Source organism: Equus przewalskii, chromosome 18 (genome assembly GCF_037783145.1).
Source record: "Equus przewalskii isolate Varuska chromosome 18, EquPr2, whole genome shotgun sequence".
Classification (NCBI taxonomy): Eukaryota; Metazoa; Chordata; class Mammalia; order Perissodactyla; family Equidae; genus Equus; species Equus przewalskii.
Genome location: NC_091848.1, coordinates 19,373,583 through 19,517,761, shown reverse-complemented (window position 1 = coordinate 19,517,761; position 144,179 = coordinate 19,373,583). Strand labels below are relative to the sequence as shown.

At 37.3% G+C, this 144,179-nt stretch overlaps 3 long non-coding RNA genes across 4 annotated transcripts; 1 reads left to right on the top strand and 2 right to left on the bottom strand.

Annotated features, from left to right (window-relative positions):
• Positions 1-40,151: 40,151 nt before the first annotated feature.
• Positions 40,152-117,892, top strand: LOC139076995 (uncharacterized). 2 transcript variants are annotated; one of them, XR_011529099.1, is made up of 3 exons: positions 56,537-56,802; positions 109,003-109,110; positions 111,711-117,892. It is a non-coding gene; the product is annotated as an uncharacterized lncRNA (long non-coding RNA). The 2 variants fall into 2 exon arrangements; XR_011529098.1 differs by lacking the exons at positions 56,537-56,802; positions 111,711-117,892 and adding an exon at positions 40,152-40,442 and having other exon boundaries at positions 109,003-109,227.
• On the bottom strand, positions 55,209-56,520 carry LOC139076996 (uncharacterized). The gene is made up of 2 exons (XR_011529100.1): positions 56,055-56,520; positions 55,209-55,383 (listed from the first exon to the last, which is right to left on the bottom strand). It is a non-coding gene; the product is annotated as an uncharacterized lncRNA (long non-coding RNA).
• On the bottom strand, positions 110,097-142,998 carry LOC103552728 (uncharacterized). Its single transcript, XR_545317.2, has 4 exons — positions 142,455-142,998; positions 122,611-122,791; positions 121,592-121,659; positions 110,097-112,722 (listed from the first exon to the last, which is right to left on the bottom strand). It is a non-coding gene; the product is annotated as an uncharacterized lncRNA (long non-coding RNA).
• Between the last annotated feature and the right edge of the window lie 1,181 nt (positions 142,999-144,179).

Below are 144,179 nucleotides of genomic sequence, written 5' to 3'. Positions count from 1 at the left end.
TGGGCTAATATGCTTTTCCATCAATTTGGAATTTTAGAACTGTTCTTGTAATGTTTCTTTCTGGTGAGTTGTAAGAATAATATTAACCAAAGGGAAAATGAAATGATTTTGACAGAGGCTAAAATGAACTTATGTAATATTAATTTTTCTAGAATCTAATGAACTGTCAAATGAAAGAGTTTTATTAAAGGTCTACAAAGATACTTTCCAACCAGAAACTGTGACTCTAAGTTCCCCAAATGATCTGATTTTATGTAGAATGGTTTTATGTTGTGGTCCTTATTTAATATTCTATACATTTATTTAAATAAACCAAGGTTTAGAGCATATCCTTTGCACACTAGGAATCATAGCTATTGCCAGAAAAGATGCAGTGAACTGCATAATGGCAAAGAGGGCATCTCTATAGTGTCCACCAACATGCCCATCCGCAGCTCTTCTATAATCAAAACAATATAGCCAGGAGCAGGAGACAATGCATTTGTAACACAGTCCGCTCTGAGCCATCCCTAAAATACTGGAAATCAAGGCACACATCCTTGCCTTATGGAGGTCCCTGTGGTGCTTACAGTCCAAGATGACCGCAATGACTTGGTAAGATGAGGAAGAAGAGGTAACCTAAGGTTTAAACAGTGCTCTTGTATGTATAACCTCTTGTATGTTTATAACTTGTGTTTCATATACACAAAAGACTACCTTAAATTATTTTTTGAAGTAAGGTGACACATTCAAAAGAGTTTAACTGCAGCGTTCCTGAAAACTGTTTGCAGAGATGTGGGCAGGCTCGAAGGATCCAATAAGCGATGGTGACATACTCAAGGTCCAGCAAGACTAATATGTGACATGCTCTTTTCCTCCTTTCCTCCAGAGGAACATGCTCCTTTTCCTCCAGAGAAGGAGCAAGAAGAATAAAGGCCCTGACCTCTCTGTCTTCAACCTCCCCCAGCACCTCCCACTGGCCAATCCTAACCAGGAAGTCAGAGGCGAGGAAGAACGGGGGTGCGGTTATTAGAAGTCAGGCTCAGCACAGGACGGAGAAGTCTGGAGGTGGGTGGGGTGCAGGAGCAGGTGGTGCTGTCAAGCAGCCCCTCAGCAACAGCAGAGAGCTGTTAGGTCAGCTCTCGACAATTGCCTAGATTCAGTTGGTGAGGAGACAATGAGCCCAGATGGATTTAGACAGTTGATTACTCATGACACAACAGACGGCATGACCTTTGTGTCTGCATCAGTTCCCCTTGCCCCCAAGTTCCACGGGGAACACGTGGAGGCGAGTCCAGCTGGGTACTGGGCACACAGTGAGTGGTGCCACTGCTGAAGAACACTGAGCTTAAGGAACCCCCTCCAAGGGATGCCAGCAAACACACCCAACCTTTGTCCCCTGGGGAAGACATTATCTACATTATCCTGGTCTACAAATAAATCTTTCTGCCCTGGAGCAAGTACTATCTCTGCTTTTCAAGGCTATTTGCTATGAACAGATCCTTGAAAAGATCATCCTGAACAAAAGCTCATGGAAATGCCTGGAGAATTGCCTCCCATCAGGTGCAAATGGAGATTAACCAGCACCAGTACAAATACGTTTAATATTTACACAATCCGTCGTTGGACCTGGCTGGCTGACCGCTCAGAGCTCCACCCTGCTCCTCACTCAGGCCTAAACTTGCCCCTATGCCACAGGCCTCTCCTTTTCCTTCTACGTGTGCTTTGCTGTTTACTTTTTACCACAGTTTACATGGAGTCGGGAAGTAATGCATCTTAGCGAACAAAGAACTGGCTTTGATTTAGGTAAATCTGGGTTAGATGCCCCTCTCTAGTTATTAGCTGATTGACCTCGGGTTTTGTTTTGCTCCGTCAAATAGAGATCATCACACATATTTTTCTGTATGTTTGTAAGGATAAAACAACAAAATGTTAAATATCTAGTCCAGGGCTCAACCCAGAGTCCGGTACTATTATGGTTAATAACCTAGTGGAGGAAGGAGAGACAGACTGTATGATTTGCCCCTAGGCCCCTTGCCGGCTATGTTTCTTAGGACAGTCTTGAGATCTTACAGACACTAAGACATAGAAGACTCCACTGATGTTGAAAAGTCCAGACAGCACAGCACAAAATGACTACAAAATTCCTCTCATGAGTTAGCACCAGCTACTGCCTATTCCTTCTAGCCAGGCACACAGGCTGACTCAGGCCCCAGTTGTAGGTGTTGCCCACTGCACAGAGGAAAGAGAGGCCCCTGAGCAATTCTTATTCAGGTGCTTGAGCTCTGATTAGTATTTGGGGAATAAATACACATTTTAATAACCCTATGGACTCGATGAAATCATGCAACATATCTAAATGTTCAGTATCTAGAATGTAGGTTGTTTATAGGAATTTATGACAAATAGCATCTGGAGATCTGAGACCAAATTAATCACTAAAACTCTTTTCATAGTGTGAACCTCTGTGGGCCAAATATGAAGAAAGCCTGGTATATATTTGTTTAGTATTATTAATGACTTGGAAATCCCAAACTTCTCAAGTGCCACAGTTAATATTTAATGAATTACTTTTTTTTAGCCAGGTGTAAATTAATGTCAGAGAGTGAAATAATATTGCAGATAAATATTTATTAAAGCAGGAAGACTTTTGAGTTACATAAAACCAGACAGATGGAAGTGTATTACTTTTGTTTAATTGTGGCTAGACACAGGTCAATGAAAGTAAGTTCAAGTTTGGAGACTGCAGAGATTTTCTGATAAGCTCCCCCAGCCTGCCTTGCTGGCCTTAGATCCAACTACTTTTCACGCTCCCGTGTGCACACACACAAATTCTGTCTCTCTCCGTTTCAAGGACTGGCCTGGACAGTGCCATCACTCGTATTCCTCTGAATCATTGCACAAGCCTGGATTTCTCTGTCCTCTTTTTGTTACATATAGTATAAGCCCATCCCTCAAAGCCTGGCACATAGTAGGAAATTAACATGTTTGCTGAATGAGTTCATTCATACATTTATTTGAGTTGCAATAATTTTTATAGGCATAGTAAGAGGAGCTGTTGGATGGCATTCTTGTCTTAGCAAGCTTGAGGCTGGTTCCCCAGAAAGATTATTTAAAGTTTTGCATAAAGGAATGCTATGACATATCCCACAAATTGTGTCTGTCTCCCATAATCAGAGAAAGACTTTCACTTCCCCCAGGTGTTTAATAAACACTGAATGAGTGAGTAAATGTATCATCTGGGAAATTATTTTCCTCCCTCTGTGCCTTGTATTGATGTTATGGCTGAAAAATGTATTCTTACTTGTAAATGAGCAGCTTTGCTTCTGCTGCGAATATTCTGTTGGTGACTTGAATAAGAGATTTGAAATCCAATATTGACGGCACTTTTTTGTGTGTGACACTGTACTAATTATAAAATTCTGTTCAATGTTACTCCTACTCCTACCATCAAAAACCTAATCAGTAATTTTAATTCTGTAAGTGAAATATTTATTGATTTTTCAATATTTCTCATTGTCTCACACAGATTTATATCAGTATTTCAAGTAAAAGAAAAAACAGTAAGGTGATGACCTATCTCCCATTATCTTTCCTCATAGAATCCTAGAATCTCAGGTCTGGAGGGGGCTCGGAATGTGGTCCTAGCTCTAGATTGAGGTGCTGCTCTTGAACGGCAATGTGCTTATCACCTGGGGATGGCGTTTCACTCCAGCTTCTGGAGGGAGACTCAAGTTCAGGTTTATTCTTAAAGACTCTCAAGGAATACACTTTTCCAGTTTTTTCTTCAACTTACTGGAATGCAAACTGAAGGAGGCAATGGGATGGGGTTGCCAATTAGAAATAGGACACCCAAGCACTTTGAATTTCAGATAAACCACAAATAATTTATTGGTATAAGTATGTCTCAAATACTGCATGGGACTTATACTAAAAAAAATTGTGTAGCTGAAACGTGTCTTGCACTGAGCATCCTGTGTTTTGATTTGCTAAATCCGACAACCCTAAATGGGCATAAGAAAAAGAAGCATGAGCTTTGGCATCAATATTGAGCTGACTTTGAGTTCCTGGCTTTTCATTTACTGGCTGTGTAAACAAGGCAATCTTATGACGTCAGAGCCCCTGTTTTCTCACCTATAGAAGGAGAAAGAAGAGGACTTGCCCCTAGGGGTTGTTGTGAAGATTAGATAAGTTGATGTCTGTAAAGTGCTGTGCCCTTAGTAGGCCAACAATGGCAATAAGGCCAATAGCAATGATACTGATGAGGTTTGCTCACGCTGTCAAGTCTGAAAAGAGAGCACTGCATTTATTAGGAAATAACATTTATAATGTTGTACATTTTCATGTTGCCTCAACATAGAAAACTATTGCCTGATTTTCACGAAAGACCTGGTTTTCTATACATCAGTAGTTTTCAAATTTTAGAATGCAACAGAATCACCTGGATGACATGTTAAAACACAGATTCCTGGGCCTCACCCCTACAGATTATGATTCAGTTGGTCACGGGTGGGGCCCAAGAAGCTGCATTTCTGACAAGTTCCCAGGCGATGCTCATGCTGCAGGTCTGGAGGCCAAGGTTTGAGAAAAACTGATCTGCATCGCAAGCATTCTAACTTTTTCTCAGTTCTCTTGCCTTGTATGATTAAAATGGTGCCACCTACTGGACATAATAGAAAAAAATTTGCAGTAGAAGTTTAAAGCGTTTTTAAAAATGATCCTGTGGGTCCTGTGAAGATCTTATAAATCCTTGTGCTTTTTATCAACCGGGAATAGATAAAGAATTTTTATTGTGACACAAGAATAACACTTTGGTTTTAGCATTTCTTTTTTAAGTAAAGAAAACATTAAGACATTCTATTTACAGCTAAATGTTTAAGAGCTGTGTTACTACTAATTAGCTGTACTGTTGCCAATTACTTGTTGATTTACAGCCCCTTCAATTTTATGGCAGGAGGGCATATATCCTGGTACAATAGGCACGAAAAGGCTTTCTCTTTGGGCCTCTATTTACTCATCTATAACATGAGAGGATAATCTCAAAAAAACATTCTCTAATATTCTGTGATTCTACCCACGTGATCCTTAGCCTCAGACAGGAGAAAGAATCACATTTAGAATGAAAGCTTGTTCTCTCACATCATATAACCCTCCTGTTTTATAAAAACACGCAACGTTTTTGGGACTCCCAAGTACTTTTGCTCTCTCTTTCCAGGCCAAGATTTCTGTATCAGGAAAATAATAATAATGACACAAATTCTCTTACAGAATTATTTTAAGGCCGTGATAGAAGTGGCAATAGTTGTAGTAGCTTGCTAGGCCTGCCATGACAAATGAAGTACCACAGACTGGATGGTTTAAACAGCAGAAATTTATTTCCTCACAGTCCTGGAGGCTGGATCAAGGAGTTGGCAGGATTGGTTGCTTCTGAGGCCCCTCTCCTTGACTTGTAGATGGCTGCTTCTCTCTGTGGCTTCACATGGTCTTCCCTCTGGGTCTGTCTGTGTCCAAATTTCCTCTTATAAGGACACCTGTCATATTGGGTTAGGGCCCACCCTAATGACCTCATTTTAACTCAATTACCTTTTTTTTTTTTTTTTAAAGATTTTATTTTTTCCTTTTTCTCCCCAAAGCCCCCCGGTACATAGTTGTGTATTCTTCGTTGTGGGTTCCTCTAGTTGTGGCATGTGGGACGCTGCCTCAGCGTGGTCTGACGAGCAGTGCCATGTCCGCGCCCAGGATTCGAACCGACGAAACACTGGGCTGCCTGCAGCGGAGCGCGCGAACTTAACCACTCGGCCACGGGGCCAGCCCCTCAATTACCTTTTTGAAGACCCTCTTTCCAAATGCAGTCACATTCTGAGGTACTGGGGGTTAGGGCTTCAGCATAGAATTTTGAGCAGACACAATTCAGCCCGCAGCAGCTGTATTTAAAGCATTATACAAATAGTGTTTTAAAACAGAATCTTATCTCCTTGAGTTTCGTTTTCCACATTTGTAAAACGAAGTTTTCCTGAGGGAGTTCCAAGTGACTCCATCCATGCTATTCTGTGTGCTCTTGTTTCTCTAACCCCTCACAGTCTACAGTTAAGAAGTTCCTCCAGCAGCCACAGCGTGCCAGGGCCCAGGAGACGAAACCACCTACGTTCAAGTCATGTAGTGGGAACAGCGCAGAGTCAGATGACTCAGTTTGACTCCAACTCAGCAATTTTTCTCTTGAGAAACCTTGGATACAATATCCACTCTTTCTGGGTCTCAGTTTTCTCCTGTGTAAAATGGGGCTGCAGCATCTGCCTAGAGTTGAAGATAAGGGAGATAACAGGCATAAAGCACCAAGAGCAAAGATCACTTAACAGTGGGGGCTCAGTAAATGGTAGTTATGCGTTGCTTATTCAGCCTTGCCTTGCCTTGCCTTTTCTAAGGGGGAATGAATCTTGCAGAAGTGCCTTGGTGGCATCTTGGAGACTGTGTCACATCTTTTTTTGAGGGAAAAGCTGCAGTGGGTTCTTTTTTCTGAGTCACACTGCAGACAGGAGAGCAAAGAGCAACCCATCTCTCTCCCTATTGCAGAGCCACGGCTCCCTCTGCAGGGGCCAGGGAGAATACTGCGATGGTTATTTCGACAGCTATCCCTCGTTACAACCTCACATGCTTTTGACGCAAGCCCTGGGATTCCAACACCAGCACCTCACTTCAGAGTAGGCAGTTCTTAGAGCTTCCCCCAGGAAGGTAAGAAATGCTGTGCCAGCTCCAGCAGCGCTCTAGAAGATGACTTTAGAGAAGACCAGGCTCTAACCAACACAGTAGGTAAATTTTCCCAATGCCAGACCACTAGGCAGAGCTCTGGGGAATCTTAAGTTACTTTAACCCTTTTTCACTGTTTCAAAATTACCCAAAGCACATGCTCCCCTGTGCTTTCTGGATAAGGCTGTCTTAGGAGGGGAAGCTCTCATATCATACTTAGGTAATTACAATATTATTTAAAATACAAAAAATGAGTAAAGGTGTTAATAATTTTAGCACCCTAAAACAACTATCTTCATTTTTCACACAAAAATTTCCAGTTCAATGTTCACACATATATATGCACACACATTTATGTGTATTTTACAGAGCAAAGATTGTACTATGGCAATACCTTCTATTATACTATTTTCACTGAATCTTAGCTAAGAAGCATTTTCCATATCTATCCTTTTGATAGTTCAATTATATTCTGTAGATTGAACGGATAAAAATTTCCCCATTTCCCTATCTGTGAGCATTTAAGTTGCTTATAATTTTATAAATGGTGTGCAATGTGCATCTTTGTGCATCTATTTCCCACTCCTTCCTTCTCTCGAGTTGTTTACTTAGGATAAATTGCTAGAATTGGGCATGGACATTTCTATGTAGATTAGACTTCAGAATTAAGTACCCTAACTTTCCTGTAAACTGCTGTCGTCTCTTAAATCTTTGATTCTCAGTAAAGGATGGCCTCTCCCATCATCAAAACCTTTAGTACTGAGGCATAGGAGAGAGTGCCATCTGCTGCCTTGGAAACATTGCTTTCTGCAATTTCCTGCCTATTCCGGGAGAGTATGACCGGATGCCGGACAAGATAGGGTTTGCTCCCAGATAGTGTCTTAAATGACTGAAGAGTGCTCATTAAGTGAGGTCACATTGCCAAGTTACCAGGTCCAGTGTAGCCTGTATTTACACTGCAGAACGCAGCCAGGCGCTATTTCCTGCCTCCTTTGGGAAACATCAAGTCCTAGCAACTGGTTGACAGGAACTTGTGATGCAAGCCATTGTAAAACAATGTGTGCTGTGCTCTGGGCTGTCGGTTGCTCTGTCTAACCTATCTTCCTCTTCTCAAGAATGCAGACATAACCACCCATGTCATTAGATTGCTCTTCCATCTGGCTCTGTGCTTTGGCCACATTGCCCTACTTGCGAAATGACTTTTTCTCAGTGGCTTTAGGTTCTGGTTAGTTTTGGGGTCTCATCTCAATGCTCCCTGTCTCCTCCCCAGGAGCTCTCCCAGATTTTCCTATCCCTGCAATGTCCCATATAGTTGCTACCACACCACCTCCCATGACTGCTCTTTGATTATTGTATGGGGATTTTTCTAAAGAGCAAGTTGAGACTGTTTCCCATGTCACAAAAGATTGTTCATGATTTGGCCCCTGACAATTTTCCAGCTTTATCTCTCATAATTAATTTTTGTTTTGTACACTTTGGGACAGTGTTGTCCAAAAGAAATATAATACAAGCCACATAAGTAATTTTAAGTTCTCTGGTAGCCACAATAAAATAGGAAAAACCAATAAACCAACCAACCAAACAAAATACCCCCAAACAACAAGAGATAACCCAGAATATTATCATTTTAACATTGATGCTACACACATTTCACGTGCCTGGTAGACATACATATTCCTAGCTCTAGGAGTCCCAAGCTACATATGAGTTCCCCAAATATAGGAGTTACATTTCAACCTCCATGCTTTTGCACATGCTCATCTTTTTTCCTGCTTGGAACGAACTTTCTGCCACCTGGCAAACTCCTACGCATCTTTAAAAACCCAGCACAAATATCACCTTTTCCAGTGTTTCTTTCTTGACTCTCTGCAAATGTTGTTAATCTCTTTCTTCCCGGCTCTGCCACTCTACTTTGTACATGCTCCTACTTGATATTTCTCATTCTCTATTGTAATATGTTTGTTTACATTTATAAATTATTTATAGCTTTATACTTGATTTTCAGCTTCTTTAGGGTTACATTTATAAATTATTTATAGCTTTATACTTGATTTTCAGCTTCTTTAGGGCAGAGATGCCCACTTATCATCTGTGCATCCTGAGAGTCAAGAACAGAGCACGTTCTTACCATCCAGGTGCAGTAAATGGATGAATATCTGTCGACTGAGGTACCGTCACCTGTCTGTGTTGAATGCTTGTTCTTTAGCCCCAGCTCTCCTTACAGGGCTTCCATACAAGCCTGTTGGGAAGATTTACCCAGACAAGCCACGGTTTCTTTTATCGCTCCATTTCACAGTCAAACAGAGTTAGAAGCAACATGAAATAACCAACAGGAAGAGGAAAAATGTTGGTGGCTTGATTTTGATGGATGCCGCTGCACTGATTTCCTGCATGTTTTATGAGAATTGGCTTTTACGGTTAAACTGAGAAAACTGTTTTAAAGTATTTAAACTCAAATGTCTACATATTTTGAATAAGGTGTTTCCTTGAGAAAAGCTCCTCCTTCACAAAATCTGCTCAGATGGCTAATGAGGTGTGGGGCTTAACCTCAGTCATAGATCCAATTCCTTCTTCTCATCGAAGTCTCCTACCTTAGACTTCTGGAAGAAAGCTATTGGGGAAGGCTGGAGGCATGTTAGTGACTCAATAGTGTCTGGAAAACATAAAATGGCTGCCTTTCTTATTCCATTTCATTTCATCTCATTTAGCAGTTTTTTTAAAATGAGCACTTTTAAAACTATTTAATTCCTGACAGTTTGTATAGGAAAGCAGCAATACAACAGGTCTCATTGTATGTATCATACTATCCCTATGTAGAGTTATGTCAATGACAAAAGATCAGCTCTGCCCTTGAAGATGTTGCAAACCACAGGGCAAGAAGCTGAAATAACACACCTGGATGCTGTTTTCCCTAAGATTAGAAATTTGTTACTGAGATGAGGTAAAATAGGAAAATGAAATATAATAAATATAAATATAAAATGTAATAAATATAAAAATAAATGTTAGTGTGGGGCTGGCCCCGTGGCCGAGTGGTTAAGTTCGCACGCTCCGCTGCAGGCGGCCCAGTGTTTCGTTGGTTCGAATGCTGGGCGCGGACATGGCACTGCTCATCAGACCACGCTGAGGCAGCGTCCCACATGCCACAACTAGAAGAACCCACAAGGAAGAATACACAACTGTGTACCGGGGGCCTTTGGGGAGAAAAAGGAAAAAATAAAATCTTAAAAAAAAAAAAAAATAAATAAATAAATGTTAGTGCATCAGCTCTTGTAACTTAGTCTTTTTACTTTATTTATTTTTTTGTGAAGAAGATTGGCCCTGAGCTAAAATCTGTTGCCAATTTTCTTTTTTTTTCTCCCCATGCCCCAGTACATGGTTGTGTATCCTAGTTGTTAAGTCTTGTTACTTTAAATCTGTATGATACATATACATATACATATATCTCTTTTAAGTAGGTCCATTTTATACACTGGGAAGTATGGATATATAGATATACTGCCAGGGATTAAGGGCTTTTTAAGATCTATTAAAATATTTGGAACTTGAGAGAGAAAATTTGCTGGCCCAAATATAAAAAGTCAAACTAAAGTTAAACTAAAAAAGATTTAGTTGTCTCAAAATGTAATATTATATAAATTTGAGCCATAGTTAAGTAGTACTCATAAACATTTTATTATATTTGAACAATTTAGATTAAGTTTCTTCATTCACAGGAATTCTTGAGTATGTGGCATGTTTGCTGGGTAATTGATGATCATAAATTAAACGGGTTAGTCGTATTTGAGTAATTTAAAAGCAAAATTATAAAAATATTATAAAAATAGAAATATTTACATAATAAATATTTTTATTAAATATATAAAATAAATAATTAAATATAGTAAGTAAATTAAGTATATTAAATAAATAAAAATTATACAAATATTTTATGAAAATATTTTTATAGCAAAAATAATATTTACTGTGGCATGTGGGAACATCTTAACAGATTTGATATAATGTGAGATATAGCCTTAAGACCTACAACAACATTAAAAAGGTCTTAAATTCTTTTTAATTAAAAGACTTTAGTTTTTAGAGTAGTTTTGGGTTTACAGAGAAATGAGAGGAAAGTATGGAGGACTCCCTTATACCCCCGACTCCCACAGTCTCTCCTATTATTAACTTCTTGCATTAGTGTGGCACATTTGTTACAATTGATGAGCTAATATTATTAATTAAAGTCTGTTGTTTCCACTAGGGTTCACTCTTGGGTTGTACATTTCATGAGTTTTGACAAATGTTTAATGACATGTATCCACCGTTATGGTATCGTACAGAGTAGTTTCACTGCCAAATGGTTCTAATTTTAAGATCCAGCTAGACATGTATAACAAGAGCTTTCATTACAACTTGCACATATGGATTCCATTTCTCACAACCAATTAGGACTTCCCCCTGCACCTGTGGTCTCTACACAGCTATAGTCAACAACTAGTATGAATCTGACAAAAATTATGAGTCATTATTTTGGGAGAGGTGATTCTAAGGTACTATTTTCATCATTAATCTTATTCCTCTTCCTCTTCTTGTTCTATTTTTTCAATAGTTATTTATCTGGTGTGGCTCTTTTCTTTAACCATATCTTTTATTTGGTGGAATCATAACCAGTCTGTTTTCATAATGACTAATTTAGTCTTCTCCTGGGGTGTGTTCCAATGTTGCAGACTTAAGGTGCTTTTACCACTGTGGCGATCGTTATTGTCATTATGTTTATTCGGGCATCTCTCAGGTGCTTGCTTTCCTTTCTGTTTTGGTTGGCTGCCTCTGATGCTGGATTCTTATTTCCTGTTGTGTTCCAGATTCATTTTCACAGATTATTACATATTGGATTGCCTTCTTTACAGATATCACTCTAAAGACCCAAAGAGTTATATTTTAGGAAGCTTGTGGCTGTTTTACAGTTTCTGTCTTTGAGGCTATTCTGACTGATTGTTTATCACTCTATTATTGAGAGAGACAACAGATCGTAGTGGAAATAGCATAGGACTTAAAAATCAGAAGTAGTTTCAAGCTCTATCTATCATTCACTCAATGGGCATCAAGCCCTTAGTGAATAGGGATAATGATGCCTGATCTACCTTTGAACGGATTAACTAGTCCTTCTGCCTGTAATGTTTATCTTCCTACCCAAAAAGAGTCCTATTATGCCCTCAAAACCCAGTTCATAGGTTAACTCCTACAGGAAGCATTCCAAGACCCTTTGGGGAAAGTCAATCCTTCCTTACTCTGCTCCTCATACTCACTGCCACTCCCTATGATGTAATTCACTTATTTTTATGTCAGTAATAGGGCTATTATAAGAATAAAATGAGATGTTGTTCATAAGAAGAATACGTTTCAAACTGCACATTTCAGAAAGAATTTTTTTGGTAGGCATTGCACCACTTTACCAAGCTGTGGTTCTTGTCCTCAGAGAGCTCAGCATCTAATAAGGATTTGGCAGCACAACTAACTATGGCTGTTAGTTTATTCTTTCACTCAAAAAATCTTTATCAAGTCACCAACTATCACCCAAGCACTGTGTATGAAATGCAGAGCAAAGGGAATGAAATGTTTCAAAAATGTGATAAGACGGAGTACTTAACCACTGAAAGCCAGCGAGTAAGACTAAGAATCCCTAACAAGGGCTCTGAGGGCCAGCGTGTGCAGCTCAGTTGCTCACAATTGAAACAAACAACAGCTTGGGGGCTATGAGAGGACCGTGGCTACTCCCCTGCTCTGCTAGTTAGGGGTCATCACATCCACGTGGAAGAGAACTTGGATTCTGATGATATAACTCATGGAATATCTTTCAGAGTTTATCATATAAATGTATATCTGGTATGCTCTGGATCCTCCTCATTAAAAGATGTGGCTTCAGTCATTCTTAATAAGTCCTTTAGTCATAGAGCCCCTGGTCAAAAATTCCTTTAAGTTATATATGGTTAAATTATACAAAACTGAGTTGAGTGGCTCTTACCTGACTATTAGGGTCAGGATTCTGGTGCCCACACAGGAGACACCTATGAAAGCTATGTCCTCTGCAGAAATCTGTTGTCATAAGGCTTATTTCCATCTGGATGTATATTCCCTGATAAAATTTCTCCCAGGTCTTGGTTTCCTCATTTACCTGTCAGCTAGTGTGTCTAGATCACATCCTGACCACTTAGCTCTCTTCTTTGGGCTTTTTGACCAACGCTGATATTATGCTTCTCTCTTTATTCTCTGCCTAAAGGTGATTTCCCAGTTGTTTGACCTGAGTTGTTAGCCCTTCAGTGATTCATGGTACCCAATAACAAGTCCTCCAGTCTACTCTTTTGGCTGTTACAAACCATCTCACCCTCACATACACTGACACAAAGCTGATCCAGCCTGATGGTATGATCCGTGGTTAATTAACTTAGCTAGATGTCTTAATTCATTACGGAGAATCACTGATTTGCCATTTTTCCACTTGGTCATTCATCCATCCAATGTTTATTGAGTGTCAGCCCTGATGCTATACTCTGGAATACAGAGCTGAGTGAGTCCCAGCACTGCCCTCGTGGAGTTCAGTCTTATGTGGATCAGGTAACCACTTGTGATTCTATCTGGAGTTTGAAAACTCAGGACAAACAACTGTGATGAATGTGTTTGTTTCCGTTTCCCTTTGGTTGTTGGTTTCTCCAATGGCCTTCTGGGGTTCCTTGCCAGGACATCCAAGGGACCTGAAGTGGACTGGGCTTGCTGGTGGCTTCTTGGGTGACACTTGCCTCTTCTAATCATATGCTGACACATGGCCTTCGAGAGATATTTAGCACTGGAAGTTGAGAGCAGCATTAGAGAGACTGAGGATAATTGATGCATTTTTAAAGAATGTTTTGTCGGCTAATTAAACTGTAATTTCTGCTTTGAAGAATATGTTTCATAAGTGGTTCCAGTATTATATTTATTGATTAATTTGTGGAAATAATCTCAAAATAAAGATACATGGATGAAACAAAAGAAATAATTTATGTTACACATTATGGAGCCAAACAAAATGTGCCTTGTACTGTTTGGGTACTTAACCCTTTATTTTGAGGGATCTTGCTGGAATCAAAATGTTCATTAGCAAGGCAATGAAATGCATCTTGAATTCTTGTTGATCATTAGATTTTATACGAGGCCAGCTAGACAGTCTGTTTTACAATTGATTTGGGTTTTATGGTCTCTCTTCCTTGTGAAGAAGAATTTCCAGTCTCTTGTAAACCTCCTTCTGGACTTTAATTCTTTTTTTATCACAGAAGAGCTGTCCTGGCTAGAGTCTCAAAGACTGAGCAATGTCAACACTGGTTTTATGTTCAGGGCAACTTGAAGGCCCTGAGATCCTGCCACGATTCTTCTTAATGGGAAAGACCATGGAAAGGAATGGAGAATAGCTGGTGGAGAAATATTTGTCTCCTTTCTTGTTGGCCTTTTAACTCACACGACCAGACTGCATATCTAGCTGAGTGTGCTACCAGCACAGAGAAATGCATTCAGAGAAGCATCAGACCATCAGAGAAATCGTGATGCCCTTACAACAGGGATTTATAAATCATATTTCTTATGGGAGGTGGTACTGTGCAGTGGTTAGAAACAAAAAAGCATTTACTAGCTAGCACCTTCAATATTTCATCAATTATAAGGTGTACTCTTTCCTTTACTCTTTAACATCTCTGAAATTGGGGCACAAATTGCAATTGATGACATGGTGTACTTTAATTGGCTGCATTTTTGTCCTCTATGAGTGGTAGATAAAACAATAACGGTACTGTCATCTTAGATTAGATGATAATATGGCACTGGCTATGTGAACCGTAGACAAGTTACTTAAATGCTCTGTGCTGTACATTGCACATTGATTCTCACTCTACAATGCTTGGCACATAATAAATTGCAGAAATAAAATCATACGCTTTTTATTACGTTGTTTTATATTTCTCCTTACACTATCTGTGTGATACAGGATTGAATATAAATTGGATTAATTCTTCATATTAATAATCATATGTGGGAGTTTTTTGTGATTACTTAGTTAAAATTACTACTCTAATTATCATGTGTTGATTTATTTTTGTTATGAAAAATAATCATGCAAAGGATAAAGGAATTACTATGGCAAAGAATAACAATATATATTTGCATAATGCCTCATGTTTTTCAAAATGACTCTGTGATCTCATTTTCACTGGATCTTTACATCTTCCCCGGGAGGTAAAAAGCAGAGGTATTTTGCCCTTTGATAGCAGGGAAGTGATTGAGTGACTTAGTCAAACACACTTAAAGACTCTTCTAATTCCTGATCCAGAGCTCTCTTCTGCTTTTGAGACCTTACTCACACCCACAGCATCAACTCCTATTACTTTTAGATTGCCATTTATATTTCCAGAAGTTCTATCTCGTATTTCTAAGATATTCCCACTACGTATCTCGCCATCTCCTCTGCAACATGTTTTACATGAACTGACTGTCTTTTCTCTATAACAAACCCACTAGAGTTTACTCCCTAGGTTTACTTCTTTCAACACTGCCACTATCCTCTCACAGAAACGTAAGGTCATGTTAACCTTTCCTCTTTCCTTGACATCCTCCCTCACAGTTTATCAATGCCAATTTCTTTCCATCATTCCTACCTTCTCCTTTTAACCTCTACTGCTGTCTTTTTCTAGACAGGACTCTTGAAATCCTCTCTTAGTCCTCCAGTTCATCCTATACTCAGCTGCATTAACCTTTATAAAATTCATTTTGTATATTACAGAACTCTCCAATGGCTCAATATTGGGCAGAATGAAGTCTAAGGACTAATACTGTAGGATCTCAAGTTTGATTAGTGTTATCTTTGATCACCAAAGCTGGTCACTAAATGGGCCTAGCTTATCAAGGGAAACTAGGTATGCGTCCAGCCGAGAGAAGATAATGCCAGTCTAGACAAGCAATGCCCTCCTGGTCTTCTCCCTAATCATTTAAACTGATGTGTTATTATCCTTAATGTAAACTTCATCTACACAACCAGTTCTTTCAATAAAACGTGGACATGCTGTGCTTATTTCTGCCCTGTGCCTTTGCTTGTTGTGCTTCCCAATCATTCAAAAATACATTCGATGAACATTGATTGAGCATTTTCAAGGCAAAGGGAATATAAAAATGAAGAAGATCCTGCTTTGCCCTTAGTAGCTCAGAGGGAAATAAGGAGGGGAGACAAATAAGCAGTTAGTTACAATACACTGCAACAAGTGCCACTGCTTGTAAAGCATTTGATGGGAACATAACGAGGCATGACTGTGTCCAAGGCTGTGAGGAAAAGCTAGAAAGCGGAGGGGACATTTGAACTGATCCTTTTCTTCCTCTAAATCTTTCCAGATCCTGTGCAGGCATCCATCCGATGGTGCAATGCCTCTCCAATGCCTGAGGCCTTTATTAAGGTGTCAACCTACGTTTATCACTTTCCAAAACCTCCTTTGAAAATGACTGTGATCTCTCATTTTGGTATTGCCCATTGCCTGTTACTTCACTGTTTCTTGTGTTTTTCTTTAGTTCCTCCAACTAGATCACAAACTTCTACATACCAGTCATAGTGTTTTAAACTTTTTAGTATCCATTTCCAGACACAGAAACTGAATCCATGTTTATTAGAAGATTTATTTTGATGCTTTGTGTACATATTAATTTCCATGGTTAAGAAGGCATGTATGTGCAGTCACACATTAGTGACTACAAGCTCTGATGATAAAGACGAATTTTCCAGAGAAAAGAATGTGCTTGACTAAAGTACAGTTATAATTTCTGGTGGAACATGTCGCTAAATAATTCAGCTTCTATATAGCAAATCCAAAGCTGATTATTATGTTGGTAATAATGCTGATATTTAGTGGCTCGTGGAGACATGCACACATATTTGAAACAAGCACTGCAGAGAAGAGAAAGTGATGGCATATGGTCAACAACATACGCAGGGTTATTACAACAAACACGCTGGATAGAATAGATGTTGATTTTTTTTAATCCTTAAGTGGAACTTTGAGTCTATGAAATATTTGATATAGCTTATCAGGATCCGGTTTCCTTGAAAAAGTACAGGTGACTGCTCTTTCCTGGTGCTTTTTCGTTAATGATTACCAGATTGGCATAATGATGTTCCCTCTTTCCCTCTTTCCTGAGTACATAAGGATAGCTTGAGCAGCAGCTATTTTTATTTCATTTATTTAAAACAAACAAAAAATACACATGCAACTGGATAAAATTGGGGGACTTTATGGCAGAGGAAGTGTGCATGCCTGAAAGTAAGTTAACTATTCACAGTTGACTCAGTTTGCAAGTTAGGGAAAATTCAATGTGTCTAGATTTGGATTTTCTGGATTAAATGCCCAGCTTAATAACCATCCTGTTATTTTAAAAAATGTGAATCTAGTAATATTTTTAAGCGTCAGCATTGGGCAATTCCTTTGCTTTTTCGGAAAGAATTCCTAAGATAAAACTTAAGCAGTATACTGTTGTTACATTTTGCACAATATTTTGAAGGCATTTGACAATGTGTAAATTTTATCTCTACAAACAGATATATCTCAAGCTCCATTATGGGTGAACACTAGTATAACTTAAACTAATAAAACTCCAATGAATTTATATTTTACTGGTTGCCAATTTTTGGATTTAAATTTATAAAGGATTTCTTTAACAGATTTATTATTAGAGTTAAGAAATAGATTGAAAAAGCTCATTTAGCATTTTTAAATTATTACGGAAAATAACATTGTTTTATACAAAACACTTCTAAGATATAAAAACCAGCATCTAGAGGCAGGAAAGGAACATATTCATAAAAATTCAATAGGTGATTTCCTAGTTTTACTGTGCATCATATTATTTTAAGATTGCTCAGAGAACCCATATGTCAGGAAATTGCCTTATATATGGGTTATAAAGGAGGCGTGGCTTCTAACATTTTCTCCGTTTTTATGCACTAAACAATGGAGGACCCAAATTATAACATTACAAATATTGAAGTCTAGTATTATGACCCGTTGGCATAACCTCATTTCGTAAGAAAAATCATACAAATATTGTCAGCAGTGTATTAGATATGACTTATTAAGAGATTAGAGATAACTCCGAAATACACATTTCATTTTCAATATTCATAAACATTTCATAAACGTATATTTTCATTTAACGTTTGCTCCTTCACAGCAACCTTTCTATTTGTTCACCTGCTGCCTTTTGTGGTGACTTAGTGACAGAAATGCTCTTCTCTGTAGCCCTGGAGTGCTTGAATAAAGCCTTTTCATATGGTCAAGGCCAGGCTCTCACTTTAAGTTCATGTCATTATGAGACTTGAAAGAAAGACATTATTTTGATTTGGGGCTTATTTATCTAAATTTTCATGGTGAGTTATAACCAAATACATTTTTTTCCTTAACTTCTCAATACTATTTCAAATATTATCCAAGATAAACTGGAGGACAATAATTTTAAAGCAAGGTTCTTTAAGTAAACCTATTCTGAAATGTCTCTCTCATGCTTTGACATTTCTGCTAGACTATGTAGCCACTTCTTTAATACCATGGGTTCAGTTTTGCTTCTAGCACGTGATGTTAAACAATGGGATACACAAGCAAGACCTTGGAATAAAAATTCAGCTTTTCTTATCAAATGCAATTTTACCTAGTGTAATAGTAGGTAAAAGGTTAAAAGACTAACTTGTAAGTTTGGTGTGTAAATAATTAACAAATTTGATTGCCTTTAAGTTTTCTTATACTGTTTACTTTTTTTCATAAATAAAGAGAAAACAAAGCACTCGTAATCTTTACCACATGTTCACATACCATCTCTTGTTTTGATACCACAGTTAAGTCGTAATTCCCTGTTGGGAAGTGGGAAAAGTTAGGCCAGTATCCCGATAGGAATATCCTATGATACAGTAACACTATTTCATTTAAAAATCATTCTATTGATCATTTTTTAAAAATTACTTACCTCACTGGATCTGTGTGATGTTCAAAGTTAAAGCTCATTTTTTCAGGTAGTAGAGAAGCTTATGTGCTGAACATTTTCTTGCTTGTTCATGAAAATGTCCTAAGCAGAGGCACAGGAAGGCAGTGAGTAAAACAAACACAGAAACCCAGGAGAAAAGATGCGCCCTGAAGATCTATGCTAACGGCAATGGCAATGGAGATTGCAGAGGGAGGGCTCCTCCTCTGGAACTTTTTCCTCATTTCTAACCTGTGTTAGCATAAAGCGCTCACAGACAGACATGCTTTTTAAATATTGAAATGCCTACTTAAGCCCAGAGACGTACTGAAACCAGTTTTTTTCCCCTGCATAAATAAGGCACATCATACACTTGTACACCAACATAGCATACAGCGTGCAAAGATAATAGCATGTTGACATCTCTGAATTATACAGAATAGTAAAAGGGCGCATAAAAACGTAACCTGCTTTTTGTTTTAGTGACTGTTGGAAATGGTTTAGTTTGGTTTTCAACTCAAGTTATAAAACATAACTTGCTGTTTTAAAAGCCCACTTTTATAGCAATTTCTGGCTGAAAGGCCTGGAAAAAGATCATATAGGTAAAGTAGTTGGTTCTGAGAAAAGATTACCCAGTAAGAAAAATAGAAATCAGTTTCACTGCTTTGATTTGATTGGCATGTTTGATGTCTACATCATGTATGAGAAGATGAGAAAGCAATGTTTTAACTTCTAAAGAGGAAAAGGTATTTTTGTTGTGGATTTATTTCCCTATATGTCATTTTAAGTAAAAGACTCTCAAAAATGTTTGCTGAATGTAACATATTATGCCTGGAAATAAATGGGAAAAACAATCCCCTGAAAATAATGTATTCATTAAAAATTTTTTTCTAAATTCTAAATTACTTCCTGTCTTCCTTCTCCCCAAAAGACCACTAAGTGATATAGTTTTATTCATCAGTAAAGACATTTGTCCATTTGCATCCTTTGATATGCATGGGAACATTTGGTTTTCCGATTAGTGGCAGATGAAGGAGTGTTTGGATGTGAAAGTGGTACCCCAGCTTGTGGGGGTGGGAAGTGGACAAAAAGGAGTGGATCAGTTAATCTGGTTACTGGGTGCTACTCTGTGCCTCATCCCGAAAGATGGTGAGTCTTGGAGATTTAAAAGTTACAGAAATGGGTGTATGTTCATAACATATAAGTCACTTCCCCCAGTCATTTCCATGTGCAGATGCTTTGACTATTTGAGGGGAAAGAGAAGCAAAGTTTTGCATTAACACCTGGAAATTAGGAGAGACCCAAGACAGCCCTGAGAGTTTGGACTCCACTGGAAGTAGCACAAATGAATGTGTTGGCCACCTAGAGGTTTGGGGAGCTCACTTCTAGACTATTGCTCTGCTGCTTGCTAGCTATTGGGAACTGGGCAGAATACTGCCCTTAGACTCTGGCATGAAATGAGAATGTCGCTCCTAGATGATTTCACAAGGCCAAAGGTAAGTGCTCTGGCCTGTATCTCTACTTTGAGATCACGCTCTTGTTTCCTAGGATCCCTAAGTCCCTTCCTGAATGTCCCGAGCTTGTTTCCAGGACTCCTGTGGGCCTTTTCCCAGGACCTCTGAGTGTGCCTGAAGAGGTGGCCATGAGTGTCTGTTTGGAGAGATGAGGAGGCAACTTGGACGTGGATAGAATGTCAGTGCGTATTCGTGGGAGGCCCCTCCTGGTGGAATCCTGGGTTGGGAAGAGAAGGGAATGAGCTAGGGAGCAGGAGGCCAGGGACAGGAGGCTGCTCTACTTGTAACTTACAGCTACATGACTCTTAGGAGCCAAAGAATTTTAGATACAAACCCAGCCTTGAAAATATACAAAGATCCAATTGTTAAGGTAGGATGATAGGGTATATTTTATTCAACATTTTGCTAGCTTGATTTATAACTTAAAAATTCTTAGATATATGATTAGAAGTCTTCATTTTTCTCTTTTTTTAAGCTTCAGCGCACGGTAATGTATCCTGGTTGTTAATTTAATTCTCTATGTGAGCCACTGCCACAGTATGAGAACCGACAGAGAGGTGGTATGGTGCCACAACCTGGGAATGACCCCAGGCCGTGGTGGTGAGAGCAGTGAATCTTAACCACTCGACCACTAAGACTGGCTTGGAAGTCTTCATTTCCGTTCCTGCCTGGTCCCCGTATATATTAGGGTCAGGTTTAGTGTATTTTCCCCCAACTTTTTATGTTGAAACTTTTCAAATATGTAGAGAAATTGAAAAAAATAGTACAAAAAGTGTCCACATATCCAATAGCTATATTTAGAATAGTCAATATTTTGCAAATTTGCATTAATTCTTTCTTTCTCTGCATCTCTTTTGCTTAATCATTTTATATTAAATTGCAAGTATCAATAGACTTTACCCCTAAATATTTCAATCTGAATCTCCCTAAAATAGCGACAGTCTTCTCAACCATAACACTATTATCTAACCTCAGAAAAATAATACTAACTTGGTAATATTTAATGTATAGTCTCCCTATACATTTACCCAAATTTTACCAAAAATGTCTTAAGCTATTTTTGTCAAACTAGGATTCCAATAAAGCTCACATTGCATTTATTGGATCTGCCTCTTTAGAATCATTTAACCTAAAACAGTCACCTCACTTTTTTCCTCCATTACATTGAGTTTTTGAGTCTAGCCAGTTGTTTTTTAGAATGTCCCAAATTATGAATTTCTCTGATTGTTTATTCCTTGTGTTGTTAACTAGTTCTTCTATCTCCTGTATCTTTAATAAACTGGAAGTTAAATTTAGAGTCCTGGTTAGATTCAGATTAAACACTGGCAAAATATTTCATAGATATGGTGTTCTTCTTATTGCATAACATAAGCAGGCATATGATGTAAGATGGCTCCGCTAGTAAGGATGCTAAATTTGATCATTTATATGACTCTCCATAGGTAACTAATGACATCTCAGGGTCATTTAAATTTGAGTTTCTCTCATTATGAATGATGTTAATTCTGTTTCCTTTAGAGACCGTTTGCCTTTTTCTTTTATTTTCTGTGAACATTTTATTAATGTCTTTTGACTCTTGGTACTTAAAATTATTTTTTAATTTTGAACAATTTTAGATTTATCTAAGAGTTGTGAAGATAGAACAGAAAGTTCCCAACTACTTTTCACTCAGCTTCTCATAGGTTAGCATTTTACATTACCATGGTTCGTTTACTGAAACTAAGAACTTCACACTTGTATGATACTGTTAACTGAACTATAGGCTTTATTCAAATTTTGCCGGTTTTCCCACAAATATTAGTTTTTCTGGCCAAAAATCCAATCCAGAATACTACATTGCATTTAGTTGTCATATCTTCTTAGTTTCCTCCCATCAATCTGTAATTGTTTCTTAAGCTTTGCTTATTTTCCATAGCCTAGACACTTTTGAAGAGTATTAGTCAGGTATTTTGTAGAATGCCTCTTGATTTGAGTTTGTCTGATGTTTTCTCATGATTAGAGTGGCTTATAAATTTTGGGGAAAAATACTGCAGAGCTGAAGTGCTTTTTCATCTCATATCAGAGGGATGTGATATTAACATGACTCGTAAATGGTGATGTTAACCTTTGGTTAAGGTGGTTTCTGCCAGGTTTCTCCACTATAAAATTACTTTCCCCCCTTCCACATTCTATATGTTAAAATTAAGTAACTAAGTTCAGTGCACACCCAAGGGAAAGAGAATGACTCTCCACTTCTTGGGAAAGTATAAAAGAGCTGGTGGATACATGTTAAAATCACCATGGTAATTAAAAATATATTTTTGTGTAGGTACTTTGCAGATATGAAAATATAATGTTTCTCATTAAAGTTCCACCCACTAATTTTAGCATTTGCCAGTGGATCTTGCTCGCAACAATTATCATGTGGTGTTTTAATGGTGATTTTCCATTTCCCCCATTTCTTCTACATTTATTATCTGGAATTCTTCTGTAAGGAAGACTTGTCCCTTAAACCCCATTTAGTTATTAATTCAATCATTTCTTTGTATTAGTGTGTACACATAGACATTTATTTTACTCTTTGGCTTGTAATTGAACATTTATGTTATTGTGTTGTTCAAACAGTGGCCACTGGGAGTTCTTTCAGATTGACTCGTGTACTGTTTTTTTAATTGCCTCACTTTCTAGCACTACAAAATACTTCAGGCTCATCTTGTGTTTTGCCTGCCATATTCTATGGGCACATAGAGGTTTAAAACTTTTTATTTTGAAATATTTTTATGCTTACAAGAGATTTGCAAAGATACCTGCAAGTTCCCATATATACTTCACTCAGTTTTTCCTAATGTTAACATCTTATATAACCATAGTACAATTATTAAAGCAAATAGTTCTTCCATTTTTTCTTATCTTTCATGAACTTGACAGTTTTGAAGATTACTGGTTAAGCATTTTGTAGAATTATCCTCAATTTGGGCTTATCTGATGTTTTCTCTTCTTGGCCTGAAGTTATGGGGAAGTATCGGGGAAGAACAGCACAGGGGTGATGAGACACATTTTTTCTAATCTCTTCAAGTCTCAACTTCCTTGTCTGTAAAATGAAATGATATAAGCACCTTCCTCATAGGTCTGCTGTGATAAATAAATGAGGCAGTAAAGTCAAGCGCTCAGCATGGGACTTGAGGTATAGTAACCCTGTGATAGATTGTAGATATATCATCATCATCATCACAGTTATGCCTGTAATTATTAACATCACTCTTGTCCTCATTTTCCCCATCACTATTTCAACAAATATATATTGAACATCCATCCAGTTTGGTCTCCTGGACTCAAGTTTCATCCCCTCTCCTTTTCAAGTCCATCCTGTATGTATCTACCACAGTGACCTACAAAAAAACACAAATATGTATTTGATTTATTTGATCAAGTTATTTCATTTCTTTAAAATTTTCTCTTATACTAAGTAACAAGGTCACATACAAGTCAGGTTGAAACTTCTTAATGTGACATCAAAATCATTTATGACCTAGATCCTGCATACTTCTTCAGGCTTTTCTCTAACTATTGCTTTGAAAAACAGCTTGCAGGTCCTGACCGTAAAGATGCTCTTTCTCCTCTTTGTTTCTTAACTCATATAGTTATCTCTGCCTCCCTATTTTCTACACGTTCCACATTCACCCCCCAAAAAACTTCCATTCATCACTCAAGACTCAACTCCAATTTAATCTCTCCCCAAAGCTTTTCTTTCCCTTTTACAACTTGTTTTAAATACCTGTTCATTAGGTTCCCATAACAGCCATTCACTCATTCATAGATTCAATAGATATTTATTGAACCTTTACTGTGTTCCAGGTTGGGTGTTAGTTAGAAGCCCTGATAAGAGCAATCCTGTAAAACATGAGATTGCAGGTGTCCTGTAAGAAAGCTATGGCAAGAATGACGACCAAGCACACACATTCTGGTTTGTCTTACATTCAGACTGCTGGCAGGGGTGGACAAAAAAATATCTGTTTTGAGTCAGCCGAAGTTTTTTAAAGCAAGCCTATATAGAAGTTTCTGGACTCTAACATTCTCAATATTTGTTTTAGGGGAGTCAGAAACTTAAGGGGTAAGCTTCCTTTAGAAAAATGTGTCCCCCTAGGATTAAAGGAAGGGAAGTCCAAAATTTATGGCATAGTATTAACGGCACCCTTCTCTATAAAAACGGGTACCTTCAGAACTCAAAGACCATACTCAGAAAGAATAAGATTAAAATTAAATTGTGAGATTATCTATTCTTTTAATCCTTGAATTTCCTTTCTTATTCTTCTTACAAAGTACAAATATTCTCATATTTCTCAACAACATTTGACCATTTTCACGAGGCCAAGTTCATTTGGAAGGTAGCCAATGTCACTGAGAATAAGATGAAGAGTTTGAGATTTTCTATGGATACCTGTGGTGCCCTCAAGTTCAGTTATAATTTAACAAATTATTGGAAAAATAGTGTTCAACATGTGTAGAGTTGAGTAGTGATGAGAAATTGACACTAATTGCTCCTTTTTATTGAACTCCGATGTGCCAATGACTTTACTAGGTGCTTTACATACATCATCTAATTTAACTCTTAAAACAATATCTCAGATTAACTATTAATACATCCCTCCTGAGAAAAGACTCAAAGATACTGTCACTTCCCTAAAGACAGCTAGTTCATAGTGGGTCTGAGATTTAAATCTATGTATTCAGGATTTGAAATTCTGTGCTTTTTCCCTATAGGAATACATTGTCATGAAAGTGCTAGGATGAGGATAAAAATGTGAGTTGGAATAAGATGACAGAGCAGAGATTTCCTCTCTTGGCGAAGCATCATAATGATTGGAAGCCGCTTTTTGAAAATAGAGATTCCCAGGATCTACTGAGATCTGGCGAATCCTCAATGGGTTTTAAAGGCTCTCAAGTGATTTAGATGCATCCTCTCCATGGAAAAGGGTTAAACAGTTCCTAAAATGGAATATTAACAAAACGTTTGGATTATATTGTGTATAAAGACAAGGTCATTTGTCCTTGGAAAGGGCAAAAATATAGCCGTAGGATGAGAATTACTTGGAACTCTTTATGGAAAGAAGAAATGCAGCTTAAGACTAGGAACAGAGGTTATGATTTATTAATCTGATATCCTAATCTTATTTCTCAGAAGTTACTTTGGATGACTTTTGGCTATTGCACAACATGCAACTCAGAGGGTTGTAATTTACCACCACTGAAGCGACTCAAAAGAATCTGCTACAGGCTCTTGAAGGCAATTCCTAAATACAAGTTTCAGAAACTATTTGTGTGGTGACGACTTTGTGTAGTTTCTCAAAGGAAAAGGCCGGAGCTGACTTGTGGAGGTCCGACACAGGTTTCAAAAGAGCTTTTTCTATTTTTTAAACAAACATGTTTAAACTTGGTCTTTTTTCCACAATGAATGTCATAAAAAAATCCAACTCCGTGACACAGTAGTGGAAAAGGTTATTTGGGGAGATGATTTAAGCTGGAAACACATTTTGTTTATAGCACTCACTTTATCTAGGGCATTCTGGAGAGAATGAGGGCTGCCTCAGGCCACTGGCTTCTCAGGTATTCATTAAGCCTGAAGAAAGCTTCAGGTTGAGGTCATTACCGCTTAATTACAGCTTGTGATTACTGGCACATTCTTCAGTGACCTTATTCTGTGTGCTGGCCTGTTTGATCACCAGAGAATCTGTGCAGCTGGAAATTTTGGCTGACTAGAAAGTATAAATGAGGATTTTTTTGGCTTGAATGGAAGACCGTTCTTGCTGAAATGTCAACACATTTTTCTCCCATCTGGATATGGTTAATCACAGTGCTTGCTGTTATATACTTTCTCCATAAGTTTTGCTTTTGAGGTGTACCTGAACTTATCAAAATGTTGTTTTAAAGCAGAGCTTCGAGCAGAAGTGCTCCTCCATCACTATTTACTCTTTGTGGGTATAAAAGCAGAGGTTTTCTTGTGAACACTTCGGCATATTAGAACCTGGAGTCTAGGGACCATCCAAGACTATGTAGAAACTGGAAGGAATTTTAATTCCATGATTACTCTAAGAATAATATTCTTCTAAAATCATAGGGAAGGAGGCCTGATCTAGCAGAAAAAATATTTGGCTAGCAACTGGAAAATCTGGCTGGATTCTGTGCTTAATTGCAACCGATTCCTGGGCAAAATAGTTTCAGTTACTTATTCACATATTATTCATGCCATAAATATTGTTGAATGTTTCTGTGGGCCACACACTGGGGAAAGTCTTGTGGACACTGAAGTCTGTGAGGCCTGGGATGGTATTTTCTCTTTCATCATTGTATCTACCACGTCTTCCCCAGTGTGTGGCAATATGTAAACAAATGTGTGTGGCTGGGCTCCAATAAAATTGTATTTCTGGGCAATGAAATGTAAATTTCACACAATTTTTTTGCATGTCACGAAATATCACTTTTCCTTTGAGTCTTTTAAAACTATTTAAAAATGTAAAACTATTCTTAGTTCATAGACTAAAATGATAGAAGTCTGGGTTTAGCTTATGGGATGAGTTTTACTAACCCCTAATATATACCACAAACAAAATAAACAATGGCATGATCACTTTTGGCAATAGATTTTCTGTTTTTTGGGGGAGGACATGAAACTCTTAGGTGACTGAGTGTTTCCTAAGGAAATTATGATTTCTATGCAGGGGCCAGAAAGATGAGAAAGTATGAGTCAGTTGAGGCCAAAGAGAAGAGTATGTGCAAAGGCCCAGAGACAAGAGAGTAAATATTGTAAATGCATGACTGAAATACAGAATATCAGATGGGAAAGAGTGATAAACGTGGAGTCTGCTTAGGGAAGCAGGGGCCATATTATGAGTAGCCTTAGACACAATATAAAGGGTTTTGGAGCAATAGGAAGCCTTTGAAAGGTTTTTAGTAAGCAAACACAAGATTAAATTTGCAGTTTAAAATATCTCTATGGATGCAAATAGAGGATGAAATAGACATGTCCTTGCCCCAGTGTGACTTTATTTACAAAAACAAGTGGCAAGTCAGATTTAGCCTGTGGGCTGTATTTTACTCAACTCTGCTACAGAGTCACACAACCCTGATTGAAATCTTCATCCATAACTAACCATTTTTTGGGCAAATTACTAAAAGTCTTTACTATCATGTTCTGTTGAACTCTTTTTTCCTTCAAGGAGAAGTCCATCAGAAGTGCATAAATATAAACGAAGAGTGTCAAAACTTTCGTTTACTATGTTGAAAGAAAGCAGTAAGTCTAGGAAGATGTTCAGGCAACAGCTACTTTATTTCACTGCATTGAATGCTCTTACGACCTTCCCCCAGGGATTTGTGCCTCTGTAGGGTAATTTGCCCCATCACTAGTTCTAATGTCCCTTTCCTTCACATCTGGGTCCTGATTTCCAGCTCATGCTATTGAGGTTCCTCCATGACACTGGCTACGTTGACATGAGTTGCAAGACGACCAGCTAACTAACTTAAAATCCTGACTTAGTCTTCTCATTTCTGTGACTTCAAATTAAAGTAGAGAATAGCAAAGCCTGCGTTCCAGATTATTTAATTGTAAAGGCTTTTTGCTAATTTTGATACAATAAAGTACAATTTCTCAAGCGGTGAGATCCCAAAGACTACCTAGAATACAAACATTTATAAGAAACAAAGTGACAAAAATGATAGGCCCAGGTGAGAGCACTAATAAAGATGAATATGAACAAACTTAGTAGAAGTAAAGACCTCCTTTCCACTGACGGATTCAGTATAAATATCCAAGGCTGAGAGCTTTGACTATGGAAATAGGGATCAGAAATTTGAAAAGTCATGAACTTATTGACATGTTTGACATTCTGAAAAATTTGTGTGATTACATTTCTTCTATAAAAAGAGAAAAATCCAAAGGATTTCTTTTCTTTTCTTTGCTTTTTTCTTTTTGCTGAGGAAGACTTGCCCTGAGCTAAAATCTGTTGTCAACCTTCTTTTGTTTTACATGTGGGCCAACCCCACAGCATGGACACTAACAAGTGGTGTAGGTCCATGCCCAGGAACTGAACCTGGGCCGCCAAAGTGGAGCATGCTGAACTTCACCACTAGGCAAATAGGGCTGGCCCCTAAGGAATTTCTTCAAGGTGCATTAGCATATGTAACGTGTAGTGGAAAGACCCCTTAACTGGGGGTCAATAAAACCAGCATTATAGTCTAATATCCACAATTAACTAGTAGCTGTTTGATTTTGAACAGGTGAAATGAGAAAAAAGAGGGCATCTCTACCCTCCCTCCACATTTGCTCCCTGCCTCTGCCACCTCATGACCCCAGGGGAGGTCCAGACCTCAGTAAAGGTAATTTTCCTCAACATGAGTCAATGTGCATACTTACAACATTATATTAGAACAATTATAATAACAATGATCATTTATAAATTAATCACTCAAAAATTTTTATAAGAAATCATATGTGGATTGAAAGATTCATCTTGTATGGATGAAAATTCTTCCAAAATTGACCTGTTGATTTTAATCCCAATCAAAATCCCAGCAGGTAAGTTCTGCTTCCACTTAGAATGTTGAAAGCTGCAAACAAATGTTGCTTCCACCCTAATGGTGAGGAAAAGCCAGATGATCTACAAATTATAACTTATCTCTAAGCTGTCAGAGTGCTGAGGTCACAAGGCAATTACAAAAAACGAGTTGGGAAAAGTGAACAGATCCCTTGGCAGGAGGAGAGCAGACACAGACCTTTTCAATCTTAGCAAAGCATAGGAAGAATACATGGCTGCCCTAGAAGTGGGTTGAAAAAAAAATTGTTAATATTGTTAATACTTCTTAAAGGCCAAGAGTGGGTGAAGATTTCAGTTTAGAAAAACTGAGAGCCCTAGAGAGAAGGGGACTTTGCCCTCACTCACAAACTCTTCCCCATGGGCCTCATCAGGTGCCCACAGAGAGACAGGGCACAGGGAAAGAGACTAGAGAGCCCCTCCGTACCCCCAACCCATGGTTGGATGGATGTTCAGAAAGTGAGTGGATGCCACTGGGTGACAGGCAAAAAGCACTTCTCACTTCACCAGATCATTTCTCTTACATGAAACAAAAGCCTTAAGCCATTGGGAGAGGACAGAGAACATTTGCCCCCAGGGATGCTGGTGGAAAAGCAGGAAAAACTCTTGGTCCAAGAATCCTGCACTAATACGTAGTGGAGATCTGCTACCACTTGCAAAGGGTCAGAAAATCTATCTCTTGTCCAAGACCTGACACAGATTTAAAAAAAGAATTTGGCTGCCATGGGAGGGGGAAGAGGAAGGAATGCTGAAAATGTCTCACCCACACGACCCAAGTGAACCACCTTTCCTAAGCCTGAGGTTGGACCAGGAGAACCAAGAACACTCCCTACCCCCACCATCGACCTAACACCAAGTAACAAGCAGAAGCAGCCCACGGGTGGACAGGAGTGAAGACAGACCCCATCTGTGATTCAGGTCTACAGGAATTGCCGAAAGGGGAGGTGAAACAAGAACACTGGAAGCCTTCTGCTTACTGGGGGTCAGCAGCCCTGGTCCTACACTAAGCAGAAGGTAACGGCAGCCCACACTGAACATACCTGAATCCTATGACACGCTGAGGATAGTGACAATAGCAAAGAAGCCCAACCTACTCGGTTACTGACTAGATTGATCAAACCCTTCCTCCACTAGTAGCGAGAGAGAAAAGTCATGCCCATCTTCAGGAGTTAAAGCTATTTGCCTCAGACTGTACTGTCCTTTGATATGTGATATTCAGCATTCAACCAAAAAGTTCATAACACATGAAAAACAGGAAAAAATAACTCATTATAAGAAGATAAAGTAATCTACAGAACCAGACACAGAGATGATACAGATATTAGATCAATTAGACAGGAGTTTAAAATTACTATGATTAATATGTTAAAATATCTGGTGAAGAAGGTAGACAACATATATGAACAGATGGAGATTTTCGTCAGAGATATAAACATTATTTTAAAAGACAAATGAAAATATTAAAAATTAAGAAAAATGGGATATGAGAGATGAAGATTTCCTTCAATGGGCTGACTAGCAGGTTGGATGATAGACGTAGGCAGAATAATTATTTGAATAGATAATTGCTGAGAATTTTTCAAAATCAATGAACAACAGATATGTGAGACTCAGAGAACCCCACACAGAATATAACATAAACGTATTTGTATGTATCACAGGAAACTGCTGAAAGCCAGACCTAAGGAGAGATTCTTGGGGGCAGCTGAAGAAAAGTGACACAATACAAAGAGAGGAACAAAGATCAGAATTACAGCAGACTTCTTCTCAGAAGCTGTTCAAGACAAAAGATAATGGGGTGACATATTTCAAGTGTTTAAAGTAAAAATCTGTCAACCTAGAATCCTGGATCCAGTGAAAATATTTATCAAAATTGAAGGCACAATATTTTTTCTCAGACAAACAAGTAAAGAGAGAATTTAATACCAGCTGAAGAACTTCACTACAAGAAATATTAAAATCTTTCAGATAACAGGAAAATAATACCAAACGGAAAGTTAAATCTAAACAAAAGGGAAAAAATGCATAGGAAATGGTAAAAATGAGAGTAGATATAAGACTTTTCAATCACTTTAAAAGATAATTGACTTTTTAAAAAAAATAGTAACAATGGATTGTGGGGTTTACAGCACATGTGGAAATAAAGTCTATGACAACAATAACACAAAGGATGGGAGGCAGGAAGTGGAAATAAGCTATTGTAAGATTTTTACACCATATATGAAGTGGCATAATATCATTTGAAAGTAGATTATGATAAATTAAAGATGATTATTATCAACACTAGGGCAGCCACTACAAAAATGAAATTGAGGTATAACTAATAAGCCATAGTAGAGCCATAATGGAATCATAAAAACTACCCAATTCAAAACTGGCAAGGAAGGAAAAAAACCCAAATAATATATGGGACTACTTAAAAGACAATTAGCAAGATAGCAGATTTAAGTCAAACCCGATCAATATTTACCTTAAATATTTGTGTTTACTGAATACACAAATACACAAATAAAAGGCAAAGATTTTCAAATTGGTTAAAAAATTAAGGTCCACCTATATGCTGTCTACAAGTGACCCATTTTACATATAAAGGCGTAGGTAAGTCAAAAGTAGTCACAATCTACCAAAACTAATTCAAGAATTAGATAATTTAGAGTCTTCTATTAAAGATAACTTATGCATAAAGAAAATTCCAAGTGAGATGGCTTCACTGATTAATTCTACCAAATGTTTATATGCTACAAAAAGTCCTCCCGATAATACAAGAAAGGGGAATACTTCCAAATTTATGAGGTGAATGTTACCCAAAACATTACAAGAAAAGAAAACTACAACTTAATATTCTTCATGAGCATAGACGCAAAAAATCTTAAAGATAAACATCATGGTCTGTGAGCAGAAAATATGACCTCAAAGAATATCTTGGTGGCTGGAGCAATTTTCCAAATTCAGGCAGTTCAAAACTCCCAAGATTCAAGACAGAAGTGTAGACTTTAACTTCAAATTCCCTTTGCTGATTTTGTCTCTAATCTTATCTCCCCAAACAGATTGTAAATACTTGGTAAATACCACGAAATTGGGAATCATATCTTCTACTTAAGTTTTTCCCAGTAGCATAGCAATTAGGCATTTAGTTAATATTCAATAAGTAGGTTGATGGACACAAACGTAGAAATCAATTGTGTCTGCCTAACAGAAGAATTGAACGCACGCTGAGATTTTGGTACTGATCTCAGTCTAAGACAGTTACCTTGGGCTAGCCAATGGCAGCTCTTCTCTCTCCATGTATACATATTTTGATGCAAACTTTTGATTTAAATATATCTTCAAAAGTGTAGAAATAAAAAGCATGTGGCAGAATACTCACAAAGGGAACAAACTCATGTGACCAGCACCCAAATTAAAAACAGAACATTGCCCAGATCCCAGAAGCCCTCTTTTGTCCTCTTACAGCTGCTAGGCCTCCAAGAGCAATCACTCTCCTGACTTCTGACACCATAGGCTAATTTTGTCTGTTTTGGGAACTTTTATGAATAAAATCATAAAATATACATTCTTTTGGGTCTAGCTTCTTTTGCTCTTCATTAGATGAATCCGTGTTGTCTATATAGTTATAATTTGCTCATTCTCACTGCTTAATAGTATTTATTGTATAAATATACTACTATTTGTTTATCCAGTCTGCTTTTGTTAGATAGTTGGGTAGCTTTGAATTTGGGGATATTATGAACATTGCATTCTTGTACATGTATTAGGGGCATACACTTACTCATTTCTATAGAGTTTATACCTAGGAGTGGAATAGCTGGATCAAAGATGTGCATGTGCCTAGCTCTAGGAGATACGCCAAACATTTCCCAATTTATGGTTCCACCAGAAATGTGTGAGAGTTCCAGTTGCTCTTCATCTTCATCAACACTTGGAATTGTAATTTTTTTAAATTGTAGCTTGTTTGATACATGTGTAGCAGTAATTACTTTTTGATTTAAATTCTCACTTTCCTGATGATTAATGAAGTTGAGCACCTTTCCTTATGATTATCGGCCAAATGAATGTGTTTTTCTGTGAAGCACTTGTTCATATCTCTTGCCCATTTGTTTTCAGTTGGATTGTAGTGTGTGTTCTTATTGATTTGTAGTAGTTCTTCGCATATTCTAGATAAATCTTTGTTGGATATTTTGTTGCAAATATTTTCTCTCACTGTGTGGGCTGCCGTTTCTCTTACTTCAGGGCATCTTTCTATGAGACTGCCAAAGCTTATTTAGTCTTTTTGAGAGGTTCTGTTTAAGTTTTAGTTTTCTCCCTGCTCCAGAAATTGGTAAGTGTTGTGAGAGAAAAATAAGCAATATGCCTGAGCCTCCCCATATTGCCACTAAAAGCTTAGTTGTTTTCTTTCTCTCTGTGTTAGTAGCATCCCTTTCTGGGTACAAAATTTGGATTCTCACCCTTATGCCCATTCACAAAATTGACAAAGTCCCCTGGGGTAAAAATCCACTTACTCCTGCTAACTTCTTCCCTCTCTGGAGTATGGCCCTTCCAATTCTTTGTTGTTGCTGCAGTCTGCGGACTTCAAACAGATGATGACCTTATTTTGTCTCGGTTTTTCTTCTTGTTCCCAGCGACCACACTGGTCTGCCAAAATCCACTTCCCATTTTTAAACAGGAATCTGCCACAATATATTTTAGATTGATAGACACTGATATCTATCAACTATCAATGAATCAAAAAATGCCAGCTAAGAAATATTTTATGTAAACTGGACTTGCAAGTATTCCTCTCCTCGGTGCTGACACATCTTTGGGTAACTGGGCCTCGGCAGACCTGAAGAGGAAGATCTTTTGGTAATAAAAGGCGACCTCAGTTTCATTTCCTTTTGGGAATTGAACTCTGATTAGAAGCCCTGGGAAACTGGAGTGGAGCTGATTGTCCTACTACCGTGGGAGAAGTGAAATAGAAACAGATTTAAGGATGTTTAAACACATTAGGAATGATTTTCTCATGCATGACTAGCTTTGTTGCCAATTCAAGTAACATAACTAAATCATGGCTTTGGACTTTCTCAGAAAACCATGAAAAGAAGCTGAAAAATTACTTGGCAAATCACACACAAAAATTATGACTTATTCTGAAATAAATTCCTGACCCGATTCCCGTTTTCATGCCAAGAGCAGAACTTGAATATACCATGTCATAGCTATTGCTGTCTGAGGCAGACTTATATTGGCAAGATGAGGCCCACAGATAAGGACATGAACAATCCTAGTCCTATTATCTACGTCATGACTCCTACTGGTATTTTAACTTCATAATTAGGCTTCAGCAGTGTTTGTGTACACAATTCCTTTTTTATCTAAACAACTGTCTCAACACAAAGCGGAAACATTAATAATATTTTAATAATATTTAGACCCTACCAGGGGGATGTTTTTGGACTTTCATTTTAGAGCTGAGAGATTTCCCTGAAGATGATCTGAAATAAAAATGTTTGTTTTTTAAGAAAATTCGTATCCAAGCAATACTCAGTAAGGTCTGGTACAAATAATGTGACACTTAAATAATAATAAATATCTAAGTCAGAGATGTTTGCCCTGATTCTAGCTTAGAAAACAGTATTTATTGACTTTTTCTGATTATAAAGATAATACTTTTCTGTACAAAACATTTTTAGAAAACCATTCTTTATCATTTCACCCAGCAAAGTATAACAATTTGTGTATGTGTTTACATACACATATACATATGTTTAAGCTGGATTTATACTGTATATGGTCTTTTATAATCTAGCTTTCTTATATAACTATGCATTTTGAGAAATTTCCCTTGTCTTTACATTGTCCATAAAATGTGATTTTAACAAGTGCATGGTGTAGCAAAATATGTATACACTAACACACTCCCGAGGAACATGTAAGTTGTTTGAAACTTTTCAGCAAATTCTATGGGCATTCTGGGATGCAAATCTTTTTGTACATCTCTGATCCTTTTATTAGAATAACTTCTTGAAGAAAGAAATACAAGACAGAACTTCACAACTTTAAGGTTCTTGGATCATAATATCAAATTACTCTTCAGGGTGGTAGTAAGTATATGAGAGCACCTATTTCATTGAACATTTGCCTGTACTGAGAATTGTGCATTTAATTATTTTTCCCTACTGCACAAATGAAAAAAAATAATTTCATTGTTCTTTTAGTATTACTTACCATTTTGCGTTACTGGAAAGTTAGACATCTGCTAAAAATGCTTACTGGCCATTTCTATCAGCTTTTCTTTAGTGAATTGTCACCTTATGTACTTTGCAGTTATATTGATTTTTATTTTTCTTACTATTAGTGAGACCTCTTTCAATATAAAAGTTGTTAGGAATTTATCTACCATGTATGTTCCAATACATTTCTCTTAGTAATTTGCCTCTTAAGTTTTTCTGATGTAATGAAATTTTTACTATTCACATAGTCAAACCTATCATAGAAATAAAAATAGAAATCATAGAAATCTATCATTTCGTCTTTTGATTCTTTTGATAAGAGTTTCTTTCCTATACTTGCTTTTGCTATAGTTTCTTCTTTTGCTTAAAATGGCCTTATTAACTCCAAGATCAAATAGATGTTTACCTACATTTTCTTTTATGGTTTCATTTTTAAAATATTTAACTGTTCAATCCATTTGGATTATGTATGGGATGTGACAATTACTGAATTTAACTTTTTCCAAATATCCAATTTACTATGTAGCTTTTATCATATACTAAATTGTTATGCATATTAGGTCTTTTTAATATTCTTTCTGTTTGTGGTCTGTTTTGCACAAGTACTGCATTGTTGTGCCTATTGCTTTAGAATAAATTTGACATTTAGACAGCTGGGTAGGCCAAGTCTCCCTTTATTATTACTCTCTTTTCTCAATATGTCTTGAATGTTTTCCTCCTGTTTGTTATCCACATTAAATTAAAGATAATTTTTTACGGTACAGAAATAATCTCATACAGCTCTTCAAAAGTATGAGTAAGGTTTTGAAAAGGTCTTCAAGAAATATTGCTAGGTAAAAAAAAAAAGACAAAATACCGTGTATAGTAAACTACCTTTGATGTTAAAAATGAACAGAAATTGCATTTACTTGAAAATGCGAAGGATTTCTCTGGAAGGACACATCAGAAACAGTTCTTAGTTTCAGGGTTGGAGGACAGGGGTGGGTGGGAGATTGACTTTTCACTAAACATCCTTTTGCAGTTTTGAATTTTATAACATGCACTTGTATTATTACCTATCGAACAAATTAAAAATTTTCAGTGATCAAACGGCAGCCCTGTAGGTAGGTTTTAAATTATCGTGAGGTTTACACACTGAGAGAATTGAAGCTGCGAGGATAAAGTACTTGTCCGAAATCACATGGTGAGGAAATGGTGCAGCTAGGACTCCGCCACCAGCACCGAGCGCTCCTCCTTGCTCAAGGAGGGGAGAAAACAGAGAACCCACAAGCAAGCTTAGTCCAGGGAGTACTTTTTTTTTTTTTTTTTACCACTTCCTAGTTTTTGTTTAAGTCTTCTTGAACATAAGATTTTTAGTTTGATTATCATTCAGTTTCCAAATGTAGCTGTATCTTTAAAAAGTAGTTGAGGATAGGAAGCTACTTTGGGGAGGAGTAAAAGTTGTAAAGACCCCGGGTAAAGAAGGTAAAGGGCTGAGAGAATGGAGGAACCCAATATAACCTATATGAAAAATTGTGTAATGCCCTGACTGTTACTGTGAGGTGGGGTGTAATGGTGTTGTATAGGATGTGTCACCTTCCGGCACAAATGGAGGAGGACCTCTTTTCAGTTGGGCACCAAGTAGGAAGAGTGTCCCAAGAGGACTTTAGCGCTTCCTATCTTAATACCAGGGGAGAGAACGGAGCCCCCATACAGAACACTGAGGAACTGAGCATCCCACTGAGATTAGAGGGACGAGGCTGACAATTTACAGATTTAATTGGGAGGAAAGCAATGCTTTTCATAGCAGTAGATTTTATTACTCTGAAGTCTGTCCTTTGGCTTTTGATGTCAGATAAAACTGGGTTACACTTCAGCCCCAAAACTTACTGTTTGACTTTAGATAAGAGACTCGTTCTTGGGTAGCTCTGGGGCAAGGCAACATCACCGAGTCTTAGCTTTTTCATCTGTCAAGTACTTATTATAATACCTTCAACATTCATTCATTCAACAAATTGTGTAGTAGGCACTGTTCAAGTCACTGGTGACACAGTGCTGAATAAGAAAAACATGTCCTTCCCTTCATGGAGTTTGTGTTTACTAGGGGAGAACTAAATGAAATAAAAACAATGCAGTGTTTTCTAGGACACTTAGCACAGTAAACTCTGAATAAATGAGATTATTCATATTACATTTATTATGAAATTATATAGGTATACTATAATGTTACAAATTATTTTAACAAGTACCTAAGCAAAGTTCAAGTCTGAGTTTGAAAGATCTTGACACAAGCCCTAGTGGAGTAGTAGCCACATGGCACCCATGGAGGTAGACCAAGATAGAATCAGAACTCAGTCTCTTAATCTCACCAGCAAAGGAGTTTCTTTGGTCCTTAGCAAAGAGATATTCAACCTCAGAACCAACCTACTATTCTTTGTTAGCTGTGTCCTATATGTTATCAGCTGTATCTGTTTCTTATTATACTGCAAGTTTCAGTTCTTTGCAATGAATTCTTCTATCACTTTTGCAAAGTATTAAGTTAAAGAACACTTTTAATATGGCTCTGTCTAGATGCCTAGATCAGGAGAATACAATTCTGTTCTCCAAGTGGAAAAATGAAAGCAGAATTCTCTCTTAATGCAGCTACATGTTTCCCCTATGGGTAGAAAATTCCAGTTTGATGGGCTTAAGAAAATGTACCTCTTTAAAACAAATTATGACCTTACTCTGACCTTTATTATTCATTTAACATTTATTGAACAAGTCTTCAAATTGCTCAGAAAAGAAGAGGGGAAAGGTGAGGCAGTAGATGAAGTTTATTCTGATTTTTCAAAAGCTTTTTGATTTGATCCCTCAAGGGTTTGTGAGGAGAAATTGATAACCCAGTGGTGAAGTATGAAGCAAGACTTTTATCACTGAATATTAAAAATCATTGAAAACTATACTGGGAATGCATTGAGTTCTCTGCTTAAATGAGAAAATGGTGTTTTTAAAGACAGTGTAAAGGAGGGTAAATTTTCCTAGATTAGTTATAGAATTACGACATCACTATCAAATAGTCCAAGTACACAACATAATAGTAGAGATAATAGAAATTCAATGATGATATTTCAGAAGTTCAGAATAGCGGATCACAAACAGAAATAATCCTTTTCTTTTCTTTTTTAGCAAAAAGCTTTTGGCTGTTCGTTTCCATTTAAGAAGCTTAGACATATGGCATTACCCATTGCTCGGCAGGCATTTTCCTAATTGGAAAACACGTGCACCTTTCTTTTAGATTCGTCGGGATACTCTGGAGAAAACATTTTACCATCCATGAACCTTCACGTCTGTTCCTCTTTATCTGTTTCAAAAGTTCTGTGTTAACAAACCCAGTTGCATTTGTGTGACAAATTCACTATTTCTAGCTTGGTTGAGTGTTTTGATCAAGGATGGGGAAGGGAAAACTCCCTAGAATAGGAGATAATGCTTTTAAAATCTTCACTGTATCCATTTTGAAGGGATAATGCACAGCGAGGTCAAAGAACTAGAGTGTCTACGTTTGTGAAGGATGCATTGGAAATAAGCATATCTTTTTCAGAGATCTCCCACTCCCTCTCTTACCAGCTAGAAATGGATTCCAAAGGACATTGTTCTATCACAGCTAAGTGCTTTGGGGTTTGGGGGAAAGGCTCTACTGAGACAGGCTTATCGCTGACCAATAGCCTCTTCCCCTCATCTCCCAGCAACCTCTGGGGAAGGACATAGGTAGGATGAGATGGTCCAGTGTTGGATTAAGGGACATTTTGGGAGGTGGTAACCCAGTACATTCTGGCTTCTAACCTCCTACCATTGCCCTCCAGGAGAACTGCATGCCAGGGAGCAGACGTTGTAGACCTGCTCTCTTAGTGTGACCACAGGAGAGATAATCCAGGTAGTTTGCTTCGAAGGAGCTTTTTGTAGTATAAGACATGAAGGTAAAAAATTAGAGATCCTACAGAACAAAGAAGATCTGTGACATTTCTTGCCCCCAAAACTGACATTATTTGCTCAAGTTCAGTGTTTTTGTGATTAATGTACTAGTCTTTTGTACTCCTGTTGGCTATCAGCCCAACATATAGAACTTGAAGGTCCTAGTAACTCAGACTTGCGTTACATCTCCCTTTTAAATGCTCCAAAGCATATCACCTTATTTCTCCACCTGCCTCCTTCTTTCCCAATTAGGTAGTGCATATTTGTCTGTTGTGATGTAATTCTGGGCAACTGGGGCATAGAAAATAAGTAGTCTGAACAGATTGCTAAGAGAGATTGGCCATGCTGTGAGCAATATGTAAGATTTCTATCTGCGCATCTAGCCATCTCTGCAGTACTCCTCTGAGAGGCTCCAGGCAATGTAATAGAGCATGCACTTTGGGATCAGCCTACCTGGGTTTGAATCTTAACTCCACCTGGCAAGTGCCTATGTGGCTTTGGGCAAATATTTTTATAGCTTTGTGTTTCAGTTTCCTTTTCTGCGAAATGGGTTAATAATAATATCTACTTAGAAAAGTTATGATAATTGAATGAATTAATACATGAACAGCACTTGGAACAGTGTCTGGCCCATCGTAAGTGCTATAAGAGTTTCCTATCATTATTAGCAGTTCTGGAGTTCTTTACCAGCTCAAGCTTCACTGGTTCTATGCAACCCTTGAAATTGTATACAGAATTTAGTGTGGCTGCTCATATACACAATTTCTTGGCAGAGTGCTCATACTCTTCATCAAGATAATCTCTGAATAAAAAGGTTTAAGAATTACTGTGCCACACTATACAGGTCTTCCAACACTAAGGGTTAATTCCTATCACTACTAAAACTCTGTGAACCATTACTAATTTGGGTTCCTATGAATAACAATTAAATCTTCAACTAAAATAATCCTTAAGAATTTATTTACAGGGTGTCTGAAAGCTACTGGTTAGGTATGCTAAGTTTATTTTCTTCAACTTTCTTTGATATTATTTTTTATCCACACTTACAGGCAAAGGTTAGCTAGAACAATCAATGGGTCAAATTAATTAATCACAGAAAGCACACCACATTGAATATCCCCAAGATTTGAGTATTTTTCTGAGCCTTTGGGCTGTGCTGCATTAATGCAGTGACCCACTAGATGTCAATGTTTCCATGAGAATGAATAAAGGCAGTCCGTTGTCATCCTTGAAGCAAAGAATTAATTGATTGCTATAAAAAGTTAGATGAAATAAAATGTTCTCCTGCTCTTCAAACGAAGATAAGCTAATAACTTTGGACACAATTTCACTCCTCTGCATTCACCAAATGTCCAATTACATATCCTCTCTGCCTGGACCTTCAAAACAATATAAAATTGAATGAAGGCAATGAAAGAAGTCACAGGAGGATTTCCGGAGAGCACCGTCCAGCTCAGAAACAAAGCAATTCAATTCCTGTCTCCAAGATTTCTAAATGCACAGACTTAGTAAGTAATGTTCTCCCCGTGTCTCCCACTGTGGTCTTTTTCTTCTAGCATTATTTGAGACTTTCTTTTAAAAAAGTCTTTTTATGAAAACAATGTGTCAACCATCTTTTTTCAAGTAGGCTTGCTTAATTGGGACAAAGATGATCCTATTAGGATCATAAATCTGCATGGAACAGTTCTGTGTTTTCAGATGTTTTGTTTTTACATTTATTGAGCACACAATTTTAGATGATGTGCCTCAACCATTAGACACAGGTAATTTCTAATTAGAAACATTATAAGCAGGGAAACATAATAGATGAGATATAGCAAAATTACATAACCGGAAGTATCTAAATGAGTAACGAGAATGCTGAAAGGGTTAACTCAAAGAAAATACCAGCATAAGGGATTCCTAATATCCCTGCCCTGTGGTTTTATTCAGTTCCTGTCCGTTTCCATGGACAGAGAGCAAAGCAAATGTGAGTTCATAGCCTTCTGTTGCATGTGCAGTGAAACTTCCCCACTGTTCAATATCAACTGGGAATGTAAAGTCTACAGTGTATACTAAAGAATCAAACCTAGGAAGTTTGTCAAATCCATGCTTGAGTTAAAACAGAAAGATTGATTAGGGTGGAAGTGCTTTTCTAATCAAAACAGTAGGAAAAATACGTTCCAGGGATTCAGCCATCTCAGGTTATTTTCAGGGCTGACAACCATAGAAAGCAGATGGCCTCAGAGGCTGTGCTGGACACTGGTTCAGAAACACAACACAAGGTTAACAACGACATATGCTGTCACCCATGAGGCACCAGAGTTCCAAGAAATATGCGAATTTCAGGGCCTTCTCTGAAATAGTGTTTCCTTTGCACATTTTCTAAAAACTAATGTAATCAAGGTTTCAAAAGGCTCAGAGAAAGGAGCCATTTTCTTCCCTTGGAAGATCCACTGGAGAACTTCCACAGAATCCAGCCCCTTTGCTCTGTCTTCTACAGATTTCTCTTACAACATGTTGAAAGTAAATGTAGTTATTTGCAAATAATAGTTTATTATTTTTGATAAGACAATATTGCTGTGTAGTAGTCTAAACCTTTTAAGAAATGTAATTCTTTATTTTAAGAGCAATATAGACAAATTATTTATGTCAACCCAGGGTTGTATACATGAAAATATCCAGATTAACAGTTGTGGTGAGGCTTAGGGCTAGCAGTTGCTAGCAAGACTGTTTCCAAATATTTTCCCTTTCTCCCCTTGTAGCTTGTCACTGATAATTGGAATGATCCCCTAGACATTCACAAAAGAAATGCTTTTGCCGTCAGAAGATAAATCCACTCATCAAATTGCTATCATTAATGTCTTAGTGTGAACTATTTTTTGCCTCTTTCTAATGACACGGGAAAGATGGCAAAAAAGCAAGTGTGTAGGGTTCTTCCCGGAGAGGGTGGATCAGATGGATTGTTGGATGATGAGAGCCTGAGGAAAACCCTGGAAGTCTGGGGGTATGAGGTAAACAGAAACATCCAAAAACTAAGAAAGATGCCTGAAGAGTTAATAATAAAATCTCTGGATAACGTTTTTTATCTCCTCTTCAATTTTGCATTGGGAAGACCCTAAGAACAGAACATTAGTTCCTAAAAATTATGTAACTGATCTTACCTGAGAAGTGACATTTTCTAGTGGAAAAAGTAGGATAACAGGGAAGAGGTAATTAGTGGAGCTGTTGGTATGATGGTACATTGCATTTAGTAAATCATTTGACCTCCAGACCTCCATGCTAGGGATGCTGGAAAAGACTTTAGTACCCCTTTTCCTCTTTTTGCCAGCTGGGCATCCCATATACAGGTGCAGCATGATCACAGGTTTAGAGGTAGACACATGGTTTTCAAGAATTACTTTACCATTTATGTGCTATGTTAACCTTGAGAATTTCCCTTAACCTTTCTAAGCTTCATTTTTCTCTTCCTTAAAGTGGAAAACACATCATAATCTGCCCAAACAAGTCATAGGGTGGTTTTAAGTTTAAAATGACAACTAAGTGTAAATGGGTTTTGTGAACTGTGAGGAGTGTTACACAATCTCTTGAGTATCATTATTTATATAAATAGTGTCATTATGTCTTTTTAAGGTCCTTTGGGTTGTGAAAACTGATGTAATTGCAGGTGAAAATACATCTGGTATGAACTAGGCTGGAAAGTGCGGAAATGTGTGTAACAAGGTTAGAAAAAAGTTATTCCTCTGAGAAAGGAAAAAAGGAAAGAAATTCTCTGGGATTTTATTGGACTCCTGACAATGGCACGAACTTCACAATGTGATGTTAATAGATTTGAGGGGATGGAGTGAGGGTGCCAGAGTTGTGACAATATTCTTCTGGTGTTTTCTTTGGAGAAGAAAGAGATAGGCAATTTTTTAAAAGCATATCCTAAATGCTGACTTAGCTTGTGACCCTTTCAAAACATTTGTAATCACTCATTTTGATGGCCTTTCTTATGTGACTAAATCTTATGAGTTATTTTTATTAAGATCTTGCAAGGTTGCCAGATAACTAATTGTGGTGGAAAACAGCCAAGGACCAGGGCCCAGAGTGGTACGCAGTGTGGACTCTCTCCAGCCTACCAGTTATCAGCTTTCCTAATCCAATGATCTCCTTTTAAATTTGGACACACATATTTCTGTATATTCTTTTATATGTTTTATGTCTGTGCTGTGTATCTGTTCGTAATTTGCTTGTCTCTCATTGATTTTCATCTCCTGCTAGACACAGTCTGTATCTTTATTATCTTTGAGAGCACCTGTAGGGTCTGATGTAAATTTAGAGACATGCGTCTTGCTCTGATATGTATCCTTTCAGCTGCAGGCAAAGGAAGCTGGGTGCTAGATTTAACTGAGCTTCTTACAAAATTTAAGGATTTCATACTTAACTTTATCTTTACAAATTTGGATCCTTATCCTCTCATGATAACCAAAAGGAAGAGGGGAAACTTAGCTTATTCCTTCACATTAATTCATTCATCAAACATTATCAAGTGCATATTTCATGCAAGGCTCTGTCAGAGGCTGGACTTACCCAACAAATGAAAGGAGAATTCTTGCCTAGAAGAACAGCAGCACAAGGATTTCAGAGAAAGCAATTCAGAGGAGAATTTTAACTGAATGAGGCCTCGGGAAGGGAGACCCCAGCTGCTGAGCTTTAAGATTCAGATGTATTTGTGCCTCACTTATTTCTTTTATTCTGACCCTCTTTCAAAGAAGACATCCCAGAGAAGTTCCACTTTGTCCTCGCACTTGGTTTTCCCATGGTGAAACTCATTATTAACAGCAAAACACTTGAGATTATTGTATATCTTAGGTATCTCCTTACCCCCGAACCTGGCTTTCCCAAAGACTCTTCAGATGGTAGGATACAGGAGCATCCTTTGGCCAGCAAGTAAGGAAGCACTAGGAGACAGGACTTCATCATCAAAGAATGCTCAGGGTGATTAAGGGATTTGGAAATTTCATAAAGAAGATAAAGGAGAAGAGTAAATGAGGACAGGGGAAGGCGTGGCAGGTATAAAAGTTCTCAATACCATGTGTAGACAGACTCAGGTGAAGTAAAGCAGAGGTCAGAGGTGAAGGATAGATGGCAGTCATTAACCTAAATCTTAGGCACTAAGATGTTTTCTCGCTAGTGTGGAAAGGCAAGTAAGCTTTTCGTCACCTTTCTTCCCTTCTTAACTTTCCCCTAATCCTCCAAGTCCCTCTGCCAGTGATAGCTGAAAGTAATTCTTGGCTAAGAGTGGTATGTGAAGGTAAAACATTGAGGGTTTGATACTTACACTTAAAAATCTTAAGCGATGGTGTCTCAACATACGGCACAACTCATCTAGAAGGCACTAATTGCTGGTTATTTAGGTGGTGTGTTCTCAACATGCCCTTTAAGTGGTCCAAAGTGATGGCAGACATAATGGTAGAGGTGTTCCTTTTGTTTGCACATGTGGTTGAACTGGTTTGTTGGTCCAAATGCTAATACTATTCTGTTGACTCTGTCTGACGGCTTTGCCTCAGGGTGGGCACTGATTGCATACTAATTAGGGCACTGTTATCACATTAATTATACTATTAGATTCAGATTAGGCTATTTTACATAGATAGATAGATAGATAGACAGAAATCCTCAATGGCAGACCAAAGGGGAGAAGATCTGGAATTCGTGTGAGGCAAATGAGACCTTTATATACAGAGGAGAAAAGGTCAGGGCACGGAACGACTAATCTCACGAAAGGAAGAAACTCTATGTGAATAAATATACCAATACATGTAGAAGCAAATTTATTACAATATCCTTTAAAAGAGGAAATTATTGGCAATCACATAAATACTTCTCCATAAAAATAATGTATATCTACATTGTAATCTTTAATGGATACTATTTCATTTTAAGGTTTTACATAGTCTAATTTTTTTCCTTAGAATAAATTCCTAGAAGGAAAATTTCTGTGTCAAAAGATATACACATATTGATTGATTCAATATATTTTGCAATCTGCAAGCCAGAAATGTTTTAAAACATTTAAATTAATCGAGTGATTAATGTTTTAAAAATTTACACTGCTACCAGCAGAGTATGTAAGTTTCTATTTCTTCACCTCTTGGATATAGGTATTATCTTTTTCTTCTCCACTCTAATAGGGAAATTTTGCATTTTCTTGTCTTTATAATTTTTATTTCTCTGATTATTAATGGCTCTGAGCATTTAAAATGTTTACTAGCCATTTTAATTTCTTTTTTACTGGTTACTTCTTTACATACTAAGGCCATTTTGGGGGGGTACTTTTTTCTCTTTTTCGTATTCACTTTAAGAACCATTTATGTAGTCAGATCAAATATGTTGCAAATACTTTCCCCAGTTTATATTTGCATTTAATTGATGATTTCCTTTGTTGTTATATGGGATGTTGTTCTAATTTTTAGGTAATTGCATTTATCAGCTTTCACTTTTGGTTTCTGTTTTTGGTGTCATGACTAGAACGACTTTCTCTATCACGATGTCATTTAAAATAAAGTTATATTCTCCTACTATCAGTATGGCTTATATATTTTTCATGCATATTTCTATAATCTTGATGGAATTTATTATGGTAAAATGCGGGAATTTAACTTTTCCCCCCAAGTAGTTAGCTAGTTTTCCAAATGCCACTTATTGGGGTACATCCTTTATCACGTTCTAAATTTTTCCACATGCTTCTGTTTCAGATTTGTCTGTTCTTACAGTTAGTACCACATTGTCCAAATATTATTTTTCTAAACTATATTAATACCTGATAGATATTACCCTCACCCACCACCCATTTTTGTGTTTGTACTTTTAATTTATCTAATTATAGGAAGAAATAATATGTTAAAAAAACCAATAAAAAGGCCTTAGCATTAGAGAACTATCTCTTGCAAGAAGGAGAAGCAAGAGTATGAAAGATTTTTTGGATGATTCCAAAGGGGATAAAGATTGTCTGGCAGAGGAATCCAATTCTGATTCAACTTCAGACTCCCTAGACTCTGTTGATCCAGTTAATCCTGTAACAACTGCCACTTCAACAGATTTGCAAAGGAATTTGATAGCCTACATAGAACTGCCTTGTAATACCCAGGACCAAAATAACTACTGACCAACCAGACATTCAATTAAAATAGGCAACATTCATACAAATGATGCACACTCAGGCATAAGGTACTCAAACCATATATTTCATGACCAACCAGTGGTAATGACTATTTCTGTCTGAAAAAGCAGTGTATCTCCATTAGATACCAGGTGGTGCCCAATGTGTGAGGAGGCCCAGGCCTGCACTTGGAGATTCACTGTTGTTACCCTTACTATTTGTTCACAATGAAACTGTGGCACAAGTAGGAGAGATAAACTTTAAAAAAATTTCTAAATCCTAACTCCACCAGGAGTTTGAGGAACTAAAGTCACCTACTCCATTCTACTGCACTTTACTCTTCCCTAATCCCCAAAGGTGAGCATATTTATTGCTTGCTATGGGTCCACCTTTTCATAACCTTATCACTAAATAAAATCCTAATATAGATAATATAGTGTAATTTTAGTTATAAAATGCTATTCTTATGAGTTTTCAATATAAAATGAATTAATGAGATTGATTCTTCTAAAATAACTATCTCCACTACCTTAGATTAATAGATATAATCTGATTTCCTACAAGAGCTGAAAGCCCCATTAGGCTATCTCTAACAGGTTGGTTATTCAGCCTCTATGTGATTATTTTCAGAGTTGGGAAACTCACACTTTTCTAAGGCAGCCCATTCTGCTCCTTATTTTTATCAGGTTAAAATTTTTATCCCTACACCTTCTGCTGTTCTGTCCTCTGGAGCCCCGCAGCACACATTTACCCTCTCTTTAAAAGTCAGCTCTTTAAATGTTTGAAGAAAGTAAGTGCCTGGAGGATCTCCAAGCTAATCATTCTTATTCCTGCAACTGCTCCTCCCGTGATGCTCTTCTCAGAACTTTCCTGGGTCCTTCTCTGGTTTACCAGAATCGGGGGCTCCAAACCAAATGCAAATTCTAAGGCAGAGTCAATCAACATAGAGTCAAAAAGATGAATCATTTAAAAAAATCGAATATATTTCTCTTTGTATTCCCATGGCCTAGCACAGAGCTCAACATGTGTGTAGTAGGTACTTATTAAAGATGTGAAGGCATAAATGAATCGATGAACTCTTTTGATCCTTTTCATAACCGTTTTAACAAAATAGATTGTGTCTTCTTACCAGAACAAAGTTCTTTTGCACATATGTCCATATTCCTTGATGTGTGTGGGAAAGGCATGCTAGGGCAGGTTAAATAAATTTTAACCGGCTTAAAATTTGCTTAGGTAGCTTCAAGAGTGACACAAATTTGATGTTATTTTTGCTTTGTTTATGGTTTCAGGACCCAGAGCAAAGGATTGGTTTATGGCAGCCCTACGTATCTCATGAAGGCACATTTCATGCAGAAAGTTCTCGCAATGTCTTGGTGCACAGACACCAGTCTTTTTAAAGTGCTGGTGCTGGAGGATGTGCGTCTCTTTGTTTAATGACCTGGCCATTTGTTTCTCAGCTGCAGGTTGCTTTTGTTAGTGTTTCTGCCACTGCCAGAGGCATTGTTGTTGAACCCGGCATCCGTTAGTGCACTTTCTCCCAGACTGAACGCTAATTTAGTCTGTGTAGTGAAAGAAGGCCTGCTGGCTCTTTCCACTTCTGATTTTATTTCTGCCCCAAACTGTCACTGTAATGAGGCCATTTTTTACTTTTTTTCCCCAAATGATTTCTTTTTCTTAGTTATTTTTTTTCCCCTTGGAATCCAACCTTGCGCATCTGTGCTTGAGTTTTATTAGGGATGCTGTCTATTAATATTTCATGGCTTCTCCAATTCTCCTCTGCTGTCGTCCCATCTTCCTGCCTCACTTTCTTGGTCTAGTTTTTGTACAAGCTTTAATTTGTTCATAATTGAGAATTGGATCTGTACCTTATACTCTCTCACAACTACCTGAGTTGTGTATTGGGGGCTATTCTAGTGTGGAATGGGACGCTTCCTTAGGAAGTGAGGAAGAATTAGCTGCAATATAAAGGAACAAGCGATCGTCTCGAAATTTCTATATGGATAAGTTTAGGGGTGATAATCTTGTTGAAAGGATTGGAGGAAGAGTACAGCTGGGGTGTTGTGTTGAGGTTGTGTTTGCATATAAAGCAAACTTTCTACTTAGGTTGTATCTACTAATTATTGAGGGGAGGCGGTGATAAAGATTATTGTGGCAACTAAAGCCGCCTTAGCTAGCCCTCTGCTCCACCACTCTGTGCCTTCATTTCCGATAGTAAATGATCTGGGAGAGAGCCCCCTGGACTACCTGGAATCTTCCTTCCATTTATTCCTTCTCTAGGATCTGCTTCCCCCTAGTTTTGTGACAAGGCTGGTATGGACAAAGGTGGCTCAACAATGGAAATTCTAGTTTCTGCTTTGGCTCCAGACTTGCAAGAGCCAAGCTGCCTCCCGCAATTCCCTCAGCTCAACTTTATACCACTTGGTCCTTCTGGGGTGCTCGTGGCTTGTAGCATGATGAAAGGGAAGTCATATTGGCTCAAAAGTTGACACGTGTTGGGAGTCAGGCTAAGGTACCTATAAGTAATGAGAACCTGGGCCAGTAATTTGGCATCTCTGAGCCTCAGGTACCTTCACCTGGGAAATGGAGATAATAAAGCTACCCTTTAATTTATGGATGAGTGGAAACATTGAACCAGATATTGTGTGCTGAAGTTCTCTTTGTTTTAGTAAGTGTTGAACAAACACTATTCCTCCTCTCCCCTCAAGGAAACAGTGAAAATGATGTAACAATCTGAGAAATATAGAGTTTTCTCCACTTTCTAGTTGCATTTAATTCAGCTCCATTTAACACAGTCTGTGGGTTGACAAAGCCATTGGAAGGGTGGAGTATGGAGGGGGTCTACACTGACTGATGGTGGTTCCTTGGCATTAATTTGGCATAAAGGGCTGTACTGACTGTACTTGTACTGTGGTCAAAATTCAGTGCAAACGTTTTATAATAATAGAAACAACAATCTGTAAGAAAACTGCTTCTTAGAAAGTGAATCTTCTGGTAGAGTTTTGCGTGGTATGTATGCATGTATGCATTGTGCCCATTCAAGGGACAATCATTTATTTCTTTCTAACAAAATGATGGGGGGTGTGTGTGTTTCTTTGTTTTTGTCAACGTGAAAGACCTATGACCCCGTACTTCACAGGCACGCACAGACATAATGATATGCGAGCACGCGCTGATACTATAGGCTACATTCGGGCATATCACTACTCTAAAGAGGGAGCAGGACCTTAGCAAGATGGCCTTTCCTTAAGTCTGAATGTCTGGTTTCGGATCCTATCTCCACCACTAATATGCTATCTGGCCTGATAAAATCACCTTCCTGGGTTCACTTTCGTGGCCATAAAGTTAGAGATTTTTAATTTTTTAAATATCCATCTCATAGAGTTTGGGGTAGACTTCACAGAATCGGAAATAGGAAACTTCCTGCCAAAGCCCACAAGGTCACTCATTAGTGTCTTATCACACAGACTGAAATAAAGAAAAAAGATCCCCAAAACCAGTGTATTAATTTTAACACATCTTAATTGAACCCTAATACCCTCATTTTGTGAGTCAGCTGAAATCTTTTAGTATTGCACTGACCCCTAAAAGGAGACAGTCTCGTACAATTATATGAAAAGTGAGTTTTTAAGTAGAAGGGAAAACATCATTCTAAGGTTATTTTTCTTTTTCCTTCTGTAAATAGGATTAATCTATTCTGCAGAAGAAGCACTTTCAACCTTGTCAAAATGGGACTTTGAGTTTTTGATTAAAGAGTAAAAGAGTAGATTGGTGAACTTGAACTCAGAATCGTGATATATTAATCATAGATGGCATTTACTAGAGTATGTGTGGGAAAGAGTAATTTTACATATGCATTAAGTGATTTTAAAATAAACATCCATGTGAATGAATTTACTTTTTCTCCAAAATACAGGTTTATTAGATTGAGAAAGATTTGCATTTATTTGATTTGAGGAAGATTTGTATTATTTTTACTATGTACCAAGTTCAGTGTTTTCCTTTTGCTCAAAATGTGTGAAAGAACCCTGAGTTCTCATCATGAGTATGTGCAGGTGGCAGTGGAACTCGGATGCAGGATAGATTCACTGATCTGTAAGGCCTGTGTCCAGGTTAGAGAAGCACTGAATGAAAAGATGGTTGTGAGGAGCCTCCTCACAAGAGGAGAGGGACAAAGCTGTAGTTGTGTTCAAGAGGGGATGTCGCATGGCAGAGAGATCTGTCAAACACGTTGCTGAGAGCACTTTTAACAATTCTGCCAATTGGTCCCTAGTTGGTTGTTTTTACAGAACTGTGTGTACATCAGTGATGTTTACTCGAGAGCATCTTATGTTTCAGCTAATTGGGGGTCAGGTCTGGAAGAGGGGCTATAATGCTGCCAGCATGAGGGCCTCTGTGGGGAAAATATTTAGAAAACACAAAAGAGTGGCACTAAAGGAGAAATGGAGGAAAATTACACAACTTTGCATGCACTTTCTAGAAGACTACATTATAACAACGAAGCACATGACTAAAGATGCTTTGAGTTCTAGAGCGTAAACACTGTGGAAAGATAGGATCTGATCCTCCATAATACACAGCACTAGGATTTGCACAACCTCACATCATCACCACTATTATACAGTAAATGGCTAGATCCATAAATCAGGATTTTATTAGAGCATAAACATGCCCTGGGAGAAAGTCATAGTCTCTTAAATGAGGCAGCTCTGAGGTGAGTGCTGTTTGTGGTGCACTAACTATGGAGTTAGAAAAGTTACACCAACCTCCCAAAGGTGACAATATTTTGGAATACATAAAATGGCGCTAGGTAAACGATAGCTTCTTTTTTCTGATTGGCACCTGAGCTAACATCTGTGGCCAATGTTCTTTCTTTTTCTTCTTTTCCTTCTCCTCAAAGCCTCCCAGTAGATAGTTGTATATTCTAGTTGTAGGTCCTTCTGTTTGTGCTATGTGGGACGCCGCCTCAGCATGGCCTGTGAGCAGTGCCATGTCTGTGCCCAGGATCTGAACCAGCGAAATCTTGGGCCTTTGAAGTGGAGCGCACGAACTTAACCACTTGGCACAGGGCAGGCCCCTAGGATTGCTTCTTTAACCAACAATATTTTATTAAGGATCAAATTAACTAGTATGTATCAAAAAGCTCCATACGCAGTAAATATAAATATGATCTATTATTATTGTAGGTGAATTTGAGTCGCCGTGCCACCATGCCCCACAAAATTAGAATCTGAACGTGGTAATGCATCTCTCCAAAGCTTCTAATTAATTTCCATAATGTGGATTACTTATAATGCACTCTAAAACAGCTGGGTAGGATCTGACTCATCCAATTTCCTCCAAGCATTAAATATTCTATGTAAAAATACAAAATACTGCTCTAGGTTCCCCTGGGCTTGCCTTTCAATCTTCACACCATTAACATACCATTATTCAGACAGTTTGATTAAGTCAGATATGAGACTGACACAAGGTAGAGTTAAATCCAATTTCTCTTGATTCCACACAAACTGATGGATATTGCAGCCCCTGGCCAAATGTCTCTGAATTCCAGGTGGTGTTCGTTTCATTAAGCAGTCTTGCCTTGCTAGCGTGCTTCCTCTTTTAGGGTGGGACTGAAAAAATACACTGATATCTTTATCTAAAGCACATCTGCATGTCTGGTAGAGTGCACTACAATGCAACGGATGCAGCCATGGGTGTCTGGCATGTGGAGTAGAATAGTTAAACAGTTAAATAGTAATAGTAAATAGTGAAGCCTGGGAGCAGGAAGATATGAAAAAGCATAGGTAATAATAGCCTAGCCAACTTTGGTTGAATATTTACTGTGTGTACAGCACTATCCTACCCCCTGCATATCTTATCATCACTCACAAGAATCCCAAGAGGTAAGCATTATTATTATTTCTATTTTACACATGGGAAACATGAGGCTAGCTTGTTTAAATGATTTTCCCATGGCTAAATTGCAAGGTGGGTGCAGCACACAGATTATCCGATTGCAGACCCATGCCCTTAATTATCCTCTGTTTCAGGTTTTTGTCTCTGGCCTTTAGACATTTGAATGTTTGATCCATTTCTCTAATAATCTGGTTAAGCATCTCTTCTCCGTATGTCTGTCTCATCTAGTTCTCTAGACAGAGAAAAGAAATCCAGCCATTAATCCACCATTTCCTGTTATAAAGAGCCCGCTAGGGCATTAACCAAAAGCAAAGTAAAACACAACTAAACAAAACAAAATATCAGGCTGGAAATTTTAGCCTTGAACCATTGATCAAAGCCGACACATTCTGTGCTTTAATATACTTTTGTTTTATCCTGAAGGTCCTTCTTCCAAGAGAAGCTTCATGAGGATATTTATAGACAAGCAATTTTAAACAAATGAAAAAGTAAGAGATAAGGTTTTCTACGCAGAAAGCATATTTTTTAGGATAGCCTTCTCTCTTTAATACATGAAATTCAATTTGGATCTTGAATTATATCTGATATAATTTGCATTTAAAATGCTTGAAAGTAATTAACTTAAATAACCCTTGAATATGAAGCAATATGATATAAGGTTTAAAATCACGGAGTCAGGCAATCTGGATTCAAATCCCCGATTTGTTACTATTTCCGTGGCCTTGGGCAATTCACTGAACCTGTCTACGTCTTTGTTTCCCCCTCTGTAAAAACAAAATAATTATTTATCTTCTTCAAAACTTTGGAACAATAAGTCAAACAATATTTGTAAAGATCTAAGCACAGTTCTCGAATTGTAGTAAGTAATCAATAAATAAATGCCGTTATTATAAAGTCTATGGCGCCTGGGAGATGCTAGGCTAATGAGAAGACATGAGTATCATACTCTCATAGGTATTAGCTGTTGCTATGAGTTTGAGTTTGTTTCTTCATGGATTATGCATAAAGTGAAAAGAACAGAGAGGTGAGGATGAAATATTTAAGAGGGAAGAATGAGGAGCAAACAGCCCATGAGGAAGATTAAGGGATGGCTGGAGAAATAGAAAGAAAACCGGAATCTTAGGAAAGAGGGAGTGTATTACTCAAGGTTTTCCAGAGAAATAGAACCAATAGGATATAGAGATAGATATAAGAGATTTATTATAGAATTGGCTCGTGTGATTATGGAGGCCGAGAAGTCCCATGATCTGCTGTCTGCAAGCTGAAGAATCAGGAATCTGGTGACGCGCAATTCAGTCTGAGTTCAAAAACCTGACAACTAGGGGAGCCAATGATATTAATCTGATTCCAAAGGCCTGAGAATCTGGAGGCCAATGGGGTAAATCCCAGCTTGAATCCAAAAGCCTGAAAACCAGGAATGCCCATGTCCAAGGGCAGGAGGAGAGGGGTGTCCCAGTTTAGTCAAAAAGAACAGATTAGCCCCTCTTCCACCTTTTTGTTCCATTCACGCCCTCAGTGGATTCGATCATGCCCACCCCACACTGAAGAGGTGATCTTCTTTACTCAATCTATTAATTTAAATGCTAATCTCTTCTAAAAACACTCTTATGGACACACCCAGAAATAATCTTCTATCAGCTATCTGGTCATCTCTTAACCCAGTCAAGCTGATGCATAAAATTAGCATCAGGAGTCCACTCCTTGTCAATTTGGCACCCAAATACATCTGTTAAATCATAGTAAATCTCCAAATAAAGACAATAAGGGGTCATAATTTCATCTAACATGATACAACTATCCTGCATACAGCTGAAAATACACTAATCCCTTCCTCAGAAGAAAAGGTAAAGTCCTTGAGTGATGTTTACTTGTGTTCTTATATCTCATAACTTAAATACTATGGTATAAAATTAACAATACTTAAATATTGATATAAAGTCTATATATCTTATGTTACATGACAAGGGAATAAGAGAGGAAAGAAAACAAAGATATTTGCTTTATATATAAAGCAAAGATATATGGCTATATTTATGTATATATTTATACAAATGTATTCATAACAAAATAAGGAGGAAATATCATGACAATTATAGTCCTCATTTCTGTAACTGGTTGCATGATCATATCTGGTATTTATAACTATCTTTTTCTGCTACCTATCTTGTGTCTCCTCCACCTTCACCAAGCATCTTAGCTCGTCGTGGCTCTTTACCTGGTGGAGTGCCCCACACCTTCATTCCTGAAGGGTCTGAGCCATTAGTAGGTCTGCCTGGTTTGGGTCGTTTTATGTTTTCCGTTGACCTTAATCACAGGGCATGGTAATACTAAGAGGCACCCTAAAGGATCTCCTGTATTCTAGACATGCTCTTCTTTACCCCTATTGTGGAGTAGAGTCCAATTTCCCCTTGGCAGTCGGGATCAATCACCCCAGCCAACATCATGACTCCCTTCTCTGCCTGTTGATTCAGAGGCGTGAAAAGCCCAAAGTGGCTGGGTGGCAGTCTCAACTTCCAATTCAATGGAATCATTTTTGTGTCTCCTGGTGGAAGCAGTTCTCCCTCTGGGATTAAGCCCTCTAGGCCAGCAGAGCATAAAGTCACAGGAACGGGAAGCAAAAATTTGGCTAGTGGATCACCAGGGGTAATAGTGAGTGGTGCCACTCTCACGTCTACCCCTTAATTCCTGGACCTGTGAATCCTGGCTATGGGAGAAAGAGCACCATACATCCAATGCTGATTCAGAGCATATACAGCCTTCTGGAGAACATTGCTTCAGCCCTGCAAGGAGTTGCCACCTAGCTGGCGCTGTAACTGTCTTCAAAAGGCTGTTTCACCATCCTGTCAAGCGAGCTGCTTCAAGATAATGGAGATCATGGTAAGACCAGTGAATTCCATGAGCATGGGCCCCTTGCTGCATTTCTTTTGCTGCAAAATGAGTTAATTGATCACAAGCAATGCTGTGTGGAATGGATGTTATGGCCAACTTGCAAATTTTAGTCTGGGTATAAGTAATATTCCAAATGTGAATGACAAGTGAAGTTGTATTGCTTGAGAAGGAAGAGTGTTGGTAGCTAAAGGAATCAAAGGCGAGGTTTTTTGTTGTTGTTACTGTTAGTTGGTTTTGTTTTTCAGATAGGAAAAATGCATATGTTGAACAGCAGAGGACCAGTACTATAGGAGAGTGGTTTAAAATATAAAGGAGAAACTGGGTTGTAATCCCTTGAAAGAACTGAAGAGCTGGAGTACAGAGCCCAGGCTCATTCCCACATTTCTTTATTGTTATTCTACAAGTACAAGTATTTACTTCATGTCAGGCACCAAAACCAGTACTGGAGACATGGTAACAAACCAGACACATGCGATTCTTATCTTCAGAGTTTTCACTTTACAATTTGATTTTATTCTAAGTCCAATGAGAAGAAGTCACTGAAGGATTTAAAGCAGAGAAATTATTTGGTTTGTTATACAGCATTGTTGCAGCAATGGCTCATTAATACACAGGAACAGAGTAACATGTTAAAATACACCATGGGGAAGCAATCGGAAACACACAAAAATGGTTCTGGGTGGAGCTCATGGTGTAGTAGGGAGAGAACCCATCTCCTTTGCCCTAGTTCTTCCCTCTGCTTGGACCTCCTTTCCCCTGATATTTGCAAGGCTGGATCCTTGTTGTGATCCATTTAGTAGCTTAAATTTCACTCTTTCAGAGAAGCCTTTCTTAATTTCCCAATCTGAAATAGCTACCAAGTTGCTCACTATCACCCAATTTTAGCTCTTTGTATAGAATTTGTCTAGCCTTATATTTTATTGTCTTTCTTGATTGGAATCTCAGTTCCGTGACAGCAGAGCTATTGTGTGAATTCACCACTGTGTCCCTGCATGTGGAACAGGGCCTGACACATCAAGTTAGGGGCCTGATGAAAGGATATTACAAATAAATGTGTAAAAGCATAATATAACGTAGCTGCTGAAACAAAGACATGCACCAAATGCTATGACAACACAGAATAAGAAAATCTACAGAGACTAAGTATCATCTGTGGATCAACAGACAAGGATCCCAGCAGACGTTCTATCTTAAAGAAACTAGGGCTCACCACACAGATAGGAAGTAGTAGAGATGGGATTTGAACTCAAGTTGAAGTGGGTCCAGATTTGACACTCTTTACGCCCCTCCGTATTGCTTTTCCTTCCTTCCATGGACAGGACAGTTTTTATTCACTTCCTAGACAAAAGGAACATACTCCTGTAGTTACTAACATGGAAGAGAGTTTAATGTGATCAGGTTCTGGAGTAAGACAGACCCTGACTCAGCTGCCTAGCAGCTGACTGACCTAAATCAACTTAGTTAATCTTTCTGTGCCTTTCATTTCTATAGAGTCACAGTAAGGATTAAATGAGATAAAAGATATCAAGTGTTTAGCACAGACCCTGACCTACAGAAAACAATTCATAAATGTTGGCTATTTTTATCATAATAGTCTCATTAACACAGTACTATTGTTGTGACTCATTAGACTTTAAGAAAGAAGTTCTACTTCTAAGAAAAGAGACCAGGCTAACGTATCTAGGTTCTTCTGTCACTGTTATAGCAACCTTGGAACTTGAAGGCAGCAGAATCTGCAAATCGCTTGCCTGAGATCTTAAAGATCTGATTTGCATTACATCAAAACACATGCCATTTGCAACGAGTGTGTCAGTGATTGAGTGAGATGCTCAGACTAAGTATTACAAGAACCAAGAGGGGGGAAAGAATACCATGAACCTCACCAGGGTCTCTCCAGGCTGTGCGTAGCAGGAGCAAAGTCACGGAAGAGGCAAGACAGAAGTTTTATTTACAGTGTGGTAAGTAGAGAGGTTTGACTAGAACGGAGGGACCGTGCTGGAGAGCTAACGTTAGAGAGGCAGAGCTCAGACAAAGACCTAGAAGGTAGGATCCAGGGGTGAAAACATTATCTTGTCAGAAACTGAATATACCTGTAATCGCTTTACCTGCTTTGAAGAGTTTTCTTTCAAGGAAAGTAGCATCATTCTGCAACCAGAAATTAAATGTAATATTTTTCTTAGCTCTGTTTAAGTATATTTTGTAAAAATGCTATTTAAAATATATTATCCTCCTCCTCATCAACACAGTGTTGTGTTACCAAACCAGGTCCTGTTGCTCCTCTCCCATTCTTGCTTCAGTGAGCTCTCTTTATCTTCTAAACCCTATAGACTTCACCTTAGAAGCATTTCAAAGGCTTCAATTTATTATTTTTTTCTCTAAGAATCTTGCTTCCTGTCCATATGTGTCAGGAGAAATCCATAACTATGTTAAGTGCAGTATTGTTTGTAACCTCAAAAAATAGAAAGATAACCTTAATGTCCATCAGTAAGGACATTAAGATAAATAAATTGTAGTAGGGTTATGTAACAGAAAGCTATTCAATAATAAAATTAAACTAAATTTAAATGTTTTAAAAAACAAAGCTGAATTTTAAAAAGCAGCGTACTAATGATGTCTAGAGTATAACAGCATTTGTATAAATTTAAAAATTCACACAAAACGATGATATGTATTTACGGAGATGTGTATATTTAATAAAAGCATTAAAATATGGATTGAGAAGACATGGATCGAATTCAGGGCAATAGTTGAGTCTGGGAAGGGACTGTGGGATTGAAATTGGGGAAGAGAGCAAAGAGGGCTTCAATGTTAACTATAAAGCTTTGTTTCTTTTATAAAATAAATTAAGCAAAAGAAATGGCAAAACATGAACAGTTACTCCCCCAGGAAGGGTTTACATGTGGGTTGTTATATTTCTCTCTATAGTTTTCTGTATATTTTCATCTTATCAAGAACAAAAATTAAAAAATTATTATTAACCACCTTCATGGTGGTCAAAATGTACAAACTTCTAGTTACCAGATAAACAAATTCCGGGGATGTAATGTACAGCATGACTAACAACACTGTATTCTATATCTGAAAGTTAGAGAGTAGATCTTAAATGTTTTCATCACAAGAAAAGAAATTTGTAACCATGTGCAGTGATGGGTGTTAATTAAACTTATTGTGGTAATAATTTCACAATATATACATACATCAAATCATTATGTTGTACACTTAAAACTAATACAGTGTGACATATCAATTGTATCTCAATAAGAAGAAAAGATAAAAATGATCATTAAGGAATAGATTGGAATGTTGATTCACACTTTCTACCTTCCTGGGCGAATCTCAACCCCTCGTCAATGGACTTTATATTCTGAAAGATTTTGTTCAACAGTTACATTTACTTAGGATAATTTATTTCCTCACTTTTCTTTTAAAAAGTGTAGATGCCAATGAGAGCTTATTATCGGTCTGAGATAAACATTCATGGAGGTACAGGACGCAGTAACTGTAGTTTTGCCCAGATGTGTGTTTGCATTGAACGTTGTGAAGTTGGCCGAAGGGACTGGTAGGGGAGCCCGGGTGACTGTCCTGCTCCTCATCTCCAGGGGGCGCTGCTGCTCTCTGCTCTTCACTGACCAGTTGAGGACTCTTGTGAAGGGATTATAAGATTCATTTTTTCATAAATTCATCTATATTCAAGTTGAATGTTATTATCTTGACCGTGCTATGCAATAAATTTTAGAGTTTATTGGGGGATGTGTGAGAATTTATGCTGATAGCTATAGTCAAGGATTCAAAACTTAATTAAGGATATGTAAGGATATATCTTTAGATATAAAATATAGCATATCAGGAGATATTATATACTATAATTTATCCACCGAGTGGAGGAATCATGAAATTTCTGGGATCCTACCTTGGGAATGCCAAAGGTGTGATATAACTCCAGCCAAAGCAAAAAACCTTGACATTTTAGTTAGCCCATGCAGTCTCATCATAGGTAAATGCAAGATTACTATTTCAATTTTTGAAATATTTAAAGTAAATTGAATATTTCCATTAATACCTTTGTGAGCTCCTAAGTAGGGACAGATAGGTTGGGAACAACTACTCTCATAGGAATCTAATTAATGTTTTTTGAATTAATGAAACAAATTTTTGTCTCTAGTAAAGTTCAATCACTTCACAGGTATGACTATTTCTTCATTTAGTCCAAATTTAGGGCTTCAATAGAAAAGCAATAAGTCACAAAAATACAAATTTTGGCATGAGAAAATAGAATATGGAGCACATGAAGATGTACCATTTACATGAAAGAAAGACAGGCAGTGACATGTGTCTGGAGTTTGACAACTCATTAGTAGATAAGGTCTGAATTCAGGGAAAGTATTGAAATCATCATAGTAAAACTCCGAAGGAAGACCAAGAAAGCTGAGGACATAATTTTCCACAGGAATTCTAAACTGAATAAAGGAAACCATTACTTATTTATATTTGCAAGTCACCCTAACTTATCCATTATTCCCATCTCTGGCACACACTTGGCAATGCACGAGATGCCTGCCAATAATACTGGCTGAGGGGAGAGAATATTCATGCTAGAGCTGAAATGCTGTGCCAGATTTCAGAGGTAGTTTTAGGTCACCAGTCCCAAGCCAAATATCCCCACTTTAGAAAGACTGCTTAGTGCACGGAATGGGAGAATGGGGGAAGGGGATGGCCCGGCCTCCAAACTCAATCAGGCCTCCTCCAGTAGTCATCACTTCAGTTAGATTTCTTTCTGAGCGACTCTAGAAGGCTCTGCCTGCTAATGACAACTCATTTAGCAGAATGACAGTTGTTTGATGCTGACAGGGAATGAAGTAAGCTTTGCCTGATGCATGCTATACCCTCTTTTAACAGTCTTGCTGCAAGAAGATCTTTACTATAATGAGCATTAGAATTAAGCGTGAGCTATTAATCAAGGAAAATCTCTCACTACCAAATAATACCCTGAAAAAGTGTGAGAGAGAAGAAGAAAACTCTAAGAAATAGCATGGTGCTTTACTCTGGTCTAGGAGGTGAATTGATTGCTCCCAGTTTCAAATCTATGGGTATCCATGCAGTAGGGGTTTTTGGGCTACAGATGCATCAGCATAAATCCTTATTTGCATTCATTTAAGAATTCATAGGACAGTTGTCATAGGGAATATGGCTCTTTTAGGCTGTCCATCTGTGTGCAAGCACACTGTTACACACAATAGCGTTTGTATGATTTAGAATTTAGGTAGCAGTAAGTCTGGATTCTGAAAAGCTTTGTGTAAGCTTTAATAAAAATGCATACGTGGATGCTATAATACCATGTTGACTACCACATTTGATTGATTTTCTTTGATGAGATTTTGGAGACTAGTTTGATTTACTTTTTTTTTTTAACCCATCAAAACAGGACTGAGGATGAAAGGATAGCAATTACTGACATTTCTGCTGCTCTGCTAGGCTCATTAAAGTGATTTGATCGTAAACAGAACTCTATTTTGTTTAGCTGCTTGAAAGATAACTATTACTAGGCTTTTACAAAATGTTAAAAGAAAAATTGTTATTCAAATTTTATATTTCAGGGAAGAGAGATTTGTTCAAGAATTTACATTTTAGTGAAAAAAATGCTTCTATTTTAGACCTCAGATTCCTTTTTGTAGCAATGCACAGTTGGCTACATGAGTATAAACAAATGTGAAACCACATACTGAGAGACACTACATTAAGAAAGCGAAATAAATTCAATACGCTCTGAGAAAATATCATTCTCTGCCTCTCTCTGAAGGAAAGGATAATATGTTTCCTTCAGCCAGAGTCCAGCTGGCATAAAAAGACCTAGAATGCATCTTTGGGCTGTTTGTTACTCCTCTTGCTTTGAGCCCTCATTCATAAACCTGAGATTGGTAGGTATTTTTACTGTCTTACACTGCCTGATTCTTATTTACTCTAGAACAAGGTATTTTTTAATATATTTAAAACCAATGATTTGATGTGGTCCCTTGCTAACAATCCAGCATTCTCTTTTTTGGGAACCACCAAAGAAATCTTCCTGCTCCCTATGTTCTGGTGGGAGCCCTTTGCTGGATCCATTCCTTTAATAAGAATCGAGACCTGGAGGGAACAAAGTTAGTAGAGTGTCACTATGGTATTCCTTAAAGAAAGATAACTCTCCCTTGATCTACTGGCAGGAAGTAATTTGACTCCTCTCTCAACTGAAACCTATTTATCTTGTTATCTCTGTTTTATAACCCTTCTTAGAAGACCACAGGGGCTTGACCACATCCTTCTGCGCCCCAATTACATGGGCATGATGAGGAGGGCTTGTAAAGATGACTCTGCAGGCTCCCTGTTGCCACAGAGTCTTCCTACTTCTTCCTTTTTTTAAAATAGAAATTGTGTATATATATATAAGATGTACAACATGATGGTTTGATATACATATACATGGTGAAATAATTACTATATATATGCTAATATATCATTCTCTCACATGGTTACTCTTTTTGTGTGTGTGATGAGAGCACCTGAAATCTACTCTCTAGCAAATTTCCAGTAGTGTTTGTTTGAAAGAGTCTTCTTGTCTCTCCTTCCAGTAGATGCTTACTCAGTGTTTAGATTTTAATTTCAGCATTATTTTTTCGGGGAACTTTTCACCAATCTGCAATGCAGGTTAATTTTTTGTGCGTTACACTCATAGAATCTTGATATTTTTCTTTCCTATAAAACACTTATTTCACTTTTTAACTATGTACTTATTTGTGTTATTATTTGACTTTAAGCTCAACGAGACTAAGAACTGTTTTCTATTTTCACTGACTATTGTCTCAGGTACATAGCATGGTTCCTGGTATTTAAGTATATATTTGGTAAAATGTTGTTAAATGAAGATTACATGAATTAGCAAAGACTTAGTAAACAAAAAATACCAGCAACTATCAATAATTTCAAATATATTCACAGAAAATAGAATAATTTTCCATTTAATATCTTATAATGACAAGCATTGATTTTGCCTGCAAAACTGGACTCTTTGATGCTTTATTACATACTTAAAAGGAAGGTGTAAGGGAGAACACTTATCCACACAATTATAATAAGGCCATCTCTTAGTTAAAAAAAAGACTCAGAATTACATTGGTTGACTCCTCCTACTCATTAAACAAGTGCTTAACTAGCTCTTCAATTTACAGTCGATGGGTAAACACTGGCAGGAAGAAGTTTGCATAATAGAAAATGCTCTGACACCCAACCAGCTGTGCCAAGATTCAATTTTACTTAATTATTATCAACACACACATCAAACATGTGCATTGGAGGGGGAGGGATTGCCTGGTGAGGAATGTGGGACTATGTCTTGGGGCATATGAAGTGACTTAGCTCTCAAAGAAGCTTTTGCTAGGGTGAGTAACAAAAATGATTCCTGCCATTAGCCTAGAATACTTCTTAAGGAAGATGTCATTTGTTTCTTCTGTGAATACATCATTTTCCGACACATACCTTAGGCTTTAGCCACCCTGAATTTCTTACCTTATCCTAAATACAGTACCTGTCATTCCCCCTGCTTTTGTACATACCTGTCCCCCATCCTACTTTTCCTTCTTCTCTTAGCTGAAATGAGATGTGAATTTGGGCCTTGAAGAGTCAATGTAGTCAAGCTTCATTAGTACTACTTGACAGAGTTTTTTATGTGTCCTTTTTGGCAGGCACTCTATTTTATGTATTTTCAGATTACGTGTATCTTTTTTATCTATCTTCATCATCATTCACATTGAATAACTGCTCCTGGCTTTTTATAAAAAGCGTAGTCCTTTTCCAAGCCCCACTGAGCGTCCTTGTGTCTGTGTTCTGTGCCCCTTCCCCTATGAAGCTAATCCTTTTGTTCATGCTCTTTCTACTGACCCCATCTGTCTGTCTCTCTGAAGGACATTATGCTCATGCTTTTCTTCCTCTGTTTATAACCATCAATCTTTCTTTGTTTTCTGCTCTCAATGGTTATGTATTAAAAATCTGATTTCTCCATCTTAATAAAAACAAAGACTCTTTAGTAACTCTGCTGTGCTTTGTAGCTATTGAGCTACCTTGTATTATTCTCTTAGCAGCCAAAATCCAACTTATGACCACGCTCTCCCTCTGCTTCTGCCTCAATTGTTAAATTAGACCCAGTTTTTTTTTTTTTTTGAGGAAGATTAGCCTGAGCTAACATCCATGCCCATCTTCCTCTACTTTATATATGGGAGGCCTGCCACAGCATGGCTTGACAAGCGATGTGTAGGTCCACGCCCAGGATCTGAACTGGCCAACCCTAGGCCGCCGATGCAGAGCATGCAAACTTAACGGCTGCACCACCGGACCAGCCTCCCAGACCCAATTGTTTCATTGGCATTATGATGCCCTTCTAAGCAAATTTAAAAGCTTCTCCGTAGTCCTCTTATTCCTTGACATCTCAATGATGTTTGTTCTGTTGACACTTCAGTCTTTCCCAAAATCCCCTCTGCCCTTCCTCTCGCTGATTTAGTGGCTCCCATTTCTCTGTTCTTCTCCTTTCCCACTATTGCCAGCTCCTCTTTCTCCTCCAGTCTCTCAACTGTGGGAAGTCCGCAAACTTTATTTCTTGGTTCTCTGTCCTCAACCTTTATTTATTTTGTAGAAGATACCATCCTTTATTTCTGTTTGAAATCTTTGTCTATAAATCAATTGCTCCTAAATCCTAATCTTTTGTCAAACCTCCCCATCAAGCTACAGCACTTTAGTTCAAACATCCTACAAGAAAGCTTCTCCAGAAGTTTTTTCAAAACTGAAAAATTTATTGTGACTATAACCAAACTTTTCATTTTTGTCCTTAAGAATGCTCCATGTGTCCTCACCCCCCACTTTTGAGTGGTGTCACCAGCACTCCTGTAAGTGCAAATGCTTGGAATTCATGACAAAACTCGATGAACTTTATAAATAAATTAAGTAAAAGAAAAAGAGTCTCCTTTTTTGGTTGTCTTCCTCTGTCATTCCCTGCACAAGGACTTTACATTCATGTGGGAATTTTACCTCCTCCAAGCTTCATTTTCTATCTCCCATAGCTTCCATTTCCATTATCTTTCCCTAAGTCCTTTATGCACTGAAAAACTGTGCTATATAATTGAACCCTTCTATTATTAATAGATTATTATCTGAAAAACTATTCAGAAATCCATTTACTAAATCATAACAACACTCTCAGTAAACACAACTCAACTGCCTCTTAAAACTGACAATATTTTTAGAGCCTTTTAAAAAACTTACTATATATAAAAAAGTTAATAATGTTTGTAACACCACCCCCCTCCACTGAAATAAATACAAACAGAGCAAGCATGCAGGCCATTAGGTAAATAAATCGAGAGAGGAAAATGATTAGGCATCTGTTGGCGATGGACACTGCTGCCCCGGAGCTCAGGTCTGTTCCTGTCTGTGGAAGTTTTGAGGTGAGAGCCTGTGGAAGAAGTTGCACTATTGTCTTATTCTCTAATGGCACTGCCAGGTTGAGCATATTGCTTGCCGTTATTTTATGAGTTCTATTCTCACTAATACCTCCATATAGATAAGAAGTTATACTGTCTACCAGTTTGTCCAGCATATCTAGCTTCACCATAAGGGACAAAGAAAAACCAAAACAAAACAACTATAACTCTACTGACAAATTTTTATTATAGGCAATGTGAACAATAGGTAGAAATTCCAGATTCCATCATTAGATGATCGGAAATATGTCCTTGTTAGTTCATCTCACTTTTTTTAAATGTGTGCCCTTTGGGGAAAATTCAAGTTGCACATTGGTATTTTTTTTGAACCATAAATAGTCTCCTTCAATCTAAATGATCTTAGATCTAAAATGTCGTTTACATGTAATTTTAAAAATTAATAATTACATTCCATCTTCAAAAAAGTTTGCTTAATACTGAACAGGAAAAAGAGTACATAATCCCACTAATCCAAACCATCTAATAACAATTTTTATATTTCCTTCCAGTCTTTTTTCACGTATGTGTGCTCTGCATGGTTACAATCATAGGGTATATGTTATTTTTATCTTCTGAAATTTTAACAACAACATTGTATCATAAATATTTACCCTGCATACTCTGCATAGCTTCCTTGCTTCTCTGACATTTTTTAAAAACAGGATGCAAAGAGAGAGCTGGATAAAATCTAAGGACGTGAAGCCAAAGGCTTTCCCCTTTTGTTGTTATAGGCCAGTTGCTCATTAACTCTTCTCAGCTTCTTGTCGCTGTGCCACACACTATTGCATAATATTTTTTCTAAAATAGTTACTTTACAGGGAATAATTAAGGCTCATTGTCTTAAGATTTAAAAAATTAGAATTGGCTCCCTATGGAAGATTCTTCCTTGGGTAAGGCCAACTGAGAAAACGGTAATGTTTGTATCTGTGAAAAAAATTCTCAGGCAATCTGAGCATGCTCATGCTGAGAAGGGAACATTCAGCCACTTCAATGTTTAGAGATTCAAGAAATTTCATCTTTTTTCTTTGTTATTTTTGTCATATTCAATCACCATTTGGGCTGTCAGAACTGTCCCGTTACCTACAAATCCTGTTTGATCTGTATTCATCAGTTATTACATCAGAAGTCCTAAATCTCAGTTAGTTTAAATGAATTTGAATCAAAAAGAAATAGATCTGGAGGGCTGGCCTCGTGGATTAGTGGTTAAGTTTGGCATGCTCCGCTTTGGCAGCCCAGGTTTGCAGGTTCGGGTCCTGGGCTCGGACCTACACCACTCATCAGCCATGCTGTAGCAGTGACCCACAATATAGAGTGGAGGAAGATTGGCACAGATGTTGTTAGTTCAGGGCTAATCTTCCTCAAGCCAAAAAAGAGGATGATTGACAATAGATGTTAGCTCAGGGCTAAAGAAATAGATCTGGGTTAACTACAGAGTTCGTTCCCTTTATTTTGTGTAATACCTATTACTTTCCCCTTATATTTAAATCAGTTTTTTTCTTTGCCCTATTAATTTGCTTCCTTTACCCCTGCCCTGCACCATCTGTGTGTTTCAAATTATATTTTGCTTCTTTTCTGGGGATTAATTTTAGAAAAAATTTTGTTTCTATTATTACTCATTATCATTTCTCATTTTATTTTATAAAATTTTCATTGTTTTTAGTGACCACTTCTACATTTAATTACTAATTGAACCTGAAGATGTATCAACCTTTATCCATCTATCCAGCCAGGCCTCCATCCATTCTTTCATTTATTTATTCGTTTATTGAGATTTTGCCTTTCCGGCAGGCAAAAACTAGTTGGTTTTCAGTTCAGTTTAAGGAAAGGGCCAATTTAGTCAAATAACAGTTTGTGACCTATCGATTTTTCCAAAGCATCCGTGAATGAAATTAGAATCTGCTTGTTTTCTTGAAATAGAGTTTTTATGTAGCATCTCCTGTTGATAATGTAAAATGCATTTTTCCCAATAATTATTTAACATTTTCTTTTTCACGTCTTTATTTTTAAAAGCTCACAAGTTTTGTTTCCTAAACAGATATATTGGGATTAAACTGACGTTATTTCTATTCAGAAAATAAAATGTTTCTTTGTTTCACATGCTAGTTGTCACATTATGTTTTATTGTCTTTACTAATGCTGATAATTGGTCTATAAATGTACTTCGAAGTTTCAGCTTATTTGAATGCCTTCTGCTTATGCTGGTGTACTAAGACTTATTTTCTTATTCTTCTCTTTTTTTTTTCCTGAACTTGTTTTCATTAGTCTTTTTTTCTGCTCTCTATATAGAGGCAAACAATTATTTTATTTTCTCACACTCTTCAACCCTTTTCCCCAAATACCTTTGATGTTCTCTTTCTTTAAGATTATTCTCTAGTCAGTCCTCAAATGCAAATATAAGTAATCATAAACAATTATTTTGGTGTAATAATGGCTGATTAATTACCTAGCTCTTTGCTGCCAGCTTACCACATTTTAAATTGGACAATACTAGATTGAAGCCAGCAAATACTGTTAGTGACATTACAATTTTCTCTTCTCTAGATCATTGTTTGTGGCAGATCTCTCGATGACTGTTTTCATGTTGTATTTTGCGGGGAAAGTATGTTTCTTCACAAGGATATTTTGAATCTAATACCAACCATCCTGTGCCAGTCTCACTAGAGACAGTTCCCCTTTGCCTATAAACATTTGTTGAAGATACCATCATTAATAATGGCCTCTTCTTCTATTAACCACTCAAACTCTTCTGCAGTTATTCATGTACATATAGTAAACTGAGAAGAAAACCCTATTTTTTAGAATTTACTTGGGCCTCTTCAGAGCAATGAATAATTCCTTCTAAAGGAAGATTTACTGGGAAATAGAGCAGAATCATTCCAAATTTCATCGTATTTGTGTATTACGATGTCTGAGGTGTTCCATTTCTCAGGAGAACCCCTCCCCACCCTACTTCGTCAGGTGCATTTATGATATAACTTATATGTACTTAAGAATTGTACAAAGTCTCTTTGTTTTAGGACATCAATTTTGGTCTTTTATAAATTGATTTTTACTTTTGTGTCTGTAGCAAATGAGTTTGATTTAACACAACTTGATGTGCAACCATTGACCAGAAAACATGTATACCACAAGTCAGGGATCATCAGTACCAACAAATTTCCTTCTGTTGTCTCAGTTTACACTTCCACAGTTTACCAAAGCACCTCTTTCCCCACGCTCTTGCCAATAAGATCTGTTCCTGTTGCAGCAGCCTGCTGTTACCTAAGGGTGTCTATGTTCTCTCCCTTCCTCCCTCTGTATCTCTATCATACAAGTCACATTTAAATACCTTCTTGTCTTAAAAAATTTTAAACAATACATATGCATGTAAATAAAATGTTAATCTTTTCCCTTGTCCTTCCTCAAAGGTAACTACTTTCAACAGTTTAGTTAGCATGTTTTATAAATCTATTTTTTTTTTTTAGAGATTTTATTTTTTTCCTTTTTCTCCCCAAAGCCCCCTGGTACATGGTTGTATATTCTTCGTTGTGGGTTGTATATTCTTTGTTGTGGGTCCTTCTAGTTGTGGCATGTGGGACACTGCCTCAGTGTGGTTTGATGATTCGAACCAACGAAACACTGGGCCGCCTGCAGTGGAGGGCGCGAACTTAACCACTTGGCCACGGGGCCAGCCCCTATAAATCTATTTTTAAACACATTTCATTGATATGTTTGTGTGTGACTTTTTTACATACACATATTAAACTATATGCAGTGTTCTGTCTTCTTCTTCATTTAAAAATACTGTAACAATATAAATCTATTTTTAATAGTTGAATGTATGTTTTTTATCTTGCTTCTTTTTACTGAACATTTAGGTTGTTTCTATTTTTGCTTTATTATAATATTTAAATAATACCCATAATTGGTAAAGCTGGCTAGAAAAATATACATATGTCTAATTTTCTTAGATATTATCAAAGTTATTAACACTTGGTTGTTAATAGTGTTGGTCACTTTCCCAATGTCTTTATTTTTAGCTTGTCTTATCTATTAGTTTCAGAAAGATATTTGTAAAAATTTCACACTTTGTGGATGTGTCAGTTTCTCCAAAGTGTTAATTTTACCTCATACATCTTAAGACTGTGTTTTCAGTGATACACTTTTATGATTATTATATTTTCTTTGTGGGTTGTTCTTTTATTGTGATTTTATATTTCTCTTTATTTCTATTAATAGTTTTTCTTAAATTCTATTTTGTCTAATATTAATATTATTATACCAGTGTTTTGTTTTCTTTTGGTTATTATTTGCTTGGAGTGCTCTTCTTTCTTCTTTATGAACCTGTGTGCAGATTAATTGGATTAATAATAAACCCTAACTCCTAATGCATTATCATCATTGGTAGTCCTTTTATTTTTATTTACATAATTTTATTTAATATTTAATAATTAAGAACACTCATTAATGTATTTATATACAGGTGTTACTATCTTTAAAGTATCAAATATAATATACACTTTTTAGAGTTAGATTCAAAGTTTATTATCAAATCGTCTTTTTGAACTTTTGCACTTTTTTTTCTTCTGGGAAAGATTCACCCTGAGCTAACATCTGTTGCCAATCTTCCTCTTTTTTTTCTTCCCCAAAGACCCAGTTCATGGTTGTATATTCTAGTCATAGGTCCTTCTAGTTCTACATGAGCCACCACCACAGCATGGCTGCTAACAGAGGAGTGGTGTGGTTCTGTGCCCAGGACCGAACTCCAGATGCCAGAGAGGAGCATGCCAAATTGTAATCACTAGGCCATCAGAGTGGCTCACTTTTGAACTGACTTCTTGTCAAATCTGATTAGTTCATCACTGATTTTAATCTAATAGCATGACTGATTCAGGAGCAGAAGTGCCAACTCTTGTCATTTAAATTTGGTTTGCTTGTTTTTTCTTTCTTATTTTTAGCCTTTTGTTTCTTGGCAGAAATATTTAAAAGTCATTTGACCGTTTTTGTGAGGATTAGCCTGGTTAAAATGCATATTATAATTGACAAATCCAGTGGATGTCATAAATCAAAATATAAAAGAACAAAGGAGTGAAGTCACCACTGTCTACTCCTTTGGATTGAGAAAACCTTGCTCTTCCCTTTAGGATATTTTACCTACTGTGTATGATACATAATCATTTGACATGCACAATGTAGGTACTAGTGTCCCTTCGTATCTTAAATATTTAGTAAAGCTTAATGTCTTTATTTTTTTAATACAAATTACATTGTGAAGAATGTATAATATGTTCTTTTCATCATTACAGTGAATCAACTAATGTAGTACTTCTCAAAGTGTGGTCTGTGGACCTCTGGAGGCCCCAGAGACCCTTTATGGAAGTCCATGAGGTCAAAATTATTTTCATTATAATACTAAGAAATTATTTACCTTTTTTTTTTTTAACTGTGTCAACATTTACACAGATGATGCAAATGCCATGGGAGGACAAACTGCTGGAGTCTTAATCACAGTGGTGGCAGTAAACTGTACTGGTAGACATTTTTTCATTGCCATTCATGTACGGGAAAAGTGGAAAAAAGCCAGTTTCACTTACAAATGCCTTGGATGGAGCAGTAAAAATTATTAATTTTATTCAATCTCAATCTTTGAGTACTTGTCCTTTTAGTATTGTTTGTGACAAAATACTCATAAAGCACTTTTGTTACATACAAAAGGGTGATGGCTGTCCCATTGTACAATTCTTGAGAGCTGAACTTCCCCTTTTTTCAAAATGAAATACTTCTTTTTGTTTGAAAGAAATTGGTTATTCAGACTTGAGTATTTGGCAGAGATTTTCTTAAGATAGAATGAAGTGAGCCTGTCACTTCAAGGAGAACAATTGGCAGTATTTGTGGCCAATGATAGAATTTGAGCTTTCTAGTTAAAATCAGAATTTTGAAAATATGTATCTGCCACCATACACTTGACAGCTTCTCAATAGTTAAAGACAGGGCCAGCTACGTAATTTGCAGGCCTCAGTGCAAAGTGAAAATATGGGGCTTTTGTTCAAAAAGGAGGAAGAAAGTGCCATTATGGATACTAAAAAGCTTTTTTCTTCCTTCTGTAGTCTCTCCTTTGGCTTGTCATGGTCTTTTTTTGTTGGTACTTAATGCTGTTCTAAGTAAAGAAAATTAACGCTTTAAGTTACTAGCATGAATTTTACTGTTTATATTGTGTAATGCCAGTTTTATATACATATATAAGAACATTTGATTCATGCACAAAATCACAAAAATTGCACAATTTGTATTTCCATAGTTTATATATGCATATCTTTTTGTTCTGACCAGAAGAGTGGAAATGATGCACAACACTAGGCAACTGTTTTTATTTCATTTCTTGACATTCGCATGTTCTTCAGCTAATTTATGACTAAGGAAGGACTAAGAAGAAACGGAGCTATGGGTTGTCCCATCTTTCATTTAATTACTGTCATTATTTTCAGTGAAAATGGTCACCTATTACAGAAAAGGGACACCAATAAGAAAAGATATGATAGAGTTTTTAGGTGGTTCCTCCTTCTTAGAATTCACTGCATTCTTTCTGCATTTAAAGCAAAGTCTGATTTGATTGAAAAATGTGGTTTCTTGGGACTGTTAGCATCCCCACTTACTCAGTCATAGGCTTAACAAGCTTACCATGTAGTATTTACTTTGAATCTCACCGAACTTGCACACATTGTGGGTGCACCAGAATTTTGTGATAGTCGGGTGTTGAGAACACTGTATGCAAACGACCAGCAGACATGCTACATATGGTGTGTATCTCTTTTGCTTTATTGTCCCATTGGGCTTCACTTACAAAACACAAGTCCAAAGATGAAATTATTAAAAATTTCAAGATGGCAACAGCAGAGCACTAAACCGAGCATGAGGACCTTCTAAGTGTGGGGTCCTCTGCAATAACACAGCTTACGCTCCCGTAAAGCTGATCCTGCTTCAAGACTCTTATGATATTAGCGGTGATATTAGTGAATGTGAATTGTTGATATTATATAATGAAGTATGTCAGCATTTGGGAGATTTGCGTAAGCCTGTGAACCAATATTTTCCAAACGTTCGATACATAATGTTTCAAAATCATGAATGGACAAAATAGCCATTCAAAGTACAAAATAGGTCAGTGGATTTTAACATCAACAGAAGACAAAACGTTTGTCACGATAGATTCAGATTCCACTAACTTTTAAGAAACTATATCAGTTTTTGATGTTTGGTGCAGAATCAAAAGTATGTGAAAAGTCTACGGAAATATTTTTTCCCTTTCCAACGGCACATTTGTGGGAGGCTGGACTTGCTTCATATACTTCAACCAAACCGTCGTATCACAAAAGATTAACTGCAGAAGCAGATATGAGAATCTAGGTGTTTTCTATTATACTGGACTTAATTAAGGAGATTTACAAAAATATAAAATAATTCCACTGTTTGCACTGAATTTTTTGCAAAATAATTATATTTTTTAATTAGTAAGCTATTTATGCTAATGTGAAATGGGTTTGGATTGTTGTTTTTAAATGAATTTATAAATTAAACATTTTGTAATTTCTGTTTTACTTTGGAATAAAGAAAATCCAATAGGTACAACCCATATAAGGAAAAGCTCTTTGGAACTCTCAATAATTTTTTTAAGAGTCTTGAGAGGTCCTGAATCCAAAAAGTTTGAGAACCTCTTATCTAGTAGGTCAAAGAAGGTGTCCTGGAACTCTCAAAACAGAATTGAAACTTACTTGGTAAAAAGTAAATCAATGACAATTGGTATTTTTAAAAGGCAGCAAATATACTAGCTCTTAAAATAAAAATCTTAGTAATAGGGTGTTATAATAGGGTTTTAAATAATTGGGAATCAGGTAGAAAACAGTATCACCAAACATGGGTATAAAATTAATGCCTTTATTGACTTTAACAGTATGTTTTGTCATAATATTCAAGACATATATCCTAGTTTTTGTGAACTTTTTTCTCTAAATTTTCATGTGCTTTTATTTTCTGATTAGAAAATAATACGTTTATTATAAGAATTTCAAAGATACAGTTATAGAACACTGTAAATCCCCCGAATTCTCCCAATTTAAAGGCATTTCCTCCATGGTCTTTTTATCCTCTAATACAAAAAATTAAATTATTGTTAAAATAAATTATTATAGTAATGTACGTCAAAATCTGATAGTGATAGATATACTTTTTAATTTAATAATGTCAAGTTATGTTTTTTTAAAGATTTTTTCTATGTTGTTATATAACATCTATCTTTAAAAATTGTATATTTTAAATTATGTAATTATATATGAAGTTTGGATTATTTTTAGTTAATAAACAAATATTGCCCTTAAATGAGTGACTTGGGATAGACTGTTATTCAACTGATTGGATTTGTGGTTGTTAAGCACATTCATGAATGAACTTTTTCATTATGCAATTGATCATAACAAGTAAACAATAATTTGCTAATAAATATGCCATTTTGATTTATTATAAATTGACATTTATTTATGGTTAAAAATGAGCAATACAGAGTCTCTGGTCTAAAGAAAACTAGAGTCATACTGAGGAAATATGCACATAAATAAACATAACAATAAGTAGCGTGTCATAAGTCTATTAAAAAATAACAAGGAAAGTGCCATAAGCCCAGTGATCTACATGAATCAATATTTGATGAGCAAAATTAAAGCTTAAAGAAAGAACTTTGATAAAATATTTTAATATCTTATCAGACTTTTTCCAGAATAAAAACAAAAAGTTTTTTTTTTTTTAGCACTTATATCATGGTTTGCCCATGCTAATACTAATAATTAAATGAAATATACTGAATATTGGTCAGTTCTTGCTTGAATCATAGTTTTGGGCAGGTTCATCGCCCTATTTAATTGCAAGAAAGAAGAATGTCCATAATTTGCTCATAAATGTCTTCTATATTCAATTTGGCTACCATTCTGCCCATCTCTGCTATTGCTTAGTATTTGATTTGAGACTACAAGAGATGAAGACATTTACACAAGGAGCAACATATAAACTTATCACAAGTCAAATAATTCTAATTAAAATATAATTCTGTTCTTATATTAGATTATTTTTTAAAGTATTCTCCCAGTGTTTTAGACATTAGAGCAAGATTGGTCAATGATATAGTGCAAATTTACGTAATCCTTTTTGAGAGCAATGTGTCAACACATATAAAGAGACCAAAAAAATAATCCATATTCTTTTTTTTTTTAAAGATTTTACTTTTTCCTTTTTCTCCTCAAAGCCCCCCGGTACATAGTTGTGTATTCTTCGTTGTGGGTTCTTCTAGTTGTAGCATGTGGGACGCTGCCTCAGCGTGGTCTGATGAGCAGTGCCATGTCCGCGCCCAGGATTTGAACTAACGAAACACTGGGCCGCCTGCAGCGGAGCGCGTGAACTTAACCACTCGGCCACGGGGCCAGCCCCAATAATCCATATTCTTAACCCAGGAATCTGATTAGTGGAAATGTATCATAGAAAAATTCAATCAAAATTAAAAAGCTATATGCACAAACTTGTTTATTATTGTATTAAATATCCAATCTTAATGGGATATGGAATACGTCTTTGTCCCATAAAGTGATTAAATATTATACAATAATAAAAATAGTAAAAAGCATTTGCAAAAACATGGTAACATATTCAATAAGTCAAAATGACAATAAGGATTGATATCAAGATGGCAGTGTAGGTGGGCTCTGAACTCACTTGCTCCCACAGACACAGCTAATTTACAGCTATTCTTGGAACAATCACCTCCCTGAGAGAGAACTGGAAACTGGATAAAAAGAACCCCCTCAACAAGGGATAGCCCTCACGGAGGTGGAATAGGCAGAAATTCCTTCTTGAGAGAAAAAAAAAGCCATAGAGCTTCATGGCCAGCCAGGGGAAATCCTAAGGTATGCAGACTTCCCTGGAGGAGAGGGGACCTGAGCAGGGGGGGAATGTTACTGCTGTAAGCATCCCTTGGACTCAGCATATCTGAGATGAGTCTCATAATATCTGGCTTTGCTGGCTATTAACTACAATGGGGTATACCTCTAGAGAAGCTATCTGACATAAGCAGAGAAAAGACAGCTCTTAAGGGGCCCAGGCACAAATTCACCCATTTCAGAAAGCAATCTAAAATCACTAGAAAAAAAGGTGCACAGTCTTTTCTGGAAAGAGACATACCTGATAGCCTCTGGGTACATCTCAGTGAGAGGTGAGGCCTCTCCAGGCACTGAGACATTGGCAGCAGCCATTACTGTGACCTAGTATGGGTGTGCTGACACAGACTGTGGCAGACCCTATTGGAGTTCTTCTTCTGGCCTCTTAGCTCAGGGTCTGCCCTGTCCACTAGAGCTCTGATGATTTAATCTACCTCAGCCAGGGTGGGCAGCCCACCCTAGGGACTGGCCCTACCCAACAGCGAGCCTTCAGGCAACTTGTGGGCCTGAATAGGTAGAGTTCCTGGATCCTCTGCAGGCAGGCGAGTTGGTCTGCCTCTGAAGGGCAGGGTGTGCCGAGAAGCTGGTGGAGTGTGTGGGGCATTGGAGGAATGTGTGGGGGTCTCTGCAGTGGGGCAACTGGCTCCACTTCAGGGGGTTGGGAAGTGTGCACAGGCCAGCAACATGTTGACAGTTTGAGTGGGCCTGTGGGCCATGGGGTTTGTCAACTGCAGAAGACTTGTGCTTCTGAAATAACCACATAGAGGTTCAGCCTCACCTTCCAAAGCCTGAAACAATTGGGTGCTCCTGTGCCTGGGGCCAGCCCCACTCAGCTGCAATCCTGAGAGAGGTGACAACAGCCTTGCAGGCCAGAGGCCTATAGAAATTGTAAGCCCTTGAGACAAGCAACCAGCCACGATGGGAACCTACTCACTTAACAGAAAAACTGCAACAGGAATGTGCTATTAGAACCTGCAGCCAACTGCATGGGAGCTCCTCACACCTGATAAAGTGACTGAAACGTCCATAGCAACCACACACAGCTGAGGATTACAACCAGCTTGCCAGGGGAACAGCCTAGCCTCCCAGGCACCTGCAGCAAGAACAACCCTACCAAAATAGAAGAACATACATAGCTCACACAGAGGTCATTCCTGGAATGTTTGGAACTGGTGATGAGAGGGAAGCATACTGCTGGGCCTCATAAGGCATCTCTTACATAAGTTCGCGTCTCCAAGATCAAGGGATGTAGCTGACTCACCTGATACATAGATATAATCACAGAGAGAGAGGAAAAATGAGGCAAAGGAATATGTTCCAAGTAAGGGATCAGGACAGAACTCCAGAAAAAGAACTAAATAAAACAGAAATAAACAATCTACCTGATAAAGAGTTCAAAGGAAGAGTAATAAGGATGCTCACTGATCTTGGGAGAAGAATGGATGAACTCAGTGAGAATGTCAACAAAGAATTGGAAAATATAAAAAAGAGCCAACCAGAAATGGAGAATACAGTACTGGAAATGAAAAATTCATTGGAGGGAATCAATAGCAGAGTAGATGACACAGAGGAATGGATCATCAAGCTGAATAAAAGACTAGAGGAAATCACCCAAACTGAACAGATAAAAGAAAAAAGAATTATAAAGAATGAGAACAGTATAAGGGAAATCTGGGACAACATCAAGCACACTAAAATTCATATTATAGGTGTTCCAGAAGGAGAAGAGTGAGACAAAGGGGCAGAGAATCTATTTGAAGAAATAATAGCTGAAAACTTTCCTAACCTAAGGAAGGAAATAGACATTCAGATACAGGAAGCATAGAGAGCACCAAACAAGATAAACCCAAAGAGGCCCAAATCAAGACATATTATAATTAAAATGTCCAAAATTAAAGATAAAGAGAGAATCCTAAAAGCCACAAGAGAAAGGCAACAAGTGACATACAAAGGAAACCCCAAAAGGCTATCAGCTGACTTCTCAGAAGAAACTTTACAGGCTAGGAGGGAGTGGCTGAAAGGAAAAAGCCTACAGCCAAGAATACTTTACCCAGCAAGGTTATCTTTCAGAATGGCAAGACAGATACAGTTTCCTAGACAAGCACAAATTAAAGGAGTTTATCGCCAAGAGACCAGTTTTACAAGAAATGCTAAAGGGACGTGCTTAAGTGGGAAAGAGAAGACCACAAATAGGAATAAGAAAATTATCAAAAAAAGGGAATAAAATCACTGGTAAAGGCAAAAATATGCTAAAGGTAGCAGATCAACCCCCTATGAAGATAATAATATGAAGGTTAAAAGACAAAAGCACTAAAATTACCTATTTCAATGATAAGAGGGTAATCGGTACACACATACACAAAGAGGTTAGATATGATATCAAAAACATAAAATGTGGGAGAAGAGGAGTAAAAGAGCAGAGCTTTTAGAAAGAGGCCAAACTAAAGAGACCATCAACTCAATATAGATTGTTATATACATAGGTTATTATATATAAACTTCATGGTGATCACAAACCAGGAACCTATAATAAATACACAAAAAATTAAGAGAAAGGAACCCAAATATAATACTAAAGAAATCCATCAAACCATAAGGGAAGCAAGCAAGAGAAGAAGAAAGGGACAGAGAAGAACTACTAAAATATCCAGAAAAAAAGTAACAAAATGGCAATAAGTACATACTTATCAATAGCTACTTTAAATGTCAATGGACTAAATGCTCCAATAAAAAGGCGTAATCTGGGCAATTGGATAAAAATAACAAGACCCATATATGTGCTGCATAGAAGAGACACACTTCAGACCTAAAGACACTCACAAACTGACATTGAAGGGATGGAAAAAGATACTCCATGAAAATGGCAAAGAAAAGTCAGCTGGGGTAGCAAAACTTATATCAGACAAAACAGACTTTAAAACAAAAACTGTAACAAGAGACAAAGAAGGGACTACATAATGATAAAGGGAACAATCCAACAAGAGGCTACAACACTTGTAAATATCTATGCACCCAACATAGGAGCACCTAAATATATAAAGCAATTATTAACAGGCATGAAAGAAGAAGTAGACAGTAACACAATAATATTAGGGAACTTTAACACTCCTCTTACACCAATGGATAGATCATCCAAACAAAAGATCAATAAGGAAACATTGGCCTTAAATGACACATTAATCCACATAGATTTATTAGATACATACAGAATGTTCCACACGAAAACCACAGAATACGCATTCCTTTCAAATGTACATGGAACATTCTCCAGGATTGATCACATGTTAGGCCACAAAACAAGTTTCAATAAATTTAATAAGACTGAAATAATACCAAGTATCTTTCCTGATAACAAAGATATGAAACTAGAAATCAACTACAGGAAGAAAATCAGAAAAGCCATAAATATGTGGAGATTAAACAAAAAGCTACTGAACAACGATTAGGCCAATGAAGAACTCAAAAGAGAAATCAAAAAATACCTGAAGAAAAATGAAAATACAACATGCCAAAATCTATGGGAGAAAGCAAAAGTGGTTCTGAGAGGAAAGATTATAGCAATACAGGACTATCTAAACAAACAAGAAAAATTTCAAATAAACAATCTAACAGTGCACCTAAAAGAACTAGAGAAAGAAGAACAAACAAAGCCTGAAATCAGTAGAAGGAAGGAAATAATAAAAATTGGAGACGAGATAGAGACTAAAATAACAATAGAAAAAATCAATGAAACCAAGAGCTTGTTGTTTGAAAAGATAAAAAAAATTGACAAAACTTTAGCTGGACTCTCCAAGAAAAAAAGAGAGAAGGCTCCAATATATCAATCAGAAATGAAAGAGGAGAAATTACAACAGACAACTCAGAAATACAAAAGAGTATAGGAGAGTACTACGAAAAGCTATATGCCAACAAATTAGATAATCTAGAAGAAATGGATAAATTCTTAGAATCATACAACCTTCCAAAACTGAATAAAGAAGAAATAGAGAATTTGAGTAGACCAATCACCAGTAAGGAGATAGAAACAGTAATCAAAAACCTACCTAAAAATAAAAATCCAGCACTGGATGGCTTCCCTGGTGAATTCTATCAAAGATTCAAAGAAGACTTAGTACCTATCCTTCTCAAACTCCTCCGAAAAACTGAAGAGAAGGGGAAGCTTCCTGACTCATTCTATGAAGCCAAAACTACCCTGATGCCAAAACCAGACAAGGACAACACAAAAAAAGAAAATTACAGGCCAATGTTACTGATGAACGTTGATGCAAAAATACTAGCAAATTGAATACAACAATACATTAAAAAGATCATACATCGTGATCAAGTGGGATTTATTCCAGCAATGCAGGGATGGTTCAACATGCACAAATCAATCAACATGATACACTACACTAACAAAATGAAGAATAAAAATAACATGATCATCTTCAACAGATGCAGAAATAGCGTTTTACGAGGTACAGCATCCATTTATGATAAAAACTCTGAATAAAACAAGTATAGAAGGAAAATACCTCAACAGGATAAATACTATATATGATAAACCCACAGCTAATATCATTCTCCATGGAGAAAAACCGAAAGCTATCCCTCTAAGAACAGGAACCAGACAAGCATGCTCACTGTCACCACTCTTGTTTAACATAGTATCGGAAGTCCTAGCCAGAGCAATCAGGCAAGAAAAAGAAATAAAAGGGATCAAATTGGAATGGAAATGAAAGAGGAGAAATTACACTGTCACTATTTGCCAATGACATGATTTTATATATAGAAAACCCTACAGAATCCACTAAAAAACGTTTAGAAATAATAAATAAATATAGTCAAATTGCAGGATTCAAAGTCAACATAAAAACATCAGTTGTGTTTCTATACACAAACAACAAAGTAGCAGAAAGAGAAATTAAGAGTACAATCCCATTCACAATTGCCACAAAAAGAATAAAATACCTAGTAATAAACTTAATGAAAGAAGTGAAATATCTGTACCCTGAAAACTATAAAATGTTGAAAGAAATTGAAGACACAAAAATGGAAAGATATTTCATGCTCTTGGATGGGAAGAATTAACAGTTCAAATGTCCATTCTTCCTAAAGCAATCCCAAGACTCAATACAATCCCTCTCAAAGTTCCAATAACATTTTTCTCAGAAATAGAACAAAGAATCCTAAAATTTATATGGAAAAAGAGAAGATTCTGAATAGCCAAAGGAATCCTGAGAAAACAGAACAAAGCTGGAGGTATCACACTCCCTGATTTCAAAATATACTAAAAAGCTACAGTAACCAAAACAGCATGGTACTGGCACAAAAACAGATATGCAGATCAATAGAGCAGAATTGAGAGCCCAGAAATATACCCACACATCTATGGACAGCTAATTTTCAGCAAGGGAGCCAAGAACATACAAAAGAGAAAGGAAAGTCTCTTCAACAAATGGTGTTGGAAAAACTGGACAGCCACATGCAAAAGAATGAAAATAGAACATTATCTTACACCATACAGAAAAATTAACTCAAAATGGATTAAAGACTTGAATGTAAGACCTGAAACTATGAAACTTCGAAGAAAACATAGGCAGTACGCTCTTTGACATCGGTCCTAGCAACGTATTTTCAATTACCATGTTTGATTGGACATGAGAAACAATAGAAAAAATAAACAAATGGGACATAGTCAAACTAAGAAGCTTCTGCGCAGCAAAGGAAACCAACAAAATGAAAAATCAACCTAACATTTGGGAGAAGATATTTTCAAACTACATATCAGATAAGGGATTAGTATCCAAAATATACAAAGAACTCATACGTCTCCACAACAAAACAAACCAACAACCCAATTAAAAAATGGGCAAAAGATCTGAACAGACGTTTCTCCAAAGGAGATATACGTATGGACAACAGACCCGTGAAAAGATGTTCAACATTATTAACTATCAGAGAAATGCAAATCACAACTACGATGAGATATGACCTCATTCTGGTCAGAATGGCTATAATTAACAAGAAAGGAAACAACAAGTGTTGGAGAGGATGTGGAGACAAGGGAACTCTCATACACTGCTGTTGGGAGTGCAAACTGGTGCAGCCACTATGGAAAACATTAAGGAGACTCCTTAAAAAAAAGAACAGAACTACCATATGATCCATCTATTCCAGTGCTGGGTATTTATCCAAAGAACATGAAAACAGGAATGCATAAAGATACATGCACTCCTATGTTCGTTGCAGCATTATTCACAATAGCCAATACTTGGAAGCAACCTAGGTGCCCATCAAGGGATGAATGGATAAAGAAGATGCGATATATATACACAGGACTACTACTCAGCCATAAGAAGCAATGAAATCTGGCCATTTGTGACAACGTGGATGGACCTAGAGAGTATTACGCTAAGTGAAATAAGTCAAAGGGAGAAAGTCAAATACCGTAGGATCTCACTCATAAGTAGAAGATAACAATAATGACAAACACCTAGAAACAGAGATTAGACTGGTAGTTACCAGAGGGGAAGCGGGTAGGGAGGAGGGCGAAAGGGGTGATTAGGCACATGTGTGTGGTGATGCATTGCGATTAGCCTTTGGGTGGAGAACACGAAATGATCTACACAGAAATAGGAATAGAATGACATACACCCCAAGTTTATATGATTTTATAAACCAATGTTACCTCAATAAAAAATTAAATTAAAAGAAGACAATAAAAATGAGCAGACACAAGATTAAAGCTGCATAAAATTTTGAATGCTTTTGGATAAATATCATTGGGGACTACCCCCCAAAACAGAAAAATTATGCCAGAATAAGAGAATTATATTTGATTTGTTTCCATGTTGCTGAACATTCTTAAATATTGCTTTTTCTTGGTAAAAACAAACACATAGACAAAAAACCCAAGAGGATTTCCGAGGCAATTACAGTATAATGCATTGCACTTGAAATGGAGACTCACGTTGGAAACCTAGCTCTCTCATTTATGTATGTGTGATTGTAGGTAATTAACCTAACTGTGTGAACCTTAGTTTTATCATCAGTTAAATATAAATTGTACCAGCCTTTCAGAGTTGTGAAATTAATTAAGATTCTGTATGTGAAAGTGTCTCTTAAAGTCGCTGAAACATAGTTGACATTCAGTACAGTTTAGTCGAATCTGAAATCAGGGAGATTATTTTTTTCCTTCTAGTGTTTTTAAAATGCTAATAAACTTTACCAAAAGGCTTAACATAGTGGCCTAGAGAAGGTTATACACTTTGGGAATATTTCTCAATAAGTGTACTTATTACTTTTGACACATTTTGATTGAGTGTGCTTGAATGATTTTAAGTAGGAAATCCATTTTTACCTGCAAAGGCCATTTATTGTGCTGTCCACGATGATAAAAAGGGAGTTAATGCAGGTATGTACATAGTTCAGGCAAAATGCTTTGCTGTATCAAAAAAGCAAGGAACCTGCAAGTGATCTTCTGTAAGAACACTTTCTAATTCAAATTCTTTAAATGTTTTGTGTTGTACAAATACTTGCAGAGGATTATAAATTCTCTGGTGTTATTTGACTGCAGGATTCTATGGAAACATCCATAGACCACCTACAGGTGTAGTGGAAATAGCATACGAGTGGAATCTGGGGGAACTGTGTTCTTGTAAATTGAGCTTCATCCCTCCCCTCTTCATCTGTAAATTGAAAGGCTGCACTACAAATTATTCAAAATCTTGTTTCATTTCTCAAATTCTGTGATCTTATGATTCTTTGGACCTACCTATCTAATGGCCACTATGCATTTCTTGACATAGAGCACACATTTAATAAGAGGTGTTTATTATATTAGTCATCAGCCTACTGTGAGTTCACAAATACCCGAAGTAAACCTTGTTAAACAGGCGGCATAATTCCCTAAATATGGCTGTTACACAGGCTAAATTCTCTCCCTGTGTATTTAATGACGGAGAAAATATCTATCTCATTATTATAGGAAAGTCTATCATATTACAATCTAGTCAAAAAACGAACTTTTGTGGAGGGAGGTGGGGCTAATACTTACTGAGCATTTACTACATTCTGGGCTCTTTTGAAAGCACTTAACACACATTATTGTATTTAAAACTCTAAGCAAAATCATCCAGCTAAATTATACTGTTTAATACATAAGGAACCCACCACCCTAGAAAGCACGTACAACTTTCCCCAGAGCCACACAGTTAAATAGCAGAGCTGTGGTGAAAATCCAGGTCCACCTGTGCTGAAGCGTGAGCTCCTCTGTAGTGTGCTGTGCTGCTTCATGAGAGCACTCGCCAGATGCCTCTCTTGTTTATAATCACATATCCACAGATATTCAGAGGAAGCCTTGTTACAAGTAAAAAGTGTCTGTTCTGGGTTTCAGGATCCCTAGTTTGCCAAGCGAAGAGAATGAAAGCAGAGAGGGAAGGAAGTTTTACATCAATTTTTCAAAAAGCACAGAATTGGGAACAGCTATACTAAGATGAAAAATTGGAGCAAAGCAGAATAAGCAGAGAAAAGACAACAAAGATATGATTGAGAAAGTATGCTTATTGAATTATTAGACAGGACGAGGCAGGAAGAAAAAAAGCTGTTTCCACTAATGATGACTGATAGTTGGCAAAGATACTTTTGAAACAAGATAACCCATTCTCCACAAGTCAAGTGACAGGACCAAACCCAAATTTCAACAGAAAAATGTGGCTGTGATAGAGTGCACTTGTATGAACATCACAGGCATAGCTCTGTCAATTGATGTTTCCTGCGACTAAAGCAAGATATTACTGAAGTTGCACGTTCATCACTTTCTAAACTAGATGTCAGAGATCTTAAAACACACCAGAAGGAAAAGTCCCATCTTTTATATTGTGAAAGAGATAAAACACACAGCAGGAAATGTAATTCTCTGGAGGATTCTCCCCAAAGGATTTGATAGAGCATAGCATTTCTTCTGTGGTTTTAAATAAATGTCCTTCACAGAAATTTTAGCTTTCAGATCCAATTAAAACCATAATTCTTTGTACTGAAAACATATAAGGACAAAACAGATTGGAATATAGAGCGTTGCCGTGAACCTGAAGCTCAATTGCAGAGCAGATGTCAATCAGCGGTCTGTCTGTGAGCCAAAGACACTTCTGTGATACAGCTCACAGAGGTGTAGGACTGTGAAGATGATGTCATCGCCATGAATTTGGTCCAAGTATGGAGCAGCATTCAGGCAGTCATACCATACCCTTAACGCCATTCTTCTCTTCTAGGTCCCAGCACTGGATCTTTTCTTCCTGATCACAGAGACAGGTAGTCAGGTTTCTTATCACCTCCTCTGAGGAGATGAGTATCTCCCATTTCTTTACTTACAGACAACTGAGTCTAGACCATAATTTTGTTTTAACCATTCTTGTTTTAGTCAATGCTCTCTTTTTCTCATACATTACCTTTTCACTTGGGATTTTACTTTATTATCTGATATTGATCAAAAAGAAATAACAGTGTACTAGTTATCTATTTCTGTGTAGCAAATTACTCTAAAACTTAGTGGCTTAAAGCAACAAACATTTGCTGTATCATTGATTGTGTGGGTCACACAGAGTGGCTTAGCTGGGTGGTTCAGGCTCAGGGTCTCGGACAAGTTGTAACCAAAGTATTGGCCAGGTCTGCAATCACCTCAAGGCTCAGCTGTAGGAGGATTTGCTTCTGAGCTCACTCGTGTGGCTGTTGGCAGCTCTCAGATCCACATGTAAGCTCCCTTGGGACATGGCAACTGGCTTCCCCAAGAGCAACCGATAGAAAAGAGCAAAATAAAATGACCCTTGAGGGTGAAAGGTTGAACTAAACGTTCTACTCTCTAACCAAAATGATATTTTACTTCTAGAAAGTAACCGCAAATCTCATGCCTATCGTGTGTAGTCACAGGTCAGGAGTGTCAGAATATGAAGAATGTTACTTTTAATAGTTCACCCCAAATTATAACTGACTTGTATATTTTAGTAGAGTTTGAAAAATATCCATTCAAAATTTAACCTAACCTCAGGTTAAAAAGTAAACCAGACAAAATTATAATTGTAGAATATTTAGAAATTAGGTTATAAAACATAAGATATAACATATTACATGATGCATTATGTTAGGAATTAAAAACATGGATATGATATGACCATGACAAATTTCTGGCCTTAAACTTTTTATAAAGTCAAAACAATAAGGATATGTGAACCAAGCATTTAAGACAGAAAGTTAGAAAAAATAACAAGTCAAACAAACGGAAAAACAGAAGGGTCATAACAATAATAAGGATAAAACTAGAAATTAACAAGATAGAATAAAACAATGCAGATTTGCTGGCTTTGTTAAGTAATTACAAGAGACATTTTTCTAAAAGAAAGAAAAAAAATCTACAAAACAAACTATTAGCAAATCTAGTAATGATTTGTGTTTGAGGATATTTGTTGTAAAAGTAGAATACAGGGGGTAGTCATGGTACAGCTATATCAAAAAGTACTTTCTAGTGTTTAGAAATAATGCTTTGGAAAAATATCTTTTCTTATGAAAATAAATAGCATATGTCAAATTAATAAAAATGATGCTGGAGTTCATAGATTTGATTAATTTGACTCTCATGGATAATATTTTATTGTTTTTCTGACTTGCTGGAATTAACCAATGAATGATAATACTATAGTTAAATACTAAGTTGTCCTCTTGTAGTATAATTTTTAAAAAATTACGTAACTTTAAAACAAAAAATAAACAAGTGGGAATTCATCAGACTAAAGATGCAAGGCAAAAGAAACTAGAATCAAAACAAAGAGACAATCCACCAACTGGGAGAAAATATTTGCAAATCATATATCTGACAAGGGGTTAATCTCCGTACTATATAAGGAACTCACACAACTGAACAATGAAAAAACAAACAACCCCATCAAAAAATGGGCAGAGGAGATGAACAGACATTTTTCCAAAGAAGGTATACAGATGGCCAATAAACACGTGAAAAGATGTTCAACATCACTAATCATCAGGGAAATACAGTCAAAACTACACTAAGATACCACCTTATGCCTGTTAAAATGACTATAATCACTAAGACTAAAAATAACAAATGTTGGAGAGGTTGTGAAGAGAAGGGAACCCTCATACACTGCCGGTGGGAAAGCAAACTGGTACAGCCACTATGGAAAACAACAAGGAGATTCCCCAAAAAACTAAAAATAGAACTACCGTATGACCCAGCTATTCCACTACTGGGTATCTACCCAAACAGCTTGAAATCAACAATCCAAAGTAACATACGCATCCCTAGGTTCGTTGCAGCACTATTCACAATAGCCAAGACATGGAAGCAACCCAAGTGCCCATCGATTGATGACTGGATAAAGAAGATGTGGTGTATATATACAATGGAATACTGCTCAGCCAGAAAAAAAGACAAACTCATCTCATTTGCAATAACATGGAAGGACCTAGAGGGAATTATACCTAGTGAAATAAGCCAGACTGAGAAAGACAAACACCAGATGATTTCACTCATATGTGTAATATAAACAAGCACACGGACAAAGAAAACAGTTCAGTGCCCACCAGGGGAAGAGGTGTGTGGAGTGGCACAGGCGGTGAAGGGGAGCACTTATGTGGTGACAGTCAAGAAAGAATGTACAACTGAAATCTCACATTGATATAAACTATTATGAACTCAAATTTTTTAAAAAAATTACATAACTTTAGACTTCTTCCAGTATGGCAGATTAGGTAAGTCCTTCCAAACCTTCCTTTAAGGTCAAATAAAAAGCTGGACAAAATACAAACACTTGCTTGAAAGCAATGGAGAGACAGCATGACAGTGAAAAATTATCAGGCTGAGATACACGGGAAGACTGAGGCCCAGGAAATAAGACTGTCATCTGAGCTATACTTCACGTGGGAGCAGGTGAAAAATCTGCAGGGGCAGCTGAAAAGATGGGAGGATGGATAGCCCATTTGACAGCCTCGGGGGGCTAGGCTTCCCTTACACTGAATTGGAAGCCTGAAAAGTTGTGCTGATGAGTCAGAGTGAGCCAGAAGGAGGTGGGCCCCTGGGGGACTGTGGTTCATCTTTGTATGCATCTCAGCTTTGAGTAATCCCAGATTGCTAATACACTCAAAAAAAGTCTAAACGTTGTTGGGGACAATAAAATGATCCTAGTACTCAAACTAGGTCTACAAACTGTTTTGAAAATATAACATTCAAAGCAAAATCAAAATACTAGTCAGACAAGTAGGAAAGAATAACATGAATGACGAGTATCGATAATGATGATAACAGAAATAAATCTACTGGGGATCCGGATAGTAAAGTTATCAAATGCTGATTTTAACATAAGTACGCCTGGGGCCGGCCTGGTGGCATAGTGATTAAGTTCGTGCGCTCTGCTTTGGTGGCCTACAGTTCGAGGTTTGGATCCTGGGTGTGGACCTACACAGCGCTTATCGGGCCATGATGTGGCTGGTGTCCCACATACAAAATAGAGGAAGATGGGCACAGATTACAGCTCAGTGCTAATCGACCTCAAAAAAATAAAATAAATACTCATTATATTCAAGGAGTTAAATAAAGGCATAAAAAATATTTGAACTTGGAATTGGAGAAGAACCACAGAGAAATTCTATAACTTAAGAATGTAAATAACTAAAATGAGGAACTCAACAGATGGAATTAACAACAGACTAGCCAAAGAGAGAATTGGTGAGCTGGATTACAAGTCAAAAATAAATTTCTCAGAATGAAACAAAATTATACAAAAAGGATAAGAAATACAAAAAAAGAAAAGAAAAGATAGTAAGTAATTGGTCTACTTGTATGTAATTTAGTCCTGGAATAAAAAGAAAGAGAGGATGGGACAGAAACAATAGTTAAGAAGATAATGACTGAGAATTTTCTAAAATGTAAGGAAGGGATCAGGCCACAGATTCTAGAAATCCTACAAATCCCAAGTAGGAAAATTTAAAAGAAAATCACATGTAGCCTTATGGTGGTAATACTGTCAAAAATCAAATTCAAAGAGATTATCTTAAAATAAGCCAGAAAAATAAATATATATTATTTTCAGGGAGCCGCAACCAGAATGATAGGCTGGATTTTCAACAGAATGATGAAGATAGGAGGCAAGGAGATGGTGTCATCAAAGTGCTGAAAGGAACTAATTGCTAATTATAAAATTATAATTTGTTTAAATACTCTTCAAGAGTGAGTGGAATGAAGACACTTTCTGACTAACAAAATATGAGGAAATATGTCAGCATACTAACCCTGAAGAAAATATTAAAGAATTTTCTTTAGAAAATAGTAAGGAATTTTCTTCAGGCAGAAGGAGAATAATCCCAGATAAAAGTTCAGAAATGAAGGAAGGAATGTAGTGCATCAAGAAGAGTAAATAAAAAGATAAAAGAAAATTAACATCAAATATATAAAACAAAAAGAACAATGCATTGTGGAATTTAAAACTTACAGATAATTAAAATGCCTGAGTTAGCGGCATATAGTTCTGGAAGGAGATAACTAGAGTCAAATGGTTCTAAGGCCCTTCCTCCAAGAAAAGGGAAAATAGAACAATTAATGAGACTTTGTGTTTTTGGTTTGGAGGAATGAGTGCCTAGCAAGCTGATTCTTCCATAAATAACAGCTGTAAAATTTGAACAAAATAAAACTAACTAACCGAGGGCTTTGGAGACTGAACAATGACAGGTTGATTTTGGATTGGAGTAGAAACTTGTCAGAAGCGACTGGCATGAACTGAGTTGCCTGGATTTTGTTGCTTTGCCCTGAGGGTGGCCACAGCTGGTGCCTTGGCAGTGCAAAAACAGCAAACCTGTGATAGAGAGCCTACCATTCTTCTGGCCAGAGCTGCTTGCAAACAAAGACCAGACAACCAGGGAGAGCAGAGAACGGGGGCGAGGCCAGAAAGGAGAGATCTAGAGGAAGGGAACCTCAGGTCTTGTGTTTAAACTCAGTTTGTCTCTGGGTAAACTGAAAGCAGCTTGCATGTAAAGCTTAAAGAACTGATTTGAGGTCTGAGCCACCACCTACCATAAGCATCAGAGTTGACAATGTGATTCTAACAAAGGTCACTGCCTGCTGAAATGTAAGCAACCCTCTTTAAAACAATATAATAGAATCCAGAGGGTACACTATAACATTCATAATTTCCAGAATACAATCTAAAGTTACTTCACACACACACACAGGAAAATGTGACAAAGTCTTTAAAAAAAAAAAAGGCAAACAACAGTTGTCAAATTAGAGATGACCCGGTGTTGAAATTACATAAAGGATGGTAGAGGGTAGGTGGATAAACAGATCTATATTTTTGCAATATTTCTATAATATTAACTCCAAGTAAACTGAGAAAAACTGAATGTACATTATAACCCCTAGAGCAACCACTATAAAAAAAATGCAAAGAGATATAGCTAAAAAGATGAATTCTAAAACACATACATAGAAACCAAAAGAAGGCAAGAATGAGGAAACAGAGGAAGAAGGGGGACATCCAGCAAACAGAGAATGAAGTGGTAGATCTAAATCCAATAAATAACTCCAATATTGATAGACCAAACTCTCCACTTAAAAGGCAGAGATTATCAGAAAGAAAAAAGAAAACAACTACAGTCATATGCCAAATGACGTTTCGGTTAACAACGAATCACATACGCGGTGGTGGTCCCTTAAGATTAGTACCATATAGCCTAGGTGCGTAGTAGGCTGTACCATCTAGATTTGTGTAAGTGCACTCTGTGTGGATTTCACAATGACGAAATCACCCAATGACGTGTTTCTCAGAACGTATCTCCATTCTTAGGCGACCCATGACTGTATTTCTATAAGAGAAGCACTTTAATATAAAGAAACAGTTTAAAACTAAATTGATGGAAAAAGATGTACCATGCAAAAAGAAAACATAAGTGTAGAAGACAGGTGTAACTATGCTAATATCAGATGAGATAGACGTGAATACAGAATATGACTAAACATGTAAGTATTACTAATATAAGGAATATTATTTCATTATGAGAATGGGTCAGTTGGTTAGGAATCCACAATAATCAGGACCTTGAGAATCTCAGGAATCTACAAAACAACTACTAGAACTCCTAAGTGAATTTAGCAAGATCATAGAGTCCCTAAAGCAAGATCATCTTTCCCTAAATATGCAAAAATCAATTATTTTAATGCATTTAGAGTAAACAGAAAACAAAAATGTTATTTAAAAGTACGTTTAAAATATTGTCAAAAACATAAAATTCTTAGGAATAGCATTAACAAAAAACATGCATGACCTTTTCACTGATAATTATAGAATATTTCTGAAATAAATTATGGAAGACCTAAAAAACTGGAGCTTAAAAGAGATTAAAGAGACAAGGCAACTAAATGCATTGATGCTGGACTCAAAACAAGTAGAATGTATTCCAAACTAGAAAGAAAAAAATGTGGTTTTTTCCCTTCTGGTATAAAATACATTAATAGACAATTGGCAGGGGCTGGCCCCGTGGCCGAGTGGTTAAGTTCGCGCGCTCTGCTGCAGGCGGCCCAGTGTTTTGTCGGTTCGAATCCTGGGCGCGGACATGGCACTGCTCGTCAGACCACGCTGAGGCAGCATCCCACATGCCACAACTAGAGGAACCCACAACGAAGAATACACAACTATGTACCGGGGGGCTTTGGGGAGAAAAAGGAAAAAATAAAATCTTTAAAAAAAAAAAAAATAGACAATTGGCAAAATTTGAACAAAGTCTAAAAATTAGATAATTGTACTGTAATTAATGTCAATTTCTGGAAGAATACACAACTATGTACCGGGGGGCTTTGGGGAGAAAAAGGAAAAAATAAAATCTTTAAAAAAAAAAATAGACAATTGGCAAAATTTGAACAAAGTCTAAAAATTAGATAATTGTACTGTAATTAATGTCAATTTCTGATTTTGATAACTATCCTGTGGTCAGGTAATAGAATGTCTTGTTTTTTGGAAAGAAACACTGAAGTATTTAGATGTAGATATACATCATGTCTCAAACAGTTCAGAAAATAAATGTGTGTACTTGTGGAGATTTTATATTTATATATATATGATATATATATGAAGAGAGAGCAAGAGAGGGAAAACATGGTAAATGTTAACATTTGGAGAATCTGGGTGAAGTTATGGGAATTTTTTGTACTAATTTTGCAACTTTCCTGTAAACATAAAGGTACTTCAAAATAAAAAAATTTAAAACTAATATCAAAGATAAACAATACAATTTAGTCACTTTCATCTACAACAAAATTTTCAAAGGATCTTTCTATTCTAAAGAACACTGAAACTAGTACAATTTTAAAGATTTAGGAAGGGATATTATAAAGCTGTAGCAGTTAAGACTAAGTAATTTTGAAATAGTCATAAAAAATTTAAAACATGAAACAGAAGAAAGAACCTAGAAATGATGTATGACAGAAATAGAATAGCAGTTCAGTTCTGAAAAGATGAGTTACTGAATGAATGGAGCTTGGGAGCTTGTTATCCATATGGAAAAAAATAGAGCTAATTTTTTTTTTTTTAATTTTTGAGGAAGGTTAGGTCTGAGCCAACATCCCCTGCCAATCCTCCTCTTTCTGCTGAGGAAGATTGGCCCTGAGCTAACATCCATACCCATCTTCCTCTGCTTTATATGTGGGACGCCTGCCACAGCATAGCTTGCAAAGTGCTGCGTAGGTCCGTGCCCAGGATCCGAACCGGCAAACCCCGGGCTGCCAAAGCAGAGCACGAGAACTTAACCGCTATGTCACCAGGCTGGCCCCTACAATTAGTTTTTGACCTTCCAACATTGAAAAAAATCTGGCTGGTCTAAAAAATAAAATGCGAAAAGCAGATTTCAATCTTTTAGAAAAAAATAGCTTTTTGACTTGGGATAGAGAAATAGTTCTTAAATATTATATAAAGAACTAAAAACCATAAGGGAAAAGGCTGATAAATCCAACTACATTTTCAACTGCCTCAAAATATACCTTACAAACATGAAAATAAAAACAGCCTGGGAGAAGATATTTATAGATTTTAGCATTTAGAATATCTAATGAATTCCTACTACTCAATAAAGAAAAGAAACAATGACATTACAGAAAACTGAGGAGAAGATAAGAAGCAGATCAAGAAGAAAAAATTTAGCGGACAAAAAATATAGAAAAGTTGTTCAACATCTAACTAGGGAAAAGCAATTGAAACCACAAAGATATGTTGTTAAAAGCATAATGTATGAAAGGAAGAAAATAAGTTAAAATTCACCGAAATTATGAACTTCTGCTCTTTAGAAGACATTATTAAGAAGATGAAAAGACAAACCAAAGAATGGGAGAAAATGTTTGCAAAGCACTTATATAATGAAGAAGGTATGTCCAGAATATAAAAAGAACTCTTAAAATTCAACAGTAGGAAAACAAGCAACCTAATTTAAAAATGGACAAAAGATTTAAATAGACACTTCAACAAAGATGGGAGTATGGCAAATAAGCACATAAAAAGGCGCTCGACTTTATTATTCATTAGGGAAATACAAATTAAAACCACCATGAGAAACCACTGCACGCCTACCACAGTGGCTAACAACTACTTGCCAGTGCTAAGTGCTGATGAGGATGCAGAGCAGCTGGGGTACATTACTTTCCTGGTGGCAGGGTGAAATGGTACAACCACTTCAATACTTAGAACAACCCACTGAGAACTCTGTAATTTAAATACAGAGAAATTCAGGATTTGAAAAGTTATATGATTTGCCCAAGGATGCTCAGTTTATTATTCTGATTAATTTTAAATGTTAATTAGGGATATACATATTTATTGGTTTGAAATTCTTTTAACCCACAAATGCTATCTGGGCCCACAGAAATAAGACTTTTTGAGTTTGCTTACAGTAAATACTCATATATCAAAAGCGCTTTCTCTAGCCTCAGACCTCTCACTACGAAAGTGCAGCTTTACACTGTGATAATTAAAGGGAGGAGAATTTATCTCATCCTGCTTCATTTTAGAGACACTGAACACCAGAGAAAATGCCTTTAACCTTTAAACAAACAAGAGCAGAGTTGAAAATGAAAAAAGGGATACTATGGGCATTCTACTTTCCTTCCTTCCCTGCTGACTTTGAAGCCCTGTCTCTGTTATTTGCTCTTCGCCTTCAGAAATTCTCACTACTTAGTTGCCAGGACTTGAGTCAGAAATGAGCTATCATGCCATGGCTTGAGCTTTAAGAAGACTCTATTGTCAACAAAGCAATCACTTTACAAATGAACAAAGCCTACATTTATATTTTGAAATGTTTTCTATTTTAAATTTCATTTGTAGAGGATAAGGTAGGCAGAAACATTAACATTTTACTATATGTGAAAACTGAAGAATATATAAGTAAAAAGTAAGAGGAATTCCAGCTATGGATCAATCCCTGATATTCCCAAAGGAAAAAAAGATGCTGTGCTGTGGGATCTGCACAGGATCCTAATTCCTTTGAATTGAGACACTTGTCATTTGGAAAAGTGAGTTAAATATATATTACATGCGACAGCAAGACATAATCATACCTATTTTTTTTTTTGCATACAACCTCACTGGTTAATCCACAAAAATATAATTTTTCAAAGTTTGGAAATAAGTGGTATAGAATCCGTATACAGGCATTTTGAAATTGCACTGTCTGTGTGATCAGATGGAAGCTTATGTATCTTGACACCTAAGAAACACATAATTCTATTTTAAACTTTCTCTCATTCTCAGCACTTTTAGCCTTGAATGCTGGGCTCTTGGCATAAAATTTTTATTTTGTGATCACAAAAGTCATTGCTTTAACCTCATGCTTCAAAGTATGCTTTGGGGGAAAAAATAACCCCATGCAAAAAGTACCCCTCTTTCCACAGTCATTATGTCACTCTTACTTTGACATTTCCTAAAGGTCATTCTTCAGGTTTCAAGATTATGTTGCTGAGTTTTCTGCCTTTTTTTTTTTTTTTGCACTATCAGGGAAAGAGAATATTCTGCACAGGTTGCAGGGCTCCTCTGTTCCCACTGGAGCCTGAACAGAAGAAAACTGATTCCTTGAGCTTCAGAATCTCTAGGCTAGCTTCAGATTCTTATTTAGATATAAACACTCATGGCTTTCAGAGACCTAAAGAATATTAGACATAAAGCACTGAGGGATTAGAAAATCTTTTCAGAGGTCACAGTCTCTATTGCAAAAACGAGAATGAAAAAGTATTGTCACCACCACTGCAAACCGCCTCCTTCCCGCCCCCTCCCCTCCACTCAATATGCAGTGTTCTAGTGCATTCAGCTTCTGTTGGAGGCAACACTCAAAGTCATATGAAGGGATTTAGCTGAAATTCAGTGACAACATCCTAAATGATGAGCCCCATATGAAGAAACATGAAAAAAAGAGGGTCCCAACATTTACTGGCTACCGCATATGCTTACACTTAAACTTCACAACTCCACAAGGTAAATAAACATTAGAATCCTTGTTTTAAAGAGGGGAGTCTGGGTCCAGCGATGAGAAGCAGCTTTTCCAAATACAACAAAAGATCAATCTATTTGGCTTTTGTTGCTCACATGGTCATCAGTTGCAGAATCTTCACATGCTTTCAGACTAATTCTTTTGGGTTTTATTTTCATAAGAATCTTCACCTTGTTGCTGATCTTTAAAGGATCACAGTTGTTGTTCTTATTAAATTCACTTAAAACTTAGCCTACTGTTGTCTCTGTCCTCCTGGAGAACTTTGACAAGAGAGGCAAAATCTGATTCCAAGTAATTAAAGCGGGTCAGAGCTATACCCCTTCAGTAGGTAAATGTTGTCAGTAACGTCAGTGTGAGGCATAAATTTGTCCACTGCTTGTTTCGGCCATTCAGGGGCTTTCAGCTTAATCTATAAGCAGTGGAGAAAAAGATCATTTAGTTTAATTGGTTCTGTAGACTGTGCATTCGTTAAGTAACAGCGAATATTGTTTGGGGTCTAATATGAAGGGAAACAGAAGAACAATTGCTAGAAAACGAAAAGATAATAATTTCTTGTCTCTTCTGAAATGTTGAGCGATTAGTGAGACTGTGCCCGTTTCATAGTTAGGCTCCTTAAAAGAAAGCTGCGATATATGCCCCAACCTTCCATTCCTCCTTAGTTATTGCTGTCACTGCTGGAACTAGTACAGGATTTCAACCTAAAGTTTTAGCCCCGGGTCCTGGCTCTGCCTATAATTACTCGTAAGACTTTGGGCAAGTTATTTAACATTTCTTGGCTTTTGTTTCCACATCTTTGAAATGAATATTTTAATACTAATGTAACAGGGTAATTTTGAGAATTAAATGAACAAAAGCACACAAAAATAAATGGTAAGCCATAAAATGTATACAAATCATAGTTACTTTATACTTACATATCACTAGAAATTTAATTTCGTATTCATACAGCAATCTACCAGTGGCTCCCAAAGTCTGCTCCACAGAAGACTAATGCTACAGATGTTTTCTGAAAAGTAGGTCTTAGATCTTTTCAGCATCTTTATTCATTCAAAATAGTCACTGAGCCTTGCTAAATGCTCTTCTCTGCCAATAATGAAATATGGCTCATAATTTTGTGTTTTGCGAGGCTCATCGTCATACAATATGACTTTATTTGATCTCTTTGTGCTTAACTCCAATTTCAAAAGAGTATATGTTGTCTTTCCTTGATGGATCACTACCATTCTCATTTATTCTTTCGCATTCTTCTGTCTAGAACCTGAACCTGCATCCGGGACACGTTTCTCCTCTAGGTATATACACACAGTACAAGGAATCATAATGGATACGAGACAATTTGATTTTTTCTCAGTCTTGAAAAAAGAAATAAAAAAGAACAACTAAACTTAATCTATTGATTTGTTTTTTTATCCACAGTTCAGTTTACTCTTGAATTTTTTTATAGCATTTTCAATAATTTTCTCCAAAGTTGCTCATGAGAGTCTTTTCTAACCTCCCTTATTTTCCCAAGTCCCTTCGATCTAAAATCTTTACATCATGAGTGAAAGGTATATGCCTTCGGAGTAAAGATCTTTTTTCTCTTCTGAGAAATATATTCCTGCTTCTGAAACTAACCTAGTAACCTTTCAGAAGTGGAAGATAAAGCTCAAAGGCTAGAAAAGATGTTTTTCATTTTTGTATTGAAAACTCAATACTCTGGCTTGAACTGACTGTGGACAAGTCATGTGTTGAATGTTCTAAGGGTGAACTACATGGCTCTGCTTCTACGCACAAAGCCATGTCTAACATTCCACAAGCAGGTTCCACCTGGGGCAACTGATTGAAGTAGAACGTGCTCCAGGCTTACAGTCATGGGACTTTAGACCTGTAAGTCCACTTGGCCTATTACACCTCATACAATGAAATATCCTCTGTATTTTTAACGCCTTTCCTCTGAGGTCTACTGACATTTTAGAGAAAGCATCTATTGTGAGCTATAATTAGGAAACTGAGAAAGAGGAGTCAGGAAATTTGAGACTAGGTTCAGCTGATATGTGGATCCATACTAGGCAGGCCTTATATTGATTCCTTAATTCATTTATCTGTTTACTTTATTGAATCATTCATTTATTTTTAAGCACTATTTTGTGCAAAACACTAGGGGGAGTTAGGTGTCACTTAGGTCCAGAATGGCCTCTTTGCTGCACACTTGGTGCCTTTAGCCGCAGTTCTGTTCCTAGGGCAGAGTCAGGCACAGTACTCTCTCCAGAGGCCTCCTCTGAATTCTTAGCACAATGGTCCTGCAGCTGCTCCACTCAAGCAGAATTGGCAGGTAAGAAAAAATCTATTGACCACCTCTGACCTATGGCGTAATGATCATAATATCTAAGTTATTGAACCACTCTGCCAAGCATTTCACATGGTTTATCTCAATTAATCCTCACAACAACTCTATAAGGTAGGGACAATTATCTTTCCTTTCTTACAGGTAAATGTCCTGAGCCCTGAAGAGGTTAGATACCTTAAGTACCACAGTCATGCCAGTATAGCTGGCATGTGTGGATTGAACCCAGGCAGTTTGAGTCTCGAACCAATACTCTGGAAGGGAGAGCTGAGATTTTTCAGATGCGAGAATATCAACAGAGACTCCCAGTAGTTCACTTATAGGTGGCCTCAGTGAAAATAGGGTTGACAGCAATTTTGAATTCCGCTTCCAACTCTGACATTCAAAACCTTCTTGGTTCTGAAAAATTACAACAGGGATAAATCACCTCTATCATAGAATTAGAAGGAAGATTAAAATGAGATAAATCAGATAGCACATATGGGAGAGTTATTATAGTGAATGACCTATAATGGGCACTCAATGAATATCGGGTTGCTCTCTTTCTTTCCTGATAGATATATGGGAAAACTGGGGGATGCTTATCTTTCCTCTGTCTTTTAACTCTCAGCTTGGAAAATAAGATCTTTTCTCTTCTGGATATTTTTGGTGTTGGGATAGAGCTCTTGTGCCTCATTGGGATGATGGGAGAGAGTCTGCCCTGTGGAAGACAGCATTAAGGCTTATCATCTCCATAGAAAAGCCACAATTACCATGATGGATTTTCTTCCCTTTTGCCTAAAAGACTTGATGCTTATCAAATGTAGATACCTCTGGATTGAGTAGTAGTTGATGCTGTTGTCTGTCATTTACAGTTTAGCATAAATTGAAACTTCTGTGAGATGGTTTTATAGGAGTCAGGATCAGAATGCATTGGTTTATGAGAACTTGGATGATATCAATATGGGAGAAAAGGAGAGAAAGTATAAGAGATAGAGGGTCGAGATAAACATGTCACCCACTTCTGGTCATGCCCAGGGTTGGCCTTGAATCCATAGTTGCCCAGTTTGGGTATGTAATAAATGATCTCAAGGTATACACATGTGTGTGGGGGAAACAGCAGTCTGGGTACAAGGATATGAACTGTGTGGTATTTGATGGTTGAAGAGGAAGATCGGTCTGTGGTTTTACTTCAATCAAATATGCTTTAAAATTATGCCTCGCTTTGAGTCTGACATCATTGTTGAAAGACTGGCATCCTACTGCCAAGCTTCTGGAACAGCCTTGGGGTATACCCAGGGGAAATGACTTCATATTAATAGTTATGCTTGTATCCCATCAAGACCAATAAATGACCCAGTGGCTTAGGAGTTCTTCTAGTGGGTGATTTTAAACCTAGTAAACATGAAAGATTGTTCAGAAAAGAAACAAAACTCGCCACCAAACAAATCGTCATTAGTCAGCAGCCTTGCCTGAGTGTTGAAGTAATCTGGATGAGAGATATTCACTGCTAAAGGAATGGTAGGTGAATGAGGCTTAAAATGAGATAACATGGGTTCAAATGCCAGTCTTGCCCTTTCAAATCAGTGTGAAGCCTACATTATTTAACTCCTTTAAACATTCATTTGCAAAACAGTGATGTTAATATTTATCTTCCTCATTGTTGAGAAGGTTAAATTAGAAGAGCATGTGAATAAGCTTCTTACACTAAGATGGTATGTTCTGGCCCTTTCAGCTAAATGGCACTTGAAATTTTCTGGTCTATCTCAAGGGCTTCTGGTATAGAAGTATATAAGATACTTCTAAGATCTCTTCATGGCCTCAGGGCTCCCTGGGAGAAAGGGCTTTACCAGGCAACTGAGTTCAGAAAGCATATGGTTGGCTCTAGTTCTGTCTTTAAGTGGTGTTTTCTCAGAGCACCATGAAGCTTAAGCTAGATGTCTGGTACCCTTCCTTGTTGTCATTGGGGCCACCTTTTGTTGTCAATGGGAAGCTCAGTTGTTCTTCTGTCAATTCTTTTTCCAGTAGGAGAGGTTGCATTATGCAATGAAGACACTGAATTAGGAGTCAGGGGATCTGAGTTTGCAAATAACAGAGAGCTTCTTTAGGCCTCTAATTTCTTACTTATAAGATGAGGGATAGAGAGAAAGGGTGACAGAGAATATTCTCCAGTCTATGTTTTAGCTCTCTGACTCTCTTTTTTATTCAATCTTGATTATACTTGACTGTCCTAACTCCTTGTTTTTCTACCCTTCTTTATATGTCTATAAAATTGGACAATATTTTTTCTTCTTTGTTTTGTTATTTAAGATCTTGACTTTCTTTAGAGAAAGGACACTACATAAATGTGAAATAGAATGCTGCGGTCATTTATTTCTAAGCCAATCTCATTCCAAAAATATTGTATTGAGGCTAAGACTATGTAGAGATTATCTTGATATGTTTCCCATATGACTATGTATGAAAATTCAGTTATTTATTTCAATTATGTATTTAAGTAAAAAAGTGTTCCTCTAAATGCATACTCCCCTAATGAGGGTTACTGGAGTTTTAAAAATAAGCCTTCCCATGCCAGTTATCTTGCTATTTTCTTTTTGTTGGTGACATTCGAGCTTTTCTACTCTAGAGGTCAGTATAATGTTAAAAATGGAAGACTTTTTTTTCCATGATAAGATCTTAAAAACAAGGTCCTTAAATCTGAATCTCACATAAAACTGAAAAAAAGAACTCTCTAACCACAAAAAGTCACTTGTAAAATGACGATAATCCAAAACAGAATGTCCAGGGGGAATTAATGATTGAAGTTGGTGACTGAACTACAGGCACAAAATACCTTCCCAAAGTTACATAATCTTGGGAACAACAACATATGATGAGCAGAAGGTGGAAAATATTGTAAGAAAAAGACAAAAGAAAAGAACATCATGAAGAAGCGTCAGATAAGTGGCAACAAATATTAAAGATCATTTTGAGAAGGTCACTTTGCACATTCTAGGGTGCTCACATGCGGCTTAAATGATAGTGACAAGAGAGTAGAGGAATGAAATGCCTGCCTCCACATTGGGAGTATTTACACTTTACAAAAATCACTGATCTTCTCAAACTGCCATTCAACCCCTACCTCTCATTCTCGGCTAATGATCTTGCCTTCTTCATCTAGACAACCAAGGCCATAGCTATGAGAGACTGAGTCTCTCCCACATACAGCCCTACAGCCTAGTTTATATCTGTCATCAAACTCTCTTCCTCTCTCCAGTATCAGCAGAAAGGATGCCTCTCTTTTTGTTCAAATCCAAATCCTGTCAGTGTTTATGGCCCCCTCTGCCAAGACTTGCTCCATTAGACATTCAGCTTTTTCAATTGATATCTTCAGTTTTTTTTCCCCTTTCTTCCTGGCTCATTCTTCTCAGCCTATAACATGTTTGAGCATTTCTTATCCGAAAAAGGAAAAAGAAAATAAAGCAAAACAAGAAAAACCCTTGTCTTTGCATCTTCATTAAGCAACTGCCTGATCTCTCTCCTCTGATCTTCCAAATCTCTGGTAAAAATAATCTATAATCTCTTCTAATTCACTCTTCAGTCGACTTCAGTCTAACGTTGGCCTCACTGTTCCTCTGAAACTGGTTTTACTGAGTTACCAATGACCTTCTAATTGACCAATCCAAGGGGTATTTTTAAATCCTTGCATTATAGGATTTTTCTGCAGCATTTGACACTACAAATTATATCCTTCCTCTTGAGCTTTCTAATCCTGTTTATTTGGTGACATTTTTTTCTCTTCTTCTACTAGTACACATCTGGACTTTGTGGACAGCTCTTTTTCCACTGACCACCGAACTACTAGAATCCCCAAGTCACTCCCGTATTTGAAAGTCTTCAATGGCTCTCATCACCATCAGATAAAACCAAGCCCCTTAGCATAACACAGCAGGCATTCCACAATCTGATGCCTTGCCTAAAACAGTACCTTAAGAATAAAATGATAAATATTTTCAAAATGAAAATACGTAACAATAAAAGAGTATAGTTCTGAAATTTTTAGCATTTGTACTAATCTATCTTAGTGTGTCTGTGTGTTTATTCAAACTTGGACCACTCATTGCAATTTGTGCTTGGACAAATTCAGTCTCTAAATATTTGGCTGATGTAATGTAATAAGATATATAGTGAATCATGCCAATCTACCAGCTTAATATAGGAAATCCTTTAGCATATGAGCCTTTTTTGGGGAACTTACCTCCTATAGTAAGGCATGGTTAAGGTTTGAGTATGGAATCCACTTTTGAAATTATCATTACAATATCCCAAGTATTTTAGATCTCATTTACTCTTCCTTCCTTAAAGTAAAGGACTAATAATGTTGCATTTATTGAGTCTTATATTTGGTTGAGCCATGAAGATGATTATTTACTGTGTTTCTCTCATGCATTGTTTGGTATTTGTCACAGCTACTCAACTCTGTCCTTGGGCAAAAGTGATCACTGACAAAATATAAAGAAGGAAAGTGGCTGTGTTCCAATAAAATTTTATTTGTGAATTTGAATTTCATCTAATTTTCTTGTGTCACAAAATATTATTTGTCTTATGATTTTTTCAGTTTCATAAAAAAGTAAAAACCATTTCTAGTCTACTAGCCTGCACAAAAATAGGCGTTGGCCAGATGGGTATTGGGATCAAGTAGCCTGGAATCAAACCCGGACTCTGTAATAAACACCAGGATTTTGAATAAGCCGTTTAACCTTTCTGAGTTTCTTTCCTTCAGTTTAAAATGGAGCTGATAATATCTATCACACAATGTTTTGGTGAGAATTGGAAGATAATACGTAAGGATATGTGGACACAAAATATATTGCTAATAATTGAAAAATACACATCTCAGTTATTTTTGTCTTACCTAAAATCATAGTAATTCCTGGTAAAGAGAATAAATGTCAATAGCAATAGACCTTTTAAATATAATTAAACCCATTATGTTTTTCTTAACATTCACTGGGGTTTGCTCCTCTGAATGTCTCTTGGCGTTCACACATAGATGATATTTACCTCTTTTCGTGTTTTTCATCCTGTCGTGTTTTCCTGTTTTTTTGGAAAACAACTTATTGGGTGATTTATGAGATATGAAAAAATAGTTACCGGGAAGCTTTACAACTTCATTTTTGGTTCAGAGTGGTAGAATGGCCAACAAAATATTTTTTTTTGGTCTACTTTGAAAGGTTTCTTTTACATTCAAAAAAGTAATTATAATCTTTATCACTTTCTGATACTGTTCAGCTTTAAAAATTAGTTTATAAAAGTATTTTGAAAAACCACAGTGGAATGGCAGCACCTGGTCTATCTATACCTGCCAACCAATTTCCAGGGCTGGAAGTCTGGGAGCTAGAGGATGAATCAGTCTTGTGGAGGAATCTTAAAACTGGAGAGCCTTTCTGACATGTAGTCACCGTTACGATGCAGACTGTTTTCACAGAGGGTAGGCTCTATTTGGTCTGCCACAAGGAGAAGGAATAAGCAAGAAAATGCTGATTTCTCCCTGTTATTGGTTGTGTCATGTTTACAGCATGGGAGGTGGATGGCACAGAGCAGCATCTCTCCAGATGCCGCCTTTCTCCACGGAGCCCCCTGCTGAGACTCACTGGCAGTCCTATGAGATGGAGATTTTATCCTGTGTCCTGGCCAGCTTCCATCTGGCCAAAGGCATTTTATCTAAATATTTCCATGGTGCCTATCTCTGCAGTATTGAAGTGCTCAATTAGATATGGCCCAAGTCTTTGTAGCATATCAGTGTGCACTGCTGAACAGCTGCTGCATTCCAACAGAGGGTGAAGTCATCTCTATATATAGAGCGTGGCAAGCTGTTTGGAACAGTGGCAGATTTAAGCAGGCAAATGCACACCTGAGTTATAAGTCAGTCACCTGCCACAGTGACAGAGGGTCTGGAAAAATTTCTACTTCCTTAAGGAGTAAGTGGCAAGGAGGCCACAGGGTCTTTTTCAGCTTTTTTTTTTTTTTTTTTAATATGGCTCACAGCCTCTCCCAAGTATATTTTTCTGTCAGTTCCACAAATAGTGAAAATAACTCTCTACAAAAGTGACTTTATTTTCTTCCATGATTTTCTCTTACAACTTGTGGTTTGTTTATTGATAAGAAGTTCACCGTATTTTAGCCAATTTCCAGGGCACTGTCATTTATTAAATATGATTGTTGGAGTTAAGTGATTGTGCACTTATCCATTTAATGCCTGCCTTCCTGTTACATTGTAAGCCCCTTGCTCCTGGAATATAGTATGTGAAAAATATGTAAATATTGCATGTTATGAGAGTTCATAATCCCTTATGGAGTATGATGCCCTGGTCCCCACCAAAAGGCCATAATTATTGTTCCTTCCAAAGTGACAAAAGATATAGACACCCATTACCTAAATTCTTGGGTTGGTTCTCAGTGGGCTATAGCTGCCAGTGAGGTGATTGACGTCTGGCACTAGAAAGATCCCGGGAGGTTATCTAGATCTCTTTCTCGTTGTATTAAAGATAGGTTGCTTTGACTTGGAGACAAGTACAGGATGAACAGCTCATTGTGCAGAGATGCCTGGGCACAGAAACAAGGTGGATTTGGCATTGGAGGTTCTGAAGTTCCATCCTGGCTCAACCACTTACTAACTATACTACTCTGGGAAAGTCACGGAATTCTGACAGGCCTCAGTTTCCTATCTCACAAATGGAAACAATAATCTTCACCCTGCTTCCCTCACAGGGCTGTAGGGAGGATCTCCTGCAGGAATGTGTCTGAAAATTCTATGCAAATTATGCCACTTTTAGACACGAAAGGCGTATTCTTATATTTGTCATCCCTTTCTTATCTGACAGCAAGGGTCAGATAGCCACACGAGCATCCCACCTCTGGCCACCTGGAAGCAACAGTTCCTGTTTTAGCATCTCTCCCTTTAGTGACTAATGGTACATCAAGTAGGCAGGCAGCTGAGAGAGATATTCGGGGGAGTCTGCTTCCTGGCTTCTTTCTTTTTTTTCTTTTAATTATTTTACTGAAAGCATAAAGGTTTATAACATTGTATAATTTCGGGTGTCATTATTATTTACCAATTTCTATATAGACTGTATTGTGCTCACCACCAGCAGTCTAATTTTTATCCGTCACCATACATATGTGCCCCTTTACTGCTTTTGCCCACCCCCGGCCCTTTTCGCCACTGGTAACCACTAATCTGTTCTCTTTATCCATGTGTTTGTTTATCTTCCACATATGAGTGAAGTCATGCAGTATTTGTCTTTCTCTGGCTTATTTCACTTAACTTCATACCCTCAAGGTCCATCCATGTTGTTGCAAATGAGAAGATTTTGTCTTTTTTACGGCTGAGTAGTATTCCATTACATATATGCCACATCTTCTTGATCCATTCATCCATAGCAGGGCACCTGGGTTACTTCCATGTCTTGGCTATTGTGAATAATGCTGCAATGAACCTAGGGATGCATAAGTCTCTTTGGATTGTTGATTTCAAGTTATTTGGATAAAAACCTTGATATTTCAAATCACCTGAACAGATAGCCATTGTGACTTCCTCTCAGCTCTCTTTACTCTGCCCCTCAGTATGTAGTGATTCCACCTCATTTCAAGGAACCAGAGGCCACTAAAGGTCAAATAGTGAGTGCCTAAATGAGGAACACCAGAAGAGAGCATTTCATTTATGGTCAATGCTCTCCTTATCCCACAACTCTGTTATCAGCTATTAAAGCCAGAGAATGTCTGTAGGAAGATAAATTACTTCCTGGGGATAGAGGTTGTCTTTGCTATCAGAACTCACATCCCTGGGTGATGAATTTATAAAGTGAACCCTGACTTCTGTGAAGCAAGCGAGATGCAAGCTGTTGTCTAGGGCTGACTTGTGGGACACACCTAGCTTTTCACTGATCAGTCATTAAACAGCATCACAGTGATATAAGCTCATGCTACCAGGAATGTGAACCAAAGAGCCCAGAGCTAAGAAGTCTTCCCTGGATGAACGACTTCCTTAAATATGTTATAAAATTCTGCTGTGGGTCATGAAACTGTTCTCAGTGTAGAGAATAACCCAAAGTAGGTAAATGCCTTGCTGGTGCTAATACTTCTCTTTTTAAGTTCCCTAAAGGCATCGATGACAGCATATAAGTCCTCCCTGTTTCTTAATTTTTCTTTTGCTCATGTCTGTCACTATTCAGCCTGTGTTGGTCCTTCCAAGTCACCCAAATTGCTGTCCTGACAGCCAGCTTCTCATAAGCAGGAGGGGGAGGAATTGAGCTGATTACCTATTAACTTCAGCCTAAATTAAATACATTTCCATATTGCTTTAAAATTCATAGCTCTCTCTTATGCATCCCCCCTGGGTTTCCATGCTCTCTCTATAAAAAGGCAATGTGACAAATTCCTTTGCCAAGGCTTGGATGTTGGGAACTCAGAGTTTTTATTTAATCATCGTGCTGAGTTCCTGTCTGGCCTTGGATATGCTATTTTACATTTCAAATATTCCATCTGGAAAGGCAGAATGATAATTCTTCCTCATCTCTCAGGGAGTTAGAAGATGTTGGATTATTTAGTGTTTTAAAGAGCTTCAGAGACACTAAGCGCTAAACAACTAGTGTTATTAGACTCTCACCGAACCGGTTAGTGATACTGTGAAAAGTTGAAGCTGAGACATCGGCCAGCTGACCTGTTTTGGCATCAGATCTCTTAGGGTTTCTCTTTCCATAGCACTCACTGAGTGATGAAGCTCTGCACGTCTAGTAATAAAAGGAATCTGGGTCATTAACTTGGATTGTCAAAATAGTGCAGTTCTTTATTCCTTGTCCTATTTTATTTTATGAGAACACGATTCTAAACTGTCATATCAGTAGTGATTCCATTATATAATAAACATGCCTCGAAAGGACTATTTTGTCATGAAATGTGCTTTATCTTAAGATGATAGCTGGTGGTTGGGGTAAAAGGATTCCTTGCCAACGCAAACTTTTGAAAGCAAACTGTGATTATCTTCGAGGTTTACCATTTTTGTGCTTCTGACTGAGTCTCTGAGATTTGGGGGACCTCCTCCTCAATTTAGATACTGTTTACATAGATTATTTCATTTGTTGTCCAAATATATATTGAATCTCCATAATGAGTCAGATCTAGTATAGGGTAGGACGCAAGTATAAATATCTATCATACACATTGCCTCTAGCATGGATGACTTTATAATGTTGGGGAAGCACAGACATTTAGTGATAATTAAAATGCAAGGTGAGATATAAGCAAGGTAGCATATGAATACAAATTGGACTAACTATTGCCTTAGACAGTCAGAAAAGATTTCTCAGACATTGGAGACATTTCAATCGGGACTTTAAAAGAAGAATATTTTACCAGGTATGGAAAAAGGATAAGAAACGGAAGTGTATTCTTTGCAGAGGGGGTAGCAAGTGCACTGATTCACCATTTTGTGACAGGAAATGAGAAAGTGTGGATAGATTTACCTACTGAGTTCCACTTAGACGTTCTGGAAGAGGATATTTTACCTTTCTTGATCGCAAATTAACGTCTCTTGAAAGAAAGAGTTCCTCTTTTGCAAGTGCCCTGCAACACAAAGTTTACGTGACTTCTCATACAGCTTATATGGGTGTGGGGAGAAAAAGAGTCCATTGAGGGCCACATTCGTCACAATGATCCAGAATTGCTCTCCCTCACCCCTGTGCCTCCCAGTGATGACTGGAATCACAGAAACCCTCTTCACCGTGAATGATGCTCCTCAGCCAGCCCACTCTACTGTAGCTTAAAGATCACGTGTTAATGCAGGTTTCAGGGAGCCACAGAGGTCTTGGGGAGCACCTGTAGTCAACCCTTTAGGGTGGAGGATATGGGAGAGCTGCCAAGTACCATAACATTATGTGATTCCCTTGAGACTTCATTAGTCTCCAAGGGCCAGATATTGCAGAGGTTGTTCAGGCAGCCTCCTGCTACTTAAAGGGGTCATAACATTGTAAATATAAATTAGCATTTCATCTCATTCAGTTTATTTTTATTGTACTTACTATGCCAGGTACTGTACCAGATATTTTCATATATTATCTCATTTCTATGTATTATTTACAACAACCCATTATGGTTCAGTATTCTATTGATCTTAGATCTTTATGAATTCTTAAAAACCATAGATTTTATGTTTAATTTTCTCCTCCTTCTTGGGAGTATTAGGAATAGAGACTTTTCAAAGTGGCATTATCTGCCTACTTAGCAGTTGGAGTTGGTGTAGAATCCTATAGAATTCTCCATAGACCCCTCAAATCTGTCCCTTCTTTGACTTTCTAGAGCATTTTAACATGTCCCAGAGGATCAGTTTGTTGTTGCTGTCATTAAGAGCTTCTTGATTTTACAATACAACTGTAAGCTGCTTGAGTGCGATCACTTCACCTTCTATTGCCCATAGTGCCTAACCAGGCACATAGGAAGTATGCTGATTTCAAGGTTTTCAACATGACTTTGAAGCTACATCACAGGAACCGTATATCAGGCTGTCAGGTAGGCTCAAATGATGGTGAGGCTGAGTGGTGCAAAAACCTTAAGTGTATTAGTTTTCTATGCTGCATAGCAAATTACTACAACCTTAGTGGCTTAAAACAACATACATATCTTATCTCCCAGCTTCCGTGGGTCAGAAGTCACTCATGGCTGAGCTAGAAGTTCTACTTGGGATCTTCTTCTTCTTCTTTTTTTTTTTTTTTGGTGAGGAAGATTGCCCCTGAACTAACATCTGTGTCAATCTTACTCTATTTTGTATGTGGGATGCCATCACAGGGTGGCTTGACGAGCAGTGCATAGGTCTGCACCCAGGATCTCAACCCATGAACCCTGGGCTGCTGAAGCCAAGCAAGAGAACTTAACCACTACACCACCAGGCCGGTCCCTCTACTTGGGATCTTACAAGGCTACAATAAAAGTATCAGCTAGACTGTCTTTGTTTCAGAAGCTTAGGGTCCTCTTCCAAGCTCACTTGGTTATTGGCAGAATTCAATTCCTTATGGTTGTAGGACTGAAGTACTCATTTCCTTGCTGGCTGCTAGCTGGAGGCTGCTCTCAGTTCCTAGAGGCAGCCCAAAATTCCTTGCCATGGCCTTTCACAGGCCCTCCCACGACATGGCATCTTACTTCTTTAAAGCCAGGAAGAGAATCTCTTTCACCAGTCTGCCAAGAGGGAGTTATATATATTGTAACGTAATCATGGGAATGACTATCCTCTCACTTTTACCATATCCCATTGGCTAGATGAAAGTCACAGGATTTCTCCTGCACTCAAGGGGAGAGATTTATATAAGAGCATGTACTGTGAAGGTTTTCTTAGGGTATGTCCAATCACATTAAGCGTTAGATCTAGAGTTATGCTTATATCCATCTAATGAGCAGATGTCCCTAATTCCCACTTATCTGGCCTTGATTAATGGTTAACAGAGTAACAGTTGTGCTAATACTTGTGTAGACTTGGTGCCAGAAGAGACAAGGACATCCATGCTTAGGTAGATGACTCAAAAGGAGTGTATACGGGTTCAGAGTGATTGAGTCGGGGTAGAAGTCCCTATTCATGAATATACTACAGAAGCATCACTCGCAAGTCTGAAAATAACATACATCACGCAGGTTAACTATTATATCACAGATCAGAACCACTGGAATTAAAAAAATAAAAAGATCTTGGTGGGCTGAGTATAAGCCAAAACCAGTAAGATACAAATTAACAGGAATATGAAACATCCACATATGCATATTTAGCATGCTCCCCAATTCTCACCATTAATGCCAACACTAGCCACCATGAAAGAGTATTAAAAAAATAGAGAGAGAAGATTAATCTTTGGAGGAAAAACTGGTGCCAAATATGTGAATGGTATTATATGTCATCTGATAAATAAAACTACAGTGACCAGATAAAGAATAATAAGAATCTCTCTGATATCTGTTCTGATCACACTCCATCTGGAACACTCTGCTGGGAACAGTGCAAAGAAACCACATTTCAGGAGGAACAAACCTAGCCTCCAGCGTTGGAGATATAGTACATACATAGGCCATTAGTGGAAGTTGATGTGGAAAACTTGTCTGTGAAAAGTGCCTAAGAGAAATTAGGCCACGTTGTGTGAAAATTACAGATGATATAAAGTATCTGAAAGCTGTCGTGTAAGGAAGGGGATGGTTTATTTGGAGCAAGACCAGTGGGAACCGATCAGGGAGGCTGCTTTTTAGGTGGGAGTGCTTCATGCTGAGGGAAAGTTTTGGAGACTGGTGGAAGAGGAATTACTGGCATTGGGAGAGAGGTCTGTTTTTTGTGACACCAAAGTTTTCTGATTTTATGAGAATGAAAGGCCCTGAGAGATAATGCTATAGAAGCAGATGAATGGAACAAGCTTGGATCTCCCAGAGAAAGAAAAGAGGATGAAGAAACTTTTAGAATAGAGAGAAATATAGTCCCGAAGCAGAGAAAATAGGGCTGAATGGAAGAAACACCTCAAGACCAAGTTGTCTCAAGGAATCAGTTCAGAAAGCAGACACTTATCCAGAGAAACTGTAGCCAGGTTGAAGATGGTTTCGTGCACAGAATCCAAAAAACTACCAATGATGCTTAGATCAGCTATCTTTAAGAAAAACGTCTGTAACCAAGAAATGAGTAATGGATCTTTCTTTACTAGAGACTACAGTTGCTGGGAGAAACAGCTTTCAGATGGGTAGTAGAGGAAAGTAGGAAGGAGTTAACAATGATTGTAAAACCTAGACCTCCAGGTACTTAGATAATTTGTGCACAGCTTGTACGCCAAATTTTCCTAAATTGTTATAAGATGGCCTGTTCACGTTAAAGAATTAATTGATTATGTTTTGCAGGAATGGCCACTGAGGAGTGAGCAACAGGACCCTGTTCCAGGATTTTGAGAGTGTCCGCTGGTCACCTGTCTGGTGGGAATGGTCGAGAGCCAGCGAGAGAATCTTGTGGTTGGTGACTTTCCTTGGAGGATTTTCTCTGTGATTTCCTGGAACCATGGAAAAGTAGCTAACTTTATTTATGTGCCAAAATAAAAGACAAGGTCCTCCTATGCTTTATTTATTTAATCTGGGTTATATGCCTTTTCAATTTGCCCCATAGCACCTGTGCCTATATGTATGACAGCTTTTTATCACATTAGATTGTTCAATTGTCTGCCTTTTTCCCTCTCCTGAGAGCTCCTTGAGGGCAAGAAATATGTCATTTTATCTCTAGCTCCAACATTTACCGTATATTTGATGGACATTAAATGTTTTCTAAATGGATGGATATTGTCAGCACATTAGAATTATGTAAATCCAGCTCCTTCAAGTCCTGACGCTCCTATCACAATACTCAATAAAGAGAATTTCCTACTCTGATCAGAAAGTATGTTAGAGACATAGAATCCCAGAAACACAGTAGGAATTTACATCCAGAGTTAAAGATGAAGTTAACAAAAATCTTTAAAATATCAGAAATTTAGAAAACTTAACAGAAGGATCATTAATTTGTTCAACATATGCCAGATACTCTACTGGATCCTAGGGGTTTAAGATGCATAGCACCATACCCCTCCCCATCTAGAGGGAGAGACAAATACGCAAGCAGATAGCTCCAATATAGTAAGTACCATATCAATATAGATTGTACACAGTGTTGTTTGAATAAAGAAGAAAGAACAATTAGGTAAGGCTTCACAGAGTTGCTAATAAAATCATCCCATAACAGAAGGAGGAAGAACCTTTTATGTGAAGCTGAGAACATGCAAGAGAACAGAGGCGTGAAAGATCATGGAGTGCTTGGCAATCAGAACTAGTTCATTATCGTTGGGAGACCACAGGGTCTGCGTGGAAGAGGGGGAGGTCAGGAAAGCGGCGAGGACTAGCCTCTGAGTGGTTTTTCTTCCATTCTAAGGTGTTTGGATCAGGATAGGGAAGAAAGAGGCTTATGACAGTTTGGGAATCAACAAAGATTTTCATTTTATTTAACAGATTTTGGGGGGTATAATTAATACACAAAAACCTGCATATATTTAATGTATACATTTTGATGTGTTTGGATATATGCACGCACCCATGAAACCATCACATTAGTCAATAAATAAAATAAATCAGTCAATAAACCATCATCGCCAAGTTTCCCTGAACCCCTTCAGTTTTTCTTTTGGTTTTGTTCGTTTGTTTTGTGACAAGAGAACTTAACATGAGATCTACCCCCTTAACAAATGTTTTAACAGCACAACACACTATTGTTAACTACAGACGCCGTGTTGTACAGCAATCTCTAGTACTTATTCATCTTGCATAACTGAAACTTTATAACCATTGAACAACACCTCCCCATTTCCTCCTTTCTCCAGCCCAAAATTCTACTCTGTGCTTCTATGAGTTTGACTATTTTAACTACTTCATGTAAGTGGAGTCATGCAATGTTTATCCTTCTCCAACTGGTTTATTTCACTTAGCACCCTGTCCTCTAAGTTCATCATGTTGTCACATATGGCAGAATTTCCTTCTTTTTTAAGGTGGAATAATATTCTATTGTATGTAAATACCACATTTTCTTTATCCATTTATCCACTGATGGATATTTAGGTTGTTTCCATATATATTAGGTAGTTTTCATATATATTGTTTCCATAATATATTCATATATATATTTCCATCTATTGTTTCCATATATTGCAGAATAATTCTGCAATGAACATGGGAGTGCAGGGGGAAGATATTTCCAAATCGTATGTCTGATAAGGAGTTAATATCCAAAATATAAGAAACTCCTACAACTCAATAGCAATAAAAACAAATAACCTGATTTAAAAAATGGGCAAACAACTTGAATAGACATTTTTCCAAAGAAGACATACAAATGGCCAACAGATATATGCAAAAATGTTCAACATTACTGATTATCAGGGAAATGAAAATCCAAACCACAATAAAATATCACCTCACACTTGTTGGAATGGCTGTTACAAAAGAAAAAAAGGTAACAAGAGTTAGCCAGGATGTGGAGAAACTGGAACTCTTGTTCACTGTTGGTGGGAATGTAAAATGGTACAGCTGCTATGGAAAACAGTATGGAGGTTCCTCAAAAAATTTAAAAGAGAAATACCATATGATCCATCAATTCCACTTCTGGATATATATCCAAAGCAATTGAAACCAGGATCTTGAAGAGATAACAAAGACCATTTTAATAGAAGTACATTGTAGCTGCTGCTCCTTAAGTCCTTTGAAAGTTTGTATTTATATTCCTTAGACAATTAAGCAAACCTTGTTCCACTTTTTATATAGAACCTGTTGGTGCTAATTTGGATAACAGAGCCAGAGGCTGGGATGACTTTGAGAAAACTATGGAAATAACTATTTTTCTATGTTCCTCTGTCCTTGCACTCAACCTCTCCACCCTGACCTTGCCTGACGTGGGGAACCCTGAAGTTCTATTCCTCTTCCTGTTGATAATACTGATTTTTGAGCACCTATATCCTGGACCTCTAACTTGAGTTATCTCATTTATTTCTCACATTATTCGCTAAGATGGATTTTATTATTTGAGTCTCCTTTAGGAGTTTAGGAGATGTCAAATCCAGAGAAGACGAAACACATCCCAAGGAGATAGCCCAGGAGCCAAGGACCCGAAGTCAAAACAGGAAACAAGGATGACTGAATCCAAAGAGCTTCAGAAATAGAAAGGAAGGATTCAGAACCTGAAGAAAGGAGGCACGCTCCAGGCTCTAGTGGAGAGCAAAGGAAAATGACTCTGGGTGATTGCATGTGATTTGCTTTACTTTTATGTCCCAACTGGGGTACCGTAAGAGACAGAGTCAGGTGTAGGTAGGCATAATTTGAAAGAATGTATGGATACATCTGAATCATGGGTAAAGGTGAAGCTTTTAAAGTTTTCAACGCTTTACAATTTTCATTTTAGGAGGGGAAATTTAAGCTCAAGGTATAAAGCTCTAATTATTAAATTATGTCGATCGCAGAAGCTTGAGGAGGCTTGAAGTGGTTGGAGGGAGGAACAGCATATTCTGGGAGTCACTAAATCATATCTGACCCAGGCAAATGTCTTTGTCTGTCACAGGGGTCCACAAACCAGGCCAGCAGGCCAAATCCAACTCATGACCTTTCTATAAGGCAAGCTTAAAATACTGTCTGGACCTTTACAGGAAAGGTTTGTTACTCTCTGGTCTCCAAGAGAGGCCCCTGTGGAGATGGCCTGGTTTATCCCTCAGCCCCACACAGCCTGACTTGGTAGAGGCCTTTCCGTTCCAGGGCTGGTTCTGCTCTCAGCCTTGCTCCCCAGCATTGTCCCACAGCCTGTAGAACAAATCAGCAGACTCCTACCTACTCTTAATGGATTGTGACATGAAAACCACGTTTTGAGGCCGTTTCCAGAAGTCCCTGCAGAATTAGACAGCCCGTGGAGACGATCCTTTCGTGTTGTGAGGTGGTGCTTTGCCAACGCTTTAGAAGTTTTAATTGCTGATGCATTTTCTTAGAGATAAACAGTTGCTGGTGCTGTCAGTCTGTCTCCTTTCACGAGCATTAAAATCATGAAGAATTCATAGGAAGCTGCTGTAAGTGTCACACATTTTTGAAAGAAAGCTTTTTAATCAATTTTTTAAAATAATGTGTACAAATCAAAACTCATAAGATTTACATAATATCTTCCTTCATCGATACCAAGAGCACAATTATTGATGCTCAGTTACTTCAGTTTTGAAGTGCTAGAGTCTATAGTGATAAATATCAATAGTTCAGAAACCAAAGAGAATTTTACACTTTATTTTACACTTTGGTTTCTCATTTTACATTTATTGTAATAATAATAACGATAATAACAGTATTATCATCACCCTACATTTCTATGAAAATTCACAGCTTTTCATGCATCTTCATATTTACAATTCATCTAATCCGCATAATTACCCTATGAGCTGTGAATGGCACAGCTGGTGTTAAATTTATTTCCTAACTAAAGGAAACTATACTTAGCAAGATTAAGTAAATAGTGGAAGGTGATCCACCCAGATAATGGCAGAACAAGGACAAGAATAAAATTATTTGGGCTTCTGCCCTGTGTTACGTCTACTATGCCAATGTAACACTTGCCTAATATGATGAAGAATTTTAATGTTTATAATTATAAAGTTGTAATGATTAAAAAGACATAATAGTTAAAAAGTAATTTAAAAAATCTCTTAACTGATAGCTATTACTACTATTAATGATCACTTTCCTGATTTTGAGCAAAATCTATAGGTCTCCAAGATAAATAATAGATTCTAAAAATGTTCCATGTAGATTGATTTCAATTATTTGTCCCTGGTAAATAATTTTCCTTCTTTCATTCCAATTCTTCAAAAGATAGAAAAACAAGCCTTTTATTACTTCCCTGGCTAGATTGCTCATGGTCTAGTCATCTTTCTCACAATCACCTAAGGCCATGATCCTGGATTAAGAGATTCCTTTCCAATAAACTTCAAAAACAGTTTTCAAATCCTGTCAAATTCCTTTGGAATTTGTTTTTGAGTTGACTGCTCTGTTCTTTGTTTAATGGAAAAAGCAAACGTATCATTATCAGAATGTATCAAAATCAACTCAAAAATCAACCCAAAAGTTAAAACTGAAAAAAATGTATTATTATTTGAAAGACTGTCCACAGTGAATTAAAAATATTTTTCATAAAATATTCTAGTAATTAATTGGTATTCAACAAAAGATACATTTTAAAGGTGGAAAAAAGCTGTACTTTATTGTATCTCAACTTAGTAGTGAAACTTTTAAATGAAAGGTTAATATGCTGGCTGCAAAAATAAAAACGTCACATTTCAATTGTACATTAAAAACAAAAGAAAAAAGAACAGCCCGGGAACACGTAAGAGAAAGGGCAAAGCATTTACAAGTGAGGCATTTCATGTAGTACTGATTTTAGACAAAAGAATAAGTTCCATCATTAAAAGAACATAATGAATACTAGTTTACACATTCAGGAATATGCTCTGTGGGTGAGTTTTAAGGGAAATGAGGTCATAAACTCAATCCCGACTTAAGCTTACCTTGCTCTGTTTCATGAACTATCCTTTCTAAATAAATTAATGTTACTTTTCTGAAAACAAAATAATTCTTAATGTATAAAACTTGGAAACAGAAAAAAATAAGGAAGAAAACAACCGTTATCACAATAATTTCCTTGTTAATTTTTTATTTTTTCCAGTCATTTTGTAGAAAGAAAAATGTCTTTCGTTCATAATACGTTGGATTGTTAGATCTACCAGTGAAATTTTTCTAGCCAAGTGGTAGATACTTGACTCAAACTACAGCAATCCAACTCTCTCCTGACGCTGTGAATACAGGGATTCGAAGATAGGAAAAAAAAAATGAGTTGAGTCCTGTAGTGGTTTAAGCAGATGAGGCTGACAGCTGCCACTCCCTGGGTCCCCAGCGCTGCCTCTCCCGAGTCTGACTCTTTAGCTCCCCTTACTTTTTCTCTTCTCCTTCCTCTTCCTCCTCCATCACCTCTTCCTCGTCCTTCTTCTGTACCATGTTCTGTGGCTTACATTAGCTAATGTTTGATTCTGTTGCTTGCAACCAAAGAACCATAACTCATGCATAAACTGTTTTGTATCCTGTTTTTGTTATTATTATATTATTACATAGTATTCAAAATGTTTACTGCGTTAATAATATTCCATCACATGGATGTATCAGAATTTTTAAAACCAAATCTCTAGTGTTAGATATTAACACGTCAGTGAATATTTTTGTATATAGATACATGTCCACATGTCTAATTATTTTCTAAAGTTACATCCGGAGGTAAAATTACTGGGTCAAATCCATGGAGTTAAGAATCTTGCTCTTCAAAAAGGATGTTAATTACACTTTAATCAGGATTATGTTTGTATGTATTTCTCCTGTTCTTACATTATTATGATTTAAAAATATTTTGTTCATTTAGTGGGAAAAATGGCATCTTTTTATTTGATTTCACGTATCTCTTTCACTCAAAAGAGATCCTCTCTTTTTCGTCCTTTTCGTTGAGTCTGAGCCATAGCGTGAAGGACATGGAATATTTTTGTCTCCATTGGCAGTGTAACCCAGTGGTTTATAAATCAGTTGGGTTATAAAGGGTTTAAAATGCAAAATGAGCGCTACATTTTGATTTGTTTTAGTCTGATGCATTCATCTAGATTTGGAATTCCTACTATCTAAACACTTTGTGGGTTTCATCTTTTCACTCATATAATGGGCATGCTTATACTCATTTCCTACATGTCTCAAAAAGGGCCTGGTTAAATTCAGTGAAAAAAATTGCTTTGAATTCTTTGGAAAAATGTCTTATTATTACTTTGTGTGAACAACTTGCTCTGGGAATTACTTCTACAATTTGGTACCCTTGACCTATACAAACTTAAAAAGATAATGTAGTCATATTAAGCTATGACTGAGAAACTCAGAAAAATGTTTTTCTAATTCCTGTGTGTTTTTGTTTATTTGTTTTTGGTTTTCGTGTTAAGAAAAAGATATTACAGTTAAGGTATCTACTTAAAAGCAGATAGCATTGAGGTATTTGTTAAATTGTGGTCAGTAAACATTACACAGCAGAGAGTAATTTTAATTGTAGTCATCCTGAGTTCAGTAATTTTTTTATATTGGCACAGTTACCAATTTACTTTGCCAGATAACTAGTGGGGGTAAAGAAAATTCCATTCACAAATGAATCACAGGATAGTTTTGGAATCAATTTCCATATTGGTGTTTTTACAAGGTGACCATGGTCAGATATAAAACAGAAAATGGATCTATAAAAATCTAAAGAAAATTATAAAGAAATTGAGATTAAGTGAAAGATAATCCTAGGTGCACATGTACACACAGACATGTATCCGCACGATTTACTCGCATATAAAATGGAGACGGGTTTAGGACTAGGCAGCGTTATTTGGCACTGTGATTTAGACTCAAAGTTGTAAGGGTAGAGCCAGTTAAATGCCTCCTACCTGAGTTTCTCTTTTACCCTGGGGCCTGGCTCAGGCAATTCTATCGCCAGGAACCCTTCTGTTTTCTTAGCCTCAGCTCACCTCCCCCTTAATTCTTATTCCTGTGCTGCAGTCTTAGTAAGTGGACTTTTGTCTCATAACTCATTGTCTGAGGCTTGTTCTTTCCCTTCCTGATGCCCAGTCCATACTAGATGTGTAGCAAGAGCCCCTGTCCCAGACATGTGCTCTGCCCTCCCTCAGCCTGATGACTGGCCTTCTGCCGCATGCATGTGACAAGGTCAGTGCTCTGCCCTCCTATCTGAAGGGTCTTCTAAGAACAGGATTGCCAGCTAAAGTCTCCACTGATTCTTCCCATCCACCCTCAAAGCATTCTGCTCCAGTTCTGTGCCGTTCACTTTTGCATGTCAGCTTTCAGGATGACCTTTGTTTAACAGCAATTACAAACAATTTACATGTCAATCCTTTGGACAGATCCACTGTCTTCCTCGTTCTGGAGTGAAGAGATTTGATTTAGAGCTCCTTCTGCCTACTCCATCCAGCAGTAAAGATGGACCAGATAGCCTGCTGAAATGTGGTGTAGTGCTCCCCCCTCCCCCCGAAAAGGGTAATGATCCTTTGGCTTTAACGATAGCCATCAAAAGAAATGACTTAACTACTCAATTTAGAAAATTACAGCACATGTTTCTTTATGCATGGCAATACACAATTTCAACTTCCTTGCAAACAGGAAGACAGACAGATAGATGGACGGATAGACAGATAGATAGATACAGAGTAGTTAAGAACATTGATATCTCCAACTTCCCATCAGTTTCATCCATTTCCTATTCAATGATGGGCCATAAGATATCTTTGCAATGACTCTCAAACTATTTACTACCCATCCTAGTACCAACAAAGTTTAGAAGCAAAGATCAACATGACTTGAGTTTTCTTTAGTTGTGAGTTATCTTTTCCATCTTTATATACAAGCTATACAAACACAGACATGCACTCAAAATGGTGGGAGAATCATTTGAAAGTCTGCTTGGAGTTATTTTTAACTTTCTATGAAATATAAAGCTGATAGCATAGTGACCCCCCAAGGAGAACTAGACTTTGAGTCAAGATACTTGTATTGTCCCAACATTACTGCTAACTAGCATTGTGACCTTCGTTAGGTCATTCACCTCCGGACCTCAGTTTTTTCATCTATAAAATCAGAATGAATTGACCTTAAAATGTTGCATCCAATTTTGACATTCCATGATTTTTACAAATTTGTTAATGTTCCAAAGGGTCATTCTAGGCTTTCATAAGTCAAATGGCTTGAATGATATCAATAATTTAGGGTATATTTTTAAAACATATTCTCTTTTGTATTGCTTATGCTTTGTGTTAACTGTACTTTACTTTCATGAACATAATCCTTGTTGTTGAGCTGGTGTTGTCCATTATGCAAAAAAGAAATTTTAAATTTAGATTTGACTTTTTAAAATATGTTATCAATTAGAATTTCACTGTACTACATAATGATATTTCCAACAGATGTTATTTAAAATATATTACTATAACTACTGAATATTCAGACACATACAGCACAAATCTTGCAAAAATTCTTAGTGACACTTTGAAAAAATTAGAATGTTTATAAGAAGCAATACAAATTAACATGAATTCTTTCTTCCAAATGCTATGGAAAGAAATGTAAGACTCTGACTATGTTTGTATAGTATATATATATAAACTCTATAATAAGCTGATGTCTTTAAGGTAAACAGAAAAGTCTATGATGTCGGTAGCATCTGTACTTCAAAAATTTTTTTTTCCATCATTGGCAATGAAATTTCGCTCTTGCATCCACATTCTCTTAGGCACCCTTTCTTATGACAGAGTTATGACCACAGATTGCATGCTTGGGCCGGGGAAAACATCATGAGTTAAGAATGCAATTAAATCTCTGACTTTATAAGTGCATCGTGTTCTAACCAACCTACTTAAGTAAGTTGAGGAAAGCTCAGGAAACAAACTACCCTCGACATTCACAATGGTACATCCTGAGACCATCATAAATTCCAAAATTTATAAACACTGTTATTATACAATATGTTTTCTTTCACAAAAAGCAGTAAAGTGGAATCAAAGGTAAAACGTTATTTTTCTCTCCTCTCTTTAAACTGCCTAATTCTTGTTTATCCTTGATGTCTCAGCTTTTCAAGGGAGAAATTTTGTGGTTAATATCTAGCTTAGATCTCACAACTTCCTGAAAATCATCTCTTATAATTCCCATCAGACTTTTTAAATAGTTTCTTGCCTAATGACTGTTCTGTAGCTGCAGGCTCCTTGGGTTCAGCAACTGAGTCAGTATTGAGGACCACTGTATCTCCCACATCTGGGACAACACTAGTCACAGAGTCGATTCATAGCTATTTTTTGGATGAATGAATGAATGACCCAAAGTATGTATTTGATTTATTCAGATCCTTATGAAATTAGCAAGAAGTAATAAAGATACAATATTAAGTTGAGATACAGCTGCTGGGCAGTAGCCAGGTCCACTCACTCGTAGCTGACTTATGCCTACAAGTGTCTTAGCATGCACAGTGTCTTCAAAGTTTTGACCAAATTCTTTATAAATTTGTACAGATCTTTCTTGAGGACTCAAGAGTGCTTAAAACTGTGATTGTCATATACCAGCATCCACAATCTATTCTAGAATAAGTCTATTTATTTCATTTACTGGTTTTATGGTCATGAGCAAGTTATTCAGCCTTTATAAATCTCAGTTTCTTTTTCTTCCTTTTATTTTTTTAATTATCTATTTTTTGTGAGGAAGATTGGCCCTGAGCTAATGGCCGTTGCCAATCTTCCTCTCTTTGCTTGAGGACCATTGTCACTGAGCTAACATCTGTGCCAGTCTTCCTCTGTTTTATGTGGGATGCCGCCACAGCATGGCTTGACAAGCGGTGCTAAGTCAGCACCCAGGATCTGAACCTGCGCACCCTGGACCACTGAAGTAGAGCATGTAAACTTAACCACACCACCACTGGACCAGACACAACCCTCAGTTTCTTCATCTGCAGAACTGATATTGTAATTCCTTGCATGTTTAAGTCATATGTGTTGTTCTTGAGAATGGAGTGAATTAATTTGTATGACAATTTCTCGAGGAGCACTCTACAACTGTATGGTGTTTTCATAAACTGTGATTAGAGGATAATGCTATAGCTGTTTCAAAGAGAGTTGTAGCTACAATGCTGTCTGCTTGAGGAAAGATAAAACAAGCATCTGTTATTTCATAGCTATTTCATTCCAGTTTTCAGCAAACTACTGATGATTGCAATCATTGAATCTACAAAGAGACATTTGCCTCAGAACACGTGATGCAGTTTTACCTGGCTGAGAGCCACAGTAAGAAGCAGAATTTGTCACAAGCTTGCATATTCAAAAGTTCTGAAGGGAGGAAAATCTCCTTAGAAATACAATAATAGTGTTTATATTAAAAATTGTGATGTCTCCCATGGCATCAATTTTAACCAAACATAATCCTTTTTAAAAATTCTTTGAACGTTTATGCAATTAATTCAAATGCAAAAACCAATTAACCATATATCCCATAATCAAATCAGTTTCAAGCGAGTACCCCAAATTTCAAGAGGACTTTGAAAGCACTACCATAGTGAAATGGAACAAATGAAGTATTTAGTGCCAGCATAGGAAATGTTTTCATTATTTTTTTCAGACCCAAATACAGCTGCACAATTATTATGTAACTTACTAAATATGCCAGCGTTGCACTAATTATGCTATTTTAATTCACGAGGATGACTGTATCTTGGTATATATCAAAGGTGGAAGATTTTTTTTGGAGAAAGACATAAGGAAGCCTTGGTTCCCATAGGTATTAGAGTCCGTAGACTTGCATTTAAATGCCTCTTAAAACTAGCTGTGGGTTCTTAGGTAAATTAATTAAACCCTTTTGAGGAAAATGCTAGGCATGGGATCTGCACTGAGTACTCACCCCACCACTAGCGGGGGCTCTTGTTACTGCGTGTAGTCTGGGTCAGGAGTCATCTTCGCCTATAGCCCCATGCTCTGGCCTCATGCACCACTTGTGGGTTGGATAGAGGCATCTGCCTTGTCAGATGGGAACACGGGAGCAACGCAACTGATTACTGTCATTATGATCTCTTAATAATAGGCTGCGTCTTTGGGGTGGCCTGGTAGCATAGTGGTTAAGTTTGCATGCTCCACTTTGGGGCCAGGGTTCGCCGGTTAGGATCCTGGGCGCGGACCTACACACTGCTCATCAAAACAAGCTGTGGCGGCAGCATACCACGTAGAAGGACTCACAACTAGGATATACAACTATGTGCTGGGGCTCTGGGAAAAGAAAAAAAAAAGAGGAAGATTGGCAACAGATGTTAGCTTAGAGCCAATCTTCCTCCAAAAAAAATGAAGTCTACATCTTTGACTATAATATTGTCCTCCTGTTGTGGAGTGTGACACAGAGACACTTAGGTGCTGAACCAACTGAATGCCAAGGCCAGGGAGACGTGATAGCACCTATGCTTTCAGAAGCCCTGTTAATGTCCATTTCCCAGGGACAGTCATGGATGCTCTTCCCTACCTCATCTGCTACTGTTTAAAACTAAACTGAAATATCCAAGCACTTTTTCTTCCACAATTTCTTAGTCATGTGACTTAATGCAAGAAACTATTCTCTTGATATGTCAGTTTCCTCATCTTTAGAAGGGGAATGATAATAACTGTTCCATAGGTAGTTGTAAGAATTAAATGAGTTAATACGTGTAAGATGATTAGAATAGTGCCTGGCACGTAGTAAGCATGGGGACAATTATACATTTTTAAAGTGGCACAACCAATTGTTTTTAGAAAGTTTAATTTTAACAGTTAAGTCCTCGAAGTGCCCTCATTAAGAATAGTTTTCCCATCTAAATCATTCTAAACAGGTAAACAGGTAAAATTTTGCTTATATTTAATCTTTGGTGCCAGAAGCTAATTACCTCGTAACTTCTTTTAACACGTTAGTTGATAAAGTCCTCATTGGTTCATTAAAATGAATGACATCTTGGAGATGACACTTTTAACAGACACCATGTACTAAGTTACTGATCTTTGTCAAGCATTATCTAGTTACCAGAATTTAGCTAACTATGCAGAATTTGGTATGTTAAACGTGAATTTATTTTGGTATTTGATATTGACCCACGTGTACTTGAGCAGCTGTCACCGTCCTATCCAATATAGTGAAACAATTCCTTCTGTTGAAAAATATTTTGTAATTTATGCTGATGGGAAGGCATTAACAAGGCTTTTCAATGGTGTGATATGCAAAACGCTTTCTTAAATGGAAAGATCAATGTTCATTATTGCAAAAACCCAAGGATTAAATTATCAGAAAGCAAGATAGCAAAATTAATCTTAAGTTAGATACTCACCACTTGGAAAGAGCAAAGAGACAATGCAGCAGAAGCTGATGCCTACTTCCTCCTTTATCTTACCGTCTCTAACAACAAAACAAGAAAATGGAAAACTAAACTAGTTTGAGCATAACAATTTCCACCATTCAAACAGAACCACAGGGTACATACTGAAGAATGAAACAACTAGGTAAATGTTGTTGGAATTATGTGTATTTTAAATTCTGATTTCTTTCGGCTCCAATAACTTTATTTCTTCTAATTTTTAATTAATTAATTTATTTATTTATTTTGAGGAAGATTAGCCCTGAGCTAACTACCGCCAGTCCTCCTCTTTTAGCTGAGGAAGCCTGGCCCTGAGCTAACATCCATGCCCATCTTCTTCTACTTTATATGTGGGACGCCTACCACAGTATGGCGTGTGTGCCAAGCGGTGCCACGTCTGCACCCGGGATCTGAACCCATGAACTCTGGGTCACTGAGAAGCAGAACGTACAAACTTAACCGCTGCACCACCCGGTCGGCCCCCCTAATTTTTTATTTATTGACTTACTTGTTCATTCATTTGTAATGTTCATTCATTCATTTGTCATGTTCATTCATTCGTTCACTCATTTGTAATGTTTATTCATTACTCGTTTTTAATGAAACATTTATTGAGCCGGGAGCTCTATGTGGTAATGAAAATAACTATGATCCACACCCTCAGGGAGTCCATCGTCCTTGAGAGGAGACAGGCAACGATCGATAACGAGAATACAAGGTGATAAGTGGACAGAGAGGTACTAAAAAGAGTTGCCTCTTAGAGGAAATTCCCATGGGTCTGATGGTGGCTTTAAGGAAGGCTTTGCCATGGAAGTGACATCTAAGCTTTGATGCTCTTCCATGGAATGGTCTACACTGAAATCTTCTGACCTTGAAATGGGAGTTGGGCCCTTCTGCTTGCTTCTCATTCCTTGCCTATAGTTTGAACTATGCTGTTGTTAGTTCTACTGGGTTGGGGGGTGAAGGGAAGAAAAACTGTGAGAACTTAATACCTCTCATCCCCCACTTCATTTGGGGAGATGGAAGATGAGGTCCTGATTGGTGAAGGATTTGCCTGAGGCCACACAGCCACCAAGTAGTAGAGCCAAGACCATGGTAGCTAAGACTTCCTGTCTGCCAGTCCAAACCTTCTTGTATTCTTGCAAGTTATTTTCAACTTTTCTCTTCGATTTTCTGAAAAGGAAATTTAGTAAACTGTCAGGAAATAAGACATAGCTGTTTGATGGTTTTACTGCTTAGAAAATTACAATTTCAGACCTTGTTGCAAGATTGTCATTTCTTTTTTTTACCATCGCCACTTTTATATCAAGAGAGAATACATTTATTCATTCACTTTTTATTGCTCATCTTTTTATGCAAGAAGTTGAAGCTAAGAGAAATGTAATTTGTTCAAGGTCACACAGTGGTCAATGAAATGACAAGGTTCCAAGCCAGGAGGGCTTTTTTGTAAGATCTGTAACTTTCAACTTTATCTTGCTGCTTCTTCACATCAAGATGTGTCACATGGCTCTTGTTCTGAAGGGCTAATTTCGTAGAAAGGCAGAATGTAGTGGAAAGATACATAAGTAAATAAAAACACAAGGAAAAGAGATATAATCTCAAAACGTAATCCATCAAAAGAGAGATATGGGGAATTTCTATGAGAGTTCAGAGAAATGATGTGAATTTTGGATGGATTTGTGGGAAAGGTGATATTTGTACTGATACTTTAGAAATGTATATGATTCAGACATGGGAATATGGCATATAATGGGAAAGGAGGTTATGGAAAAAATTAAACACAATAGTCACAACCAGAGATCTTAAATTAAGGTGTGTACAAAGTGAGAAGCTCATTTTGAGTGACATTGCCGTATATGAAAGACATGTGGAGAACAGAGGTTGAAAGCCCATTGGGACATAGCTATGGGCAGACTTGAATGTCCAAGTAAGAATTTGGATATTTTCCAACATGCTATGGAGACCCCTACAGTCATTTAAACCAGAGGAGTGGAGTGATTGAAGTTGAACGTTATTTTCTTTCCTAAAAAATAAAAGTCATTTCACCTCAAATTTTATTTTCTTTAAAGTCTGCTTCCTGGGATCTGCTTTTTGAAAGTCTTTTAGTTCATTCAATCAATATGCATTTAATAATGTGTGTAATACCTTTTTTCCCTAATTTTGAATTTAAGTTTCAAGCTATTGTTTTCAGAAGAACTCAGGTTGTGTTTATAGGACAGAAAGAGCTAGCAAGTCAGCAAATATGTTGTATTACCAAGAACTGTAATTTGGTCAACATTGTTTCACCTAAAGTTGACTGAATTTTTTTAATGATAGAAAAAATAAAAATCACAATTTGACCCACTGGACAAATTGTAATGTTTTCATTAAGCTGTACAAAGTAGGCAGAATAAAGAAAAGTATCTGGTTCTTTATGGAAGATAATAAATAATAAAGAGCATTTATCATGTGCATTCTATAATCTAGTCCTGTGAGAGAAGCGTCACATTTGTGGATACTGAGTTTCATGGTAATCCTATAAGGTGGTATTATTGCTTCTGTTACAGATGAGGAAATGAAATCCCAAGAGGTTAAGTGATTCACCCAGTCCTCATCGTTGATGAGAGGCAGAACAGGGCTCAATACCCCTATGTACCTGATTTCAAAGACACTGCTGTGTCACTTCTTTACCCAGCCTCATGGTTATTATTTGAAATATTTTCTACTTTATCTTTTCTGTGTAACGCATAAAACCATCTTACAGAATTCTGAACAACTAAACGGCCATATTCTTACCATTTTTTAAAGGTTCGAATTCCATGTTTCAGCATAAAAAAATTCATCTCAGTGTATAGCTATAGTCTGATTTTATTTTGACTATTGTTACCTTGAATTTTTAATAAAATAGAAGGCAGAAGTAACCACAAATTTATAATCCTTGAGAGATGTCAGTATATATTTTAAAACCACCTTACTTGATGTTACAAGGAGCTTTGGATTGGGTTTGAAAAATATATATTGTTATGCCCTGTGGCATTTTCTGACCTGTCATGATGCCACTCAGTTTCAGAATAGCTATTCATAGATGTTGAGAATATTTTTGCTGAATAAAGAGGCCATTTTGGAAATGTGTGGAGGTTAATATTATGCATACGAAACTGTGCGCTTTCAGCTTCCTCACACCCTGTCAAATCTGAGCAATTATTCTACCAACTAGCTGCCTGTCCCCGCCCCCACATCATTTCCTTAAATTGCTATGGAAATTAAATCGTGAGAGACACTCTCCTTGCAAAGATGCCTCCTTCAGAATCCTCTCTGCTTTGCCCCAGCCAATTTGAAATGGAAAAGCAGCCCACATTTCCATGGAACGTAGAAAGGCCTTGGCCAGATCTAAAGGCATAATTTGCCTGACATCTGTGTTCCAGCGTCATGTTGCATCAAAACAATCCGTGATGCTCTGATAAAAGTAAGCATCCCATTGCATTAACCGAAGCATTTAACAAGCTGATGGCAGTCACTTCCTATTCTCACACCCCTAGAATCACATCCCATAAGGACAACTATACTTGTAAAACGTCCAGCTCCCATTACATCCTTTCATGATCACATCGAAATATTGGATATATTTTCTATCATGTTGTTTTCATTTTTTCTTCCAATGGGTGTGGCATGTAACACAGCTGAAGAGATCAGAGATAATTTTTTTCGGTCTTTATTAGAAGAGACTAGATGTCTAATTAATGGAGGCAAGAGCTTACTGATAACTCGCAGATGCTACTCCTTTGTTACTCCTACTCACTGTCCGAATCTGGGTGATTAGTTAAGCCTGTTCCGTGGTATGTAGTTAGCCAACAATGACTTAAACGGAATTCAAACATTTGAAAAATGGCCATTGGGAGCCAAACATCTGGGTAGACCACTTTTCATTGCTGAGTTTATAAGCAAGAAGACATTGTTTCCAAAGTTTTGGAAACCCTTACATCTGCTCCTTTTATAGTCGCTGGCAATGCGCTCAAACTTGTGAATGCTCTAATGGTCTTGAAGCTTCAGATATCTCCCCTATACAGCTTAAAATCTGCCCCCTCCCTGAAAAAAACAGCTACCATATACAAGTTAGATAAAAATAACTTACAATTTGAATATTAGAGGAGAAATGCCTATGAAAGCAGAGACTGGGACCTTTAGGCTGTATCGCTACATGGGTAAACGGCTGTGTTAAGGAGATATGAAGAGTGGTGCACGGTAGAGACGTAGACTAGTAGAGTAAAAGAAGGGCCTACAATAGGAAAGCAACTGAATTTGCGTAAGTAAATATGAGAGAATACGATAAGGCAAGTTTTCCTGATTGAGTCTTCCAGACCAGTAACTACTGAACCTTCTGTAGCTGCCTCACTTCTACCCTAAATCTCTGCTCTGTTGAGAAGGTGGTGCAGCTAAGTGCTCTCTGAGATCCAAGTTGAAAGTTTTTGGCTTTGGCTATGCCAAAAACTTACTTTCTTCTTCGTAAATACAGTACAAAGAAAAGTAAAATTAGATAATGGATTCTCACCTTTTGCAGCAAGGATAATAAACAAATCGTTTGATCCTGGTGTTTTGGATATGTTGTCCTTCATTGAATTATCAAATTATGGCTTTATAAAGTTAGAGCTTGGTTTCGTTAGGGATTCTCCTCAGTTTTTAACTGGACCCTTTTCATAGTCTTAATTATACCCACTCTTATGCCTTTTTGTACCTCATTTCTCTGGTTTCCTAAACAAAGCACAATGAAACAGTGGCTTTCAACACATGCTTTTAGGTCCACGAAATTCAGTGAGCTAAAAAGAAAGATATCCCTAATTGTGAGAGTCAATTTTATAGTTTACTCTCCCTTGTGTCTTGAAATCTTTCTCATCTCTCCTACTCTAATTTTCCATGCCCAATTATAGAACTCTCATGGTGGCCTCTGTTTCGTTGGATCTGTCAGGTTTTCAATAACAGTATGAAAATAACTGCTCATTTTCAGTCAGAAGACCCATACGCGCTTTTATTCTACAGTTGGCACTTTAGCAATGGAGCTTTCAGAAGCCCCTTGAAAGACTTTCCCCATCAAACACCCACTGTTGGGTAACTGATGTGAATCTCGAACAGGCCAAGATTTGGGCTAATTGAGCACTCCAGGACTTGTCATGCTGGTGCTCATCCAGCAAGATCGTTACAGAGACTAATGATTTATGACTTCACGTTCTGGTTCCTTAAATTGAAATTGGAAGCAAATGTTGTACATAGATTCTGCCACTTTTTGGTAATTGCTCAATGAGCAAGAGTCTTGTGGGTGGTTTCGTTCTTTCTGACACAGTGTTTATTGATGGTACTTCATGGGAACTGTGATAGGAAAAAGAAAAATAATGAGGCTTACATTTTCTTATAGCTAGAACAAAGCCTTCTTTTAGCAGTTCCAAAAAGACTAGAACCACAGTAGAATCATGAATGTAAAAGAGATGGTTATTTGGAAGGTTAGTCATGGAATTAGTTTCATACTAAACATTCATTAGTGAGTATTAATGACAATTTTACATATTTTTTTCTCACACTTTCTTTGATTACCAGACTTCTTCCTTGTGAAGAATATCCAAACTGACAAGCACTACCCTATGATTTTTACTCATTTCTGTGATTTCTTGATTTGGACTTTAGTATATTTATGTTATCAAAAATGTTCTGAAATTAGTGTCCTATTTTTCACTTGAGAATGGATAGTGGAAAAAAGGGCAGGTACTATTCATGATATAGTTTCCGCTTTGTTAATAATTAATTATATGCGTTTGAGAAAACTATTTCACCTCCCTAAGCCTCAGTGTCCTTATTTATAAGTCTATAATATGAGAATTCTAAATTTTTTCCTAGCGCCTACAATTTATGATTCTATGTCGAAGAGCTTTGCTTTACTCTACAGTATTTGATGCATGACATTATGAAGACATAATGGCAAAAAATAACTGATTCAAATGAATAGAAGGCTTGCAAATATTCAAAACAGGAGACACACAAGATGAACAAACAGAGAAAGTTACGTGACCAAGTCCTCCTGTCTAGATGAGTAAAGAATGGCAGCATTTTTCTAGTAAAGTGAGGAGTAAATTCTAAACATAATGAGGATTTCTTCCTTGCATTCATTGCTCATCTTATGAGTTGAACATTCTTTTAATAAATATTGCTCAGTTCTAGAATATGGTATAGTGAAAGGAATATTAGATCTACTTTCCCAAATTTGTTTCTTAAAGACCTATGTGACCTTAGCTAAATCACTTAACACAGTTTTCTTTTATAAAATTAGCAAGTTTGGACTTAATTTATGCCTAAAGCTCCTTACACTTCTGAAAAGTTTATGTTGTAACTTACAGGGATATATGGGGTGGTTGTGTAGAGTCTAGATTTTGGAGCCAGGCAAACTCGGGTTAAAATCCTAGCCTTCTTTTTTTTCCAGCTGTGTGAACTTGGTCAAGTTTTTGGAGTCACTGGGGTCACCGGGTCTCAATTTTCTCATTGGTACAACTTCAGTTGCTTAATTAAAGAAAAGTTCTCGCTCATGTAACAGTTCAATGCAACTATTCCTGGTAAGGAAGCTGCCTTCCTCCATGTGTGATTCAGGGACTTTGCTTCCTCCACCTTGTAGCTTTCCCATCCTAGGGCTTGGAATCCCCTACATTCAGGCCCAGGGAAAGGAAAACAATGGAGAAGACATCTTCTTTTTAAAAGTCTTGGCCTAGAGGTAGCACACATCATTTTTGTTCACATTCCTCTGTTGAGAAACAATATATGGTTATTCTTGGATACAAAGAGGGCTACAAAATATAGGCCTTGTCTTATCAAAGTCTCAGAGAGGCCTTTCTAGGATAAAAAAACTTTTTGTGAACAACTAACAGACCCTGCTAAAGTAGGCATTCAACATTTTTTTATTATCCACTTTTTCCTTCTCCTGATTAGAGTTCTATCTTTCAGATCTTAGCAGAGCATTGAGAAGAAACATCAAATACACTTCGATAGGCAAAGTTGCTTTCTGTCTCAGACATCATATTATGAATGGCATGTGTAAGATCTTGGTACGTGGCTATATACCAATATCTAGTTAAGTGCTTGAAAAAGACTGTTCTAGTATAAAGTGGACTAAAAGTGTTTAGGCATAATGACAATAATAGCCTTTTTCCTTCAAAATGTTTCGGATATATCCATGCATTTCAATGTTATAGCAAAATAATTTCTTGATCTATTATAATTTTACAAATCATTCTTTATTTGCACCTTTTTGTAAAGTGTGCTATTAATCCAAGTGCTTTTGGAAGTGAATTGACAAAAAATGCTTCAGTCTTGTATGAATGAATCAGAACTATGGTGTATGACATTTTTAGGATGCTTCTGAGCCAAAGCTGTGTTGTTTTTTCATGTGTGTGTGTTTGGTATGTCACTAGAGCAATAATATGCTTCAAGAGTTTCATTACGTTTCTTGAGAATTACTGCATACAAATAAAACAGCCTTTAGCATTCAGCTTCATGCTGTTTTTAAGGAAATAAAATATCCTTTGTTATTCCCTGGAAGTTGTGTTTTATTTTCTGATTATTGTCCACATTGTAGTTGTCTGTAGTATCTATTAGCAAAAGTCCAGATGGCTGAAATATAATTGATAAAAACAACTTGAAACTTTCATCTCATATGCAAGTTTTTGCTCTGAAATATGCATCTAAATATTAGGCAGAGTAGACTGCCAGCCCGTATCTGTCTTCAGTGGGAACATATCATGCTGTTTTTCCCTACTGTGACTGTCATTCTTCTCTGTACTCATACTGCCACTGGACAACTGATCCCCTGAAAAGCGAAGAGAAAGGGAGGGAGAAGCTTCCATGCTGACTTCTCCACTAATAGATAATGCCAGCAGGAACACGTTTGATTCAATTAAATTAAACAAGCATTTATTGAACACAGTCACTAGGCTAAGTGCTAGTGCAAAAATAAAGACTAGTACAACATGGCCCTGTCTATGAGCAGTTTATTCTAGGTGAGGAGGCAAATTTATGAACTAGCAATTGCAGTCTTCTGTTAAACGCGCTATAATATCAACTTTTTTTTCCTAAAGATTTTATTTTTTTCCTTTTTCTTGTGGCATGTGGGACACTGCCTCAGCGTGGTTTGATGAGCAGTGCCATGTCCGTGCCCAGGATTCGAACCAACGAAACACTGGGCCGCCTGGAGCGGAGTGCGCAAACTTAACCACTCGGCAACAAGGCCAGCCCCTATAATATTAACTTTTATATGAGTGTTATGGGAGACTACCTTTTGATACCAAAGAAATAAAATAAACAAAATCCCCAAATTATCAGCACAAGTGGATGCTACTATACACACAGCAGAGTAGTAAGACCAAAAATGTCGCATATTAGAGAGGATTTGGAGAAACTGGAACTCACATACCTGATTGGTGAGAGTGTAAAACAGTACAATTACTTTGGGGAAGGGAGGTAGGCAGTTTCTTTGAACATATGACTACCTTAAAATCCAGCAGTTGTGCTCTCAAATAGTTACCCAAGATACATGGAAATATATGTCCGCAAAAGACTTGCACAAAAATGTTAATAGCAGCTTTAGTCACACTAGTGTCTGCCCCTGGGAGAATGGCTAAGCAATGGAACACCGCTCAGCAATAAAGAGGAATATGCTATTGATCCAACCAGCAATATGACCCTCAAAAACATTATGCTGAGTCAAAGAAGGCTTCTGCAAATCAGTCAATACTGTACCATCCCATTGGTATGAAGGCCTAGAATAGGAAAACATAATCTGCATGGAAAACAGAACATCACAACAGTGGTTGTCTCTAGGGATGTGATGGTGAAGATCGGCTGAGAATAGACATGGAAGAACTCCTGGAGTGATGGGAAGGGTCTATATCTTGATAGAGATTTGGCTATATACATATGTATTTTTCAAAATTCAGCAAATCTACACATGAGATTTTGCATCCTATTGCATATAAATTTTACCTCAAAACAAAAAATATTGTAAGCAAATATTGAACTTGAATAATATTCACAATACCGTTTTTAGTGGAAAGCAATTTACTTTGAAATGCATCAAAAATAAATGGAAGGATTAAATAGTAGATAAGTAGAGAAACGTAATAAAACAGAGTAAAATGTTAATGGTAGAACACAGTGGTGGATATATAGTCACTGAAAATATTCTTTCAACTTCACTATATGTTAAAAAGAAATTGTAATAAAGTTGTTGGCATAAATAGAATAGAGCAGAAATGGTCCCACTCCTTCCACGTATGTCATTGAAGTTCCTTCGCATACTCCCTTATTTTTTGCCTCTTCAATCTCTGTCCATTGTTTTTGTTTTCCTCAGTTTACACATTTGCTTAGCTTTCCACCACCTTAAAAAAAATCATCCCTAAACCTGATGTGTCTTCAAATTACTCTTTTTCTCTCTCTCTTAGCAAACTCTTCTTTAGAGTGAAGACTATCTAAATGCCCCATCCTGCTAGCTTCCTTTTCTCACCCCCGAGCAGGTCGGTGTTCATCCTTATTACTCAATTAAAGCTGCTCTCTCCACGGTTACCAAGAGCCACCTAATTGCCAAATCTAATGTTCTTTTCTCAGTCCTCATCTGCTGTGTTTGAGGTCACAGCAACAGGCTGAGGCAGCTGGTTTGGCTCAGAACATTATTATGGCTATAAAATGACAGGACCCACCAAACTGCTTCCTGTGACGGACAAATAAACCAACGGCTAAAGAAGTGTGGGGAAGTCATGTTGCAACATCTCCTAGAATACATTTTTTCTGCTTCTTTTCTCTGAATGTTTATTGCTGCTGACTATCTGCAACTGGAAAAGCTTTCTTCCTGCAGTTTCTATGATTTAGATTCGAGTTAGTATTCTTCCTTCTCTGTCCCTCCGTTTGCTGGCCATTATCAAGCTTTTATTAGATCCTCCTTTTCTTCCTTTTGAAATTTCCACTTTTAAATGAATCTATGTTTCATTAATTTTAATGTCACCTACATATATCTTTAAAATGCTGTAAAATATTGAGAATTAAGGCTCCAGACAAAACAGGCATGTATATATGGATCGATCCATCCATCAGCACCACCAGCCCACAGGTTGGGAAATACTCTAGGGTACTTTTGGACTCAACATAGTTATGTTTGTGACACTGAGTGATGGTTTTCAAACTTTCTCTAAGCAAGAGATCACATTTTTAAAGTTTAACTTGGGACCTCAACACTTAAAAAGATCAGACCAAAGATAAACCACTCTGGTGGCAAGGAGGTAGGAGAGGGTCAGAAGATACACCCCTGCTTTTGGTCTTCCAGTAGTCTTCACTGTCCCCAAGGCACGCCCTGAGGTTTCTCTTTAGTAGTCTAGAATAAGGTTCCTGAAAATTTGTGTGCACTCTAGGCACCTTGGAATTTTATAAAGATGAAGATTCTGATTCAGTAGTCTGGGGTGGGATATGTGAGTGTGTAATTTTAAAAGCTCCCAGGTAATACCAGTGCTGCTGGCCCAGCCCACAGACCACACTTAGGGAGCAAGAACCTAGATTTCTTCTGTGCCAGATCTGAATGCAAGGTTTGGGCTTATTATATTCTAGAGAACATTCTGATTGTTTTGTCTTTTAGGAGATAAATATTTGTTTTTTCCAGAGATCAAGAGAGCAGATATTTTATTCTCTGTAATGTGTAATTATTTCTCTAATGTGTTTTCAATTTTGAATATTCCATTTGGAATTGGACACTGGCCAGGTACAATGATCAAGAAGATTGTGTCATCAATCCTCCTTCAGGAATCAAAGCAAATCAAGAAGGAAGTCCTAGAGACAACAAGGTTTAAGAACAGAAACAAAATCAAAACTCTTCAAGGAAACTCACACTCTATTTGGGGCTGGTAACCTACAAGTTCAGTCACAGGAAGACTCAATAGAGGCACCAAGATTATAATGGATGGCTAACAGCTCTGCTTGGATTCAGATATTTCTTCCGTGTCTTACCATGGCAACCGAAAAAACCCCGTTCAGTGGAGAATGACTCTTGATGCAAATAGTTTCCATGAGTCAGAGGTTAGGGCAAGTGTCAGCCTGATGGTGAAATCAGCAGAACTGGTGGATTCGTACACAGACTGCAGAGCACTGGTCTTTCACTTCCTAGCCTCATAGGACTATTCTGCAACCTGAAGAGCTCCTTCCTTTTCTCTCTGTATGACCTTTTCTCTTTTATCTGCAACTCATTTTAAATTCTAGGTAGATGACCTCAATATCTGTATCTTAGGCTTTGATCTTTCTGGAGTCCGTATTTCTATTCCAAAGGTTATTTATTCATTTGTCTTATTCATTCATTCATTTATTCCTGATATATAAATACAGAGATGTAAGGAGAGAGAAAGCATAAACTAGTCCTTGGAATTCCTTTGGGGAAGATAAAAAACTCAGTGACTTCAATTCGTTGTGTAATTGTCAGTCCCTGATCCCCCAGCACTTGGGGTCTCACTCACACTTTCCTTTAATCTCTGGATTATATGGCTTCAGCTCCCCTGCCACAGACTGTAGGATGTTTGGCCACCCCCCTCACACCTCATTTTTGAGCAGTTCTTGGGCCCTTTCTTATACCTGAATAGCACTTATTCCAAATTCTTGCCTAGTGTTAATGACACCGTGTTTCCTCTTGAAGCTGCTGCCCTGTCACCACACAGCTTTGTCCTAGGGATCATTACTGCCTCTCCTGTTTCATATCCTGAAGCCCTGCAAACATAGGCTTTTGCCAGTAGTAGACTTTTACCCAAGTGTCAGGTACGATGGAGGGTAACTACAGAGAGCTAGAAGGGGAAACAACGAGCTACTTTGCAAGCATTTTCTCATTGGTATCTTTCTCCGTAGGTCTCAGCTGGCTAACTGAATTCTGGGGGCTTCCTCTCTCCCACGGTGCCATCCTTCTCCAGTGGTCAGTCCACAACCCCTCCCGCCCCCCGTCACAATACAAGCAGGGCAATCTAGCTCCTTTCTCTCAGCCTTCCCTTACTCAGTCTTGCACAGGGTGCTCTCCTCGCACCATCAATAAAGGTCAATCATGGTGTCAACCTAAAGAAAAGGAAGGATTTTTTTTCTCCCTAAGAAGAATTCCTATCTTTCTAGGTCAATCACCTCAAATCTAATTATAACTTTTTTCTCCTCTGACCAGTGTGTGAAAAGTGCTATGGAAAGAACAGTAAAAATGAAAGGACTGTAGCTATCTATAAGGGAGGTAAATCTTGGAAACCTCACATTCAATGTAAAGGTAAGTTATAGAAAAACATGTGATTGCATTTTCTAAAGGCTGAAAATGAATTAAAAAACATATTGTATAGGCAGACGTACACATATGATAAAATTATTTTAAATTTTGTCTTTAAAAATAGCTCTTAGTCACAGGACAGTGCTATCAGTAGGGGCTGGGAGAGGCAGTAGGATGAGATGGGACAGAAGCATGCAGGGAGCTTCAATATTAACGGTGCTGTTCCAGTTTAGAACTTGGGTAGGAGTAGTAAAGATTTATTTTATTTTTATGCTTCATAAACATTACGTGTAGTACCTAGATTCTTTGTAAAGTGATATGGTGAGGTGTGCACAGGGTTCTCTGGTTCTACAGATATTAGCTTCAGATCTGGAGTAGGGAATTAGAGGACACTCCCAGAGAGAGTGATTCTTGAGATAATATTGAAAGGCAAATAGCCATTTCTCTCTGTAAGTTGCATCTGCAACTCAAAGTCAGTACGTATGACAGAAACTCGTTTTCTTCTAGTTTAATCTAAGCCGACTTCTCCTATCTGTCAAAAGCTATCACCCCTAAATATCACCAAAATAACCTGCTGATGAGACAAAGTTGTTTATTGCTTACCATAGTAAGGGAGAACACTACCTCAACAATCTTAGTAGAGGGGGAGAAATAACATTGGGATGTTTATTGAGATTCTGAATTTTGGTGTATGATTCTGAGATCACATAGAGATTAATGTGGGATAGAGATATGGGGAAGGCACGGATGTATACGACGGGGCAAAGATAGTGATTAATAGTTTAGAATTGGTGGACACAGGAAGAGGAGGATTTTGATGCAAGGATTCACAGACTCTTGGGATGCAGACTGTTGATGACACTTTCAATTGAAGAGTTGAAGTTCTTGGAAATGATATGGTTGTAATCAGTTATTAAAGTAATGCACTTGTTCAGCAAACTAATTTGCAACTTTTATTTTCCTGAGCAAGAGTTTCCTGGAATACTAAAATTTTGGTGGTGAGGACAGTAGAATAGTAAAGCCATGTTAATGCTGACAGTAGGCTGTGTAGACAGCTCCAATTCTCAATAATCCTGTCTATGTTATTCAAAAGCAGCATTAGCTATCCAGTGAGGAGAGGGTGATTAAATTTAGAGTCAGAAATTTTGACCCTGCTTCCTGGTTCTGCCATTGGTAACTTGAATGAGTCACTGCACCCCTTTAAATCTCGCTTTCAATGCCTTTGGAAAGGGCAGCCATGTTTCCCTGTAAGGATGGGTGCTGGAATTAAATGAGGAAACGGTACTCATATTACAGTACTACTTCACCCTGGATGCTGCAGGGGAGGAAAAATATCTTTTACTTCTACTCTTCTAAGTTCTCAGTTGAGGGCCCCGTAACAAAAGACAAATTAACAAGGAAAAAGCATGCAAAGATATTTAGTATAAATGTTACACCCCAGGAGAGCCTTCACCAGGAAATGAAGACCGGAAGAAGTGGTTAATGTTTTTATGCTAGGTTTGATGAAATTTGTGGGAAAATGTGATAGGACAAATAACAGATTATAAGCTAAGTGTAGTAAACTGGGGGAAACAGCAAGGGCTGTTTGTTCAAATTCTTCTTGGGGTCTTCGAGATAAGGATAATCCTTTCTTCCAGGTATAAGGAGGGCGCCTCTTACAGGAGGGTTTTATGACCTGCTTCCTCCTTCAGAGGAAGGTCAAAAAGCCCTTCCTGTCTGTACGTGCCATTTCTCAAATTCCTTCAACTTAAAATACTTAATATGCCAAGGTGCCATATTTTGGAGTAGTGTGTCTTGAACCCCATCCACCCCATCCACCCATCACCTCTAAACTGGTCAGAAATTCAGCCGTGAATGCAGACACTTCTCCCAACATGGTGTAATATAGGCAAGTTTTACATTACACTCTTCAAAACCTTTTGCAGAATGATGAAAATTGTAAAAGAAAAAAATCTTAGTCAACTTACAACAGAATTAAAAGCAAAGGATATTGATTTTAGATTTAAATTCTACCTGGAGTTTGGCATTTCTGCCAATGCACTCAGCTTATTCAATTTTGTAATTGACTGAGGTTCTGTGTCTCTCTCTTCGCTTTTTCTTTTTTTTTTGGTGGGTAGCTTTAGCATTCAGAATGAGCTAATTCTGCTTCAGTCACGCTTGATGGGAACTGGTGATTCAACTGTTGCAAAACTTTGAAAGTGTTCATTAATTCAGGCTTAATTAATGCAGAATGACAATTAAACTTTTATGGAGTATATGTCATCGACATGAATATCATGCATTTATTATACTCCTGAATATTGAGATGAATACAAATGAATTCCAATCATCAAAAAACTTAAAAAGTTACCCCAAATGGATAGATAGCTGTGGATATATATGCAATATGCCTCATGTTACTGAAAGAGATTTGAAACTACATTTTATAATCTACCATCTAAATGCAGAGAACCACTATATTTTTATTAATGTAATGGCAGCTTTTCTTATCAAATCAGCCTCTGGAAAAAGACTAATAATTTCTTTAACTTCTTGCTCAATAATTTATAAGCCCTAAAAATATTACAATTCTAGATTCATGATATTGAAAATTAAGTCTGTTATTTCAAGAATATTTAGTGTTTCTTAAACTCAAATGTCTGTTCTTTTGTGTTAAATGGAATAGCTGTACATGCTAGGATCTAAACCAGCATAAGGTGAATGGCTATGTAAAATATGCCTGTTCATTTTGAAATTACATAGTTTCATCAAATCCTAGGCTTATATAGCAGGTTCTAGTGTTCGACAGAGCCAGAAGTTTGCCATGGCAACTGCTGTATCCTTTTTTGTACATAAAGCTACGGACTAACAGGAAAGAACCATCATGTCAGAATGCTTTTCCAATTCATATATAGTTAGATTTTCATTGATGTTCATTTCTTACAGATAACTTAGTTGGAATGTCCAAAAACTTCGTTTTTGACTATAGTTTATATTTAGTACACTGATACCAAGTCCTAGGTTAAGAGTGTAGTACATAGATTTTAAAATGACTGCAAGTCTGTGTTCTGTATAGCTTAATATTCCATTTAATTGGGGGCCAACCCACTTTTTATGGGAAAAGGAAGGGCCTGGAATCTGTATCTTAGTTCCCTCCTAAAACATGAAGGTGCCTACAAATACCTTCATTTCTTCATCACTTTTTGCACCAATACTAGTTGTGCATACACCATCTACTAGCAAGAGCATAGTCATTTTAAAACAAACTTTTTTAAGAGGGCTGCGTGAAATTAATAGTTACCACAGAAAAATTCATCACAGCAGAATAGACATAAAGGGGAAACTAAAGCATTTTCCTAAAAATTCACACAGATGGTAAACATTTTCATAGAAAAAAAGAAAAATTATTTCAGAAATAAATTTTATTAGAAATATAAGAAATAAGACATAGTTATGTTGAATGATGGAAATTATAAAGCCTGTATTACAATAATTGTGTTTAAAAAGAGATCTTTCAAAATTTAAATCTGTAGGTGATTCTGGATCTCCTGGATGCAAATAATAAAAATCACTATTTTGAGTCCCCTCTCATCATTCCTATTCAACGTCACACGAAAGGTTTAGGTAGCACAACAGGCAGAAAAAGGAAATAAAAGGTACACAGATTAGAAAAGAAGAAATAAAATTGTCTTAGTTCATAGATGACAGATTATCTATGTAGAAAATCTCAAAGAATCGACAACAAAGACAACCTCTTGCAACTAATAAGTGATTATGGCAAGGTGGTAGGATATAAGATTAATATACAAAATTTAATTGCTTTCCTATATGCGAGCAATTGGAATTTGAAATAAAAAATACTATATACAATAACACCAAATAATGAATTACTTAGGTATAAATCTAACAAAATATGTACAGAATCTATATGTGAAAAACTATAAAATTCTGATGAAAGAAACCAAAGATCTAAATAAATGGAGAGATTTTCTGTATTCATGAATAGGAAGACTCAATATTGTCAAGAGGTCAATTCTTCCCAACTTGATCTATGGATTCAATGCGATCCCAATCAAAATTCCAGAAAGCTAGTTTGTGGATATTGGCAAACTTATCAAAAGATCCGGAATACACAGCACAATACTGAAGAAGAACAAGTTGGAGGACAGACGCTATTGGACTTCAAGACTTACTACAGAGCAGCAAAGAAGTAGATAAGCAGATCAGTAGAGGAGAAGAGAAAGCCCGAAAATAGACCCACGCAAATTTAATCAACTGATCTTTGACAAAGGAGAAAAGGAATTCACTGGAGAAGGGGAATGAATGCTGCTAGAATAATTGGATGTCCATATGCAAAAAAACAAAAACCTCAAAACAAAGAATCTTGACACAGCCCTTACACCTTTCACAAAAATTAACTCAAAATGTATGATAGGCCTATTTATAAAAGTCAATACCATAAAACTTCTAGAGGAAAACAAAGGGGAAAATTGATGTGACTTAGGATTTGACAATGAGTTTTTTAGATTCAACACTAAAGGTACAACCCATGAAAGAAAAAATGGATAAATTAGGCTTTATTAAAATAAAAAAAATTCCATTCTACAAAAATCACTGTTAGGAGAATCAAAAGACAGGCACAATCTGGGGGAACGTATTTGCACACCACACTTCTGATAAAGGTTTTTAATTCAAAATGTACAAAGAAGACTTAAAACTCATCCATAAAAAGCAAACAACCCAATTAAGAAATGGGCAGAAGATCTGAACAGATATCTCACCAAAGAAAACATACGTATGTCAAATAAGCATATAAAAAGATGCTCAGTATTGTATCATCAGTCAATTGCAAATCAAAACAAGATACCACTACCTGCCTAATAGAATGGATAACATCCAAAAAACCTATGATACTAAACGTTGACAAGGATGTGGGGTAGCAGGAACTTTCATTTACTGCTGGAGCAAACACAAAATGATACAGCCCCTTTGGAAGACGGTTTGGCAGTTTCTCACAAAATTAAACATAGTCTTACCATATGATCCAGCAATTATGCTCCTTGGTACTTGCCCAAATGAAGTGAAAACTTATGTCCACACGAAAACCTGCACAAAATGTTTATAGCAGCTTTATTAATAATTGCCAAAACTTGGAAGCAACCAAGATGTCCTTCAGTAGGTGACTAGATAAACAAACTGTGGTACATCAGACAACAAAATATTATTCAATGACAAGAAGAAATGAGTTATTGAGTCATGAAAAACGTGGAGAAAATTGAAATGCATACTGCTAAGTGAAAGAGCCAGTTTGAAAAGGCTACATATTGTATGATCACAATTACATGACATTCTGGAAAAGGCAAAACTATAGAGACAATATAAAATGTTAAGTAGTTCCCATGGTTCGAAGGGAGTCAGGAGAGATGCTTAGGAGAAACACAGGGCATTCTTAGGGCAGTGAAACAATTCTGTATGATACTGCCATGGTGGATACATGAAATTATATACATTTGTTAAAACTTGTAGAATTTTACAGCACAAACAGTGAACTTTAATGTATGTAATTTAAGAAAAAATCATTTAGGAAGTCAGGGGATCTCTGGAAGGAATGCAGAGTCTGATAAGAAAGTCTAACTGTATCCCAAATGTAAAAAAAATTTCTGTCTTCGTCCTAATAACCCATAAATTCAATCTTATCAGGAGAAAAAACATCAAATTCCAACAATGGGGGCGTCCTACAGAATACCTTACCAGTACTCCTCAAGATTGTCACCTGGATGGGCTTCTGGGACAGCAAAAGGACATTAGGTAAAGACTAAGGAAATATGGATAAACTATGGACTTCAGTTAATAATAATCTATCAATATTGGTTTATTAATTGTAACAAATATATCATACTAATCTAAGAGGTTAAATATAGGGGAAGCTGAGTGTGAGGTACATGGGAATTTTCTGTACTATGTTCTTAATTTTTCTGTAAATTTAAAACTGTTCTAAAAAATAAATCCTGTTTTGGGCCTGGTCGCAGGGCATAGTGGTCAAGTTCAGCAAAGTTTTCCTTCCATGGCCCAGTTCAGGGGTTAGGACCCCATGTGCAGACCTACACCATTCATCAGCCACGGTATGACAGTGACACACATATAAAGTGGAGGAAGACTGGCACAGATGTTAGGTCAGGGCTAATCTTCCTCAGCAAAAAAAAAAAAAAAAAAAAAATGTTTTTAAAAAAGACTATTTTGATGCAGTGAAGCCTTTGCAAGTCACAAAGTGCTTTTGCATTTCTCATCTCACTTATTTTGGTAATAATTCTCTAAAGTAATTTTTGTTATTTTCATAGACTAATTCTTGATGAAAGTCCAGATCAATTTCTCCCTTCATAGCTATAGTTTCTTTAGTTTAGAAGCCTAGAGGTAGAAAGAGCTTCAAACACTTTTCAGAAATAAGTAAATCTGTGTTAAATTCTGCAATGTCACAGTTGCTCTTTCTTCTTTTCCCCAATCCCCTCCTCTCTTCTCCTTTCCAACCCCTAGGCTGCTGACGTAACGTCCTTTTGATGTAGCCAGATCTGATATCTCACCATCACAAGGACTTACCAGGAATCATAGCCTGCTGTAGTTTCCTATTTAAGTGTCTGTATCACCCCCCACACCCTCAGTGCCTTGCAGGAAGGGATACTCTTTGAATTGGTGACCACTGTGTCCCCATGGGTTTGCATGAGCATATCGTGTAGTACACACTCAATGCATGTTTGAGGAAAGCACCACAAGCCATGACTCTAACTTCAAGCGGGTTGGGGAACTGTGAACTAATACGATTCGACAACACTTCCCTGTACCTGTTAAATGCTACGAGAGTGTGTGGCATGCACAAATGTCGATTCTCATTATTTGCAGTAATGTTTTGTAAAGGTGCCGCAAACACAAAATTAGTGGATACTGAACAATTGTTCTTGGGGGAAGTACAGGGTTAGATTCCTGAGAGACTTTGGTCACAGTATTTTGGTCAAGTGATCAATATATAACCTTGTTTGATGTGTGTTTCTGTTTTAATATGCCTTATTTAATATATGTTGTTGATTCATTAACATTGGATGCACGGTTCACAGCACTATAACTCATGCCTGGACAAAGTCTATTTAACACGGATTTTCTCCATAAGGCAGAAGCTTCTTACTAGACAGCAGTTCAGCACTACATTTGGGAGCCATTTTAAGCAGCAAAATAACCAAGAAAAAGCACAAAGATGTGGAAAATGTGGTACTAGATATACAATTTAAGCTGAAACAAGAAGGCAGAGCATCATCTTGTCCTACATCAGCTGGGAACATGCATGTTACATGACTCAAAGTTTTCACCATCTGTCCACATCTGTGAATGACCTCAAAGGTCTCTCAAGCACTGATTTTGAGGTTACAAATAAATTTTAGTGAGTAGATGGATTTGCACACAGCATCTGTGAATAACAAGGATCAAATGTATTTCATGGGTCCTAGACCCTGACTGCCCAGACAATAATTTCCTGATTGCTATTTAATGGACCTTTGAAAGACAACTGGCCCTAGGGTGGTAGTAGAAATCACCAAGCTAGGTATCAGAGTGCCTGGGTTCTGGTCCCTTGTCTTGTGTTTCCTGAGTAGATTAGGCAGCTCTCAGACACTCTATCTCCTATATCCTAGTTTGCATCTGCTCTACCCATGTCCCAAGGATTTATGGAGGAGAGCAAGTATGGTGCAGCACTATTTATACAGAACATTGTTAAATCTTGTAACTGGACAGGATCTCAGAGTTCATCTGTGCTATTCCCAACACATTCCAAATGTGGAAACTGAGACCCGGATATTTTAGATGACTTCCCCAAAGTTAGTTGATAGCAATGCCAGGAAAATGACCATGTCTCACAGTTTTCACTTTGCCTGTACATCATGTTACTTATTGATAGATTTCTTTGTTAGATTATTGAATTACGTTTACTGAGAGTTTACCATGTGCAAGGAAATTATACCGGGAACGGTATGGCTGCCTGTTCCCAAGAAAACTGCAGTCCAGAGATGCATGCATAGGCTCCCTAGATTCAGACTTTGATTTCTGATACTACTCTGCCAAATTACTGACTTTAGAGTTTCAGTTAACTGGTTTAATTCCTATATCTTGGGCAATGTCCATCAGCTAAATAACGCCTTCTAAACGTTAGCAGTTAGCTACTTTTACTCATGTGTTGATTATGAGCCCTCTTCTCTTTTCACTCTATACCTCTCCCTAGGTTAAAGACTTAAAAATCCACATTCCAATTCAGATTTCCCTTCTGAGCTCCAAAAACATATATCCAACTGTCTACTTGGCATCTCTTCTTAGATTTTTTAAAGAGTACCTCAAATTTAACATATCTCAAACTAAAATTGTACTTTCTACCCCTCACCCACCTCCAGTGTACTCTAGAAACCTGGGAGTCCTTACGACTTATGTTTCCCATACCACCCGCATTCAGTTACCAAGAGCTGTTGAGAATACCTCCAAAATATATTTTGAATTCATCTAGATCTCTCTATCTCTATGTCAAATGCCTTAATCTAAGCCATTACTCACCATTGCCTAGAACACTGCATAGCTTCTTCTTCTTCGTTTTTTTTTTTTTGGTGAGGAAGATTGGTCCTGAGGTAAGGTCTATTTCCAATCTTCCTCTTTTTGCTTGAGAAAATTGTCATTGAGCTAACATTTGTGCCAATCTTCCTTTATTTTATATGTGGGATGTCGCCACAGCATGGTTTGATGAGCAATGAATAGGTTGATGCCAGGATCCAAACTCGCAAACCCCAGGCCACCAAAGTGAATCACATGAACTTGACCACTAGGCCACTGGACCAGTCCTACTGCATAACTTCTTAATTTCTCTTTCCACTCCATTCTTGTCTCTCTTCCAAAATACTCTCCAGACAGTGGCCAGAGTGAATTTTTTAAACTGTAAAGTATAGAATATTGCTTCCCAGCTTTAAAACTCTTCAATAGTGTCTGCTATAGTTCAGAAAAAGTCCTCAAACTCTTTTATGATAATCTTCAGACATTTGTATGTGCTGACACCCTGCCTGCCTCTCCAACATCAGCTCTGTTCATTCTTCTCGTTACTCACTGTACTTAAGATGTGGCCACCTTCTTATGTGTACACAGATACGCCACACCTTCTCACACTCAACACCTGCAAATATGCCACTCCTTCTGCCTGAAAAATTCTTTCCTAGACTGCTCATCAAGATAATTCCTGCTTATATTTTAAATCTCAGCTAAAATATCATTTCTTCAGTGAGACCTTTGCTGACTCTTTCAATCTAAATTAGACCCTCCTGTTAACATACTACATACGTGTTATTTCCTTTCATAGCATGTATTCCAATTATCATTTCAAATTTGTTTTATAATATTTTGTGTATTGCCTATCTTTCTTTCCTAAAAATATATTCCATGTGGAAAGAGATCCTCTTTCTCAATCTCTTTCTCTCTCTCTCCCTCCCTACTTTCCTCTTTCCCTTTCTCCCTCCCTCCCTCTCTTCCTTCAGTGCTTAATCCTCAGTGTCTGGCACAGGACTTGGCCAACATACACACTCTGAAAACAACTGTTGAATTAGTAAATATGCTAACAGATCTGTTATTTTTATTTAGATACAATCTTAAGAATACAGTTTGATGATTTTATATATATATATATTTATATATATATATATATATATATATGTAACCATTACCCAGATCAACATATAAAACACTGCAATTTTTTTTGAGGAAGATTAGCCCTGAGCTAACATCTGCCACCAATCTTCCTCCTTCCTCTTTTTGCTGAAGAAGACTGGCCCTGAGCTAACATCCACCCCCATGTTCCTCTATATGTGGGACTCCTGCCACAGCATGGCTTGACAAGTGGTACGTAGGTCCTCATCTGGGATCCAAACCAGTGAACCCCGGGCCACCAAAGTGGAATGTGCAAACTTAACCACTGTGCCACCGGGCTGGCCCCTACAAATTTTTATTATAATATTCATTCTTTAGCTTGGCATTTTCAGCTATGAATCTCAATTGCATATTATAGTGCTTTAGAACTGTGTTTCTCAAATTTCAACAAGCAAGTGAATCACCTGGGAAACTTGGTATACTATAGATCTGATTCATTGCATCTGAAGTTGGGCTCAAGACACTGAATTGCTAACAAGCTTCCTGGTGATGCTGGTGTTGCCAGTCCCTGAACCAGACTGTGAGTAACACTCCTTTAGGGAAGGGACCTATGAACCAGTGAAGGACTGGGTTCAAGTCTTGGCTCTGCCA